The following is a 144,179-nucleotide window of genomic DNA, read 5'->3' on the forward strand; positions in this document are numbered from 1 at the left end:
AATGCATAAACAGAGATGTAGATTAGCAGTCCCGGAGGAGATAATAGGAGAAAGAAAAAAAGTATCTTTCAGCCCTGGGTGGAAATATTATGTTCAGAATTTTACTGGTTAAGGTTCTTACACAAAATAGTTGCACAGAAATAAATTCAAGGCCGACACGTGAAAGGAGAAGGATAAAAATGAAGTAATAATGATAAATGAACAATCCAAACAGAAGAATATAAAGGCATTCAACTCAGAAAGAAGGAAGTGGAACTTCATTAATACTTATCTATCTCTAATCTGTCTATCTATCCATATCTATCTGTCTACCTACCTACCTATCTATCTGTGCTAGAGTGAAATCGGTGGTCCTATGCATTCTAGGCAGATTTTCTACCACTGAGTTATATCCCTGCCCAACAGTGAACATTATTCTATACCAACATAATCTTAACAATTATTATAAACACAAAATAATTTATTTTTAGATATTCACAGCCAGTCATCTTAAATCAAAATAAAGAAAATATTTTCAATGCATTTGGTTGAGATATTTAGGAATAGATAAAATGAGCAGAGTGAAATATTTCATGTAAGAACTGAAAATTATAAATCATTGCAGGGAATAATTGTCCTTAACCTAGTATTTCCTAAGAGAAGAGAATGTATTGGTTTCATAAACATAGGTTACTTATTTATCACAGATAAACTGGGAATTAATTGTATTAAAAAGAGAAAAGAACAAAGGATGCATCATATATAAAGAATGTTCTACACTTTCTTAAACAATACACTATTAATTTCTTCCCTAAGTCAATCTTAAGATAATATTAAATATGTGCACCTATGATCTCCTCATTAATTTACAATTTTGGAAATTAAGAAATTTGCAGTTACATCAAATAAATTGTCTTAATTCGAAAAGAGGCTAATTCTTATGTTATCCAAATGACCAGGTAGAAGCAGAGTGAAACATTCTTATCAAATTTCCACAGGAGGTAATGAAGCAAAGAACACAAACATCAGTAGAGAAATGCTAGATGAGAGAGAAAAGTACCCAGGAGATGGATGATGAGTACACTTATAGGAAGCAATGGCTTGAATTAGCTTTGTTATTATTCATGTCATTAAGGGTGTTAAGGAAAAAGAAAAAAATTACTTTCATTCTCACTTGTCTTTTTCTCTGAAGCCTGGTATTCTACAACTAGAACCACAACTGTACTTATGTGGTTTTGTTGATTAATTGAAAATGAGTCTCTTGGGTTTGACTTTCTTTGAACCATGATCTTCAGATCTTAGACTCTTGAATACTAGGGTTACTGTCACGAGCCACTGACTGACATGCAGCTGTAAAATGTTTCCCTTTTTTTTTTTACTGTAAAGGTGATATGCAGTAGTTATATAAGTAAGGTTGAGTACATTTCTTTTTGAACAGTATTATCCCCTCCCCCATTTTATCCTGCTTTTGCATCTTGTTCTACTACATTAAACACTTACATTTAGTATGTTTATTTATTTTTTTCAAGACTTAACTCCAAAGAATGTGTTGTGAGAAGCATGCCAAAGGCATTACTGCCAATGCTGTCACATTTTCCCCCCAGAAATCGTAATTCTCCTTTCTCTAGACTTCTACCACATTTTCCTATCTTCATTAAAACATGCAAGAAAATAAAATGTCTTTGGAGAGTCATTACATGTTGGAGAGTTTTCTAAATCCCTGAAGAAATGCAAAGAAAGTTAGTAATGCACACATGACATCTTTTTAATCAGGTAACTCCACTGGGGGTAGATTCCCCCTTGAACTAATGTAAATATATAATTGAGCTTCTCATCAAAGCTTGCCCTCTGGCATGATATTATTCATCATGCCTTTACTTTCAAACCAAGGATTCTGTGCCTTTGATTCTCCACTATGAAAAGATAAGTTTGAATTCCATTCCTGCACTACTATTGTTCACCCAAGTAATGCATCATTTTAAAAGTAAGATATCTTTAACTAAATATTTTCCGTGTGCTATCTCTATTTCTATTTGGGGTAAACAAAGAAAAAATATACTCTGGGCATGGCCACACATTTTCTAAATGAGATGAGATGTTAAATAGTTTTGCTTCCATATAGGTTAGAGTCACCTATTTGAATCATAGATAGTAATATCCAGCAAATCAGTTATTTGTTATTTGTGTAATAGAGATGAAAATTGATGCTAATATTACTGAACACCTCAAGATACAAGGGAAGGACAAATGATAATTTAGTCTTCTATTCCCATCCCTTTCCTGCATGTCCATCTCTCTTTGAATGTTTATACCAACTTGGTTGTACAAATTCTGCTCATCAATAAATAAATTCTTGGACTCATGGATTATTCTTCCTAAATTAGGACTCACAATTCAAGTTAACCTAAGTCAGAAACACAGGCATGATTCAATTATCAGTATAGATCACCCAGATCTAACATAGTTATCATCTGCTTGTCTGTCAATGCAGTGTTTTAGAATAAATAAATCAAATTTTCATTTGATTCACAAAACAGTACAAGGTAGTCCAGGTGAAAATTCTGAACTATGACTATTAAAATTATATTTAAAAAATCTCATCCTAAAATAAACACTGACTTATATAATAAGCATACATATATAAGAAAATAATATTACATTTTTCATGCAGAATTAATCCTAATTAGAAGATAGGTATGCAATTATTATGTATTATTACATTGCACGTGCAGAATCAGATTAAGACATGGAATTACATGAAGCTTAGAAAGAAGTACCTGTATTACATCTTGGATGGGCTGGCTTTGTTTTATGAAAGGAAAAAGGAAAAAAAATTATGTTTGTTGAATTTCAGTAAGTATTGCTATTGGATATCAAAGGACAGTTGCAAGTTTCTTTTTTATTATCTTTACATAGTTGTATAAGCAGATTCCAGTACAATATGTCAGTTTATGACTTCAGTGCATCTTTTTATTTTCTCAGTCATGGGGCTTGAACTCTGGGCCAGGGCTCTCCATGAGCTTGTCAGCTCAAGTCTAGTGCTCCACTACTAGAACCACAGTGCCACTTCCCATTTTTTGGTGGTTAATTGGAGATAAGAGGCTCAGGGACTTGTCTGCTCAGGCTGGCTTTGAACCTCAGTCCACAGATCTCAGCCTCCTGAGTAGCTGGGATTACAGGTGTGAGCCACCAGTGCCCGGCACTTCAATGCATCTTGATCAGTATCACCCTTTCCATCATTCTCCACCAGTCCATCCCATCCCCATCCATCTCATCATGTTTCCCAAACACACACCAGTTGCTTTCTATCATGTTTCATATTCCAGCATAGAAAACCCTCATGCCATTACTAGTGGGTACTTCTGCAGAAGTTAATGTCACCTGCTACAATTTAAGAGTGAGTTCACAAGTTTTGTATGCTAGGTCCAAGAGTTTTGTCACATTTATTTTTTTATTAATGTGGAGAGTTAGGGTATACCTCAGTGGTAGTAAGCTTGCCTAGCATACACAGGGTCTGGAAACAAAATCTAGTGCTGAGAAAATAATGCAGTAGAAACTAATTATAAAGGAATAATGAAATACCACAGATTGAAAATGTCAGACTGAGCTGGGTACTGCTAATTCATGCCTGATTTCCTAGCAACTCCGGAGGCTGAGATCTGAGGATCATGGCTCAATTCCAGACTAGGCAAGAAAGTCAATAAGACACTTAACTCTAATTAAGCTCCAGAAAAGCTAGATGTGAAGCTGTGGCCTAAGTGGAAGAGTGCTAGCTTAGAGGACAAATGATCAGCGACAGTGTCCAGGCCATGAGTTCAAGCCCTGGACAGACAGCAAATGGGGAAAAAGCCAGAGTAGATTTATTTATGTATTTATATATTCATGTATTTAGGTATATCTCTATCTGTCTGTCTGTCTGTCTGTCAGTGTATCTACTCACTTACTTACTTATTCTGTATGCCAGGAAGTAAACAGGACCTCCTTGCTAAGTACCCACCATATATCTGAAGTAAACTCTGAGATCTTCTGAGATACTCTGAGAGGACTTCTGTGTTGACTTATTTTATATTAGCTACCATTAAAGCCAAAGCATGAAGTATAAGAGCTTCATTGGGAACAGAGATTAAATTTCCAGTTCCAATTTGCATGGATTTATAAAGGCAAGTTTTCACAAAATATCATCACCAGAGATTTCTCTTCAGGTTCTTGTTCATATTAAGAGTAGCAAAGACAAACCTCCTGTAGCTATTGACTCTAATATTTTTTATTTTCCTACTGTGAATTTTTTTCAATAGAAGTGAGCAACCGTGTTTAAGAGACTATAGACATTCTAGTTAAAATTTCCTAAGCGTATATGCTGAACAACTAAAGATGAGAAGCTCCTGCTTTCAAGCTGGAAGATACTAACATTGCCACGGGTTCTCCAAATTTATCCCAGGCCCCTTATGGTTTGCAGGTACCAGGAAACACAATCAAATGGCTGGTTTCAATTTTACCTTGGTGACAGAATTTGTCCTTCTGGGACTGACAGATCGGGCTGAACTGAAAGTGTTCCTCTTTGTGCTGTTCCTGCTCATCTATGCCATCTCCCTGGTGGGGAATCTGGGGATGCTCTTTCTAATCCAGATCACCCCCAAACTCCACACACCCATGTATTATTTCCTTAGCTGTCTGTCATTCGTGGATGCCTGCTATTCGTCAGTTTTCGCCCCCAAAATGCTCCTGAACTTCTTTGCTGAGCAGGGGACCATTTCGTTCTCGGCATGCATCGTGCAGTATTTCTTCTTCGTGACCCTGCTGACCACGGAGGGCTTTCTGCTGGCCGCCATGGCTTATGACCGCTATGTGGCCATCGCCAACCCTTTACTCTATACCGTGGCTATGACGAAGATGGTGTGTGTGGTGCTGGTGTTCGGATCCTGCCTCGGAGGTGTAATCAACTCACTGACCCACACCATAGGCTTGCTCAACCTGTCCTTCTGTGGGCCAAATGTCATCAGTCACTTTTTCTGCGACCTTCCTCCACTGCTAAAGCTGTCATGTTCTGACACATCCGTAAACGAACTGCTGCTTTTAGTCTTCTCTGGCATCATCGCCATGATCACCTTCTTGACGGTCATGGTCTCCTACGTGTTCATTGTGGCTGCCATCCTGAGGATCCAGTCAGCAGCAGGCAGACACAAAGCCTTCTCCACCTGTGCCTCTCACCTGACAGCCGTGACTTTGTTCTATGGCTCCATTAGCTTTAGTTACATCCAGCCAAGCTCCCAATATTCCCTCGAACAAGAGAAGGTAGTGTCGGTATTTTATACCCTGGTGATCCCCATGCTGAATCCATTGATTTACAGCTTAAGGAACAAGGAAGTAAAGGATGCTGTGAAAAGGGTTGTGGAGATGAAACCATTTCTTTGTTAGTTACACTCAGTACTTGTCCAAAGGAGAAATTAAACGTAACAATGCTCGGTGGGATATTATGATTTTTAGGTTAAAGAAAATTTGTGTTCAAAGTGAAACTGGAGTTTTTATTCTACTGGAGCCCTGTGGGTTACAGTGATAAAATTCTAGCTACAATAATCGTATATCATAGCAGAGATGGTGGATGAATGGGTTAAGTAACCTAAAACCTGGACTGATGTATAGTTAGTTACCTTAGACATTTGATTGCTTGTTCCTTCCATGAGTAGAAATGAAATATATATATATATATATATATATATATATATGCATCTATCGTGTAGAGATAAACATAGAATTATACACCCCCCAATAGAGACAAAGGACAAAATAATAAAATAACTCTTAGCTAGTTTCCTTGGTTGAAAATAGAAATAAGTGAAATATGCTAGAGGCAAAATATATTGTTACTTAAGTTACCCAGAAAATGGAGACACATCTTCCAAAAATTTTCTTTGGTTATTTATAGCCTAATATTCCTTAAAATAAATGTACAAGCATGGGGATTTAATCTAGTGGTATAGTTCTTGTCTACCGTCAAAGTCATGGATATGATCATAAATGCTGAAAATAAAATGAAAATTCACAATTTAAAACACTAATGAAACTGGTCCTAGATCGCCCTCCCAGTCACAGAGTTTATTCTAAGCACTTCCTCCACTGTCACTCCAAGCCTTTACTCACAAACATGAAGTCAAACACAAGAGAAATCGACTAGTTTGTCAGTAATCCAGTATAGCATAGAGAAAGCTTGCTCTGAAGAATTGTCATTCCTCTGGGAATGAATAAACCCCTGAACCCATATTTGGTTCTTTGTGTCTTCCAACACCCTTTTAAATATTCCTTTGCGTTTATTATCTATATATTACTTATAGGTGAAGAGAAAGCCTCAATACTTTCCAAAGAAAACATCTGGTATACAAACCATGGTTGTTTTTCATTATTGAAGGTTAAGTCAACTTTCCCCTGGGATTTGCTTAGCAATAGTTCTGGTAAAGAACAACATTCCCTTGGGCTGGGAACATGGCCTAATGGCAAGAGCGCTTGCCTCCTACACATGAAGCTCTCGGTTAGATTCCCCAGCACCACATATATGGAAAACGGCCAGAAGGGGCGCTGTGGCTCAGGTGGCAGAGTGCTAGCCTAGAGCGGGAAGAAGCCAGGGACAGTGCTCAGGCCCTGAGTCCAAGGCCCAGGACTGGCCAAAAAAAAAAAAAAAAAAAAAAAAAAGAACAACATTCCCTCCAGACATTAGGCAAAAGAATGCCTGCAAATGTATTCTAACAAAGGGAAGCCTGAGAATCCATGTTTGCTTTCTCTCATTCAAATCATAGCCACAAGTGCACCTTCACAATACCAGCCCCAAAATATTGATTTGATGTAGTCTGTTAGAGATTTTTAAGACCATTTTATATAAAACCCAAGGTCATGCATGGAATTCTATACAGGCAATATAAATGGATATGAGAAGAATGAATTCAACTACTTACAAATTATGTATAATATATTCTCTCTAAAAGGTGGGACTGATCTCACATGACAACAACAAAATAAAAAAGTTCCTAAGTATGCATGTGTGAAAGTAGGCAATACATAAGATTAGGCATGATATTTTATGTAATACCAACCACTCACTCATTCTATCAACTAATTACAAAATAATCTAATCAACTAAAAACTATATTTTTCCTGTAAAAAATGGTTTCCTTGAACTCTGAAGAAAATTAAGAGTCTAATGATTCTCCAGAAAGGCTGTATTATAAAATAAACTATATAGTTTATATATGTTTATATAGTCACATATTTATATAAAATGCCATATATATTATATGGTGACATTTATAAGTGATCTTTATTATAATCAAGGCTTGTTCTGAACATAAAATTAACTTAGCAAGCATATTAAAAATGTTCTACTATAGTTGATCTAATTAATCAGCAGAAAATAAATAAGAACTCCATTGATAAAATAACTATTATTTCAGCATTGACAAGTAAATTAAGAAAAATGATCTGAAGATAAACATTTGTTGTACCAATCTCATGTTGGTTACTGCTTAACATCACCAATTTGTCTTTTAATAAAACTTGGCCAAGATTTATTTGTCAAGTTCACTTCAGTTTCTCAAGGAATGTCTACTGTTTTATTCCATGCACACAGGTTTGCAATTTGTGATTTGGGGACTGATATAACTAATCTGGGAAATGAGTCCCTAGCACCATGTGAACTAGTATGGCTGCATTTGTATATAGTCATGCAACACACATATACTACATATATTTTATTTACTCAGTTACTCAGAAGCTAGTGCAGGGGCTTGGAATATGGCATAGTGGCAAGAGCGCTTGCTTCATATACATCAAGCCCTGGGTTGGATACCCCAGCACCACATATATAGAAAATGGCCAGAAGTGGCGCTGTGGCTCAAGTGGTAGAGTGCTAGCCTTGAACAAAAAGAAGCCAGGGACAGTGCTCAGGCCCTGAGTCCAAGGTCAAGGACTGGCCAAAAAAAAAAAAAAAAAAAGAAGCTAGTGCAATAAATTCATGGTCTAATCCATCATAGAAATGAAATGACTTTTGGCCCTACCTGGGCAAGTTAAGACTGCATTTGTATCTTAGTTACATGTTTTACTTATACAGGTATGTATGAGCCCCTGCCTTGAATTTCAGTGTCTAACTCATTAGGGAAGTGACTCACTGGCACCATTGGCCTTGTCATGCTTGCATTTAGTGTATCTTGTATGTTGGTGTTTTGCTTTACAGGAGTTAATGCTAGGAACTCATAATTCTGTGATTGAAGGTTTGGTCTTGCTCTCTGAGTAGCCAGTGATTGCATGACACCAGCTACAATATCAGGGATTGTCATTTGTCCTTAGTGAAGTGCGGCCTGTGTAAAGTTTCCACTCCCAAATCATTATGTAAAGATTAAACAACCTATTCAGGCCTTCATGTATTGTAAAAGGCTCTGGCTAAATTAACTGATAAGTAGCACCTTTTTCAGTTTGAAAGCCTTGGCTCACTACTTAGAGCAGACATCAAGTCTTATATATGTCTTACAAAGTCTGTGGTCATGTGTTCTCATTCTTCATTCTTTAATGTCTCAAATATTTGCTTTTGCTACAACATCCTCAGAAGTCTCACAGTTTTTTTTTGTAAACATTGTGCAAGTTCTTTAGTGGCCCAAGGTCCTGTATTTTGTGACTCAGGTAAATCAGAATGTTTCAGGAAATAAAATTATATAATGATTAAAGATAATGGTTATGAAGCACTTGGGACATACAAGGAGCATACAAATGCACATAATTTGAAGCAGCGTCCTTCTTGATGTTAGTGGTCCAGAGAAAAAGCAATAGTTATTTTAGTAAACCTGACAACATCTTATGTTATTCTGTTTTCACTATTGTTGTTTTTTTGTGTGTGTTAAAGTCACTCCAAAGTTTTGTTGGCTTGGTAGTATATGACTTATATTATTCTCATTGTAATTATTATTATCCTTGTAATTATTTATCTTATTATCTTAAATTTGTATAAGATTTAGCCTACCAATTTACTCTGAATTTGCTGTCTTTTATATTATTAGTCTGCCTTCCAGTTTTCTGTCATCATTCCATAAATTGTTTTCATATTCAACCGATATAGTAACAAAAATGTTGAACTTAAATGAATTTCCACTAATATAAAAAATGGACTGTGAGAAAGTATACTTAGGTATATGCTTATGTACACACACACACACACACACACACACACACACACACAAATCCTACTTAGAAAATGGTTTTGCTGTATTGGATTCTTTCACACTGAAGCATAAATATATCTTCTATATTTATGACTACTGCTACTAATATATTTATACAATAATAGTGTCACCAATAAATAAAACTTAAAGACTAAATGTAGCAAATGCTGTAGATAATAGGTGCATGTAATTGATAGAAATGATCATTTATGCAGTTTCTAAGAGTTTAGTTTCTCCTTGCATTAACAAGTCAGTTGTTCTCCAAAGCAAAGAAAAGGTTCAATATATAAATTGCTACAATTTGAGAAGAGTGTCAGGGACCTAATTTCCTAAGAGCTGTCATAACTGCTTTAATGAAATGTAGGGTTCATAAAACACTAGGGATTTTATCCTCCAAAGATCAGAAGCCAAATATAAACCCAACCTTGAGGGAACAAAGAGAAAAGGTCCACCATTTCTTCTCAACTCCAGGTAAGTGTCCTACTGATATGTTCTAAGAAGGATTTATAAATATAATCTTTGATTTTTCTAGAACACCACCTCTCAATACCTGAATCTAATGTGAGGGGAAATATTGTGCTTTAAATCCATTCCAATTATAGAATTATCCCATTTAGAAAGCCACAGTTCCTCAATTAGTTACATTTAAGGATTTTTAGTTTTGTTTGTCAAAAGTTGCAAAGAATTTACTTAAATAAATATCTCAAAACCTGACATGGATTCTTGTTAACTGTTGCATTTTGCTAAGTCTGAGGCAAATAGCAAGGATTCTTTGTCACTATTATTATCAAAATTAATTTTTAGACACAATTATCTTTATTGCATCACAGCAGATTTTATAGAGAAAGAAAAACAAAATGTAAGGTAGTCTGAGTGAAAAAAATGTTGTTACTAAAGAAACAACTATGAAATTACAGAAACCTGAAGTAAATTTCATCTAATGCTTTCATTTTACCAGAAATAACAGTCCAAACCACATGATTAAATGTAAAAGAAATATGAACTGTTATATGATTTTGAATTATATTATATATTATGAATTATTATGTGTTATATTACATATGAATTATAATTGAGATTTTGATTTCAGGGAATAAAACATGTTGAAAAATTTTCACACACACCTACACATATTTCAAGATATTATAAAAATACCTGATGAGGAAAAATTCCAGTCATTCAATAATAATTTCTCCATGGATTTAGAGAATCAAGTTATAAATATTATTCAAAAATCACAAGATGATTAAGTTAGCTTGAAAGAATATTTTTATGATAAAATTAATTCTTTCATTTCATATCCCAGATCTCAATGCCACACACTTGCTTTTTCCTACGTTTTATTACATGATATTGTATGGGACAATATATAAAGACACATATATATAGATACACAATGCCAATTTGTATTATTTCTATTTGTTTAATTTGTCTAAATATCATTGTATTAATTTTGCAAAATGTCTTGAAACACTCATTGTTAAAATGAAGTTTTGTTTGCTTTCATATTTTGCCTTTTTGTTAAAGTTGCTTTAAAACATGAAATTCATGCCTCATTTTTTAAAATAATAATAATTTATTGTCAAAGTGATGTACAGAGGGGTTACAGTTTCATATGTAAGGCCATGGGTACATTTTTTGTACTATTTGTTACCTTCTCTCTCATTCCCCCTCCCCTCCCCCTTCTCCTCTCTCCCTATGAGTTGTTCAGTTGGTTTACACCAAACAATTTTTCAAGTATTACTTTTGTAGTCGTTTGTCTTTTTATCCTTTGTCTCTCGATTTTGATATTCCCTTTCACTTCCCTGGTTCTAATACCAGTATATACAGTATCCAGGGTACTCAGATGAGATTCAGTGATAGCGCAGGGACAAACACAGGAAGGGGATACGAGGATCATCAGCAAAAGAAGTTATGGTCTAGAGTATTCCATTACCTTGGATGTGATTCTGAAACTCTACCAAACAAACACTCTTGTCAGGGCTTTCCCAGGGGATTGTTTTTACTCTGTGTTTTTATGTGATACATAATGCCAATTTTATCCTTAAGGAGATGCAACTAAAATTTCGTAGTAGACTCCTTTGTCCATTGGAAGAACTGAATTTTCTGTGGATTATTAGTACAGATAATGCACCATTTTCTGAAGATCTTAATTGATTGACTCCATGTATACAATCTGTGTGCTCTGGTTATTTTGTTTTCCCCCTTTTGTTCCTGCAGATTCCTCCTAGGGGAGCAGCATAAATGGCTGATAGAAATGTCAGTGTGGTCACTGAATTCATCCTCCTGGGTCTGACTGATAACCCTGAGTTGAATATCTTCCTCTTTTCATTGCTTCTCTTGATTTATGTTTGCACAGTGTTGGGCAACTTTTGGGTTATCATAGTCATTGTGGCCAGTAACCAGCTTCATTCTCCCAAATACTTCTTCCTTAGCCACTTGGCTTTCTTGGATTTCTGCTATTCCTCCGTATTTATTCCTAAAATGTTAGTGAGCTACATGGCAGGGCAGAAAGCCATCTCCTATTACAGTTGCCTCCTGCAGTATGCCTTGGTCAGCATGCTCCTGACTACAGAATGCTTCCTTCTGGCTGCCATGGCCTATGATCGCTATGTTGCCATTTGCCGCCCACTTCACTATAGAGGACTCATGACCCCATATGCTGCATCTATCTGGTTGCTGCTTCTTACCTGTTGGGTTGTGCCAACTCCCTCACCCACCTGGGTAGCTTGCTCAGTCTGTCCTTCTGTGGACCCAATGTTATTAACCATTACTTTTGTGATATTCCACTGCTCTTTCAACTCTCCTGCTCTGACACCCATCACAGTGAGATTTTATTCCTTGTCCTTTCAGGAGCAACCTCAGTGATTACACTTTTCACTGTAATTACTTCCTATCTGGGAATTCTTCTCAATGTACTGAAAATTCACTCTACCAGAGGCAGATATAAAGCTTTGTCCATCTGTGCCTCTCACCTGACTGTAGTAATTCTATTTTATGGAACAGTGATATTTACATATCTGGGAACCAGCTCCAGCTACTCACAAAATAGGTCCAAAATCTTCTCTGTGTTTTATACCCTTTTGCTTCCAGTGCTCAATCTTCTGATATATGGCATAAAGAACAGAGAGGCCAAAGAAGCCATGAAAAGAATATTACAGAGAAAGATATTTGCTCACTGAATATGAATTTACAAGTAGAAACATTTAAGGAAACCTTATTGATGTGGCAGGCTGGTACAAGTCCGATAGGCCTTGGGGAAGGGGCATAATTTCAAAAGCTTATGCTTGAAAATGCACTCATTACTGAGTGTTAGTAATCTGAATAAACATATATTCCTATGAAAACATTACTTTAGTGTAGGAGGCTTACCGTAGAAAGCCTATGAACTAAACTGGTTAAACTGGTTAAAAAATGAACAAGGAAAAGGACAGTGTATTCTTGTGCATAGGTAAAACACTCCTGAGGCTCTGTAATTAGAAAAGAAGTCAACATACCCAGTTTAAAGGAAGATAGTAGAAAGAAAATTATGGGAATAAAAAATGGGCTTTAAGTAGAACAATTGGAAGACAAAAATGTTTGTGGTTTGATTTATGCCTAGTGAAGGTATATGTCTCTCTCTTCTTTCCTGGAGATGTATCTCCCTTTTTCTTCTTCCTGGAGTGAAGCTGCCTACAAAGATAATTTATGACAGCCTCAGTGTTGGAAACATCTGCTTCTAGTCAAAAAAGAGAGTTCTGGAAATTGCTCTGTTTTTACATATATTGACAAGTTGAAACCCTATGCTATATTGGGTGGTTATAAAACATGATATTTGTTTTCATAAAGATTATAGAAGAAGCAGTAGGAAGACAATCACTCAACTATCACAGTAATTTCACAGGCCAAGAATTGTTTCTTCCAACTCCATAATGTGACCAAATTATTGAAGTAACAATTATTGGAATAACACAGTTCTCCAGAAATCAATATTCAGAAACTTCCATGAAATAGAGTAGTCTTAAAATGCTTAAAAGTTGTATTCTTTTAACAAATTGTGTTTATAACTATATATTGTATATATCTATTCATGAGTTGTTTATTTTTTATTTTGGAACAAGATTAAAAACTCAATTTCCTTCAGTATTGATAAAAGACTGAACATAGCATTTTTAGCTGACATATTTGTGATATGATGTTTTGAGTCTGTGAAAAGTATGTTAGTGAAATAATAATAGCCAAATTGTTTTAAATAGAACCTTTTAGCAATAAATCTTAACTGTTAAAAACTAAAGGAGTCTGTGGACCTATTTTACATTGTTGGTAAACTTACAAACATAGAGAAGACACATGAAAGCAAATTTCATTTTATTTTCTCTACCTACAGCCCATTCTTTCCTTCAGATTACTTCTGTTGCCAAACAGGTTGATTGAATATCATTATAACAACACATTGGTTTCGAAATATAAGGGGTCACAATTATTTTATCACCAAGTTTACAAAAAATCAAAACACAAAAATGCCCAACTCTTAATAATAGAATCTGTAAAATACAACAATCTGCTGCCTGAACCATACCTAAATCTGAACTGAGTGTGCCCAAGTATCCATTTCACAATGTTGAATCACTTAGAATGTTACATTTGATAAAGTAATGGGTGACATAATTATATAGTTAAAATGTCAGTCTCCCTTTTTATCTCTGGTTTTGTTTTGGAGTTTCAGTCACATGGGGTGAACAAGAAGGGTAAGAAAATACAAAAATATGTTTTGAGAGACAGATGGCTCTACTTTATTACAAGTTACTATTATTGATTACTATGCTTGACTTGTTAAATACCATCATGCACAGGAAAAAACATAGTAGAGTCTGCTTTTTGTATACTGGCTTCACATAAATAATCAACGAATCATAGATTGAAAATATAAGGAAAAACAACAAGAGTGAAATGCAGTGAAAGTCAAGTAAAAATGCAATTCAGCAACTATTTATATAGAGCTAGGAAGAAGTCATTTTATGAAATACTAAAAGTAATGTTATAAAGTATTTTGCAAGGTATTCATTGGTTAAATGAAAATATTATACCTTTGATGTAAGTGGTTGAATTGTATTGAAAAGACTGTGACTATTTCAGTAGGCCTCACTGTCTATTCAACATTCTAAATTCCATACGAGTTCTCTTCTTACTTCACATACAGCAAAATAGTAACCTGTTTTCAAGATAACCAAAATGACCAAAAAATATCTGAGCAGATACACTTTCATACTTCCTTTGGACATCTGAGCACACTACATTTTACTCCACAGAATTCTTTTCTCTATGCTCTTCAAGCTTCTGAAAACCAATATTCTGAGAGTATATCACCACTGTCCTAGTGCCTATTTTCTAGTTTTAGATTTTATTTCTTGACCTAATATTTATACCCATTTAGTGTCGGAAGCTGCACACCAACTGGAGTCTTCTCGTACATTCCCACAAGTATTTGTATAGATTCTATTGATTCATCTCATAAAAGCCCACTAAGACTCTTTCTTCTTTTTTAAATCTAGCTCAGGACCCCATGTCCTCTACTCTTTTTTTTTTTTTCAAATTTTTATTATCAAACTGATGTACAGAGAGGTTACAGTTTCATACTTTAGGCATTGGATACATTTCTTGTACTGTTTGTTACCTTGTCCCTCATACCCCCCTCCCTCCTCCCCTTTTCCCTTTGTCCTCTACTCTTATCAAAACACTCTTCTTCCTATAAGCCTTCCCAGATCTCCTATAACACTGAAAGTCAGTTACATTAAAGGCATGAAGCACATAATGATTGAATATTTCTTTTATTTTTTATCACGATGCAAGTGAGTTAATGCATGTAATTTAATTATCTTCAGAAACATTTGAGAGAGGAACTAGCATTGTCATTTTAAAAAGTGATTACGAAAGACCAGGGACATTCAGAAACTGTCACATGAATGAATAGCTATGTGAGATATTTCTCAACACAAACTCAGAAGCAGGGTTCATCAATTAATAAAACGTTTGCAACAGAATAATGTTTATTCAAAAAGTTAAAATGATAAATCTTTGAAATTTAAACTTATGGTCATATTTTTAACACAATCTTAAAGAAAATACAAGTGCACACATGGGAATGGTTGAAACTTGCTCAAATCCTGATTTGTAAAATACAAAATGAAAGCCATTTGTGTGTGGAGAAGTGATCAGTTGTAGAGCCTTAATGAAGAAAAATGCAAGGTACAAGTGTGTAGGGAAAATATAAAAAGAAATAATTTAAACAACAAAAAAGGCAGGGTCATGTCTCAAGGGAAAAGCATACAAAAATTTGATCACAGTTGTATTGGAATTAGGTGTGTCTTTCTAACAGGACCAGCTGCTTACCTCTGTGTATAGATGAAGAGACAGTGATGGTGAAGGGCAGAGAAAAGAGATTTATTATGTGGCACAGGAAGCCAAAGGAAGGCAGCACTTCAGCCCATCATCAGCCATCTTCAAGGCACAGTCATGTTCTGTAGTGTTAAGTAGACAAATAACTGGGGACAAGAGGAGAGAGGCATGTTCAGTCGCTGTTTGAGAGAGATTCCAGAGAAGGAGTAACAGTTATTATGATTCCACTGGAAGATGAGGAATTCGGATTGGAAAGGTAGTGTGTCCCATTTGGAGACTTTATTGTCCCTTCTGAATGGGTTGGATAGGTTTCCCTCCTTTTTCATTAAGATGTTATCCCTCAGTCTTTTCTTCTTCCTGCCACCCACGGCAATGGCAAAGTAACGCCAGAGAAGACAGTTTAAAGTACAAATGCATATAAAATCGGAAGCAGCAATGCCAAACTTTGCTCCCAAGTCAGCTGCCAGTGCCTTTTAGGGAAAGTAGCCTTGAAGTACTTGTTTCAGCAAATCTAAAATGACTTGAGCACTCAAATGAATAATAACATAAAAGAATAATTACCAGGATAAATATTGATATAAAGCAATGAATACATAAGTGAATAAAAAGTATTGGTAAAGAAATTAAATAAATAAATAAAATAATGGGGGAAGTAACTTTCTTGTAGAATTATTCCAACTAAAATACATTAAAAGAAAAGAGATACAAATATTATCCACCAAAATTAAATAGCTACAAGCCACACAGATACTGGTGAGTTAGCAAAGGTAGTAATATAAAGATTCCCTGACATATATTTTATAAAGAAAATAATAATAATTTTATAAAGAAAAAACAAAGTGAAACTTAAAAATAAGTGATCAAGTATAAAATTAGTGTCATTTATTAACCTATGATAAGATGAGAAAAACATACTCATCACCTACCTGGAATTTATCCCAATAACAAATTAATCTCAACTTAATCATAAGAAAATGCAAAGCAAGCATTCATTGAGAGATTTTCTGCAAAGTGCTTTACCAGTAACCTGAAAAAGTGTGATAGTTATAAATAAAGCACAGAATTGGACCAAGTAAGAAGATTCAGTGCAAGGCCCTGAGTTCAAACCGCACTCCTGCCAGAATAAACAAGTAAACAAACAAATAAGCAGACAAATAAAATGGAATATGACATACATTTCAATTTGAGAAGATGAATTAATTGACCTGGAAATGACTGTTTATCCCAATCTATTCATTTCTATTTTCATTTTCCTAGATACTAATTTCATTTCCAGCCAATGCTTTTGTGCTTAAGATAGTGAACAAAGTCATCTAAAAATTATTGAATGCCCCTGTTCAAAAGAAATACATGCAAGATTTGTTAAGAGAATCTTTAAAGTTATTTTATTTTATAACAAAGAGCATGAAGTCAGTAATTAGTACAGCCCATGTATCGTTGATGGGCAGATATTTAATATACTGATAATGAGTATTATGACTCACATTGACTTACACACTCAAGCACTTAGAGGCAGAAGTGGTCTGATACTCTCTACCACCCTATGTCAAGTATATATTTATAACATAGCAATGCTTTGAATACATGGCCTTCATATATCATAATGAATCTCAGAAACAGACATCACTTTAAAATTCTAAAAATTAAAATTTTCAATACATTTTTGGCCTTATGCACTGAAATTAACAAAAGAGAGAGGTGTGTATTTTTCAGTGTTTTCATGGGAGACACTTGACAGGCAATTTAGGAAAACCTTGGAGTACAATTAAAGTACAAATCTCAAGAGATCTTAAGATGTGACTGATCAAATCCTTTATGGGATGAGTTTCAGGGTTTTACAGCGAGGAATGCAAATATAAGAAGTGTGTGTTATATACCAGGTGGTAGAAGAAACTTGGTGGTAGGACCACTTTTGAAACACCAAACCTGTCCCACAGACAAATTCAGATTTGAGCTTTTCATTCCCAATCAGGTACATTATAAGCTTAGTGAATTTTGTTTTCATTTCTATCTTACTAATGAAATATGATATATTTTTGTAGTGGTTGAGGTTATCATCAAAACTGCTAATATGGGTACTAACCTCATAATGTTTATTTTAGGGTTTCTGATAGAGGAATGAAGTACAGTGATAAATAGGAGTAGCAGCAGCAGGGGGTCCTGCAATAACAGAATCAAACCATTTTGCTGACCATTCACAGGATTCAGAGTTATGCATGAGAGTAAAAGAATAAAGGTACAAATAAGTAGAAAATAGTTGAAGGGAAGTGGACTTTCTTTGGATGGCTGAATCCCAGGCAAGTCTAATTTAAGCATCATAGACTTTCCATAATCCTTGTGCATGTATGAGAATGCTGCCACTTCTGCTGTTGCTGCTGCTGCTGGTGTGTGTGTGTGTGTGTGTGTGTGTGTGTGTGTGTGTGTGTGTGTAGGAATTGTATGTGTGTGCTTCTTATATTGGGCTTTTCCCCCCCTATTGTATATTTGCATAATCCAGTAAGTTTCTAGAAGTCTTTTCAATGACAAGCAGGAAAATAGGCTTTTGTGGAAAAAAATGCTTGCTAAATGAATGAATAAACACATGTGAATAGAGGAAACATGAAATTATCCAGTTGACTTAAGACAAAGAAGAATGGTTACCCTGGGAAACACATGAAACAGACTTAGGCTACCTGTAGACACAGCTTCACCTTTCTTTGTATTGATGTCAATTGAATTAGGAAGATAACTTTTTTCCTCATGGAGAGATGACTTTATCATTTAATTCTTTGTTGTAAACATTTGATTTTAGACTTGTCCCCGGCTTGGAAACTACTGGTTGGCAATGAATTGGCTATCACCTGATATCACTTGTGCTTCAAATTGGAGACAGTTGTGTTTTCTAGTCACACAGATGAAACAATTTGAACTACATTTTCGATTAAGGTCTGCAAGTGCCTTTCAGTCTCCAATAGAAAGAAAAGGTAAATGATAAAAAAATAGAAAAAATATGTTTATCATTTTTGTATTAATAAGCAATGGGACAAGATGTTGCTAGTTTTTTTCAAAAATAAAATCGTGTGAAGGTTTGTAGATTTTATGAGAGTATTAGTAATTTTCCATGAGTATGTTTTTATTAAACTTCTAAAATAATCCTAAATGCACAATTTATAGTTTTTTTCTAAATTAATTCTAGCAAATAACTTGCTATGTTTGTAATTTGGGACAAGTAATATGCTTGGGTAGCAGATGCATTTCTCAGGATGAATCTCTTCAAATCATACCAGATAAGTAATTTAGATAGGTATTTCAGGTAGGCAGCTTTTAGAGTTGAAACTACTACATAATTTCAAATTGGATATTTTTGTTAGTGTCTGTCAATTCTGTAAAACCTAGTAGTCTGTCATGAATCCCAAATCCATCATCAATCATTAGCTATTTGTTTTCTGTCCATTATCCTCTCTATGGTGGAGTTTAAGTCAACTCCTCTAGACTTTTGAATTTCTAGTACTTCTTTTTGCCATTTTTAATTTAATTTTTGACATCTGGGATAGTATTAGATGTACAGAAACATTAGAAGGTATTACAGAGATCTCATAAACTCCATGCCCCTATTAAATGTCTTAGTACATTTAGTACATTAGTTAAACAATATTGACATGTTGCTGGTAAGCGGATACTTTATACTCTGGTCTATTTGAGTTACTCATATCCATTTTCTTTTATTCCAAAATCTCATCTAGGTAACCTATTCCATTGATTCACAATGACCTCTTATGCTCTCCTTAGATGTGACTTTTTTTTTCAGACTTGCTCTGTCTTCAAGTGAGCTTGTGTCCTTTAACTTTTCTTTATGTTTTTTCTTCAGCAGGTTAGCTTAAAACTTGATGGTCACAAATGGCTGGGAACAACCACACAGAGGTAACTCTCTTCATCCTCTCCGGATTTGCGAATCACCCTGAGTTACAAATCAGTCTTTTCTTTGTGTTTCTCTTCATTTACCTCTTCACTGTCTTGGGGAACTCGGGGCTAATCATGTTAATCAGATTTGACACTCAGCTTCACACACCCATGTACTTTTTCCTTAGCAACTTGGCATTCATTGACATAGTTTACTCATCCACTGTAACCCCCAAGGCACTGGTAAATTTCCTATCCAAACAGAAATCCATCTCCTTCGCGGGCTGCTTTGTGCAAATGTACTTTTTTGTTGGCTTGGTGTGCAGTGAATGTTTCCTTCTGGGATCCATGGCCTACGATCGCTATGTAGCAATTTGTAATCCCTTACTGTACACAGTGGTGATGTCCCAGAAAGTGTGTAATTGGCTGGGAGCCATGCCCTATGCCATAGGTTTCACCAATTCCCTGGTGTCTGTCTGTGTCATAAGCAGTTTGGCCTTCTGCGATTCCAACATCAACCATTTCTTCTGCGACACAACAGCACTTTTGGCTCTGTCCTGTACAGAGGCTTTCCACACGGAACTGGTGATCTTCGTTCTAGCTGGGTTCACACTCCTTAGCTCTCTGCTCATTATCACAGCCACTTACCTGGCCATCATCTCTGCCATCTTGAGGATTCAGTCCTCAGCGGGCAGGAAGAAGGCCTTCTCCACCTGCGCATCCCACCTAGCAGGTGTCACTGTCTTCTACGGGTCTCTGATCTTCACGTATTTGCAGCCTGATAACACGTCAGCCCTGACCCAGACGCAGGTGGCTTCTGTATTCTACACCATCATAATCCCCATGCTGAATCCGCTGATCTATAGCCTGAGGAACAAAGACGTCAAAAACGCGCTCCTGAGGGTCAGGCAGAGGAAACGTCTTCTCTAATGGGAGTTGAGCATGGCAATGAAAAAATTAAGAATAATGTCAGGTTTGTGATTACCTCACAGATGAAGAAAACGTTTAGACTCTAGATATAACTTATTCAATCCAAATGTGAAATCAGTGCCTCGAAATTTGAGTGGAGTGACTGTTTCTTTCTGTGTTTATGGAGCTCCTGTGTCCCTGAATGGGGTCATTTCTGCCCACATACTGACATATGTAAAGCAATAAAGAGGCCTTCATCATTTCCTCACACTGAGACCTGCATACATGGCTATCCCAACCTTTCATATGACTTTGCATTCTGTTTTCTTACGTAATTAGCAAATTGAGTACAAATACAAAACAATCAAAATGCATTCAGATTATTATCAACAATCCCAAATGTGTGAGAATTAAAATAAAACCACAGAAACAAAAATTTGCATATCAACTAACAGATTGAAATCATATCAACCCAGCTGAAACCCAGCTGAAAACTACAAACACATTGGCAGAAATCGGTTGATAGTGTGAATTGCTTGGCTAGGAGTTACACTATTTTTCTGTAAAACATGATCACTGTCACTCATGTAATTTAATCTGGATAACCATAGCTAAATTTGGGGTCATTAATTTTTTTTGCATGATTACATTATAGAAGTATGACATTTGCCAAATTTTCAACAGATAATATTTGACATTTTAAAAGGTGACAAACAACAACTTTTTGACACATGGGACTGTATTTCTTTAGGACTCCATTAGGGTCTAATCCAAGAATCACCACCTTAGGTAAGCCTTCATCATTTCCCTCTTTACAACTTTAGTGCTTTCCTAAGGTTAGGTACCTTGAAGTTTTTTTCATTATCATCACTGCACACTGTACAATATATTATATTTTGCTTTTCATTTCTCTACAAAGATTTCTATCAATCAAATGCAACCCTCATTTGTTAGAAGCATGCGTACGTTGTTTTTATATGCTATGATGTGATCCTAATTCTAACTGTATGGATTTGTATTTTGAACTAAATTGCATGTGTATTATTGAACACACAACTTTAAACACTAGCATTTATTTAACTAGTATTAATAAACATACATGCGTATTATTGTCTTGTCATTGGTATGTTATTATTAGTTGGCATTAAGGGGGAACAAAATATTACCATATTTGTCTCACTCATCATGAGATGGCAATATATTTTATTTGACTAATTATAATTTTACATTATTCTTAATCCAGTAAGTAATTGAATACTTGCCTTCAGATTGTCTAATACACTAGTATGGAAATAATCAAGATCACAGCATATAAATGAAAAGCACAGTGATGAATAATACAACTATTACCTTTTAGCTCTATTACAAAACAGATAAAAAGGCAAGTTTTTTTTGTGCAGTGGTAGAATAAGAATAATTCGTTTCCAAATATCATCTCTGGTTGTTCATTAATAAACTTTTTCACCAAATCAACATTTCAATCAATCAATTTTTTTTGGAGAATCTTCTTCATTATATTTTGTATGATTATATTTTACTCTCTATTTTTATTAATTTTGCTATTAATCTTGTAGTTTTCTTTCTAATACTAATTTTGGATGTGCCTTGTTCTTTTTTTCAAAGTACTGAACATGTAAAATTAGTTCATTCACTTATGATATCTATGATTTTACATATGCCACTTATTACTACAATGTTCCTCTTAGAACTTCCTTTGCTCCATCCTAAAGTCTGCTATATCATATTTCTTAAATTTTATTCTAAGAAATTTAAATTTCCTCTGATTTCTTCGGGGACTTATTAACTATACAAAATCTCTAGTTCAGTCTTTAAATATTTCTATATTTTATGTAGCTTTTCTCTATCAATGTTACTTGTATTTCTTCATGGTCTGTTAAATAACAAGGAATTATTTCAATTTTATTAATTCTTATTTTGTGGCCTATTTAGGAGTCTGTCTGGCAGGTTAAGAAGAATTTTTAGTCTGTATCTTTTGGCCACAATTTTTCATTAGAGATCTGTTGATTTTACATGACTCATGATTCAGTTCAACTCTGAACCTCTTATGTGTATTTTCTTTTTGATAATACATCTGATAATGTTACTGTGGTGTTGAAGTACCCTACTATAAGTGGACCTATCCATCCCTTCATGTCTCATAGTATTTGTTTTATCAAATTAGTTACACCAATGTTTGTTGTTTACAATCATTATAGTGTCTGCATGTTTTCCTTGATACACACGGCCTTTATCTCTTCTGAAAAAATCAGGACTGGTCTACTGTGACAGGTATGACTAGAAATTTCTATTTCTATTTCATTTCCCTCTCATTTTTCTTGGAACATTATTTTCTATTATTTTACTTTTAGTGTGTGTGTATGTGTTGTGTGTGTGAGAGAGATTGAGTTTTATGTATTTCTTACTTTTGGTGCATTAAAAAAAACTACACTTGGGTAATATATTTGAGCAAGTATGAGCCTATATTTGTCAATGAAGCAATATGTTGCCTTCTAGGGATTTCTTGATTCTGGGCTGGCCCAGAGAAGCTGCCTACGATTATTCCTGGAACAAGGAGGGCTGACTTTGAACTATAAGAAACCTCACAAATACTCACCTGAGCAGGTAGTGCCGGAGCCTTTGTGGGAGAAGACAAATAGTATAAACAACTCTTAAAGTCATTGAGTGTGTAATATATATATATATATATATATATATATGCATATATAAATACTACATTATATTTAAACACAGGAACATTATAAATTATATAGGACTCTAGATATTCACACACTGAGATCAAAGGAGGATATGAATAGGAAAGCTAGACATTGACAAAGATTCAATAGTTTTGTCCATTTCTTAGTTGCTGTTGTTGCTGCTTTCCTTTGGTTTTCCTTTATTTTATTTTGTTTTTATTGGTGATGTACAGAGGGGTTACAGTTACATAAGGCAGTGAGTACATTTCTTGTCAAACTTGTTACCTCCTCCCTCATTTTTTTCTCCTACTTTCCCTCCTCCCCAATTCCTCCCCCACAGTTGTACTCCTTCACTCATCTGCTTGTTTGAATTGTATCTGAGAGTACTTATGATTTTTTAAAAACTAGACTTTAAATTCGCCAGTTTTTATAATTTTAATATTTTTGGTTGCAGTTCTTGGAACATAATGAATTGTGAGCCTTTTATGGTGGTTTTTTTTTTTTTCTGTTTGTTTTTGTTTTGTTTAGGCCAGTACCGGAAGTGGAAATCTTGTTTGCTCAGCTTGCTTCCCAGGCTGGTTACTGCTTGAGTCATGTATCCAGGCCTCTTTCACAGATTAGATTGGAGATGGCGCGTCATTGGGCTGATGTTGAATGATAGTCGCCAGGATCTCAGCCTCCTGAGTAGCCAGAGCAACGATTGCCCGGCAACTTATGAACTTTTGAAGGAACTCTATGGAGTTGCCGTTTTAAATTTCTTGTTTTCTACATGGCATTAATATATTTTTATTTGATTAGGGTTTCCTTAGTACACAACTTTCTCTTTGGGTTATGCTTCCTATTAATCCTCAGAGTAAATTAAGTAGATCGTGGTAGCAAAAGAATAATTAAAAAGAAAAATACATTACTAAAACAACAATTGGAAATATTAACTGGACTCCAATAAAACAAAAGGAAACAAGCTAGGATACTTAGAATACAAATGGCGACAACAATATTATCAATACTATAAACAATAATAAGTAATAAATAGATTTATAGAGAAAGAAAGAAATGAGAGAATCACGATATTAAAGAGGGTAAAAACATTGAAGTGAACCTCTAAGAAAGTATACTCAGAGAGAACAAAATAAAATGCTTTCAGAGACAAAACAGAAGAGCAAAAGAAAAAAGAACCAAAGCACAATAATTAAAATAAACTTTTATTTATACCATGAGCATGAGATACTAAATATATAAGATGAAGAAGTTTTAATTCTCTATGTTTATATCCAAATAAGTATTACTTTCACAAAAGGAAATAACTAGGAGAAATTACAATGATGTTAAGGAATGGTTATAAGTCTATAATTGCTTTCATTTACATCTTCCAATTTTGATGTGTAACATATTGTTTTTAAATGTTGGCATATAATCTCCTGCTTAATGAACACATATTACTCTTGATATAATAAAGATAAAATTGTAACTTTCAATCTTGCAGCATCATTATATTATTATATTATCTATCTTACGAAGTATTCTATTCCATAGAGGTCAAACATTTTATAGAGAGATCTTATAGCTATACTATGGTGTAACCATTACATTAGAATTATTGTTTCAAATTAAGAAATGATTTTTCCAATTATTGCATCAAAAGATACCAAATCTTTTCACCGTGGAGCCTCATTGCAAAAAGTTCAGACTTTGACTCTTCAAATTTTGTCTTTGAAAATGTGCCAAATAACTTTCTTTGAAAATTGGTCATGGAGGATGACAAAGTGTTACACAATCCCCAGTCCCATTAAAAGAGGCGCTCTGGACTTAGTGGGCTGGGAAACAGGCCCATACTCTTTTGCTTATATTCACAGTAGCTCCTTTGCATTCTTTGGAGACATACCTTCATGGTAATCTTCCTAGTTGAATAGTCTGGCCAGATATTTTTATGATAACCTTTATTTACATCAGAACAACAAAATGGAATTTACAAAAATGTAAGAAAATCACGACCTCAAGGCAAACTATGTTACAGGATAGAAATGTTCAGCTTCTTAGAAAAACTAAGGATTGACAAATTTTGGCAGATGAGTGTGCAAGGCTTTGTTTCTCGCCAATTGTGATCTTGGTAAGTGTTCTTCAGACATAGTAGTTATACTCAGATAGGGACTTTTGATAAAAGCATTTTGTGAAGTGTTCTAGAACCTGGAAGATAGCCTGGAAAATGGTAGTTGAATATATATTTACTTAAAAAATAAATGCACCAAACGTATTTAGATCAGTGAAAGGTAAAGCAAGATCTTTTTTACAAGAATATTTTCACATATACCACTTACTTACCCTAAGTATTGTCAGGACTGATAGAACCACAGATGACAGCATAAAGATCTAGAGACCATGCATATATTGTGGGAATACAATTTTAAAAGCAATTTTATTTTGAGTGGTCAAGTTAGAAAAGCCTTATAGTTTCTAGTTATTAATATTTGTGTATTCCAAAAAATTAATATACTCTACACAATGTTCATAAAATGGTAATATATTTGTAGAATTCATTTACACTGCAATCAGAACACAGACTTTACATTATAGGTGTTTTATGTTATTGTACATTACATGTCTAGAATTTTTCTAAGGCTTACTGAGCTAATTATAATCATGAATAAAATGAGACTATATTGTGAATTTGGTGGTTGCAGGACAATTATGTTGGTAAAATCAGAGACCTTATATAGACTGGTACTTTCGTGCTAAGCTTACATGATCTTTCTACACTTTGACATGTTTTAAAGAGAGACAGATAAATAATAAAGTTAGTGCAGCATATGATTATGTATTATTATATAAGATTTTGGGCTACAAATGTGTTTATAACCATAAAGTGCTTGGGACAGAATAAAGTCCATTCAAATCATGACAAAAGTTAATATCAGTTGCACTCTACTTAATTACATGTTATACCTATACTGTGATCAATTTTTTCACCGTGTCTTATAAACTTATTATTCATTTTGGGAACACCTAATTATAAAAATGAAAATATTGATCATAAAATAAAAAATGCGCTGAAGTATTTGGGACTCAGTGTCACTTTTAAATTTTCAACAGTGTAGAGCAGCCAACTATGAAAACCTGGAATAACACAAATGTGCCCTACTTCATCCTTATGGGGCTGACAGATGCTGGGGAGATCCAGCGGGCCCTCTCTGTGCTTTTTCTCCTGATTTACCTAATTACTGTGCTGGGAAACCTAGGCATGATCATGATAATTCGCCTGGATCTGCAGCTTCACACCCCTATGTATTTTTTCCTCACTCACCTCTCATTCATTGACCTCAGCTACTCAAGTGTCATCACACCCAAAACCTTAGAAAGTTTGTTGACTTCTACCAAAAATATTTCCTTCACTGGGTGCTTTTCCCAGCTCTACTTTTTCATCCTCTTTGGTGGTGCAGAATGTTTTCTCCTCTCTGCCATGGCCTATGATCGCTATGTGGCTATCTGCAATCCTCTACAGTATCCTGTAATAATGTCCGCAAGACACTGCTGTGCCCTTGTGACTGGGACTTACATGATGGGCTTTGTGGATTGTTCTTTCAGTGTACTCTCTATAACCCAATTGCCTTTCTGCAACTCCAATGTAATTCATCACTTTTTCTGTGATGTATCTCCAATTTTAGCTCTGTCCTGTACAGATACATATGTCGCTGAAACTGTAATATACATTTGTGCTGGTTCTACCCTCTTACTGTCCCTTTTCACAATATCTGTGTCCTATGTGTCCATTGTGTCGACTATTCTGAAAATACAGTCCACCTCAGGAAAGCAGAAAGCCTTCTCTACCTGTGCTTCCCACCTGTTGGGGGTCACTATTTTCTATGGCACTATGATCTTTACTTATTTAAAACCCAAGAAGTCCTACTCCCTGGGAAAGGATCAAGTGGCTTCTGTGTTTTACACGATTGTGATCCCCATGCTAAATCCACTCATTTATAGTCTTAGGAACAAGGAAGTGAAAAATGCTTTCATTAGAGTTGTGCAAAAGAGAGGGGGCTCCAGACAACTAAAATGACAATGATGTGAAGCATTTAAGCTGAGTGTCTGTACTCTATAGAAAAAAGAACTTACTCATTTGCATATGCTTATATTCAGTTGTCTTTAATTTCTGTTACCATAGTGGATATTTCCAAGAATTTATTATTAGAAATCTATATTGAAATTTTAGGTGATAATGATATGCTTATATGGACAAATAAATGCATGGCACAAATTATTTTACTATGACTGTTAAATTATGTCATAAAATATTCAATGTATATAATAATTTGATGCCTAATGAATTTTCTTATTGAAGAGATATCTATATGTCCGTTGATAATAGTTTTAATAAACATTTTTATTTAAATTTAATATTTTATTATGTGTATAGTGCTTAAGAACTCACTGAATATTAAATCCTCAGTTTCCTCCCTGACAGAAAGCAAATCTTGATTTCTGGTCCATGAGTCACGTGGGAGATAAAGTTCACTGAAGTTAATGATCCTTTGTCTTGGCTTTAACTTTTAAGTTGAGTTCCTTTAACATTGTAATGCACATGACTCTAATTTCCTAGTATTTATACTTGCCCTGGAGCTTGAACTCATCCCAGAGCTTTTTCTGGTGGTTTCTGGGTTTCTAGTGGTTAATTTATTGTCTTAGGAATAGGGAAAAGAAAAATGTTTTCTTCCACGTCATGCAGGGGGTGGAGGTGGGGTGGTGTTCCAGGCAACTAAGATGACAGTGATGTGACATGTTTAAACTCATCATTTCTGCTTTCTCAGAAAAAAAAGGTTCATTTGTATATGATTATACTCATCTGCCCTTCATTTCTTAAAACATAATTGGCATTCCCAGGAATACATGATCAGAAGTCCATATTAAAATTGCAGGTCACAAAGCATGTGTTTGGAGGGGAACAGATACTGCAAAATACAAATTGTGGCTACAATTCTTTAAATTATGCCATAAAATTCAGTGAATAGTGCAGGCTGAAGTTATTATATTATGAAAACTATTATTTTACCTTAAGAACAGGCTCAGTGATAATAGTTTTAGTGCTCATTTCCTTTATCACATGAGCTAATTTCTTGCCTATACACCCTTTAAGAAAGCACTGAGTTTTAAGCCGCAGCTTTCTGAGTTCCACAGGATAAATCATCATTCCAGGTCCACAGGGTCTTAAGTACCTGCAACATCACAAGCTAAGAATCATGTGTGACACTTTATCTTTACCAAAACAAACAAACAAAAAAAAATTAATGTGGCTATTTGTCTAAATAAGAAGAATGTAAGTAGATTTGTGTAATTTCCTGTGCATTTTTCCATATTCACTTAAAGAATGGTACTCTAACAATGACAGATGTGAGATGAGTATGTTCTCAGACAAATTAAAAGTAATTTTGCAATACTTTAGGCCTGAATTACTGTAAATTTGTTGCATTGGAAAATAGATGTGTGGTGACATCTTTTCTGGGTGCAAATGTTAAAAATCTGAAAAGAAGGCCTTCCTGTGACATATAATCAATCTCTGGAATTGCTCCTTTGTCCTTATGTGATTCCTTCTAGTTTGGAATATTATTTAAAAATAAATATTTGAATTAAATGCTTGATTTACCTTTTTAAACTTTTTAAGTAGAGAAAGATATAAGGCAAATATTTAAAGATGAATTTTGGTTTCATGACATGCCATAAACTGATCAGTTAGCAAACTACTTTTCTTTCTTTTTTCATTTTCAATTGCTATACATATTCTAGTATTGTAGTTTTAATTATCTCCAATTTTAAAGGTCAGTTTTTGGAGGTATAGCTTCCTTTCTGCAGCTGTTTTTGTTGTTTTTAATTTTTAACAAATTTTCCATAGTGTTTAAATAAATCCTGTTTTTTAAAATAAGTTATCACAGAAATTTTAAAGTTTTTTTCTTTTTTATAAAATTGCATGTGATTTTTTCCCCTAAATACTTTATGATTGTTTCTGAAACGAATTGTTATCTGGTCAGTGTGACACCCTGAGTTCCAACCCAAGTACTATCATTGAAATTAAGTAAAACAAAATGCAGTCTATTTCAGCATCTAATAATTTAGGTCTACTACTTTATTAAATATTTAACATTAGATAATCATGCTATTTTCCTGATGTTTTACAATTTATTCTTTCCTGTAACAATGCTACCTAAAAGACATTGCCTCCTGCTTAGTTTGCTATGTGTGTAGTCTAGAATATGTCTATTGTATTGCTGCATGTTTATGCTTGACTTTTGTAGTAATGTTTTAGGAAGTGCTTATTGTTATTGACACAAGGGTTGGATGACTTCTAATTATTAAAGATGCTTAATTTTAAATTGAGGATCTCTTTGCAACCTCTGGTCATTTTTGCAACATGTGCTTTTGCCATCAGTTACTAGATACAGAAAAAACATAGTTAATGCCAGACATATTGATGCTGGAGCCCCATTAATCTGCATTATACTCCACTATATAACATTATTCTGTAATATTAACTTTCTATCTTGATAAAGTCAGACTGGATTTTTAAAAAATCAATTACCACTTGGGTAGTACATCCATTCTCTGGTTTCTGGCTGGTTAATTGGAAATAAAAGTCTCATAGACCGAACTGCCTTGGTTGGCTTCAAATATTAATCCTAGGAGCTGGGAATATGGTCTAATGGTAGAGTGCTTGCCTTGTATACATGAAGCCCCAGGTTCGATTCCTTAGCACCATATATGTAGAAAGTCCAGAAGGGGCACTGTGGCTCCAGTGGTAGAGTGCTAGCCTTGAGCAAAAAGAAGCCAGGGACAGGACTCAGGACCTGAGTTCAAGCCCTAGGATTGGCAAAAAAAAACAAAACAAAACAAAAAAAGAAATATTAATCTTAAACTCTTAGTCCACTGAGTATCTGGGATTACAAACATGAGCCTTGAGTATCCAGTTAAAAGATGACTTCATATTCATTCCAACACTTACCTTCTAAAATTGTACGGAACAAGCACACACTCTTTCGTTCCTTCCTTCCTTCCTTCCTTCCTTCCTTCCTTCCTTCCTTCCTTCCTTCCTTCCTTCCTTCCTTCCTTCCTTTCCTTCCTCCCTCCCTCCCTCTCTTTCCCTCCCCCCTCTCTTTCTTACTTTCTTTTTTGCCAGTCCTGGAGTGTGGACACAGGGCCTGGGCACTGTCCCTGCCTTCTTTTTGCTCAAGGTTTGCACTTCACCACTTGAGCCACAGCACCACTTCTGACTTTTTCTGTTTATGTGGTGCTGAGGAATTGAACCCCAGGCTTCATGCATGCAAGGCAAGCACTCTACCACAAAGCCACATTCTCAGCCGAAACACACTTTCTTGTAAGAACATTTTCATATTTGCAGGAAAATTAGTTATATGGTACCAATGCAAGATTCTTAGACTTTTCCTGATTCTTACTGTGTATATTTCAGATTCTCCTTTGCATCTTCACTTTTAGAAAGTAATCCTGAATTAAATTATTGAGCTGCAAATTCAGGGCAGCCTTCAATTTGGCTAATATATATATATATATATTTGCACTCATTTTAAATTTCTAAGATCAAAAGGAACATGAAAAATAAAATACTCGAAAACATTGCCCAAGTATATAATATTATTTTAACAACATAATGAGGATGAGATACTGAATGCATAGAATAATAATTATGCATATATATAACTTTCTTTCTTTTTTTCTTTTTTTTTTTTTTTTGCCAGTCCTGGGCCTTGGACTCAGGGCCTGAGCACTGTCCCTGGCTTCCTTTTGCTCAAGGCTAGCACTCTGCCACTTGAGCCACAGCGCCACTTCTGGCCATTTTCTGTATATGTGGTGCTGGGGAATCGAACCCAGGGCCTCATGTATACGAGGCAAGCTCTCTTGCCACTAGGCCATATCCCCAGCCCCATAACTTTATTTCTTAAAAAGTATTTTGTGTTGAAAGGAGATCACTGCATAATTATTTAGCAGTAAATTCTTTAAATAATATTTAATATTCTACTGTTGTTGAAGTATACATTTTACTTATGATAGAATCACACTTCTATTCTCAAGTTTGTCAGTCACAAGGAACTAATACTCTAAAATATTCTTCCACAATATTCAAAACTTTGACTTGACAGCTATATCATGTAAATTAATTCATAACTTCATAGATATCAAACTAAAATATTGTCTTTAAATATTACATTGAAAAAACTGCTGTCCTGATCTTTACTGTGAAACTTCTGTGTAAAAAAGACCTACCCTCTGCTCATTTAGTCTTTGAACTTTTTTTTGTTGAAAATATGGCAATAAATCAAACTTAGGAATTGGTCACTAATGATGGAAAAGGGTTTCCTGATCACCATGCCCTTCAAGTGATCACCCATTAAGTGAGCACTCTGGATATATGAGGATGACACAAGGCTGATACTGCCCTTCTGATTTTCACAACTGTCCACTAGCATTTCTTTTGAGACACTCCTTCCTAGATTTTCACTTGAGCAATCTTATTAAAATTTCACAGGTGTGAGGGGAAAATGAGGGAGGAGGTAACAAATTGAATAAGAAATTTACTCACTGCCCTATGTATGAAACTGTAACCACTCTGTACATCACTTTGACAACAAATAAGTAATTATTTAAAAAAATTTCACAGGTGGTTTAATGGTTTTAGAATAAAAATAGTGAATGCACAAAATAATGAAAATCACTACAGAAAAAAAATATTACAGAGAGGGTTGGCACCTTGTAGGATTCAGTTTTATTTGTTTAAAAATAGAGTAACAAACATTTCTTGGCTTTTATTTGAGAAGTTTCCTTTCCCCAATCAAGAGTAAATATTCTATTCTATTTTGCATATATATATGAACATACAAAATGAAACCCATTTGTACAACTAAGTAATGCAATTATAAATGAGAGGAAAGAGGTACATCATTAAAACATATACAAATGACCCTTGTTAGTGATGTATACTTGTAGAATTTAAAACTCTCTTAGTTTGGTTGTTATCTGGTGACATCATGATTGTATGTAAAAAATTTAAGTTGAATATTCTTGAAAAATGGTCCTGAAGATTTAACATCACAGGAAAAGAAATTGTTTCTATATTGGAAGAGGACAAATGTGTGTGTGTGTGATATATATATATATATATATATAATTTGGGCCTTGTGATAAGTAACATCTGGACTTGTTAGAGCATATATAGGGAGATAAGATTCAGGATCCACCAGAATGTACTGAAGGTTTGGTATTGGTTGAAATGAATCCCAATTTGTTTAGTTCATTTGGGGAAGTATCACATATCTGTGATCAAGTCTACAATGCTACCTAATGCCGCCTACAGAAAAGCATTGAAAGTTAAATTTCTCTGAAAGGTCGTACTTGATATAGCCAATGGAAAATTAAATCCAGTAATTTTATATTGTACTTATACTCCTTATATTGTCTAGGATTTTGATTTGCTGAAATAAACTAGTCCTATAGGAAGCCAAGAGTACAGTGTTGTAAGCTTGCTCTTTATATCAAATAGTCAGAATAAAATAAATCTATGCATATTGGCACTGCATTCAAATAAATTAAATAAAGTTATTACACTCTCAGTCTTACTGGAAGTTCTCAGGTAATAGAAAAAAACCTAAAGTGTAAGACAACCTGTGGACTACATATGTTAACAAAACAAAACACTTATCAAAAATACAGGTCTGTTCTAATTATGAAGAAAATCACCATTTGTTATACCAAATCTGTCACTCTATACATACATTTATCATTGTTGCTAAATATTTGCAGTGGTATAAATACATAATTAAATTTAGTTGACCTAGTCTACTTATAACGATATTGGACCATTCATTAAGAAAAACTATGCTTAACTCATTTGAGCTGTAATTCTTCACTTGCCCCCATCATCACACTATGAGAACCTGGAATAGCACTAAGTTTCCTTACTTCATCCTTATGGGGCTGACAGACTCTGGAAAGCTCCAGCAGGCACTCTCTCTGCTGTTTCTCCTGAATCACCTGGTTACTGTGCTGGGAAACCGAGGCATGTTTATGATAATTCACCTGGATCTGCAGCTTCACACACCTATGTATTTTTTCCTCACTCACCTCTCCTTTCTTGACCTCAGTTACTCAAGTGTCATCACACCTAAAACCCTAGCGAACTTGTTGACTTCCACCAAGAGTATTTCCTTCCTAGGCTGCTTCACCCAGATGTACTTTTTCATCCTGCTTGGTGCTGCAGAATGTTTTCTCCTGGCTTCCATGGCCTATGATCGCCATGTGGCTATCTGCAGTCCTCTGCGCTACCCAGTGATTATGTCCAAAAGCCTGTGCCGAGTCCTGATCATGGTGTCCTGCATGATTGGTTTCATGGACTCCTCTGTGAACGCTGTGTGTATGAGTAGATTAAAATTTTGCAACTCCAATGCAGTCTCACATTTTTTCTGTGACACTTCCCCAATGTTAGCTCTGTCCTGCAATGATACAGATGAGGTTCGAACCGTAATGTTCATTTTTGCTGGTTGTACACTTGTGGTCTCCCTTATCACAATAGCCATTCTGTCTACTATTCTGAAAATTAGGCCTACCTTAGGAAAGCAGAAAGCTTCTCTACCTGTGCCTCCCAGCTGCTGGGGTCACTGTTTGTTTTTTGTTTGTTTGTTTGTTTGTTTATGGCACTGTGATCTTCACTTACCTAAAATTCAAGCAGTCCTACTCCCTGGGAAAGGATCAAGTGGCTTCTGTGTTTTACATTATTTTGATCCCCATGCTGAATCCACTCATTTCTAGTCATAGGAACAAGGGAGTGAAAAGTGCTTTTTTTTATGTCAGGCAGAAAACAGGGGTTCCAGGAAACTAAAAAGACAGTGATGTTACATGTTTCAACTCATCATTTCTGGCTTTTCAGAATAAAAAAAGAACTGATATATTTGCGTACGTTTTTATCCATCTGACATTCATTTCTCCTACATTTCTCAAGGCATTCCCAGGAATACCTTATCAGAAGTCCAAATTATAACTAGAAGTGATAAGTGTTTGTTAGGGAGGGGCAGATACTGTCTGAGGTACAAAATTTGGCTACTATTTTTTAAAGTATGCCATAAAATTTAATATGCATTTTAGGCTTAAGTTACTATATTATGAAAACCATTATTTTATCTTAACAATAGACTCGATGATAATAGTTTTAGTAGTCACTTCCTTTATCACACACATACCCATACACCCTTTAAGAAGGGAATGAATTTTTAAAAATTGTATTTATGTCTTTATTGTCAAAGTGATATACAGAGGTGTTACAGTTTCATAAATAAGGACATGAGTACGTTTTTTATCCAACTTTTTACCTCCTCCCTCATTCCCCACCCCCCCAATACTCCTCCTCCTCTTCCCTTACCCCCGTGAGTTATGCAGTTGGTTTACAGCATATAGTTTTGTAACTATTGCTCTTGCATTGGTTTGTCTTTTATCCTTTGTTTCTCCATTTTGATATTCCCCTCCCTTCCCTAGTTACAGTACAGGTATATACAATTTCCAGGGTACCAAAGGCAATGAATTTTAAGGGCCACTTTTCTCAGTTCCACAGGATAAATCGTCATTCCAGATACACAGGGTCTTAAGTACTTGGAATATTCCACAAGCTAAAATCATAAGTGAGCCTTTATGTGTAGAAAGAATATTTCTGACATTGTATTGTACATGCATTGTCATAAAAAACTTGCCATTAAAAATACTTTCAGTCAATTTAATTCATAAACTGAAAACTTGCAGAAAGGGGAAATATAATTTCACAAATTCTTATTTGGGATAAAACAAACCATTAAAATTACAATATAGGAAAATAATGCTAATGTTTAGAGCCATTTGGAAAATTTTCTCCTAATTTATTAAAGAGAATTATTTCACTTTTTTATATAGTCTCCTCAATGATTATGTCTGGCTATTTTCACATATGACATATTTAAGAGGAATTTTTGTGCTTTCTTCTTCAACTCTCTGTACTCATTCAAAGACAAAGGCAGCTATGAGACAACAGTTTTGAGAAGTTCTCAGAAAAATTCAAAATTTATTTTGTACTGCTTTAGGCATAAATTACTGTAAATTTATGAAGCTAAAAACCTATATGCAATGACATCTCTTATATGTGCACATGTAAACTATTAGAAGAATAATGTAATTCCATCAACTTTGGAATATTCATTGAAAATTTTTGAATTAAATGCTTCATCCACATTTTTAAACTTTTTTAAATAGAAAAAGTTATATTGCAAGTATTTAAAAATGAGTTACAGGTTATTGACATAAATTTTGATAAGCTAGCATAATTTTTTTTAAGTTTTCAATGACTTACATTTTCTGGTACTGTAATTTTAATTATCTCTGATTTAAAAGGATAGTTATTAACAGTACAAGAAATGTATCCATTGCCTAATGTATGAAACTGTAACCTCTCTGTAATTCAGTTTGATAATAAAATATATATATATATATAAAGGATAGTTATTGGAGTTATGTTTCACTTTGCAGTTATGGTTGTTGTAAATTTTTAGCAATTATTACACAGATTGCTTAAATAAAATCCATTTTTGTAAGTTATAAAGATCCATTAAAGTTTTTTTTGTTTTGTTTTGTTTTTTTTGTTTTTTTTTGGCCAGTCCTGGGCCTTGGACTCAGGGCCTGAGCACTGTCCCTGGCTTCTTCCCGCTCAAGGCTAGCACTCTGCCACTTGAGCCACAGCGCCGCTTCTGGCCGTTTTCTGTATATGTGGTGCTGGGGAATCGAACCTAGGGCCTCGTGTACCCGAGGCAGGCACTCTTGCCACTAGGCTATATCCCCAGCCCCATTAAAGTTTTTTTTGTTGTAAAACTGCATGTGATATTTCTCCTAAATATTTCATGATTGTTTTTGATTATTATGAGACAAAACACTATCTGGCCAATAAATATAAGCTCTTGATTTCAGACTACAGTACCACCATAAAAACCAATAAAAATAAGTAAAAGAGTATAACCTGTCCATTTCAACAATCACTAATTTATTAAATACTTCAATATTGCATTTGAACGCAGTTTTTTTCTCATCTATTTCACAGTTTTTTGTATCCTATAAAAATGCCTAAGAGAAATTGCATCATATTTCCATTGGGATCTGTTTACTTCAGTCAATATAAATTTGTTGTATTGCTATTTATTTTTTGACACTGGGAATAATGTGTTCCTAATTGTATATTGTTACTGATAAACCATTTTTATTCATCTCTACATATTAACGGTTTTGCTTCATTTTATGGTTTATGCTGAGGTTCTCTTCCCATTCTCTGGTTACTATAGAAACATTTGGTTTTACCAAAGTTACAAAATACAGAAAACATACAGTTAATGCCAAACATATTGATCTGCACCATTCTCCTTTACACAAGATTGTTCCCTAATGTTAATTTGATTTAATTAGGTAAAAATATTTTTATCAAATGTCTCTCCAGCTTTACCTCCATTTCGAGGGGTTATTTGGAAGTAAGACTCTCATGGACTTTTCTGCCTGTGTTGGCTTCAAAACCTTATCCTAAGACATTAGTCAACTGAATAGCTGGAATGACAAGCATGAGCCTGAAGTGTCCAGGTTAAAGATAGCTTCTTGTTCATACCAACAAGTTATCTCCTAAAATTCTAAGAAACAAGCACACTTGCATAGAAGAACATTTTTTTTTACATTTGAAGGTAAATTAATTATATGATGATTTAATGCAAGATTTACGGGATCTTTTTGTGATTCTTAATCTGTAGCTTTCAGATTCTGCCTTTGCATCCTCATCTCTAAAAAACAATTATGAATGAAATTATTCAACTGCATTATCCTTTTCACTCATATTTATTCAAACATTTAGCCTGATCATGTAAGGAGGAAGTGTGATTTAGGCCTCAAATTCAAGGTCAGCCTTCAATTCAGCTATCGTATCTTTTTGCACTAATTTTACATTTATAAGAAAAAAGAACATGAACAATAAAATACTAGATAGCATTGTCCAAGTATATTATATTAACCTAACATGGATGATATATTAAATGTATGCTATAATTATAATTATGCACAAGTATATGTTTAATAAGCATAATGGTCTAGGGGAAATTACTGCGAAATTGTTGAGCAGTAAGTTGTTACTTTAACTTCTATAAATATAGGTATTTGATACTGCTATAAAAGGACACATTTTATTTTTGACAGAATTTTACTTTTTCATATAACACATATCAGGATGAAATATCAACCATTCTCTTTTGGATGGTGTCAGTCTCAGGAAACTAATTCTCTAATTTTTTTATAATATTAAAAAATGTATGGATTTAACAGATTTGCAGTGTAAAATAATTTATAACTTTATAGCTAGCAAACTAAAATAAATACTCTTTAAATATTACATCAGAAAAAGAACCTATTTTTCTGTTCCTCGTTGTGGAATTTCAGTGTGAAAAAGCTGAATTTTTGCTCATTTAGTGCTTGAATTTTTGTTCTTGAACATGTGCCAAGAAATAATCCTAGGAATTGGTCACTGAGGATGCACGATCCCCATGCCCATTAAATGATCACCCATTAAATGAGTAACCTGGTTATATGAGGCTGTGAGATTATGCACACACTACCCTTCCGATATTCACAACTGCTTTTGACATTTCTTTCAAGAAAATAATTCCTGGTAAAATTTTCATCTGAGCACTCATATTAAAATTTCTTGACTCATTTTTTGGAGTAAATATAATGAGTACCAAAAATAATAAAAACAATTACAGAAAGGAAAATGCTATATTGCAGAGAGAGTTAGTACCTTACAGGATTTCAATCTGATTTGTTAAAAAGGAAAAAGACCTAAGGCATCACAAATTCCTTGGCTTTTACTCTAGAAGCTTCCTTTCACCAATCAAGAGTAAGTATTCCACATTTCATGGATACATTGACAGGTCAAAGTGAAACCCATTTTTAAAGCCAACTATTCAAATAAATCTGTGAGTATAAAGATGTATATGATTAAAACATTCAACAGGATATGCTTGCTAGTGTTTTCTAGTAAGGTACTTACAACTTTCTTAATTTGGGTGTTGTCACAATTTCTCATAATTTTACTTAATACATTTAAATTGGATCACCTTTAAAAATAGGTCCTGAACTTTTAACATCAAATTAAAATGTGTAAGTGTGTGTTTGTGTGTGTGTGTGTGTGTGTGTGTGTGTGTGTGTGTGTGTGTGTGTGTAGTTAAGGATTTAGTGTCTATTTTGATTCTACATGAAACTCGATTTTACTTATGGATTCTTCTTGGGGGAAAATTCACATAGAAGCAAAATAAGATTAATAGTCTATAATGGTCTATTTCTACCTACAAAAGTCCAATAAAAGATCAATCTGTTTAAAAGGTCTTAAGTGGAATAGTTAACACAAAGTAAATCCTACGTTGTTTTTATCTATACTCATTATATATATATATAATTTTGACTTGCTGAAATAAAATAATTATATAGGCACCCAAGTGCACAGTATTGCCATCTTGTTTGTTATATAAAAGTACCATAAATATGTGTATATATACTGGCACTGAATTTAAATAAGTAAGATAAACACATTATGCTGTTGTTCTTAACTAAAAGTTCTTGGAAAATAGTACTACCTATAATATCATATTCTGTAGACTAATGTTACTAAAACTGTTTAATCAAGTCTGTTCTAATTATGAACAAAACCATCTTTTGTTAAATAAATGTCACTTTACAGATAAAATTACTCTTGTTGATAATTTTTTGCATTTGGGTCAATACACCATTAAATTATACTTGATCTATTTTATTTATAGAGATATTGGGCATTCATGTAAGCAATAATTTCTAAGTAATTTAGGCTAATTATCACCTTTAATTTTTCAATTATCAGCACAGGATGAGAACTTGGAATAACACAAATGATCACGACTTCCTTCTTATGGGGTTGACAGATTCTAGAGAGATCCAGGTGGCCCTGTCTACACTGTTTCTCCTGATTTACCTGATCACTGTGCTGGGAAACCTTGGCATGATCATGTTAATCCACCTGGATCTGCAGCTTCACACTCCTATGTATTTTTTCCTCACTCACCTCTCATTCATTGACCTCAGTTACTCAAGTGTCATCACACCTAAAACCCTAGAGAACTTACTGACATCCACCAAGAACATTTCCTTTTTGGGCTGCTTCACCCAGCTCTACTTTTTTGTTCTGTTTGCTGGTGCTGAAATTTTTCTCCTCTCTGCCATGGGCTATGATCGCTATGTGGCTATCTGCAATCCTCTGCAATATCCTGTAATAATGTCCTCAAGACTCTGTTGGACTCTTCTTGCTGGGTCATATATGACTGGCATTTTAGATTCCTCTGTCAATGTCATTTGCATGAGTAGATTGACTTTCTGCAACTCCAATATCATCCATCACTTTTTCTGTGACATAACTCCAATGTTAGCTTTGTCCTGCACTGACACCTCTGGAATTGAACTCATGGTATTTGTTCTTGCTGGTTCTACTCTAATGATGTCTCTTATCACTATAGCTATGTCCTACACATCTATTCTGTCCACAATTATGAAAATTAAGTCTACTTCAGGAAAGCAGAAAGCCTTCTCCACCTGTGCCTCCCATCTGCTGGGAGTCACTGTCTTTTATGGCACTATGATTTTTACCTATCTAAAACCCAAGAAGTCCTACTCTCTGGGAAAGGATCAAGTGGCCTCTGTGTTTTACACCATTGTGATCCCCATGCTGAACCCACTTATTTATAGTCTTAGGAACAAGGAAGTGAAAAATGCTTTCTTTCGAGTTATGCATAAGAGTGCAAGCTCCAGGCAAACAAAATGATAGTGGTATGATGTGTTGAAATTTCGCTCTCTCAGAAAAAGAAGAGTTCAAGCATTCCTGTGTTTCCAGTCTGCTGCCCTTTGTTTCCCTTTAACGAATGGATAATTGAAGAAATTCATTATTAGAAGTTCATTGGATTTGTAAGTCCTAAATGACATATTTTTTAAAGTACCTAATATACCAAGCACCAAATTCATTCCTAATCCTTAAAAATACTGTAGAAAATATTCTGTAATTTCAACATTTAATTTAAATGTAAATATTTTAACAAGGAGTTATTTGTATGTTTAATGATAACAATTTAATAATCATTGTCCTTGTAGTACAAAATAACGTTTACCTGTATAACTCTGAAAAGCCACTGGAATTTTAGACCCCAGTGTTCTCATTTGCAAAAGATAAATCTTAATTATGGTACATGTTGTCATATGAAAAACAAAATATATTTGAGATAATTTTGTTTGTCTTTATCATTCTTTGTTAGACATAATTCTACAATATTGTAATGTACATACTCTTTCACAAAATGTCCACTGCTTTTCAAAAATTCATTTAATTTACTTCAACTCAGGCATTTGGATCTGGCAGAAGTGAAATTTATCAGAATTTCTTAAATTTTTTAAAGTAAACTCTTTATGTCTATAATGTTGAAAGAAAATGACATGTGCTAACATTAAAGGCAATTTTGAAGATACTCTTCTATTTGATTGAAGAGAAATCCTATACTCTTTTGTGTATTCTTAATGAATATTTGTGACTCTGTGTATACATATAAAATACATGCAATTTGTGTCATTTCCAGTTGCACACTTGTGCTACTGTTCTTCTCAGTGAAAGCTGTGAGATGAATGTGTTCCTATAAGGCAGCCAATTTCAAGTTTTGTGATGCTCTGGGCTTAGTCTTTTATGAATTTCTCAATTTGAAAATCGACATGCATGAATTCTCTCATGTGGTTCCAGCTAAACAGCTGAAGCATGGCTTCCTGGGACAGGTTATGCTGATCTGGGAAGAGCTCTGTTACATGGAATTGTGTCCATCAGGTGTGGAATCTTCTTTATGAATGAAGTTTTGAATTCAAGACTTGACTCACTCATCATTAGAGTCTTTAAATAGAGAACTGTTAGGATGTAAATACTTGATAATGAATTTAGATTTTGTGACATCCTCTGAAATTTGTTCAGGTGGAGCACTACAATTTTCTGCACTTTCAGAATTACTATCTGAATATCCTGTAATTATGATTATAATCCTCTCCAATATTAACGGTATTTCTTGAAATTGTAGCTGTAATTTCTATTTTTAATGTTTTTCATTTTATAACACTTATTAAACTGTTTTAATTTAACAAAATTAAACAGAAATTTTATTAAGGATATTTTTCTGTAGAACTGTTTTTGACTTTTACCTAAATATTTTCTGCTTCTATTTAATAAGGAACAAAAACCTAATTACTGACCTGATAATCAAACCAAAGCACAGCCAAAAAAAAAATTTACAAACTAAATGGATAAAATAAAACAAACTAGAACATGAGAATTTCAGAACTCATTTAATATTTTCTTTTTCAAAACTCACGTCTTAAATATTTTAATATATATACCATATTCTCTTACATTCATATTGTATTTCAAAATTATTCCTTATCCTGTACTAATGCAGTATAAAACAATTTTATTCATGCTGATAGGTATATTACCTGTTTGCTGGCATTCCTAAATACTTTTGTCTGACATTAAGATTAATATGTAGAAAGCATTTATTATTACTCATATGCTTGACTTACTAATACTGAAATGCCTGACTTAATTTTCTGTATTTATGGGCTCTTAATAATTCTCATCAGAAGCTGGCGCCAATGGCTCACAATTGTAATCTTAGCTACTCAGGAGGATCAGATCTGAGGATCATGGTTCAAAGCCAGTCCAGCTAGGAAAGTCCTAGAGACACTTATCTACAATTAACCACTAGAAAATGATAAGTGTTGCTGTGGTTTAAGTGGTAGACCACTAGCCGTGAGCTGAAGAGTTCAGGGACAGCGCCTAGTCCCAGAGTTCAAGCCCACAATTGCCAAAATAAAATAAAATAAAATTCTTGTCAATTTTTTGAATATGGTTTTACTTTACTTTCATTTAATTTTTTTAATTTAAAATATTTTTCTTCTGTACGTTTGTTGGTATAAATGTTACCCATAAGTTATGGCATTATAGACAGCTGTTAAATTGGGAAAATGCTTAAAGTTTAATTGAATTAAGATTACTTTTGAATCCTTATGTTTTAGGACAAAATAATTGTATTTTAACTGTCAAATTATTATAATGTGTAGCAAATGTAAACGTTATATACTACTTACATTTGTTTTGTAGTTTTGGCGGTATACTTCTGCATGTCACGTGAATTCTTGCCTAAAGTACCTATATACAGTTGAGTTTTAAATATCTTTTTGGTGTATTTAATAGGCTGTGTAACATAAACATAATTTTAACATGTTCTACAATACATATGTAAGATGCATTGTAGATATAGGAGTATCCATCTATGTTTTCTTTATTTAACACAAAAATTATAATAATACACTTACTTAACACTCACTATATTCAGGTAATATCCAAAGGAATACAGACATTCACATGAACAAACATTCATAACTCATTCATTTATAACATAATTTTATTCACAAGATTACAGGCAAAAAGGCTCTAGCAATAAAATAAATTCAAACAAAAATCTATGTTCATACTAAGCCTAAAATAAATTAAGACTGTAAACTTAACATCTTCCCTATTACCATGACAGGTCAAGGAAATATCATTTCATTTTTGAATAGCTATGCTGCTTTGCTTGTATTGATGGGTTATCCTTTTTATCCATGGAAGCAGTGATACTGGCCTCAAGATGAATAGGGATTCACAGAGCATATAAATGTAAAGTATGTAACTTTTTTCTTATAGTTAAGACAACCCAACCCTCTATAATTTCCACTAGTAGAAAATATCTTTCTCATTCTTTCCAGATATGAACTCAGCCATGGTAAATTTTAGTTGCCATAGCAATGTTAATCTTGATATTCTCTGCCATTTTCTCCATTTCTCAAGACTTCATACAAATAATGGCGCTCATTTCCCCCCAGATTCTATTCCTTTCTTTATAAGTCCACCACTCTACACAACTTTTAAAATTGCATGTGTCAACATCTTTTTTCCTCATGCATCTAGGTAAATGATGCAATTACCACCATCTGATAATTGACAGAGTTCTCACAAGACTTGGGTTTTGACTGCTTTTATACATGGTTATATAGCTATAAGCACATACTCTCGTAACAACACTGAGATAGACTTCAGTAAGAGTCTATAGGGGGCATTTTATAGATGATGAAGTTGAATCACTAAGTTAACAACTCAGTCATGAACAAATTCATAAAGTTCACACTTAGTAGTTACAAAACAAACACATCTGAATACAGACACTTGGACCCTGTAGCCTTCAACACTCATCACCCTACACTTACTGGATATTTTCCCCCTGATATTACCCTCCTAAATTGGATCACTTCCAGAACAAAAATAAATGGCAAATGTATGTTGTCAAATGTTATTTAGGGTTGTTGATGCAGAATAGCATGATTATGGAGTTAGTGGCTAAATTTTAATGTATGGGTTCTTTTTAAGCCATAGACATCTGTTCTTAAAAAAAGAATGATTTATATGATTAATAATCCCATAAGTGAAATTGTATTACTTACAACAGTAAATTTCTTGCTGTGATTCAGAAATTCAGTGGCTCAAGAGGTAAGTTACTATTATGGAATAGCCACTGGAATTTATCAATCATTTCTCTTAATTCTTCCTTTGAATATTTGGTCATTGAATATACAGTATTCTAGAAACTAATTTCTCATGTTACTGATTTTTCAGAATCCTCTGTTGTCTTCTTCTACATGGTGAAACAGTATTCAAACCTTACATGGTCTATTCACACTCCTAAATGATGGAAAGCTGGTGTTTTTATTTTTATTTCAGATATTTTAATTCACAATATTCATTTAAATTTATTAAATACACACAGAACTATTGGGATTGCCTAAGTAGTTTGATGTTCTTTTAAAGAATTATGATAATTATTTAGTAATGTTTATATTCAATTTTTTAAGTCTCTTGAGGTTACATATTAATGATTTTCCTTATCATAGTTTCACACAAGTAGGGGCATATCACATGTTTTTATCTTATGTGGTTTTATATCACCACTCCTTACCCTCATTCTAGCTCTCCTCCCACTGCTATTCTTCTTCTTCCTAAATCACACCCTTCCCATATTCACTTTTTTTAATGTAGAATCTGTTTTGGAAAGAATAAATCCAAAAATTGTTTTAAAAACCAATTGGAGTGTATGAATTAGCATGTAAAGACCCAGTTCCATTTATTGTTCAGTGAATGAGAGAACTTTGTTCCTTAAATCAAATGAAAAATTTATCATTTTTATACACCACATTTTCTTTAGGAATTCAACTGCTGAGGGGCTGCGAGGATGTATGCTCCACTTGACTATTGTGAATAGCAGCATGATCAGCACAGATATGCAAATTTTGTATACTGACTTTCATTAATTTGTTTATACACCCAGGAATACATAGGTAATAATATGGTTGTTTTGTTATTTTTTTTGTTATTTTCATGAACTCTATACTGATTTCCAAAGGTTTTGAATGAAATTACATTTCCATCAACAATACATATATCTATATTTTGTACCATATCCTTGCTGATATTTGAAGCTATGTTTTTAATTAATGGTAGCTCTTCTGAAATAAATAACATAATTATTTTCTACTAATTAATTATACATATATGTGTGTACATATGTGCATATGTATACTGCATGCATACATACTATTCTATGTATTTATGTTTATAGCTATGCATCTATCTATCCTTCTATTTGTTTATCATCTATCTTCTTATTCACATCAATAATATCTCCTGAAATTCTGAATAAACACTCTTTCCTATACCTCTTTTCTACATACGCAAAATGATCAATTTTTAAAAGACTTAATAAAAGATTCACAAGGTGAGGAACAGAGAGTCTACAGTTATGTGATCCAGGTAATGAGTTTATTTTTGAACAGTGTCACCCTTACCCTGATTTTCTTCCAGTGTTTCACTTCCTAACTCCCCTTGCACTCCAAGTTGCATAGTTCATTTCCAAAATAGTGACTAGTGAGTATCACTGCTGAATTGGTTCTCTCTTTGTCAAACCAATTCGGTGTTTCCCTTTCCCTGCCCTAAACCAGGTAAACTTATATACAAGACAAGAGGTACAGAAATCAAAACAGTGACAGAAGGAAAACAACCTCAAACAGTAAAAAACAAAACAAAACAAAACCTCTTACTTCCATTTCTTGGAGTTCATTTTGATAAGCATCATTTTATATGACTACATGCACCTAGTTATTGAGCCCTTGGATCCTCTCCTAAGCATATCCTCCTTTGTTCTGAATAGGTGAATGTCTAGAGAGCTGTTTAATTATTTATATCCAATACTTCTTTTTTTAAAGATTACTCTTTATTTTGGAGTTTCTATGTGAATAAGCCAAAACCATCTTCATTTAGCCCTTGAAAATTTGTCCTTGACTCTGTGCCAAGTAATTTTCCTGGGAAATTGGTCACAGAGGATGATGGCATGTTGCATGATGCTCAAAAACATTACATGAGGTGCCGTGTATTTAGGCTGAGAGCACATCATGCTCTGCCTATATTTACAGCAGCTCCTCTACATTCTTTAGAGAAATTTCTTCTGGGTTAACATTTCACTGGAGCAATCTGACCAAAATTTCTAGGGTGATTTAAGTTGCCTCCAAATAGGAATAATGAGTGTACACAAATTTAACATTAACTACAGAAAAGAAAATATATGCATCATTAGAGTAATATTTAGTTCCTTGTGTGGATATTACAATTTATTTATAAGAAAAACTGAGAGTTGACAATCCTTTCTTGCATTGAACGAAGATTTTTGTTTCACCAACTTTGGTTCACAGTAAGTATTTCACATTGAATAAATACAGGATGTGTGAAATTAAATCCCTTAATATAAAGAATTCATAAGAATAAAAATGTTAAAAACAGGATATCCCTAAACATCCTTTAATTCTGTCTTATATAGTGATGCAATTACTCACTTCCTGTGGGTTTTTGAATTTTCTTTGAATTGGGTTAATCTAGATTCATAATAATTTTATTTAAGAAATCTCAATTCAATTATCTGGAGAAAAGAAGCCTTAGAAATTCATTATTACATAAAATGGAATATTGTTAAGGTAGAATATGTATACTCTGTTCTAATTGACATCAGGACTTACCGCCACTAAAATTTTAAGTTGAAAAATCCAGCAACTATGACCAATGTAGTTAAATTTTAATTATAGGTACAATTTTCTTGTCATTTTATTATGTGAGAAAATATTATTGAGCATTAATGATATTCTATAATCTGTAACTCTGAAAGATCCTTCAGAAATGCACTAAATGTAAAATTTATTTGTAAGTACTGTTAATTGATATGATTAAAGGAAAAGCAAATAATTTTTAAAGTTGTTTTCTCTGTCTAATTATTAGGTATCTAACCTTTTGTCATCTTGAATTATGTAATTATTATATGAGAGCATAGAAATATGAACTCTGCTTTGAGTCATAGAAATGTGAGTAAATCAATCTACATATAATGGCACTGCCTTCAGATAAGTTATATAATATTCTTCAACCTAATTTTTATGTAAAGTTTATTAACCTGAGGAGGAACTGGCATAACATCTCATGTTGATTTAATATGTTAATAAAACAGCATTTTGCACCTGATCATTTCTTCAATTATAAAGAAGATATAGTTTTTCATGAGTGAATGTTAATTTTATAACTAAATTTAACATTATTGATGATTTTTATTTCCAGTAAATGTATTATTAATGTTGAGATGACCGAGGCTACGTATAAAGACATAGGAACGTGTAGTTAGGCCATAACAAATGTGAAGTTGAACTCATTTGAACTAAGCATGATTTCTAATTTCTCAACAGTGTGCATCGATACTCTATGGAAACCTGGAATAACACAGAGGTTCCCAACTTCATCCTTATAGGACTGACTGACCCTGGAGAGATGCAGGTGGCCCTCTCTGTGCTGTTTCTCCTGTTTTACCTAATCACTGTGTTGGGAAAACTAGGCATGATCATGATAATTCGCCTAGATCTCCAGCTTCACACCCCTATGTATTTTTTCCTCACTCACCTCTCATTCGTTGACATCAGTTATTCAAGTACAACACACCTAAAACCTTAGCGAACTTATTGACTTCCACCAAGTGTATTTCATTCCTGGGCTGCTTCACACAGATGTACCTTTTGGTCTTATTAGGTAGTGCTAAATTTTTTCTCCTTTCTGCCATGGCCTCTGATCACTATGTGGCTATCTGCAATCCTCTACAGTATCCTGTTATAATGTCTTCAAGACTCTGCTGTACCCTTGTTGCTGGCACTTACATGGCTGGCTTTGTGGATTGTTCTTTCACCGTGCTCTCTATAGACAGGTTGCCTTTCTGTAACTCCAATGCCATTCTACACTTTTTCTGTGATGCATTACCAATTTTAGCTCTGTCCTTCCATGATACATATGCCACTGAAATTGTAATATACATTTGTGCTGGTTCTGCCCTCTTCCTGTCCCTTATTACAATGTTCTGGTCCTATGTGTCCATTCTCTCTACTATTCTGAAAATTGAGTCCACCTCAGCAAAGCAGAAAGCCTTCTCCACCTGTGCCTCCCATCTGCTGGATTCACTGTTTTCTATAGTAGGACAATCTTTACTTATTTAGAACCCAAGAAGTCCTACTCCCTGGGAAAGGATCAAGTGGCTCCTGTGTTTTACACGATTGCGATTCCCATGCTGAACCCACATATTTATAGTCTTAGGAACAAGGAAGTAAAAAAATGCTTTCATTAGAGTTCTGCAGAAGAAAGGGGGCCCAGGCAACTAAAATGATAGTGATATGATGTGTTGAAATTGATCTTTTCTGCTTTCTCAGAAAAAAAAAAAAACTTCAATCATGCATGTGTTTGTAGTCTGCTGCTCTTTATTTCTCTTTAGCAAATGGATGTTTCCACAATTTCATTATTAGAAGTTCATATTGGAATTTTAAGTCCTAAGTGACATATTTTTTAAGTAGCTAATATACACAGCACCAAATTTGCCCCTAACCCTTAAAAATATGCTTGAAAATATTGTATAATTTTAACATTTAATTTTAACATAAATCTTTTTCAAGGAGTTATTTGTATGTTTAATGATAGCAGTCAACTAATCATTTTCATAGTGCAAAATATTGTTTAACCTGTATAATTCATAAGTAGTCACTCTAATTTTAAGCCCCAATTTCCACGTTAGCAAAAGGTTAATTCTAATTTGTGGTACATGTAGTCAGATCAAAGACCATAAACATTTGGGTTATAATATTTTGACTTTATCATTCTTTGCTAGAAATATTTCTTCAATATTGTAATGTACAACTCTTTCCCAAGATTGCCCACTGCCTTTTAAAACTTAATAATTTTTACTTAGACTCTGCCATTCAGATATGGCAGGAGTGAATATCAGGTTTTCCTAAAATTTGTTAATAAACTCTTTATGTATATGTTGAAAAAAAAATGGCATGCTAATATGAAAGGTAATTTTGAAGATACTCTTCTAATTTATTGAAGAGAAATACTGTACTCTTTTGTGCATTCTTCTTAATGAACATCTCTGTCTGTGTGTATACATATAAAATACTTAAATGAAATTTGTGTCATTTCCTGTTACACACTATTGCTGCTGTTATATATATGATGTTCTTTTCAGTGAAAGCTGTGAGAGGAATATGTTCCTGTAATGCAGTCAGTTTCAAGCTTTGTGATGCTCTTGGCTTAGACATTATAAATTTCTCAATTTGAAAATGGACATGCATGAATTCTCTCATGTGGCACCTACGAACCAGCTGAAGACCATGGATTCTGGGACAGGTCTTGTTGATCTGGGAAAAGCTCTGCTACATTGACTAGTGTCCATCAGGCCTGAATTTTCTTTAAGATATATATATATATTTTTTTTTTTTTTTTTTTTTGCCAGTCCTGGGCCTTGGACTCAGGGCCTGAGCACTGTCCCTGGCTTTTTGTTGCTCAAGTCTAGCACTCTACCACTTGAGCCACAGCGCCACTTCTGGCTGTTTTCTGTATATGTGGTGCTGGGGAATCGAACCCAGGGCTTCAAGTATACGAGGCAAGCGCTCTTGCCACTAGGCCATATCCCCAGCCCAAGAATAAATTTTTGAATTGAAGACTTGACTTACTCATTATTAGAGTTTTTAAATAGATGGTAGCTGTAAATACTTAATAATGTATTTAGATTTTGTGACATCTCCTGAAATTTGATGAGGTGGAGCACTAAAAATTTCTTCACTTTCAAAGTTGTTATCTGAGTACTCTGTAATTATGATTGTAATTTTCTCCAATATTAATGGGATTTCTTGACATTGTAGCTGTATACTTTTAATATTTTTATTTTATAACACTCATTAAATTGTTCTAATTGCCCAATATAATTTTTAAATTTTAACAGAAATTTTATTAATATTTTTCTGTAGAACTGAATTTGCCTTTAACTAAATACTTTCTGCTTCTGTTTAATAATAAACAATAACCTAGAAAATAGAGACCTGGTAATGAAACCCCAGCATAGCCAGAAAAATTTAAAATACAATGAACAAAATAAAACAAACTATAAGCTGTGTATTTCAGCACTCATTTAATACTTTTCCAAATTCAAAACCCATTTATTAAATATTTGAATACATAGTATATTGTGTTACTTTCATATTGTATTCCAAATTTTTCCTTATTCTGTACTGTTGCAATATAAAACAATCTTTACTCATGTTGATAGGTGTCTTACCTAATATTTATGTTTGCTATTATTGCTAAATATTTTTGTTTGAAATTAAGATTAATATATAGCAAGCATTTATTATTACTCATATTCTTGACTTACTAATTTCCTGTATTCATGGGCTCTTAGTATTTTAATCAGAAGTCTGGTGCCAAAGGCTCATACCTATAAACTTAGCTATTCAGGATGCTGAGATCTGATGCTGAGACCATGGTTCAATGCCAGACGATCTAGGAAACTTGGTGAAATTCTTATCTCCAATTAACCACTAGAAAACTGGCACTGTGGCTCAAGTGGTATATCACTAGCCTTGAGTTGAAGAAGTCAGGGACAGCACCTAGTACTAGAGTTCAAGCCCCACAATGGACAAAAAAAATCTCATCTGTTTTGTGAATATGGTTTTACTTTACTTTCATTTATTTTTACTTTTGCAATTTAAAATATTTTTCTTCTACTTTTTTGTTGGTATAAATGCTACCAACAAGTTACTACATTATAAATAGCTGTTAATTGAATTAACATTGTTTTAGATTCCTTATGACTTAGGAAAAAATAGTTTTCATTATTAAATTATTATAATATGAAGCATATATAAAAGTCATAAACTACTTACATTTGTTTCACAATTTTAGCAATATACTTCTATATGTTATATGAATTCCTGCCTAAAATAACTATATTCAGTTGAGTTACTGTCAAAAACAGTTTCAAATATGTTTGTTTGCTGGCATTTAATAGACTGTGTACCATAAATATAATTTTTAACATATTTACAATTCTGATACAAGATGCATTGTAGATATAGGAGTGACCATCTATATTTGCTTTATTAAGACAAATATAGTAGTAATGCATTTCCTTACTATTTTCATGCAATATCCAAAGGAATACAAGCATTCACATACACAAACACACACACATGCATGTATAACGTAATGTTATTTACAAGATTACAGGCAAGAAGGCACTAGCAATAAAATAAATTCAAAAGTTTATGTCTATTCTAAGCATAGAATAAATTAATACTGTAAACTTAGCATTTTCCCTATTACCATGACAGGTCAAGGAAATATTTCATTTTTCAAGAGTTTTGCTGCTTTGCTTGTATCAATGGGTTATCCTTTCTTTATCCATGGAAACAGTGACATTGGGCACAAGATGAATGCAGATTCATGGAGCATATAAATGTAAAGTATGTGACTTTTTTATTATATTTAATTATATTCGTAATTTCCACTAGTAGAGATTTCTTCCTCATTCTTTCCATCTATGAACTCAGCCCTGGTAAATTTTAGTTGCTCTTAAGGTTTCTGTACTCTGCCATGCCAGTATTAATCTTGATATTCTCTGCCATTTTCTCCATTTCCTTAATTTCCAAAATCTTCATACAAATAATGTCATTCTTTTTTCCCTCCTATGCTTTTCCTTTCTTCATAACCGTTCACTGTTTTCCTGTGTATCACGGTGTTTCATAGCAATCACCACCATCTGACAATTGACATGGCTTTCACAAGATTTGAGTTTTGACTGCTTTTATCCATGGCTGTAAGCACAAACTCTCCTAACAACACAGAGGTAGACTTCAATAAAAGTCCATAGGGGGCATTTAAAGATGATGAAGTTGAATCACTAAGTCAACAACTCAGTCATGAACAAGTTCATAAAGTTCACGTTCAGTAGTTACAAAACAAACAATCTGAACACAGACACTTGGACTCTGTAGCCTCCAACACTCATCACCCTACATTTACTGTGCATTGTTTCCCTGATATTACCCTGATAAACCAGATAGCTTCCAAAACAAAAATAAATGGCAAAAGCATGTTGTTATCCAATATCATTTAGGGTTCTTAATACAGGATAGCATGATTATGGAGTCAGTGGCTAAATTTTAATTTATGGGTACATTTTAAGCCATAGACATTTGATCCTGAAAAAAAGAATGATTTATATGATAAATAATCCTATGGAGGGAAATTGTATTAGTTACAACAATAAATTTCCTACTGTGATTCAGAAATTCCATGGTTCAAGTGGTAAGTAACATGGAACAGCCACTAGAATTTTGCATTTTAAGTACCTTTGAATAATTTGTCAGTGACTACAGTGTTCTGGAAATGAAGTCCTCAGGTTACTGATTTGTCAGGACACTCTGTTCCCTTCATCTACATGCTGAAATAGATTTCATATATTACATGGTCCAAACACACTCCTAAATGACGGAAAGCTGATTTTCATTAAAATTTCAATTCATTAAGTATGAGAGAACTCTTCGGAATGCCTAAGAATTTTGATGTTCCTTTAAAGAATTGTGATATTGAAATTATTACTTAGCAAATTTAAATTAATTTATTGTCAAAGTGATTTATACAGATGGGTAACAGTTTCATATGTAAGATAGTGAGTACATTTATTTTATATATTTTTTATTATCAAACTTAATTACAGAGGGTTAAAGTTTCATACATTAGGCATTGGATACATTTCTTGTACTATTACCTCGTCCCTCATTCCCCCCTCCTCCCTCCCTCTTTCCCTCCCCCCTCCCCCCCCACGAGTTGTTCAGTTGTTCAGTTCATTTTCATCAAACAGTTTGTAAGTATTGCTTTTGTAGTTGTCTTTTTTTACCCTGTGTCTCTCGAATTTGGTATTCCCTTCCAATTTCCTAGTTCTAATACCAGTGTACACAGTTTCCAATATACTCAGATAAGATACAGAGATAGTGTAGGTACAACCACAGGAAGGTGATACAGGAATATCATCAATAATAGAGGATACAGTTACATATGGCACGTTGAAAGTAAATACAACTGTGATATAACAATCGTTTCCATTACATGGAGTTCATTTCACTTAGCATTATCTTATGTGTTCATAAGGGTATAGCTATTGGGCTTCTGTAATCCTCTGCTATGACTTGCCTAAACCTGTGCTAATTATTCCCAATAAGGGAGACCATATAGTCCATGTTTCTTTGGGTCTGACTCACATCACTTAGTATAATTTTTTCCAAGTCCTTCCATTTCCTTACAAATGGGGCTATGTCATTCTTTCTGATAGAGTCATAAAATTCCACTGTGTATATGTACCACATTTCCCTGATTCACTCATCTACTGAGGGGCGTCTGGGTTGGTTCCTGATTCTATCTATGACAAATTGTGCTCCTATGAACATTGCTGTGCTGGTGGCTTTAGTGTGATTTTGTTTGTGGTCTTTTGGATAGATACCCAAAAGTGGGGCTGCTGGGTCATAGGGGAGTTCTATATTTAGCCTTCTGAGGAACCTCCATACTGCTTGACAGAGTGGCTGAACCAGTTTACTTTCCCACCAACAATGAAGTAGGGTTCCCTTTTGGCCACATCCCCTCCTACAGTTGTTATTGTTAGTTTTCTTGATATAAGACATTCTTACTGGGGTGAGATGGAATCTCAGTGTTTTGATTTGCATTTCTGTTATGGCCAGTGATGTAGAGCACTTTTTCATATGCCTCTTGGCCATTCTCATTTCCTCATCAGAGAAGTCACTTTTTAAGTCTCTAGCCCACTTGATGAGGGGGCTATTGGTTCTTTGCGGTTTTGTTTTGGAGGAAGGTAATTTTTTTAGTTCTGCATATATTTTAGATATGACGCCTTTGTCTGTTGAATGGCCGGGAAAGATCTTCTCCCAATCTGTGGGCTTTCTGTTTATCTTGCAAGCTATGTCCTTGCCCTGCAGAAGCTCTGTAGTTTGATGTAGTCCCATTTGTCCAACCTTTCTTTGATTTGTAGCCTTTCTGGGTCTTTGTTGAGGAAGTTCTGTCCAGTGCCAAGGAGCCCAAGTGTTTCTCCTACTCCTTCCTTTAGTGTTTTCAGGGTGTCTGTTTTGATTTCGAGGTCTTTAATCCATTTGGAATTGATTTTGGTGCAGGGTGATATATAAGGATCTAGTTTGAATTTGTTGCATGTGTTAAACCAGTTTTGCCAGCACCATTTGTTAAAGAGGCTATCTTTCTTCCAGACTATAGTTTTAGCTCCTTTATCTAAGATTAAGTAGGCGTAGTTCTGTGGATTCATTTCTGGGACTTCACTTCTGTTCCATTGGTCTTCAGGCCTGTTCCGGTGCCAATACCAAGCTGGTTTTTTTCATTACTATAGCTTTATAATACAGCTTGAAGTTGGGTATTGTAATTCCTCCAGCACTGTTCTTTCTGCTTAGGATTGTTTTTGCTATTCTAGGTCTTTTATTGTTCCATGTGAATTTCAGGATTGCTTCCTCTATTTCATTAAAAGATGGTGTTGGGATATTGATGGGTATTGCATTGATTTGTAGATTGCCTTTGGCAATATTGTCATTTTGATTATATTAATCCTCCCCATCCAGGAGCATGGGAGGTTTTTCCATTTCCTTAGTTCTGCCTTAATTTCATTTTCCATGTTTTTAAAGTTCTCATCGTAAAGGTCTTTCACCTTTGGTTAAGGTTATTCCTAGGTATTTTATGATTTTTTACGCTACTGCAAAAGGAGTTGCTTTCCTGATTTCAGCCTCGGTCTTCGGGTTGTTAGCATAGAGAAAGGCCGTTGATTTTTGAGGCTTTATTTTATTCCTGAAACTTTGCCAAAGTTTTGGATCAGTTCTAGTAGCTTCGGGGTTGAATCTATGGGGTTCTTTAGGTATAGGATCATGTCATCTGCAAAGAGAGAAAGTTTAACTTCAACTTTTCCTATTTGGATCCCCTTTGTATTCTCTTCTTTCCTAATTGCTCTGGCTAAGAATTCTAGTACTACGTTGAAGAGAAGAGGAGAGAGTGGACATCCCTGTCTTTTCCTGATTTTAAAGGGAATGGCTTAAGTTTTTCACCATTTAGAGTTATGCTTGCTGTTGGTTTGTCGTAAACTACCTTGATTATATTCGGGAATGTTCCCTGGAATCCCAGTTTTTTGAGGTCTTTTAGCATAATTGGTTGCTGGATTTTATCAAGTGCTTTCTCCGCATTGAGTGGTATGATCATGTGGTTCTTTACTTTGCTCCGGTTGATGTGGTGGATTACATTAATTGACTTGCGTATATTGAAACAACTTTGCATCCCTGGGATGAATCCACTTTGATCGTGGTGTATGATTTTTTTGATGACCTGTTGAAGTCGATTGGCCAGAATTTTGTTGAGAATTTTTGAGTCTATATTCATCAGGGAAATCGGTCTATACTCCTCTTTCCATGATGCATCCCTGCCGGGTTTTGGGATGAGGGTTATAGTGGCTTCATAGAATTTTTGTGGTAGTGAACATTCTCTTTTGATTTCATTGAAGAGTTTGAGAAATATTGGTGTGAGTTCTGTTTTGAAGGCATTGTAGAATTCTGCTGTGAATTCATCTGGAACTGGACTTTTCTTGGCTGGGAGATCACTTATTGCCTTTTCTATTTCAATACAGGATATGGGTCTGTTTAGAAGGTTTAAGTCTTCATGGTTGAGTTTGGGATATGAATTTTTTCTAGGAAATCATCCATTTCTTCCAAGTTCTCGAATTTGTTGGCAAAAAGGTTTGCAAAATAGTCCCTTATTATGGTCTGAATTTTGGTTGTTTCTATGGTGATGTTACCTGTTTCATCTCTTATCTTGTTTATTTGAGTGTGCTGCCTTTGTTTTTTGGTCAGGTTTGCTTGGGGTCTGTCTATCTTATTGATTTTTTCAAAGAACCAACTCCTTGTTTTGTTGATTCTTTCAGTGTTTTTTTTTAGTCTCTAATGGATTTAATTCTTATTTGATTTTAATTATTTGCTTCCATATATTAACTTGGGGTTTGGCTTGTTGTTCTCTTTCAAGGAAATTAAGGTGATTCTTTAAATTATTGAGATTCTGTTTTTCCAGTTTGTTGTTGTATGCATTCAGAGATATAAATTTTCCTCTGAGTACTGCCTTTGCTGTGTCCCAAAGAAACTGGTACTTTGTGTCCTCATTTTGGTTGAGTTCCATAAACATTTGAATTTCCAATTAAATTTCTTCAATGACCCACTGATGGTTCAGCAGTGTATTGTTTAGTCTCCATGAACTGTAGGAATTTCTGTGGTGGCTGTTTGAGTTGAGCTCTAATTTTATTCCATTGTGGTCTGAGAGAAGGCAGGGAATGGTTTTGATACTTCTGAATTTGTACAGATTTTCTTTGTGCCCTAAGATGTGATCTCTTTTGGAGACACGTGCCGCTGAGAAGAATGTGTATTCTGTTGTTGCAGGGTGGAATATTCTGTAGATGTCCATTAACTCTAGTTGGTCTATGCAATTGTATAGTTCTGTGGTTTCTTTGTTCAGTTTTTGGCATGTTGATCTGTCCAGAGGTGACAGTGGAGTATTAAAGTCCCCAACTATCAATGTGTTTGGGTCTGAGTGTTTTTAGAGTCAGTAGTGTTTGTTTGATGAAGTTGGGTGCTCCTGTATTTGGTGTGTAGATATTTAGGATGGTTATACCTTCCTGTAGGAGAGATCCCTTTACTAGTATGTAGTAACCTTCTTTGTCTCTTCTTACCTTTTTTAATTTGAAGTCAATTTTGTCTGATACTAGCATTGCAACTCCGGCCTGCTTATGGGGGCCATTTGCTTGATAGATTTGATTCCAGCCTTTCACTTTTAGAAGATGTTTACTTTTGCTGGATAGATGAGTCTCTTGGAGGCAGCAGAAAGATGGATCTTGATTTTTGATCCAACTTATGAGCCTATGTCGTTTGATTGGCGAATTAAGTCCATTAAGGTTGAGAGTTAGGATTGAGAGCTGATGATTTGTTCCCTTTATTATCCCTATCTTGTTAAAGGATGAGTCTTCCCATTGGTTGATCTGTTATTCTGGTTTACTATTTAGGGCTCATTTCTCTGTCTACATTGGGATCTTTATTATTTTCTCTGTATAGTACATCTTTGCGTATTTTTTGTGAAGCTGGTTTATTGGAGATATATTGTTTCAGTTTTTCTTTACTGTGGAAGACTTTTATTTGACCTTCAGCTATGAATGAGAGTTTAGCTGGGTACACTATTCTTGCTTGGTAGTTATTTTTATTTAGGTTTGGCATACCTCATTCCAGCCTCTCCTTGCTTTCATGGTCTCTGCTGAGAAGTCTGGGGTAATTCTGATTGGTTTTCCTTTATATGTGATTGTTCTCTTCTCCCTAACAGCTTTAAGGATTCTTTCCTTAGACTGTACTGATCCTGTTTTGATCACAATGTGTTGGTGGGATGTCCTATTCTGCTCTGGTCAGTTAGGGGTTCTAAATGCTTCTTGTATCTGTATAGGTCTTTGCTTCTGGATATTTGGGAAGTTTTCAGCTAATATTCTGTTAAATAGTGTGCCTATTCCATTAACTTCTTTCTCCAAGTTTTCCTCAATACCTATTATCCTTAAATTGGGCTTTCTGATTGTATCTTGAATCTCCTGGAGCGATCTGTTTTGTCGATTGGATTGGTTCTGTATTAATTTTTGATCTTCCTCTGTAGATTCTAGGGAATCTTCAGCTCCTGAGATTTGATCCTCTGTTCGGTCAGTCGGGACTGTAGGCTAGCTACTTGATTTCACATCTCTTTTCCTTCTGACTGGTCTTTCCTGGTGATTTCCATGTCATCTCTTAGGTCCTGTATGGACTTCTTTACTTCATTAACTTCATTAATTTGGTTTTGAGTGTTGTCTCTCAAATCTTTTAGCTGGGTAGCTATCTTTTCATTTGACTCTTGAAGTTCATTTATCTTTCTATTTGTGGATGCCATGAAATTCTCCATTAATTTTTGCTTTGCCTCCTCATGCTCTAGAATAATTGACTGAAGATATTCAAACTTTCATTTATCATGTTTATCAGTAGACTTTGTAGAGCATTTGGGGGGATCTCTTCTATGTCTTTGATTGACTGCTCTGCTTCCTGCCAGTTTTGAGTGGGAGATAAGACTTCATTGTTTGCCATCTTTCTTGTGTTTCTTCTTCCTATTTGGATTGGGAATGCCAATCTACAAGCACCTGTGAGCACCGTTTAAGACCCAAAGCAGACCTTACGAAGGACTGTTGTGTAAATCTTAGAAGTTCACAATTAAATACAGATACCTTTTACACCTGTGTATAAAATTAGATTTGTTGTTCCTAAAGAATACAATTTCAGGGCTGGGAATATGGCCTAGTGGCAAGAGTGCTTGCCATACATGAAGCCCTAGGTTCAATTCCTCAGCACCACATATATAGAAAATGGCCAGAAGTGGCGCTGTGGCTCAAGTGGTAGAGTGCTAGCCTTGAGCAAAAAGAGGCCAGGGACAGTGCTCAGGCCCTGCGTCCAAGGCCCAGGACTGGCAAAAAAAAAAAAAAATCAAACAAGAATACAATTTCAATATAACAACCAATCCTAAGCCCTGTATTCAGTAGTTACTTATTTACTGTTACAACCTTATGAGCAATTCTTGTTCTTATATTAAGTTCCTTTTGGACTGGCTTTCTCTATGAACTCCTTTGTTTCACTCGAATTAGGCAGGGATACCCTCTATCCAATAACCAGGAGTCAATGGGGTCTTGAGGACCTAGAAGTAAGTCAGGAGGGTAAGTTAGAGGTAGTAAAGAAACTAGAGTAAAATGTATGCGGGCGTTGGTGATTTTGGTTTAGTTTCAGTGATGTGGAAATGAGGAGGAGAGTAGAATCAGCAAAAACAACAACGTTAAAATGATAGACAATGGAGAGTTAGCAGTACAGAGTGAAGGTGTTATTCATAGGAAAGTAATTTTTAAAGAAAGAGAGTGTATAGCGAGAAATAAAGAAAGAATTCTAGAAGACAAATCCACATAACCGAGAAAAATTATTTTAAAAAAATAAAAAGGAAAAAGTAAACAGAAAAAGAAAAAAAAGGAAAAAAAAGAACAACAACAACAAAAAAAAAAAAAAACCTTGATAGAACCAACAGGTGAAAATGGAAAACAAAAACAATCCAATGAAGTTTCAGAAATGAAAATATAAGAAAAAAATAAAAATATAAATGAAAGCTTAAAAACTTTTGAGACAAAACAAACAAAAAGTCTTCCTTGTTTGGGTGGGCTTTCTACAGTCTCTGGTTTCCTTGCGATGGTCTGCAGTCTAATCTGCCACTTGGCTGGTTTGACTTACTTTCAGTTTGCAGGGGGTGGATCTGCTCTGCCCCTCTGCCCCTGTTAATGAAATCCTGGGGTTCTGTGGTTCACACAGCTATTACGTAGGCCTTGGGTGTCCACTGTAGATGGGAACATGAACAATCTTGGGCACCGTGGCTCCTCCCCTCTGCTGTAGGGCCGCTGCCTTTAATGCCTGGCTTTGAGTAGGCTGTGGACTCAGCAGGGCGGGGTACCTCTGTCCTGGTTTAGTGGGCTGAGAGTCGCTTGCCTGGGGGAGGTTCCTCCCTCCTGGGCGGGACGGCCTTCTGGGCAGAGCTGGGTATGGAATTCAGCTCCATTTCAGGCTGGGAATTGGGCTTCTAAATGGGACCGGTTATCTGTCTTGGGACGTTTGTTCTCCCATGTGGCTGTTCCTTGCCTCCGATAGCTGTTCGCCTCTTTCGCTTTTAATTTAGGAATTCGATGGGCAGGGCGGGCACCTCTAGCTGAGCCAAGGCCCAGGACAAGCCTCCCACCTGGGCAGGGGCGTTCTCCTGGGTGGAGCTGGCTCTCACTGATTGGTCCCTCTTGCCCTTCTCAAAGATGGTCACTTTGTCCTAGCTTTCTCCAGGCGAGCTTTCATTCCAGTCTGGTCTGACCCTTTGCCAGTGTCAAAGATGGCACTTGCTCTCCCGGTTGGGGAAGGAGCTGCTCTGTGGGCGTGAGTGAGAGTGTCTTTTGTGGGAGTACTCATGCTGTCTCTGCGATTTCAGCCTGTCCGTGCTCAGCCTGTGATCTGTCTGTATGTTGCCGTCTGGAGAATTTCTCCTTGGTCTCTCTTGAGCTGTGCGGGGTCTGCAGCACTGTGCCGGTGCTGGCACTGGTGTGGTGGAGGGATGCTGCCCGGAGCTAGATTCTGTGTTTTCAGACCAGCAAAGTTGATTTTTCCTTCCTAGCCAGACTCCCTGTACTGTTAGAACTTATTTGGGCAGTCTATCTAGGGGTAAAAATTTCTCTGGTGTGGGAAAACTGCGATGTTCGTGGGAGCCCAGCTAGGGCTCTGCTGCTCCTCCGCTGTCTTCTCCCGAAGTCGTGAGTACATTTTTTTTTTATCAAACTTGTTACCTCTTCCCTTATTTTTCTCCCAACTTCGCCCCCCCACCATTCCCTCCCTCCCAGAGTTGTACAGTTCATTTACAGTATTGCTGTTGAATTGGTTTGCCTTTCACCCTTTGTTTCCCCCATTTTGATGTTCCCTGTCACTTCCCTAGTTCTGATAAGAATATATACAGTACCCAAGATACCAAAATCAGTTACAGTGACAAAAGGGATAAAACCATGTGGAACAAAGACAAAAGAATAAGGCATAATTTCACATGGTACGTTGAAAAGTACAACAGTAAACCATTTGTTTCCATAACTTGGAGTTCATTTCGCTTAGCATCATCTTATGTGTTCATACACATAGCTATTGAACTATTGTGATCTTCTGCTAGGACTGTCCTAGACATGTAATAATTATTACCAATGAGGGAAACCAAAGAGTATATGTTTCTTTCAATTATATTAGTCTTTATTAGTTATATAATAAAGATTTTCCTTTGGGTATTTTCAAACTGGTGGGTTTATATCACATGTGTTTTTATATCATGCAGGTTTATACTACCACTCATAATCCTTAGTCTACCCCTCTTCCCACTGATACTATCCTTGTTCTTCCCAATCACACACTTCCTATATTCATTTTTTAATGTGGAACCAACTTTGGGAAGATAAATCCATAATTTGTCTTTAAGTTTTGAGGTGTTTCACTTAACAGATAAAGGTCCATTTCCATTTAATGTTCAGTAAGTGAGAGAATTTTGTTCCTTAAATCTAAAGCAAATTTATCATTTATACACACCACATTTTCTTTAGCAATTCACCTGCTGATGGGTTGCAGGGATGATAGCTCTATTTTGCTATTATGAATAGTAGTATGATCTGCACAGATATGCAGGTAGTTTATGCTGATTTTCATTAATTTGTGTATACACCCAGGAATGACAGGGGTAGATAATATGGTTGTTTTATTTTCTTCTTTAGATTTCTGGTGAGCTACATCCTGATTTTCATAGGTTTTGAATGAAATTACATTTCTGTCAACAATGTATATATCTATATTTTTATCATATTCTTGCTGCTATTTGATGTTACATGTTTAATTAAAGTCAGCTCTTCTGAAATAAATATCATAATTCTTGACTGCTAATGAGATATATATGTGTGTACATATGTGTATATGTGTATATTCATGCATAAACACTGCCTCTATGTATTGATATTTCAATCTATGCATTTTTCTATATACCTATGTATCTATGTATGCATCTATGTATCTACCTGTGTATCTAGCTAGCTAACTAGCTAGTTAACTATCATCTATCTCCTTATTCACATCAACAAAGTGCCTTCTGAAATTCTGCAGAATGAGCATTCTTTCCTATAGAATCTTTTCTATATATGCCGGATAATTCATTTTAGAAAAATTTAACACAACACTCACAAGGTTTTACAAGGTAATGCACAGAGGGGCTACAGTTACACGAGTCAGATAATGACTTCATTTTTTTGAACAGGGTCTCTGCCTCCCTCATTTTCTTCAAGTTTTTCCTTCACAACTTTCCTCTTTCCCAAGCTGTATAGTTCATTTCCAACATGGTGACAAGTGAGAACCACTGATGACTTGCTTCTCCCTTTGTCCCACAGATTCTGTGCTTCCCTTTCCCTTTCCCAAATCAGATAAACTTATGTATAAGAAATGGGTACAGACATCAAAAATAGTATACTAAATAGTATACTAGTACACAAAAAGTGGTACACTGGGTGTTTTATATATGCCTACCTGATCTAGGGAAGGGAAAGAAAAATGAGGGTGTAAGATATCACAAGAAATGTACTCACTGCCCTATTATGTAACTGTACCCCTTTTGCACAACACTTAGTCAACAAAATTTAATTAATAAAAAAAAGCTTTGGAATAAAAATAATAAAAGATTTTTAAAAATCTTTTATTTTGACCACAAAAAAAAGAAATAAATAATACTGACAGAAGAGAATAAACCAAAGGAAAAAACAATTAAAGGTCCTCAAACAATGCAACAACAACAATAACAAAAACTTGTTTCCACTTCTTGGAATTCATTTCAATAAGCCTAATTTTATATGACTATATAAATATAGCCATTGAGCCTTCATGATCCTCTCCCAAGAATATTCTCCTTTGTCCTCACTATGTGAATGTTTAGATTGCTGTTTAATTACTCATGTCTGATGTTTTTAAAAGCCTATTGTTCCATATTTTGGAGTTTCTATGTGAATAGGCCAAACCCATACTCATTTAGCCCTTGAAAATTTGTCTTGAAAATGTGCCAAGTAATTTTCCTGGGAAATTGGTCACTGAGGATGAGAGAGTGTTGCCTAACCAAGACCATTAAATGAGGTGCCCTGGATTTAGGCAGAAAAGGAGGCACATCCTACACTGCTTATATTTACAGTAGCTCTTTGGCACTTTTTTGAGACATTCCTCCTGGTTAGCATCTCATTTGAGCAATCTGATCAAAATTTCTAGGGAAATTTAAGTTGTCTCAGAATAAAAATAATGAATGAAAACAAATTTAAAACTGACTACAGAAAACAAAATATATGTATCACTGTAGAGATGCTTAGTCCCTTATGTGGATTTCATATTTCAGTCATAAGAAAAATGGAGAGTTGACAATTAAGTTTGCCTTAAATTTTTGAAAGGAAATTTTCTTTCACCAATTTTGGGTCACAGTAAGTATTTCACATTGAATAAATACAGGATGTTTTTAAATTAAATCGCTTAACATAAACAATTTATTCGAATAAAAAGTTGAAAAACAGGATATCCCTAAGCATTCTCTAAGCCTTTCTTTTATAGTAATGCAAATACTCTCTTTCTGTTGGATTTTAAAATTTTCTTTAAATTGGGCACATCTAGATTCATAATTTTATGTAACAAATTTTAATTTAATTATCTTGAGAAAAGAAGCCCTAGAAGATTGTCATTACATAGAAGAAATATTCTTAATGGTAGAATATGTATACTCTTGTTCTAAGTGACATCACAGCTTACCACCAGAGAAATATTGAGTTGAAGAATCCAGGGACTATGACCAATGTAGTTAAATTTTAATTTTAGATAAAATTTTATTTTCACTATATTCTGTAGAAAAAACATTGTTGAGCATTTATAATATTTTATAATGTATAAGATTAATAGAACCTAAAGAAGGACACTAAACATAAAATTTATTTAAGTGGTGTTGACGGATATATTTATGTGAAAAACAAGTAATATATTTAAGTTGCTTTCTGTGTATACTTATCATGCATCTAGCATTTTGTCAACTTCAATTTTATAATGATAATGTGGAAGCAAAGAAATATGAACTCTTCTTTCAGTCACAGAAATGTGATTAAATCAATCTAATGAATGTATCAATCTAATCAATGTAATGAAACTGCCATCAGATAAGTCATACAATATTCTTCAAACTAAATGTTATTTAAGGTGTACTAACCTGAGTAGGAACAATGACCTAAAATCTCATTGTTAATAAAATAGCATTTGGCACAAGATCATATATGAAAAAAGTTACTTTCTCTTGTATCATAAGTAAATGTTAATTTTATAACTGTATTCAACGTTGTTGAACGTTGTTGTTCTTTCCTATAATTATATTGTTAATTTTGAGGCAACCTGGGTTACGTATAAAGACACTGGACCATTTACATAGGATAAAACGATTCTGAAGTTCAAGTCATCTGAGCTAAGCATGATCTCTAATTTCTCAACAGTGTGCATTGACACTATGGAAACCTGGAATAACACAAAGGTTCCCAACTTCATCCTTATGGGGCTGACTGACTCTGGAGAGATGCAGGTGGCCCTCTCTGTGCTGTTTCTCCTGATTTACCTAATCACTGTGTTGGGAAACCTAGGCATGATCATGATAATTCACCTAGATCTCCAGCTTCACACCCCTATGTATTTTTTCCTCACTCACCTCTCATTCATTGACCTCAGTTACTCAAGTGTCATCACACCTAAAACTCTAGAGAACTTACTGACTTCGACCAAGAACATTTCCTTCATGGGCTGCTTCACCCAGCTCTACTTTTTTGTTTTATTTGCTGGTGCTGAAATTTTTCTCCTCTCTGCCATGGCCTATGATCGCTATGTGGCTATCTGCAACCCCCTACAGTATCCTGTAATAATGTCCTCAAGATTCTGTTGGACTCTTCTTGCTGGGTCGTATATGACTGGCATTTTAGATTCCTCTGTCAATGTTATTTGCATGAGTAGATTGACTTTCTGCAACTCCAATATCATCCATCACTTTTTCTGTGACACATCGCCCATGTTAGCTCTATCCTGCAGGGACACAAGTGATATTGAAATGATGATATTTATTCTTGCTGGTTCTACTCTAATGATGTCCCTTATCACAATAGCCATGTCCTATGCAACTATTCTGTCCACTATTCTGAAAATTAAATCCTCTTCTGGAAAGCAGAAAGCCTTTTCCACCTGTGCCTCCCACCTGCTGGGGGTCACTATTTTCTATGGCACTATGATCTTTACCTATTTAAAACCCAAGAAGTCCTACTCCCTGGGAAAGGACCAAGTGGCTTCTGTGTTTTACACCATTGTGATCCCCATGCTGAATCCACTCATTTATAGTCTTAGGAACAAGGAAGTGAAAAATGCTTTCTTTCGTGTTAAGAAGAAAACAGGGGGCTCTAGGCAACTAAAAGGACAGTGATGTCACATATTTCGGCTCATTATTTCTGTTTTTTTTTTAGAAAAAAATCAAACGGATTCATTTCTATTTATTTTATATTTATCTGCCCTCCACTTCTCATAACATTTCTTATAGCATTCCCAAGAATACATTATCAGAAGTCCATTATTATAATTAGAGGTGATAAAGCATGTGTTGGCTGTGTGTTCATGGGGTAGGGGTGGCAGATACTTTGTAAAATTTAAATTTGGCTACGTTTTTTAAAGTATGCCATAAAAATTCAATGTACATTGCAAGCTGAAGTTACTATAGCATGAAAACCTTATTTTACATCAATAATAAGAATTTTAGTACTCACTTTGTTTATCAACTAAAATATCTTGCTACCCATACACCCTTTAAGAAGGCACTGAATTTGGAGCCCCCATTTTATGAGTTCCACAAGTTAACTCATCAGTCCAATCCACGGGTCTTAAGTACTTTAAAATACTCTGAAAGCTGAGATCATGTGTAAGACTTTACAACTTTACAAATAATATTCCTATAATATTTTAGATTTTTTATAAGAATATTAACTGCTGCTTTCAAAATTACTTTCCGTCCATTTAATTCACAAACTGAAGGATTTCAGAAAGGGGAAATATTAGCATTTAACTAATTCTCATAAGGAAAAAAGAAGTAATCTATTAAATTTACAATATAGAAAACCATTGCTAATGTTGAAGGCCATTTGAAAATTTTTCCTTAAAGTTATTAAAGAAAAATACCGCACTTTTGGATAGATTCTCCTCAACAATTAACTGTGGGTATTTGCATGCATAATCATATTTAAGTGGCATTTGTGTTATTTCCAGTACTTTTCTTCAACTTTCTGCTGTCTTGTAAAGAGGTTTACTTTGTGAAGGCAGCTGTGAGATGAATGTCTTCTCAGACAGATTCAAAATTTCTTTTGCACTGTTTTAAGCTGGAATTACTGTAAGTTACTGGGCTGTAAAATCTATAGGCAGTGCACCTGTAAAATATTTGAGGAATATGCTTCTCCATTATACTTATGTGATTCTATCAACTTTGAAATATTGATTGAAAATAAATGTCTGAATTAAATGCTTGATTCACTTCTCAAACAGTTTTAAATAGAAAAGGTTATAGTGCAAATATATGAAAAAGAATTTCAGGTTCATGGCATCCTATAAACTTGGATCAAGAAATATACTAATTTTTATTTTTTACTTTTCAATGATCTACATATTCTAGTACTGTAATTTTATTTATCTCTGATTTTAAAAGGAAGTTTTTGGAGGTATGGTTTCATTTTCTAGATACTGTTGTAAAATTTATAACAAGTATTATGCAGACTGATCAAATAATATATTTTACAAGTTATCATTGATATTTACTAAGGTTTTGGTTTATGGAAAAATTGCATGTTATTTTTCTCCTAAATACTTTTTTATTTTTTCTGACTATTATAAGACAAAACACCATCTGGTACATGTAAGATCCTGATTTCAAAACAGCATAATGCCATAAAATCATTAAAAATGAGTAAAATAGAGTACAACCTGTTAATTTCAGCAATTAATAATCTTAATGCTCACTAATTTAGTAAATATTTTAATTTGAAAGTTAATTTTCTGATCTGTTGCACAATTGTCTGTATCGTAAAATAATGTCTAAAATAAATTGCCCATGTTACTGTGATATCTCTGTATTTCAATGAATGTGTATTTGTTGTATTGCTATTTATTTATTTATTTTTTGCCAGTCCTGGACTTGGACTCAGGGCCTAAGCACTGTTCCTGGCTTCTTTTTGCTCAAGGCTATAGCACTCTGCCACTTGAGCCACAGCACCACTTTTGGCCATTTTCTATATATGTGGTGCTACGGAATAGAACCCAGAGCTTCATGTATACGAGGCAAGCACTCTTGCCACTAGGCCATATTCCCAGCCCTATTGCTATTTATTTTTTAATATTGCGAATAATGTGTTTTTGGTTGCTGGTAAACCATTTTTGACTCATCTCTACTTATTAAAGAATATGCTTAATTTTAAACTGAGAGTCTTTTTTCCAGTCTCTGCTCACTATTGCAACATTTGGTTTTACCATTAGTTACAAAAATAGAGAAAACACACAGTTGATGCCAAACACATTGACCATAGAAATTCCATTAACCAGCACCATTCTACTTTACACAACATTATTCCCTAATATTAACATGATTCAATCAGATTAGATATTTTTAAATCAACTACCTCTCCAGTCTTCCCTCTGTTTTCAGGGTTCTGCTGGTTATTTGGTAATGAGACTGTCATGGACTTTTCTGCCTGGGCTGGCTTCAAACCTTGATTCAAAAATATCAGTCTACCGAGTAGCCAGGATTACAAACATGAGTCTGGAGTGTCCAATTTAAAGACAGCTTCTTATAAAGCAAGAAATAATCTCCTAAAATTCTTGGAAACAAGCACACTTGAATAGAAGAACATTTTTACATTTGAAAATATATTAAATATATGATAATTTAGTGCAAGATTTATAAAATTGTTTATTGATTCTTAATACGTAGCTTTCAGATCCTGTTTTTGCATCCTCATGTTTACAGAATGTGCATCAATGAAATTATTCAACTGAGTTATCTTTTTAAACTCATATTTTCTGATCATATAATGAGGAAGTGTGTTCTGGGCATCACATACAGGGACAGCCTTCAATTTGACTCATATCTTTCTGCACTAATTTTACCTTTATAAGAAGAAAGGAGCATGAAAAATAAAATACTAGATAACATTTCTCAAGTATGTTATTTTAACACAATCTGAATGAAATATGGGACAATTATAATTATGCATATGCACAATTACGTGTTTTAATAAGTATAATGTGTTTAAGGGAGATCATCACTTGATTATTGAGCAGTAAGTTGTTCCTTTAACTTCTTTAAATATAGGTATATGCTACAATTACAGAAGGACACATTTTGTTTATGACAGTATTATACTTTTTAATATAACTCATATCGGGATGAAATAGTAATTATTCCATTTTGGAAGGTGTCAGTCAAAGGAAACATTCTCTAAAAGCTTTTTTCTACAAAATTCAAAAATTCTTCATTTGACAAGTTCGCACTGTGAAATTATGTATAACTTCATAGCTAGCAAACTAAATAAATTCTGTCTTCAAATACTACATCATAAAATACTTGTTATTCTGTTCATCATTGTGGAATTTCTATATAGAAAGCTGAATTTCTACTCATTTAGTACTTAAATTTTAGCTTTGAATATGTGCCAAGAAATATCCTTAGGAATTGGTCACTGAGGATGACAAAGTGTTGCACAATCCCCATGCCCATTAAATGATCACCCATTAAATGAGTGCCCTGGATATATGAGGCTAAAAGGTAAGGCACACACCACTCTTCTGATATTCACCCATGGACATTTACTTTGAGAAAATCCTTTCTCATAACCTTTTCATTTGAGTAAGCTTATTAAAATTTCTTAGATGACTCATTTTAGACTAAAATTAATGAATGCACAAACTAATGAAAATAATTACAGAAAAAAATATTAAAAAGTGGGTTAGCACCTTATAGGCTTTCAGTTTGATTTGTTTTAAAAAAAAAAACTAAAGTATTACAAATTGCTTGGCTTTCACTCTAGAAGTTTCCTTTCACCAATCAAGAGTAAGTACTCCACTTTGCATGGATAGATGGACATGTTGAAATGAAACCTACTTTAGTAACTAAGTTATGTGAATAAATCTGTGAATGTAAAGAAGTACATGATTCAAACTTTCTACAGGCTATACTTGTTAGTGATGTATGCTTTTAATATTGGTATTTAAAACTTTCTTAGTTTGGGTGTTAGCTCGATTGCTCGTGATTTTACTTTATAAATTTAAATTGAATTATCCTCAAAGAAAAAAAAAGAGGTCCTGAAGATTTAACATCACATGAATAGAAACTAGGTCTATATTATAGAAGAGCACCATATATCATTTGGCCTGTGCTATAAGTAACATCCAGAATTTTTGGAATATATATATATATAAATATATATATAAATAAATAAATATGTATGTATGAATGTATATATATTTATATATGCATATATATCACACACACATGCATGCACAGATTATGGAGTTAAGGATTCAGAGTCTATGACTAGTTACTCAAATTTAAATTTTTGATAAAACTTGATTTTGTTTAAGTCCACTTAGGGAAGCATCATATAGCTTGGAATTAAGATTAATAGTCTATATTTCTACCTACAGATGTCTACTAAAAGTTCAGTTTGCTTAAAGGTCTTAACTGATATGTCTAATACAAAATAAATCCAATATATTTGTTTTCTATCTATATTCATTCTGTATCTACCATTTTCATTAACTGCAATAAAAGAATTACACAGGCATCCAAGTGCACATTATTGTTAACTTGCTTTTTTAGATCAAAGAACTGTAGCAAAATATGCCTATACATAATGGCACTGAATTCTTAACTAAAAAGTTTTAGAAAATAGTAATACATATGTCATACCATTTGCAGACTAAATGTGTTAGCAAAACTGTTTACCAAATCATAAGGTTTGTTCTAATTATGAAGAAAATTACCTGTCCCTAACTAAATGTCACTCTACAGATAGATCTATACATACATTTTTGACTTACTATAAATAAACTATTATATTTTCCTTGATCTATTTTATTTATAGAGATGTTGGGACAATCATTTAAGTAATGATTTTAAGTGATTCAGGCTAAGTATCATCTTTAATTTTTCAACTATCAGCACATGATGAGAACCTGGAATAACACAAAGGTAGTGGACTTCATCCTTATGGGATTGACAGATTCTGGAGAGATCCAGCTGGCACTGTTGGTACTGTTTCTCCTGATTTACCTGATTACTGTGCTGGGAAATTTAGGCATGATCATGTTAATCCACCTGGATCTGCAGCTTCACACTCCTATGTACTTTTTCCTTACTCACCTCTCATTCATTGACCTCAGTTACTCAAGTGTCATCACACCTAAAACCTTAGCCAATTTACTGACTTCCACCAGGAACATTTCCTTCATGAGCTGCTTCACCCAGCTGTTCTTTTTTGTTCTGTTTGCTGCTACAGAATGTGTTCTCCTGTCCACAATGGCCTATGACCGCTATGTGGCTATCTGCAAACCTCTGCAGTATCCTGTAATAATGTCCTCAAGACTCTGTTGGTCTTTGCTCACTGGGTCCTACATGACAGGCATCTTGGATTCCTCTGTAAATGTTATTTGCATAAGCACGTTGCATTTCTGCAACTCCAATATTATCCATCATTTTTTCTGTGACATATCTCCAATTTTATCTCTGTCCTGCACTGACACCTATGGAATTGAACTGATGATATTTATTCTTGCTGGTGCTACTCTAATGATGTCCCTTATCACAATAGCTATGTCCTATGTGTCCATTCTGTCAACTATTCTGAAAATTAATTCAACTTCAGGAAAGCAGAAAGCCTTCTCCACCTGTGCCTCCCATCTGCTGGGAGTCACCATTTTTTATGGCACAATGATCTTCACCTATTTAAAACCCAAGAAGTCCTACTCCCTGGGAAAAGATCAAGTGGCTTCTGTGTTTTACACAATTGTGATTCCCATGCTGAACCCACTCATTTATAGTCTTAGGAACAAGGAAGTAAAAAATGCTTTCTTTCGAGTCATGCAGAAGAGAGTCTCCTTCGGGCAACTAAAATGATAACTATGTGAAGAATGTATGTTAACTTTCCATAGACTGAAAGATGAGATTCATTTGTGTAAGCTTATGTTCAGCTGCTCTTCAACTCTTTTTCCATAAGAGACATTTCTAAGAATTCATTATTAGAATTTCTATTGAATTGGAATTTCAAGATGATATGGGATGTCTAGATGATAAATGATGTACTTATATGGCCAACTAATATATAGCACAAATTATTTCTTTTCAATTGTTGAATTTGTCATATATTCCATTCATACTGTAATTGGGTGCCCACTAAATTTTCTTGTGGAGAACATTTCTATAGATGTCCAATGGTAAGTCTTATGTACATTTTTATTGTATGAAATAATTACTTATGTGTACAGTGTTTTAACTTTGCTGAATATTTAAATTTTCTCATCAGCACAAGGTAAATCCTTATTTCTGAGGATGCATGTGTTACATGAGAGATGAAGTAAAATGAAGTTTACAACCCTTTGTCTTTATCATTGAAGTCTTGTTCCTTTAATATTGTAAGGCACATGCTTGTCTAAATTCTTATTTCTTTATTTATGCCTTCCCTAAGGATTATCCTCAGCACCTGGGTTCTGTCCCTGAGTTTTTTATTTCTGACTTTGTGGTGGTTAATTGAAGATCAGTGTTTATCTGCCTTTTTTTGTGTGGGGGGGAGGGGGCAGGGCTGACTCAGAACAGCAATCCTAAGATGTCAGCCTCTTGAGTGGCAAGATTTTAGGAATACATTATTAGTGCCTGCCTCTCTATTGTGTATTAAAAAAAGCTTCATTTAATTTTAACTCAATAAGTGAAAAATAGTAGATATTGAAATCATCAGCATTTTTCAAATTTTTATTCATAATAAAATATTTAAGTATATATGAGTGTGTGAGTGTGTATGTGTTAATGGAAAATTGCACATACTAATATTGAATGATGGCAATTTGGAAAATTAACTTAATTAGTAAGAAACATACTACACAATGTGTATATTTGTCTCAATGAATGGGTACGTGGAAATTGTGGAAACATATGGCTTACTTAAATGGAATTTGTGTAATTTCCTGTGCACTCTTCGGAAATTTCTGCACTCACTTAAAGTCTGCTACAATTATCATGACCATTTTAATAAAAGCTGTGAGAAGAATATGGTGTCAGGAAACAGACAAATTTAAGACTCATTTTGCAATGCTTCTGGATTGAGTTTTCTATGTTGAAGATTTACATAGCTAGGAAGTTAAATAGAAAGCCATAGATTGAGAGAATATCTCCGGTAGCCATACAACAAACAAGGGCCTCATATCTAAAGTATACTTAGAACTCAAAAAATTAACATCCCAGAAATCAAATCCTCAAAGAAACAACCACCCCATTAATATGTGGGCTAGAGGCTTAAAAAGAGACTTCTGTGAAGAGGAAATAAGGATGGCCAAAGACGCGTGAAGGAGTGCTCAACATCTCTGGCCATAAAAGAAATGCAAATCAAAACAGCATTGAGATTCTACCTCACCCAGGTTAGAATGGCCATCATCAAGAAAATGAATAACAAGAGATGCTGGAGGGTATGTGGCCAGAAGGGAACTCTACAACACTGTTGGTGGGAGTGTAAACTTGTGCAACCACTCTGGAAAGCAATATGGAGGTTCCTCAAAAGACTAAACATAGAGTTCGCTTATGACCCAGCAATTCCACTTCTAGGCATTTACCCAAATGACCACAAACAAGGCCACACTAAAGCTACCAGGACAACCATGTTCATTGTAGTATTATTTAGCACTTCTAAGACATGAAACCAACCCAGATGCTCCACAGTAAATGAATGGATCATGAAAATGTGGTATATATACATAACGGAATTATATTCTTCCATCAGAAAGAATGGCATTGCCTCATTTGTAAGGAAATGGAAAGACATGGGAAAAATCATATTAAGGGAAGTAAGCAAGACCCAAAGAAACATAGAATCCATGGTTTCCTTCATTTGTAATAATTAGGATATGTCTAGGGTAGTCTTAGAAAGAATCAAAGCCTTCAATAGCTAAACACATATGATCACATAAGATGATTCTAAGTGAAATTAACTCCTAGATATGGGATCAAGATATTTTTCTTTGTTGTTGTCATTTTTAATGTACTGTGTGAAATTATATCTTTTTCTTTCATTTTGCCCTTTGGTTTATCCTCTGTTGTCATTGTATTTGATTTTGGTACCCTGGGTACTGAACACACATTTATATGAATTGGGGAAGAGAAGGGAAACTACAAAATGGTGAGACAAAGGGCAAACCAATGTAACAGTTATACTTACTTGACCATATGTTGGAAATGAACTTTACAACTTGGGGTAGGGTTGGGGAGGGGGAAGAAAGAAAATGGGGGAAAAACAAAGGAAGAGGTAACAACACTGAATAAGAACTGTACTCATTATATTACATATGGAACTGTAAACCCTCTGTACATCACCATGTCAATAAAAGTGAATTTTTACAAAAGTAAAGATCTCCTTGCAGTAACATCTCTTATGTGAGCATCTGCTAAGCATTTGAGGACTATGTATCTAGTCACATATCACATCTGCTTCATTGCACTTACCTGTTTTCCTCAGGTTTATAACGTACTTTAAAAATAAATTTGGAATTAAATGTTTGATTTGTCATTATTATATTTGTAAATAGTTATAAAGCAAATATTTGATTTTGATTTTAAAAACTTAGGGTTTGTTGTATCCCATAAATTCTGGTTTGAGTATTGAGATTTCCTTAATTTTCTATTTTTGTCTGCATATTTTTGAATTTCTATTTTCTTCTATATCTGTTATTAAAGCTTATTTTTTAAAGTATAATTCCTTTTCCTATTTTTATTGTTTTAAAATTTGTTACAAATTACACATTACAAATTACACATTGCAAATTATACATTACAAATTACACATCACTTTCATAACTATTCCATGTAGACAACTTATTTGCTAGTATCTCTACGTTTGGGTTTTGAATTTGAGAATAATATTGACTAAGCATTTAGCATTTACTGAAAGTTTCTTTTGCATTGTCATTGGTAAATGTAATGCTTTACAAATGACTCTATTCATGGAATTGTCATATATGAAGCAAGGTAGGATGCTATTCTATACAGAATAGCATATAAATTGAATCAATGGTCCTTCTCACTCAGTCATCCCATTTGTTGTAGAGATAGCCTTTGACAAAATTCAACACTCTTTTATGATTTACAATTGAATGAGATCCAGAGCCACAGATCATACTTTGACTTCCTCATAATACAATATTCAAAGGAATTCATTGGCCAACATCAACTTCTATATGGTTAATGAATATTAATTTAATTATGAGGAAATCTTTGATAAGAATAATTTGTTCCCGGTAATTAGGCATTCACCAAGCATATTAAGGTGGTGCAGAAAATCACACTTTGCTATCCTTTGTTTTAATTTAAAGCTTGTTATATACTTTGACAGTGGATTTCTAGTCCTGAAGACTAGAAATATTTTTAAATTTAATTTTATTGTCAAGCTGATGTAAATAGGGTTACAATTACATACACAAGATAGTGAGTATATTCCAAGAAATATTTTCTACCTTCTAAAATAGCACTTTCTAAGAATTCATTGGATATATATAATACATATCATACTTTCCTTACTCACACCCATAAATTGTCCCTAAGAATTGTAGGGAATGAGCACATTTTCTAAGAGGAATATTTTCCATCAATATTCATATAAAAATAAATTTTATTATCATTCAATGCATCATTCACCGTAAACTTATCGTGATTCTTATGGTGTACATTATGAAATTCCTCTATTTATTTCCTCATATTGGGAAAATAATGCTCAATGAAATATTATCTAATACATTCCTACTTTAGATCTCAACCTAAAAATTAAAACCAAAAAGCATTGCATTAAAAGAGATTATTTGATCTTCCTCTTAATTGTGGAGCTCCTATGTGAATAGCTCATGCAGATTGAGCACTTGAAAATTTCTCCTTGAAAATATGCCAACTTACCCTCATTGGAAGTTGGATGACAACGGGTTGCATAATACCCACAGCCCATTAAATAAGGTGCCCTGGGCCAATCACACTGGGAGAAGAAGCATGCACTGGGCCTACAGTAGCTCCTTGTGGTTCTTTAGAGATAATTTACCTTTCTGGTAAACTTTTCTCTTGAGCAAACTATAAAAATTTTTTGAGTTATATTTACTTCATAATAAAAGCTAAATGCCCACAAAGTGTAAAAACAGCCCAAGGAAGAAAAGCAAATGCATATTGCAGAAATGTTTAGTACCTTATAAGAATGGTATTTTTTTTTTATTTTTTAAAAAGAGATTTAGCAAATTGTTGGGCTTATAATAACGGTAGAAGTTGTATTCTCACCAACTTTTGCTCACAGTAAGTATTTGTAAAATGGTGGATTTACTTAAAGATAGAGATTGGAAGGGGAAAACCTGGAAATAAAGAAAGGGGTTATAGGGCTGGGGATATGGCCTAGTGGCAAGAGTGCTTGCCTCTTATACATGAGGCCCTGGGTTCAATTCCCCAGCACCACATATACAGAAAACGGCCAAGAAGTGGCGCTGAGGCTCAAGTGGCAGAGTGCTAGCCTTGAGCAAAAAGAAGCCAGGGACAGTTCTCAGGCCCTGAGTCCAGGCCCCAGGACTGGCAAAAAAAAAAAGAAAACAAAAGAAAGAAAGGGGTTATATAGCTCAGGAAGCATTGTAATCATAACCCGACTTATGAAATTGTAACCCACTTGTACAACTATATAATAAGAGTAACGGAAGTAGTAGTAGTAAGAATAACAATAAGCCACAAAAATCTACTGGATTTATGGTTTCATTCACAGTAATTCTTAAAATGTAGGCATAATAGTATATAAGGAAAAGCATATTTGTATTGCTTAAATGGCTTACAAGAGCATTTAGTACATTATAGGATAGCAAGAGAGAAATTTACTTTTAGGCATATCATATGTAAATGCCATTATTTAGATTTCATGATTAAATATAAGTCATAATGCATAACTTTATGATTAATTATGGGACAACTTAGGGTACTGAAAAATGCTGAATTATCCATATAAAGGCAACTCACTTGGGAATTATTTGAGCTAAAGATCACAGCTCATTTCTCAACAGTGTCCATCAGTGGTCAATGAGAACCTGGAATAACACAGAAGTATCCAACTTCATCCTTATGGGGCTGACAGATTCTGCAGAGATGCAATGGGTACTCTCGGTACTTTTTCTATTAATTTACCTGATTACTGTGCTGGGAAACGTAGGCATGATCATGATAATTCGCCTAGATCTCCACCTTCACACACCTATGTATTTTTTCCTCACTCACCTCTCATTCATTGACCTCAGCTACTCAAGTGTCATCACACCTAAAACTATAGTGAACTTACTGACTTCCACCAAGTGTATTTCATTCCTGGGCTGTTTCACACAGATGTACCTCTTCATCTTATTTGGTGGTGCGGAAATTTTTCTCCTCTCTGCCATGGCCTATGATCGCTATGTGGCTATCTGCAATCCTCTACAATATCCTATAATAATGTCCCCAAGACGCTGCTGTGCTCTGGTTACTGGTAGTTACATGATTGGCTTTGTGGATTGTTCTTTCAGCGAGCCCTTTGTAGCCAGTTTGCCTTTCTGTAACTCCAATGTAATTCTCCACTTTTTCTGTGATGTATTTCCAATTTTATCTCTGTCCTGCAATGATACATACACCACTGAAATTGTAATCTACATTTGTGCTGGCTCTACACTCTTCCTGTCACTTACCACAATGTGCTGGTCCTATGTTTTCATTTTCTCTACTATTCTGAAAATTAAGTCCACCTCAGGAAAGCAGAAAGCCTTCTCCACCTGTGCCTCTCACCTCCTGGGAGTCAGCATTTTTTATGGCACGACAACCTTTACTTATTTAAAACCCAAGCAGTCCTACTCCCTGGGAAAGGATCAAGTGGCTTCTGTGTTTTACACCATAGTGATCCCAATGCTGAACCCTCTCATTTATAGTCTTAGGAACAAAGAAGTGCAAAATGCTTTCGTTAGAGTTGTGCAGAAGAAACGGAGCTCTTGGCAACTAAGATGATAGTGATGTGAAGCATTTAAACTAATCTTCCCATGCTTTATTGGAAAATTGAAGTGATTCATTTGAGTATACTTACATTCAGTTGCTCTTCACTTCTCTTACCATAACTGATATTTCCTAGAGTTTATTATTAGACATCTATATTGAATTGCTAGATGATACATGCTATTCTTAGCTGAGCAACTAATATACAATGCAAATTATTTGCCTGCAAATTTTAAATTATGTCATAAAATATTCTAGGTATACACCATATTTATATGCCTAGTAAATTTTCTTATGGAGGAGATATGTACATATGTCCAATGATGTACATATGTCCAATGTTAACAGGTTTAGTGTTAACTTTTTATAGCATAGAATACTTTCTTTTGTGTACCATGCTTATGAAGTCACTGCATGTTTTAGAATTGTTGTTTTAATTTTTCTCTGCTAAAAGTTGTTTCTATGGTTTTATAGTATAGTTCCTTTTCCTATTTTTGTTCTGTAAACATTTATAACAATTGCAAATTACAGAGATTGTTTAAATCCAGCGATCATAATTTTATAAAATAACTACAAAAGGTCTAAAATGTTTTGGGTTTTTGGTGTGTGTGTGTGTGTGTGTGTGTGTGTGTGTGTGTGTGTGTGTGTGTTTTGCCAGTCATGGAGCTTTAACTCAGAGCCTGAGCACTGTCCCTGGCTTCTTTTTGCTCAAGGCTAGCACTCTAACACTTGAGCCACAGTACCACTTCTGACTTTTTCCATATATGTGGTATCGAACCCAGGGCTTCAGGTATACAAGGCAAGCACTCTACCACTAGGGCCTATTCCCAGCCTCTAAAATGTTTTAATAAAACTTATATTTGATTTTTAATGGCTTTTGATTGTTAATATAAAATGCACATACTACTAAAAGAATCTCTTTGTTCAAACTCCACACTGCCAAAAATAAAAATAAAATAGTGGCATAAAAACCTCAACTTACCTATTTTAGCAGTGAATTATTTAATAAAACATTAACATTTCAAAACTATCAAGTTCTTCATAAATTTTTCCATTATATTCTGGACATTATTAATCTATTTCAAAAATTTCCCTTGTCATATATCAATGGCATTTGAAAGAATTTTCACTCAAGTTTGCTTTCCTAAGTGTCATATGGACTACATTTTTGATAATTTTTCTATATATTTTTGTTTGAAGTTGAGAATAATATTGATTTATAATTTCCTGAAATTTTGAGTTGTTTTTTTTTTTTTTTTTTTTTTTTTTGGCCAGTCCTGGGCCTTGGACTCAGGGCCTGAGCACTGTCCCTGGCTTCTTCCCGCTCCTAGCACTCTGCCACTTGAGCCACAGCGCCACTTCTGGCCGTTTTCTGTATATGTGGTGCTGGGGAATCGAACCTAGGGCCTCGTGTATCCGAGGCAGGCACTCTTGCCACTAGGCTATATCCCCAGCCCCTTTGAGTTGTTTTTGATAATGATATGCTTTACAAATTTCTCTACCCATGGCATTGGCATATTTCTAGGTAGTTTGCATGAACATTCATAAATCAATAAATACACTATAGAGTATAAATTGAATCAATAGTCCTCATCACTAAGTCATCCCAATAGTTGTGGAGATAGCCTTTGACAAAATCCAAACTTCATCCATGAATAACAAGTGAAAGGGGTATAGAACCTTTGATCATACTTTGAATTCCTTATACTATAATTATCAGTGGAATTCCTTGGCCATAATCAATATTTAGACTTTTGAGGGATATTAAATTTTATTGGAAAAATCTCATGCAAAAATAATTTGTTCCAGTGATTCGACATTCACCAAGCATATTAAAGTGACACAGAAAATCACACTTAGCTATCCTTTGTCTTAAAGTCACATGCTTGTCACATACTTTGATACTGGAATTCTAGTCTCCAGGACTAGAAATAGTCTCTGTCTTCTAAAATAGCACTGCCTTTTAAAAAGTTCATTTATGATGATAATACTTAAAATTGTAGGGCATGAACACACTTTCATAGAGGTAATATTTTCCATTTATATTTGCAGGAAAATAAATTTTATGATCACATAGTGCAAGATTCACAGAAATCTGTTTCCTAAATCTTATTGTGTACATTTTGAGATTCCCCTCTTTGCTTCCCCATCTTGGAAAATAATACCCAATGAAATGCTTCAGGTGTTATTATCTAATTCATTCCTATTATAGCTCTCAACCTAAAAAATAAACGTTTAAACAATAAACGTTAAACGTTGCAACAAATGAGATCAGGTGATCTTCCTCTTTAATGTGGAGCTCCTGTGTGAAAAACTCATGCAGATTTAGCACTTGGAAATTTCTCCTTGAAAATAGGCCAAGTAACCTTCATTGGAAGTTGGTTGCTATGGATGACAACGTATTGCATAATACCCAAGTCCCTTTAAATAAGGGCTACTGGATGTATCAGACTGGGAGAGGAAGCCCGCACTGGTCCTACAGTAGCTCCTAGGAATTGTTTAGAGTTACACCTTTCTGGTAAACTTTTCTTTGGAGAAACCTGATGAAAAATCATTGAGACTGAATTCACATCACAATAAAACAATGAATTCCTAAAAAGTGGAAAATTAGCATAGCAAAGAAAACAAATGTTACTACACAGATGTTTAGTACTTTAGAAGAATGATGAGTTTCATTTCCTAAAAATCAGATTTTAAAATCATTGGCTCACAATATTGGAAGAAGTTTTGTGTTCACCAACTTTAGTTTACAGTAAGTATTCCTTTTATAAAAACATACTTAAAAGTATTTAAGTAAGGTTGATGTACAGAAGTGTACACTTACAAAAGTAAGGAAATAGTATATTTCTTTCAATTATGTCAACTCTTTTTCATTTTCCCCCACTTTTTTTCTCTTTCCAACCATTCTTCCAGGAAAGTTATTCATTTCCAACATAGTGTCTAGTGAGTATCACTGGGGAAACAGTAAATATTCTTAAGATTTTGGATTTATTTAAGATACAGACAGGAAGGGGGATATCAACAAATGGAAAAAGGGTGATATTTACCAGGGAGCATTATACTCATAATCTGAGTTAGGGAATTGTATACTTTTGATACAATTATATAATAATGATAATTAAAATAACAAACCACAAAAATGATAATGGCTTTATGATTTCATTCACCAAAAACTTATTTCAAACATATTCACTACAGTAAAATATACAGTACAGCATTTTTGTATTGTTTAAACATTTTAATAAGCATTTAGTCAAGTATAAGAAAACTATTGAGAAAGTTACTTCTGGTGATATATTATCTTAATGTCACTTTGTACTATTATTTAGAGTTGAGGATTAAATTTAAGGCAAAATGCTTAACTTTATGATTACTTTTGAAACAACATAAGGTATTGATAGAAATCTTGCATCATCCATACAAAACAACTCATTGGGGAATCCTTTGAAGTAGGGATCACCCGTCACTTCTCTGTCCATCAGCACACTATGAGAACCTGGAATAACTCAGCAGTGCTCAACTTCATCCTTATGGGGCTGACTGACTCTGGAGAGATGCAATTGGCACTGTCGGTACTGTTTCTCCTGATTTACTTGATCACTGTGCTGGGAAACGTAGGCATGATCATGATAATTCAACTGGATCTCCAGCTTCACACCCCTATGTATTTTTTCCTCTCTCACCTTTCATTCATTGACCTCAGTTATTCAAGTGTCATCACACCTAAAACACTGGTGAACTTAGTAACTTCCACCAAGAGTATTTCATTCCTGGGCTGCTTCACACAGATGTATCTTTTTGTCTTTTTTGCTGGTGCTGAAAGTTTTCTCCTCTCTGCCATGGATTATGATCGCTATGTGGCTATCTGCAACCCCCTACAGTATCCTGTTATTATGTCCTCAAGACAACGCTATGCCCTGGTTACTGGCACTTATATGATTGGCTTTGTGGATTGTTCTTTCACTGTGATTTCTATAGCCAGGTTGCCTTTCTGCAATTCCAGTGTAATTCTCCACTTTTTCTTTGATTCATTTCCAGTATTATCTCTGTCCTGCCATGATACATATGCCACTGAAATTGTAGTATACATTTGTGCTACTTTTACCCTATCACTGTCCCTTATCACAATGTGCTGGTCCTATGTGTCCATTCTCTCAACTATTCTGAAAATTAAGTCTACTTCAGGAAAGCAGAAAGCTTTCTCCACCTGTGCCTCCCACCTACTGGGAGTGACTATTTGTTATAGCACTGCAGCTTTTACTTATTTAAAGCCCAAGAAGTCCTACTCCCTGGGAAAGGATCAAGTGGCTTCTGTGTTTTACACCATTATGATCCCCATGCTGAACCCACTCATTTATAGTCTTAGAAACAAGGAAGTGATAAATGCTTTCATTAGGGTTGTGCAGAAGAAATGGAGTTCAAAGCAACTAACATGATTGTATTCTGAAGCATTTAAACATTTGACGCATTTAAACATTTCCATGGTGTGTTTGAAAAAAGTGATTCATTCGTGTATGCTTAGGTTCAGTTACTCTGCCTTCCTCTTACTATAACAGACATTTCCAAGAATGTATTATTATATGTTTACATTGAATTTCTAGAACATAAATAATGTACGTATCTGGCCAATTAATTTATGGCACAAATTATTTACCTACAATTGTTAAGTTATGCTATAAACTATTCTATGTATACCATAATTGGTGCTTTCTAAATTTTCTTATGGAGGAGATAACTATAGATATCCAATGTTATCATTTTATGTATATTTTTATTGTTTAGAATAATATTGTGTGTACAATTCTTTAAAATTCTCTGCATGATTACAGTTCAATTTCCTACTTGCATAAGATAAACCTTGATTTCTTATCCATAGTTTACGTATGAAATGAAGAATATTGACATTAATGCCCTGTCTTGTTTTTATTGTGAAATTATTGTTCCTTCATTATTGTAATGCATGTGAATTTCTATTTTTTATTTATTTATACCTCTTCTGTGGCTTGAACTCAGTAGCTGGGCTCTGTCCCAGAGCATTTTTTGTAGTTTATTTGCTTATTCATTTTTTCATTCAATTATTTTTTGTCAAGGTGATATAGAGAGAGGTTAATCGTTACATATGTAAGGTAGTGAGTACATTTCTTATCACATTTGTTACCTCCTCCCTCATTGTATTTCTACCTCCCTCCTTCCCAATTTCCCTGCCCCCTGAGTTTTCCAGTTAGTTTACAATATGCTGTTGCATTGGTTCACATTTTACCCTTTGTCTCACCATTTTGATGTTCCCTTTCTCTTCCCTAATTCAGACAAACATATGTACAATACCCAGGGTTCCATAATCAAATACAGTGACAACAGGTGCTAAATTTTGGCTTTGGTGGTTAATTGAAGATGAGAATCTCCTGGATATTTTGTTTGCTAGGGCTGTTTTTGAACAAGGATCCTTAGATGTCAGCCTCCTTGGCAGGTTCACAGGTGTGAGCTACCAGTGTTTATGTTTCAATTGAATTGAATTGAATCTTAGCCACCCCCAAAATAATAGATGTGTGAACACATCAGCATTTCAGAAACTTCCATTTAGAATAAACTATTGAAGTAAATTCTTCTTATATAAATATGGCATATGCTAATGTTGAATGAGGCGATTTGGAAAATTCTCCTGAAAATAATTAGTAAGCTGTATAGTGTACTATTGTGTATAATCTTCTCAAGGAATAACTATGACTGTGTGTATCCATATAACTTACTTAAATGGAATTTGTTTCATTTCCTGTGCATTCTTATGGAACTTGATGTAGTCACTTAAAATCTGTTACATTTTTGATGACCATTTCAATAAAAGCTGTGAGATGATATTGTCTCATTAAGCAGGGGAACTTAAGAGTCATTTTGCAATGCTTGAATTGAGAAACTGTGACTTTTCCATGATGAAATCTTCTTGCAGTAACAGTTCCTATGTGGGCATCTGATAAACATGTGAGGAACAGGCATCCAGTGACATATCAGGTCTGCTTCATTGCACTAGCTAGCTTGTTGCCTGGGGTTTGGAATATACTTTAAAAATAAAATCTTCAATAAAATGTTTTATTTAACCTTGTAATAGTTCTAAATAGAGGTATAAAGCAAATATTTGATAATAAATGTAAGAATGTAGCATGCCATATACTCCAATTTAGGTAAATACTAAAATTTTCTTAATTGTCAATTTTTATCTATGTATTTTGAAATTGCAATTTGCATTTTCTCCAATGTTAAAGTTTACTTAATAAAAGTAGAGTTCCTTTTCCTATTTTTTAATTCTAAGATATATTACAATTACAAATTATACAGATGATTTAAACCCAACCATTATAAGTTTATAATGTAACTACAAAGCTAATGTCTAATTTTTTAATTAAAAACTAAATGTAGTTTGCCTAAGTGTCTTCTGAGTGTTAATATAACAATGCACTTGCTACAAAATGCATTCATTTGGTCAAATTTTGCACTGCCAAAAATAAAAATAATTAAATTTAAAAACTTGATCTTATGTATTTCACAAGTTAATTATCCAAAAGATTGTCATAATTTCAACATGCCCAATTTTTATTAAACATTTCAATATTTATTTCATTCTGCTATTTCTTATATATTGCAAAATTTTCCGTTGTTATATATCAATGTCATTTGCAATAATTTTTTTTACTGAATTCTGCATTCAGAACTATGCCAAGTAGACTACTTATTTGCTAGTACCATTGTGTTTTGTGGTTTCAAGTTGAGATTAATATTGCCTAAGCATTAATCATTTACTAAAATCTTCTTGAAATTGTTGTTGGTAATGAAATACTTTTAAAATTCCTCAGTTTGTGGAATTAGCATGTTTCTAGGATGGTTAAATCAACATTAATAGATCAACAAATACAGTGTAGAGTGTAAGATGAATCAATGGTCTTGATCTGCCAGTCATCCCAATAGACGCAGAGATAGCCTTTGACAAAATACCACACTCATTCGTGATTTACCATTCAAAGAGATCCAGAGCCTCTGATCACACTTTGACTTTCTTATGACACAATAGTTAAAGGAATTCTTTGGCCATCCTCAACATCAATATGACTGATGACTATTAATTTTATAATTGGGAAAATCTTACACAAGAATAATTTGTCCCAACTGATTCCTCCTTCACCAAGAATATTAAGGAGACACAGAAAAATCACCCAGATAAACGTGTATATATGTACACACACACACACACATATATATACACATATGCACACATATAAATATACATATATGCATATGCACATATGTATATATGCACACACACACACACACACACACACACACACACACACACACATATATATACCAAGGGTGGGTACCAAAATCAAATACACTGACAACAGGGGCTAAACCATAGGAAAGAAAAATGAAATAATTTCACATAGGACATTAAGAATAACAATGATAAAAATTTATTTCCATATCTTGGAGTTCATTTATCATCTTATATGATCATATGTACATAGGTATTGAGCTACTATGATTCTGTTAGGATTATCCTAGATATATACTAATTATTTCCACTGAGGGAAAAAATAGAGTCTATGTTTTTTTGGGTCTGGCTCACTTCACTTAGTATTTTTTTCTGTGTTTCCATTTGCTTATGAATGGGACAATGTCATACATTTATTTGAATTAGGGAAGGAAGAAGAACATAAAAATGGTGAGACAAGGCATAAAGGCAAATCAATGCTACAGTGATACTTACAAGCAAATAGGTTGGAAATTAACTGCACAATTGGGCGGGGATAGGGAGGAGCAAAAATGGGCAAAAAAAATGAGGGAGGAGATAAGAAGTTTGACAGGAAATGTACTCACTACCATTCATTCGTAATTAAAACCCCTCTGTACACCAACTTGGCAATAAAATGAAATTTAAAAAAGAAAAGAAAACCAGTCTGACTTGTTCCTATGTCTTAAAGCTACTTGCTTGTCACATACTTTGATGCTAGTTTTCTAGTCTCCAACACTAGAAATAGTCCCTGTCTTTTAAAATAGCATTGAATTCTAAGAGACCATTGGGTCTTCATGTAACACACAGTGTCTTTACCTATGTTATTCAAACTCTTAAAATTGTAGAGAATGAACACACCTCCTTAGAGGAATATTTTCCATACATATATGTAGGAAAATAAATTTTATGATCACTCAATGCAAGACTCACAAGAATATTCTCCTAATTCTTACTATGAACATTTTGAGATTCCCTATGTGCTTCCTCATCTTGGAAAAATAATCCTCAATGAAATATTTCAGGTGTTATTATCTAATTCATTACTATTTTGGCTCTCAACAACAACAAATATTTAAAATAGCAATGCGTCAAATGAGATCAGGTGATCTTCCTCTTTGCTGTGGGGCTCCTATGTCAAAAATTCATGCAGTTCTAGCATTGATTTGTCCTTGAAAACATGGCAAGCAAACTTCCTTCCAATTGGTTGTCACTAGTGACAAAGTGTTGCACACTACCACTGCCCATTAAATTGGGTGCTTTGCAGATATCAGACTGGGAGAAGAAGCATGAACTTCTCTTATAAAAGGTCCTAGGGAATTCTTTAGAGGTATATCTTTTTGATCAACTTTTCTTTTGAGCAATCTGATAAGAGTTCTTTGATTTTTAATTTACCTCACAATAATTTATATATACTTTCAAAGTGTAAAAATAACTACATGAAGGAAAACAAATATTAGATTACAGAAATGTTTACTACTATAAAGGAATGGTATGTTTTAAATGAGATTTAGAAAATTTTGATTTACTGTTTTGGAAGAAGGTTTGGGTGTACCAACTTTCATTCACAGTAAGTATTCTTAAGATGTTATATTTACTTGAAGATAGACACTGTAGGTGGGAAATTTAGAGAAGAAGGAAAGAGGTGGTATTGACCAAGAATCATTACACTGATAACCAGACTTTTAGAGCTGTAACCCTTTTTACAACTACAAAATAATAATAGTAATACATTTTGGATTTAAATTTAGTAATATATAAGGTATACCATTTTAAAATGTTTACTTGTTTCTTTATTGTCAAAGTGACATAAAGAAGGTTATAGTTTCATACATAAGGCAGTATATACATTTGTTATTCAACTTGTTACCTCCTTTCTTGTTTTTCCTCTGGCTTCTGCCCTCCCAATTTGCCTCCTCTCCTAGGAGTTGTACAGTTGGTTTACAGCTTGTATGTAAGCTATGGAATTTTTTTAATTGATTTGTTTATTCTCAAAGTGATGTACAGAGGGGTAACAATTACATTTGTAAGTGAGTGAGTACATTTCTTATCAAACTAGTTACCTCCTTCACTTTTTCCTACCTTCCTCCACCCCAAGTCCCTCCCCAAACCCCAAATCCCTCTCCCACCACAAGTGGTACAGTTGATTTACAGCATATAGTTTTGTAAGTACTGAAGCTATAGCATTTTGTACTGCTTAAATTTTAACACAGCATTTAGCAGAATATAGGACAACAATCAAGAAAGTTACTTTCAGTAAGGTATCTAAATGTCATTTGTACAATTATTTAGAGTTCATGATTAAATTTAAGTCATAAAGCAAAACTTTATGGTTATTTTTGAAACAACACAAGGTATTGATAAAAATCCTGCATCATCCATACAAGACAACTCATTAGCTGGGGCTGGGAATATGGTCTAGCCGCAAGAGTGCTTATATCCTATACATGAAGCCCTGGGTTCGATTCCTCAGCACCACATATACAGAAAATGGCCAGAAGTGGCACTGTGGCTCAAGTGGCAGAGTGCCGAAACCAGCCGGCAGTGAAGAGGAAATCCTGATTGAGGGGGCGAGGATTAACGAAAAAGAAAGATAGATAAGAGAAAAAAGAAGACAAGAGACTAAAGATGGGGTTCAGAAGGTCTGCATCTTAAGATTGTAACTCAAGACTGCAGCCAGGTTTATTCTTAATTTCCAGCTTATATGCAGTTTTGGAACCAGGGAATAACATAGGGTTGCTAAAATTCAAGAACACAAAGAGGCTTCGAAGTTTGCAACATTTGATGGAAGTAACCACAGGATGAGGTTGAATAACATAGGAATGTACTCCAGCAGACATAGCAGAGCAGACATAGCAAAGCAATTCCGCGTAGTGGCAGAGATACTAGTAAACAAATGTCCTTGCAGTTAGCATATCCTTGTGATGGCAACATAGCCAGAGATCAAAGTGAGAATAACTGCTAGCTCTGCTCCCTACAGCAGAGTGCTAGCCTTGAGCAAAAAGAAGCCAGGGACATTGCTCAGGCCTGGGGTCCAAGGCCCAGGACTGGCCAAAACAAAAACAAGACAACTCATTTGGGAGTCCTTTGAAGCAGGGATCACCCATCACTTCTCTGTCCATCAGCACACTCTGAGAACCTGGAATAACACACAGGTGCCCAACTTCATCCTTATGGGACTGACAGATTCTGCAAAGAGGCAGTTGGTGCTCTCTATACTGTTCCTCATTATTTACCTGATCACTGTGCGGGGCAATTTGGCATGATCATTATAATTCACCTGGATCTCCAGCTTCACACCCCTATGTATTTTTTCCTCACTCACCTCTTATTCATTGACCACAGCTACTCAAGTGTCATCACATCTAAAGCTACAGTGAGCTTACTGACTTCCACCAAGAACATTTCATTCCTGGGCTGCTTCCCACAGATGTACCTCTTAGACTTATTTGGTGGTGCGGAAATTTTTCTCCTCTCTTCCATGGCCTGTGATTGCTATGTGGCTATCTGAAATCCTCTACGGTATCCTACAATAATGTCCTCAAGTCTCTGCTGTTCCCTGGTTACTAGTAGTTACATAATTGGCTTTGTGGATTGTTCTCTCACAGTGATCCCTATAGCAAGGTTGCCTTTCTGCAACTCCAATGTAATTCTCCACTTTTTCTGTGATTTAATTCCAATTTTAGCTCTGTCCTGCAATGATACATATACCACTCAAATGGTAGTCTACATTTGTGCTGGCTCTACCCTCTTCCTGTCCCTTTCACAATGTGCTGGTCCTACATGTCCATTCTGTCCACTATTCTGAAAATTAAAGTCTGCCTCAGCAAAGCAGAAAGCCTTCTCCACCTGTGCCTCCCACCTGCTGGGAGTTACTGTTTTTTTATAGCATGGCAGCTTTTACTTATTTTAAACCCAAGAAGTCCTACTCCCTGGGAAATGATCAAGTGCCTTCTGTGTTTTACATGATTGTGATCCTCATGCTGAACCCACTCATTTATAGTCTTAGGAACAAGGGAGTGAAAAGTGTTTTCATTACAGTTGTGCAGAAGAAATGGAGCTCGAAGCAAATAATATGATAGCCATCTGAAGCATTTAAACATTTCCATGGTCTCTGAAAGAAGTGATTCATTTGTGTTTGCTTAGGTTCTCTTGCTCTTCATTTCTCTTACCATAATTGGCATTTCTAAGATTTATTATTAGACATCTATACTGAATTTCTACATGATAACTGATGATCTGATAGGGCCAACTAATATACAGCACTAATTATTTAAATTATTCCACTAACTATTCTATGTATACCATAATTGGGTGCTTACTAAATTTTCTTGTGGAGGTGATATCTATACATGTCCAAGGATAACTGTTTATGTACATTTTTTATGCTTAGTATAATTTCTTAGGTGTACAATGCTTAAGAAGTCTCTGCATGATTACAGCTCAATTACCTACTGACACAAAGTAAACTTTAATTTCTGCTCCATATGTTACCTGAGAGATGAATTATATTGACTTTAATAATCCTGTGTCTTTTCTTTATTATTAAGTACTGCTCCTTTAATACTGTAATGCAAATGCAGTTCTAATTTGTTATTTATGTATGTCTGTTCTGTTGCCTGCACTTGGTATTCCAAGATGTTTTTACTGAGTTTAGGGTGTATAACTTAAGAAGAGAGTCTCATGGAGTTTTTGGAGGGGGATCAGGGCTGATTTTGAGCAAATATCCTCAGATGTTAGCATCCTGAGTAGCAAGATTACAGGTGTGAGCTACCAGGGCCTGCCTCTCCACTGTATATATGTATATATATATACATATATGTACATATATATATATATATATGTATATATATACATATATGTATATATATACATATATTATTCAATTTCATTTAAGAAACCTGAAAAAATGGCAGATGAAAACAACAGCATTTCAGAACGTTTCATTTAGAATATCTTATTGAAATAAATTCATCTTATATAACACTGGCATATGCTAATGTAGAATGAAAGCAATTTGGAAAGTTCTCTTGAAATTAATTAGCAATATACTCTACTATTATGTATATTCTTGTGAAAATAACTATGATTGTGTGTATCCATATGGCTTACTTTAGTCTAATTTGTTTCATTTCCTATGCACTCTAATGTAACTTGTTGTAATCACTTAAGATCAATTACATTTGTGAGGACCGTTTCAATAAAAGCTGTGAGTAGATTATGGTCTCAGTAAACAGGGGAATTTAAGAATCATTTTGCAATGCTTTAAACTGAGATACTGTGACTTTTCCATGGTGAAATCTACTTGCAGTAACATTTCTTTTGTGGGCATCTGGTAAATATGTGTGGAACATGCGTCCAGTGACACATCAGGTCAGCTTCATTGAACTAGCGTGTTTCCTGGGGGTTGGAATAAATTTAAAAATTTAAAAACAAATTCATGAATTAATTGTTCAATTTAACCTTCTAATAGTTCTGAATAGAGATAAAACAAATATTTGATAATAAATGTAGGGTTGTGACATTTCATAAACTTCGATTTAGATGAATGCTAACATTTCATTAAGTGTCAGTTTTTATCTAAGTAGTTTGGAATTGCAATTTGAATTTTTCTGATGTTAACATTTACTTAATAAAAGTACAGTTTCTTTTCCTATTTTTGATCTTAAAATATATTTTAACTAGAAATTACATAGATCATCTAAATATAGCCATTATAATTTTATAAAATAACTATGAAACTAATGTCTAATTTTTTAAATTTATTTATTGTCAATGTGATGTACAGAGGGGTTACAGTTTCATGAGTAAGGCAGTGAGTACATTTCTTTCCAACTTGTTACCTCCTCCCTCTTTTACTCCCAGGATCCCCTCTCCCATTCCCCTCCCCCCATGAGTTGCACAGTTGGTTTACAGCATATAGTTTTGTAAGTATTGCTGGTCCATTGGTTTGTCTTAAATTTTTAAAAATTAAATTAAATGTTTTCCTAAATGCCTTCTAAGTGTTAATACAGCAATGCACTTGCTACAAATGCATCCCTTTGTTCAAACTCTGTATTGCCAAATCATACACCACGATCAAACTGGATTCATCCCAGGGATGCAAAGTTGGTTTAATATACGCAAGTCAATTAATGTAATCCACCACATCAACTGGAGCAAGATAAAGAACCACATGGCTTTATCTCTGGATGCGGAAAAAGCGTTTGATAAAATCCAGCACCCATTTATGCTAAAAGCCCTGGAAAAACTGGGATTCCAGGGAACATTCCTGAATATAATCAAGGCAGTTTATGACAAACCAACAGCAAGCAGAACTCTAAATGGTGAAAAACTAAAGCCATTCCCTTTAAAATCAGGAACAAGGCAGGGATGTCCACTCTCTCCCCTACTCTTCAACATGGTTCTAGAATTCCTAGCCAGAGCAATCAGGCAAGAAGAAAATATAAGGGGATACAAATAGGAAAAGATGAAGTTAAACTCTCTCTCTTCACAGATGACATGATCCTATACCTAAAGAATCCCATAGACTCTACCCCCAAGCTACTAGAGCTGATCCAAAACTTTGGCAAAGTTGCAGGATATAAAATAAACCTTCAAAAATCAACGGCCTTTCTCTATGCTAACGACCCAAAGACCGAGGCTGATATCAGAAAAGCAACGCTCTTTGCAATAGCCCCCCCAAAACATAAAATACCTAGGAACAACCTTAACCAAAGAAGTGAAAGACCTCTTTGAGGAGAACTTTAAATCCTTGAAAAACGAAATTAAGTCAGAACTAAGGAAATGGAAAAACCTCCCATGCTCCTGGATTGGGAGGATTAATATAAACAAAATGGCAATATTGCCAAAGGCTATCTACAAATTCAATGCAATACCCATTAATATCCCAACACCATTTTTTGATGAAATAGAGGAAGCAATCCAGAAATTCATATGGAATAATAAAAGACCTAGAATAGCGAAAACAATCCTAAGCAGAAAGAACAGTGCTGGGGGAATTACAACACCCAACTACAAGTTGTATTATAAAGCTATAGTAATAAAAACAGCTTGGTATTGGCACCGGAACAGGCCTGAAGACCAATGGAACAGAATTGAAGACCCGGGAATGAACCCACAGAACTACGCCTACTTAATCTTTGATAAAGGGGCTAAAAGAATAGTTAGGAACAAAGATAGCCTCTTTAACAAATTGTGCTGGAAAAACTGGCTCAACACATGCAACAAACTAAAACTAGATCCTTATATATCACCCTGCACCAAAATCAATTCCAAATGGATTAAAGACCTCGATATCAAAACAGACACCCTGAAAACACTAAAGGAAGAAGTAGGAGAAACACTTGGGCTCCTTGGCACAGGACGGAACTTCCTTAACAAAGACGCAGAAAGGCTACAAATCAAAGAAAGGTTGCACAAATGGGACTGCATCAAACTGCAGAGCTTCTGCATGGCAAAGGACATAGCTTGCAAGATAAACAGAAATCCCACAGACTGGGAGAAGATCTTTACCGGCCATTCAATGGACAAAGGCCTCATATCTCAAATATATATATGCAGAACTAAAAAAATTACCTTCCTCCAAAACAAAACCGCAAAGAACTAATAGCCCACTCATCAAGTGGGCTAAAGACCTACAAAGAGACTTCTCTGATGAGGAAATGAGAATCGCCAAGAGACTTATGAAAAAGTGCTCTACATCACTGGCCATAAAAGAAATGCAAATCAAAACAACATTGAGATTCCATCTCACCCCAGTAAGAATGTCATATATCAAGAAAACTAACAATAACAGTTGTTGGAGGGGATGTGGCCAAAAGGGAACCCTACTTCATTGTTGGTGGGAATGTAAACTGGTTCAGACACTCTGGCAAGCAGTATGGAGATTCCTCAGAAGGCTAAATCTAGAACTCCCCTATGACCCAGCAACCCCACTTTTGGGTATTTATCCAAAAAACCACAAACAAAATCACAGTAATGCCACCAGCACAACAATATTCATTGCAGCGCAATTTGTCATAGTGAGAACCTGGAACCAACCCAGATGGCCCTCCGTAGACGAATGGATCAGGAAAATGTGGTACATATACACAATGGAATTTTATGCCTCTATCAGAAAGAATGACATTGCCCCATTTGTAAGGAAATGGAAGGACTTGGAAAAAATTATACTAAGTGAAGTGAGCCAGACCCAAAGAAACATGGACTCTATGGTCTCCTTTATTGGGAATAATTAGCACAGGTTTAGGCAAGCCACAGCAGAGGATCACAAGAGCCCAATAGCTATACCCTTATGATCACATAAGATGATGCTAAGTGAAATGAACTCCATTTAATGGAAATGATTGTTATATCACAGTTGTAACTACTTTCAACATCCCATGTGTATCTGTAGTTTATACTGTTGATGATGTTCTTGTATCACCTTCTTGTGATTGTATCTACACTATCTCTGTAATCTTATCTGAGTATATTGGAAATCGTGTATACTGGTATTAGAATTAGGAAATTGAAAGGGAATACCAAAATTGAGAGACAAAGGGTAAAATAAGAGAAACAACAACAAATCAATACATGCAATACTGTATGGTGTAAGTGAACTGAACACCTCAGGGGGGGAAAGGGGGAGGGGGGTAGGGGGGTATGAGGGGCAAGGTAACAAACAGTACAAGAAATGTATCCAATGCCTAACGTATGAAACTGTAACCTCTCTGTACATCAGTTTTATAATAAAAATTTAAAAAAATGCTAGAAACAAAATAAAATAAAATAAAATAAAGATAAATAAATTTAAAAATCCAATATGTCTATTTCAGTAGTTAATTATTTAATAGAGTCTCATCATTTCAAAATGCCCAATTTTTAAAAAATATTTCAATGTTTATTGTATTTTGCTACTATAATATATTTCACAATATTGCCTCATCAAATATCACTGTCATTCAAAATAAATTTAACTGATTTTTGTTTTCATAACTATGCCATGTTGAAAATTATTTGCTAGTATCCTTATGTTTGTGTGTTTGAAGTTGAGAATAGTATTGATCAGGCAGTTATCATTTAATGAAATTTTCTTTGAGGTTTTGGTGGTAATGAAATGCTTTACCAATGGCTATACTCATGGAATTGGGATATTTCTAGCAAGGCTAGATCAACATTCATACATCAATAAATATGCTATTTTGTATAAATTGAATCAATGTTCCTTATAACTCAGACATCACAATAGTTGTGCAAAATTCAAACTTCATTCATTATGTACAATTGAAAGAGATATAGACTTTCTGATCACACTTTGACTTCCTTAAAATACAATAATCTAAGAAATTCTTTGGCAATCATCAACATCTATATGGTTTGTGAATATTAATTTTTACTGTTTGTAAAAATCTTGCAGAAAAGTATTTTTTCCTGGTGATTTGACATTCATCAAGAGTATTAAGGTGACACAGAAAATCACCTTGATGAACATATATACAATACCCTGAGTACCAAAATCCAATACAGTGACAACAGGGGGAAAAACATATAAAAGAAAAGTGCAAGAAAAAAGAAATAATTTCACATCGTACATTAAAAATAACAACAATACTAAAAACAATTGTTTTCATGTCTTGGAGTTCATTTTGCTTAGTGTCATCTTATATGATCATATGTACATATTCATTGAGATACTTTGATTCTCTGCTTGGACTATCATAGACAGACATATACTAATTATTACCAGTGAAAGGAAACATAGAGTCTATGTTTCTTTGGGTCTGGCTCACTTCACTTAGAATGAGTTTTTCTAAGTCTTTCCTTTCCTAATGAATGGGACAATGTCATATATTTATTTGAACTAGGGAAGGGAAGGGGAACCTAAAAGGTGTGACAAAGCATAAAAGGCATACCGATGCAACAGAGATACTTACAAGGAAATATGTTGGAAATTAACTGTACTGCTCTAGAGGGCAGAATTGGGGCAGAGGGAAGCTGGGAGGAAAACGATTAAAGACATAACAAGTTTGACAAGAAATGTACTCACTGCCATACATTTGTAACTGTAACCCCTCTGTATGTCACCTTGACAATAAAATTAATTTAAAAAAAAAGAAAAGAAAAGAAAACCACCCTGAGCTGTTCGTCTCTCTTAATGCTTCTTGCTTATCACATACTTTGATGCTGGGTTCTTGGCCTCCAAGACTAGAAATATTCTCTGTCTTTTAAAATAGCACTGCCTTCTAAAAGACCACTGGATCTGCTTGTAAGATCTATAGTATGTCTTTACTTACACCATTAAATTGCCTCTTAAAATTGTAGAGAATGAGCATACTATTTTCAGACATATTTCTTACATATATACAGGAAAATGAATTTTATGATCATGCAATGCAAGATTCATGAGAATCTTATCCTAATTCTTACTGGGAACATTTTATATTCCCTCATGTGCTTCCCCCATCTTGGAAAAATAATCCTCAATGAAGTATTTCAGGTGTTATTATCTAATTCATTACTGTTTTAGCTCTCAACAACAACAAAAAATTAAAATAGCAATGCATCAAATGAGATCAGGTGATCTTCCTCTTTGGTGTAGTGTTCCTATGTGAAAAACTCACGCAGTTTTAGCACTTGAAAATTTGATCTTGAAACCATGCCAAGCAAACTTCCTTCTAATTGTTGGCTGTGAGTGACAAAGTGTTGCACAATACCACTGCCCATTAAATTGTGTGCTTTGGAGATATCACACTGGGAGAAGCACACACTGTTCCTACAAAAGCTCCTCAGGATTCTTTAGAGATAGACCTTTCTGGTAAACTTTTCTTTTGAGCAATGTGATAAAAGATCTTTGATTTTTAATTTGCCTCACAATAAAAAAATATGCCTCCAAAGTATAAAAATAACCAGAAGGAAAACAAATATTACATTACAGAAATATTTAGTACCGTATAAGAATGGCATATTTTAAAACAAGATTTAGCAAATTTTGGGTTACTATTTTAGAAGAAGGCTTTTTTGCACCAACTTTTGATCACAGTAAGTATTATTAAGATGTTATATTTACTTGAAGATAGACACTGAAAGGGCAAAATTGGAGAATGAAGAAAGGGGTGATATTGACTAAGAAATATCATACTCATAACCGGATTTATGGTATCTTAACCTTTCTACAGGTACACATAAAATTAATAATAATAATAATAAGTCACAAAATATATTTGATTTCACAATAGTAGTATTTTATCTATAGCATTTTTGTACCACTTAAATATTTTAGTAAAGCATTTAGCACATTATAGGATAACAATGGAGAAAGTTACATTTCATTGCAAGATATCTAAATGTAATTATATAACATTATTTAGAGTTCATGATTAAATTTAATTATAATGCATAACTTTATGATTAGTTGTGGGATAACCTAAAATGGTGAATAAATGCTGGATCTTTCATATAAAGAAAACTCATTTTGGAATTGTTTGAGCTAAGGATCATCCCTCTTTTCTTATCAGTGTCCACCAGAACATTATGAGAACCTGGAACAACTCAAAGTTTCCTGACTTCATTCTTATGGGACTGACAGATTCTGGAAAGATACAGCATGCAATTTCTGTGCTGTTCCTCTTGATTTACCTGATTACTGTGCTGGGAAACCTAGGCATGATCATGATAATTCGGCTGGATCTCCAGCTTCACACCCCTATGTATTTTTTTCTCACTCACCTCTCATTCATTGACCTCAGTTACTCAAGTGTCATCACACCTAAAACTTTAGTGAACTTACTGACTTCCACCAAGAACATTTCATTCCTGGGCTGCTTCACACAGATGTACCTTTTTGGTTTGCTTGCTGTTGCTGAAATTGCTGTCCTTTCTGCCATGGCCTATGATCGCTACGTGGCTATATGTAATCCTCTACAGTATCCCATAATAATGTCCTCAAGACTCTGCTGTGCCCTGGTTACTGGCAGTTACATGGCTGCCTTTGTGGATTGTTCAGTCAGTATTCTCCCTATAGCCAGGCTGCCTTTCTGCAACTCCAATGTAATATTGCACTTTTCTGTGATTTATTCCCAATTCTAGCTCTGTCATGCCATGACACATACGCCACTGAAATTGTACTCTACATTTGTGTTGGTTCGACCCTCTCACTCTCCCTTATCACCATGTGCTGGTCCTATGTTTCCATTTTCTCTACTATTCTGAAAATTAAGTCCACCTCAGGAAAGCAGAAAGCCTTCTCTACCTGTGCCTCTCACCTGCTGGGAGTCACCATTTTTTATGTCACGACAACCTTTACTTATTTAAAACCCAAGAAGTCCTACTCCCTGTGAAAGGATCAAGTGGCTTCTGTGTTTTACACCATTGTGATTCCAATGCTGAACCCTCTCATTTATAGTCTTAGGAACAAGGAAGTGAAAAATGCTTTCATTCGAGTTTTTCAGAAGAAAGGGAATTCCTGGCAACTAAAATAATAATGGTTTGAAATGTGTAGATTCATCATTTGCTAGTTTACGTGTTTAAAATTTCCTTGTTTTTTTTTTCTTCTCAATGAAAAAAAAACCACAATTGAATTTCATTGGTATTTTCATAGCAAAATTCTATTTTATTTATCTAAACATGGTCTTATACATTTCATGGTATGTGGTGTTAGAGAGTCCTACTGTAACTTAAAGTCATATAATATGTGATATAACTTGTGTATATATATGCATGTGTATTTGTGTGTGTGTGTGTGTGTGTGTGTTTCTGGGTCAAATACATGTATAAATGGTCCAAATGACTAAAGTGTGGTACATACAGTAGTTAGAATTCTTAATGCAACCTCAATTTTACCCTGGCACCATCATAACAGCTCTCATATGTACTCAAGAGCCCAAGATCAGAGGAATGCCATTTGAAGCCAGAAATAGCAGAAAATCTGCTAGTTTTCTCTCCAAAGAGTGAAAAAACAAAGCGGGAGGGACCAAAATGGCCTGATTTCAAGCCACAGCATCAAAGAAAACTTAACAAAATTAAAAGTAAATAAATGTATTCTTAAGGGAACCACCTGTGTAACAGAAGGATTTTTAGGTGTAATTCTTTCTCTTAAAATTTATTTTTATTGAGGCTGGGAACATGGCCTAGTGGTAGAGTGCTTGCCTCATATACATGAAGCTCTGAGTTTGATTCCTCAGCACCACGTATATAGAAAAAGCCAGAAGTAGCACTCTGGATCAAATGGCTCTGGATCAAATGGTAGAGTGCTAGCCTTGAGCACAAAGAAGCTGAGGATAGTGCTCAGGCCCTGAGTTCAAGGACCAGGACTGGCCAAAAAAAAAATTGTTATTATTACTGTGTTATACAGAGGACTTACTGTTTCATAAGTCAGGTAATGAACATATTTCTTTTTGTGCACTGTCAGCTCCACCTTCACCTCTCTCTCAGTTTCCTCCCCCACAAGCTGCACAGTTCATTTTCATAATGTCTACTGAATGTATGTGTATGTGTCCACCCTTTATCCCTCTATTTCTCTACCTCTCTTTTCATCCTCAAAAGCGATTCAAGAAGAACAAAGAAGACAAAAAGCAAAAAGAAGCAACACCATCTCTATCTAGACAGGTATCCCTTTTAAAACTATGTCATAAAGCATTCTATACATATTTCAACTTTAAGGAATTTTATTATGAAGGAATATATATATGCATATGTACATGCATATGAATAGGTTCAGATGGCAGTCTTTTCATAATAAGTAATCATTTCTTGGCTGCATAACTGTTAACAAAGGACTGAAAAGCTAACCATTTGTTCATCTATGTAAGATAAATCCATATTTTTGAAATATGTGATCAGATGATGGATATAACAAATTTAAGATAATAATCATAGTGCTGGATTTTTTTTTACTAAATTTTCATGTGTGAAATAGTTTAAAACACTTTTTGAGGAGTACCCCCTAGTGTTCCACATACTACTACATTTTGCTGTGCTGTTTCCAGAGCTTAGACCCAGAATATCTCATTCTTGTTCAGCTCCATTGTTTGTGGCAGTTGCTCTAACACCTGAACCATGTATGCAGTGTTTTGATGGTTTATTGGAAACAGAACTCTAACACTGGCTGGCTGCTAGCCACAATACTTAGTCTTCTGATTAGCTAAGATTACAGGCATAAACCAGTAGCACCCATCTTTATGGATACTTTTTTAGTATAATTCAGCACCACAATAATCCTTGAAAAAATAATAAATAGATGAAATATTTGTATTTAGAATGCATACTGATAAAGTGGAAATAAATAACTGGAAAATTTTATGTGCTGATGTTGGAGTCAAACTGAAAAGAATTTAAATCTGTTAAGGAAGATAAATACTAACAATTCTTGATAACTCAGTGCAACCTATTCAAAAAAGAAATTTGAACATATGTCAGTGTATGACATGAGAAATGAAAACCAGTCATTTCATGGGTATAACTTTCAGCATTTATGTAAAAGTGAAATATTTGACAATGTCCTTGTCAGTAAAAGTTCTAAGATGAATGTGTTTTCAGTCATTAACAAATAGAAAGCATATCTTAATTCATTGGCCCTGACTACTATAAGTTTACCCACTAAAATGGACATGCACTTATATTTTTATGTGTTTACCTATTAAATATTTGAAAAACCACAATTTTCTGTGAAATATGATAAAACTTTGGTAAACTGAATTATTGCTTTTTGCCTGAGTGCTTTGGATTTGTAATACACTGAAAAATAAGACTCAAAGTTAGTGCTTGATTCTCATTGTGTGTGTGTGTGTGTGTGTGTGTGTGTGTGTGTGTGTGTGTGTGTGTGTGTGTTAGTACTGGGGCTTGAACTAAGAGCAAGGATCCTGAGATGAAATTTTTGATCACTCACTTATAGCAGTCTACTACTTGAGCCACAATTCTAAGTGTGTCATAGATTTTCCTTCTTTAGCTAGTCTTGAGCCACGGTCATCAGATCTCAGTTTCCTGAGTAACTAGGAGTACAGATGTGATTCCTTGGCACCTGGTTCCTTTTTTAATATTTTTAATAAAAAAAAAACTTTCTGTAAAGCGAAAGATTTGAGAATGACTTTAGGTTTGGGGGGCATCCTATAAACTTTTGTTGAGCAGAATTCTATGACTTCTTTGTTTTAAAATTCATGGCAAAGATGGTGAAAATTTGATTGACTTAGATTAAAATCTGAAATAAAGAAAATATGAAAGATACAATGCATACAGAAGTACTTAAAAAAAAAACCCCAATCAGGGAATTGTCTCCTGAACTTCTGGAACAAGGACAGTTTTTATAAATTGTCATTTTGATGACTGGAGGAAATAGATCTTATGGCCTAACATAAGACTCAGAACACTCATCACTCTTATTCACACTGTGAAGCTTTTCAGACTCTTTCTTTGCTTGGTAATTTGAGAAAATTATCAATATGAATATTCCAGTCTTATTTATTTTATTTTAAAACAAGTCTCATAGACTTTTGTACCCAAGCTGGCTTCCAACCACAATCTCAGATTTTAGCCTTATGAATATGTAGGATTACAAGCATGAGCCAGCAGTGCCTGGTTTTCTCTATTTTTTTAAAGTGATCCTGATGATCAAACCCAGGTTTTGTGCATACTAGACAAGTTTTCTGCCACAAAACTATATCCCAGCGTTAAATCTTTCTTTCTTACTTACAAATATATGCTGACCTGATTATGAACCTAGGAAATAGACCAATGGTATTTATTAGCATGAAAGCTGATTTTTGTTGCTGATCTCAGTTTTTCATTCATTGGATTTTCTGTAAGTACAATAAATAGTAGGATGATATATAAATATAGAGCAAACTTGCACAAGTATTGCCGCAGATGACCATGAGAAACTAGCAAACTAGACAGGATATCAGCATGCCATTTATCCATCATCTGGCTGTGATAGACTCCAATCCACACGAAATAAAATGAAATTGTCAATAGAAAGCATCACAAAAAGTCTAGTTGAAATGTCGAACTACATTCCAATTAGGAACTCTCATTTAGAAATTCTGCAGCAAGTACAATGTGAAGCCTTCCAAGGTCTTTAGGCTTCCATAAAAACTGTCTATGTAGATTGGAAACATGCATAGAGTCCATGATTATCACGTGAATCTGTGATCAGGCATGGACATGGTTTTCAGGAGGTCACATGGTAAGCCGCAAGCTCCAATGATTAGAACTTCACATGGGGCTAAAAACTGGAGAAACTCAGGGCTCAGTTAGAAACCAGGGTGTGTAAAGGGTCCAAATAACTCAAGCAACCTCTTTCCATGGTTCCAGTGACATTCCTTGTTTCCAGTGTCCCCACAGTTACCACAAACAGCCATTTCCTCAGCCAGTAGCGTCTCTATTCTCCTCCTTTTCTTCTCCAACTCTTTGCCATCTGCCATATTGTTCTCTGCCTCTCCCCAGGTGCCTCTGCAGAGGGCCAGGGGGCCATTCAATTGGTTTTAATTTCTTTTTTTAATTCCATTTTATTGTCAAGGTGATGTACAGAGGGGTTACAGTTACATGCATAAGGTAGTATATTTCTTGTCATAGTTGTTATTCCCTCACTCATTGTTATCCTACCATTCTTCCCTCCACAGTCCTCCCCCCTTCTTAGTTGTACAGTTAATTTCCAACAAATTGTCTTGTGAGAATTCTTCTGCATTGGTTTGCCCTTAATCTTTTGTCTCATGATTTGATGGTCCTTTCCCTCCCCTAATTCAGATAAACATATCTACAATATCCAGGGTACCAAAATCAAATACAGTGACAACAGGGGATAAACTATAAGAAAGAAAAAAGAAATCGTTTTACATACTACTTTAAAAGTAACAACAAGGAAAAACATCTTGTTTCCATATCTTGGAGTTCATTTCACTTAGCTTCATCTTATATGATCATATGTACATAGCAATTGAGTTATTGTGATCCTCTTCTAGAACTATCCTAGTGATGTACTTGTTGGCATTTCCCTAGCCTCAGGTCCTCAGCTCCTCCACTAACTCCCATATCCACCCATACCTAATGAGCCACTCCTACTCACTACCTACCTACTTCCCCTTTACCCTCAGAGAGAGAAGCTGCCACCTGGATAAGGTACAGATGCCATGTAGCCCCCTCTCCCATGGGAACTATGGCTCCACTAATAAACCTTCTTATGAACCTTCTTCTCCTGCCTATGATTATCTCCGCATGGTCCTCTGGGATGGCTGAGACCTATGCTTTCATTGGTGCCGAACCCGGGATAGGCTCACCGGTGGATTTACTCCCCCATTTCTGGGGGGTCCAAGCTGCCCCCGGGACCTATTCTGCTGTCCTAAGCCCACCCAGAGGACCACCGAGGTAACCCCCTGACTGAGCGCTCTACTTCCATCCACCATGACAATCTACAAATTCACCCTCACACCCAGGGTAAGTGATCATCTTACCAAGGGCTCTGATCCGATTTTCAGATTTACTATAGGGCCACAGGGCGTGACTTCAGGGCCACACTACAGAAAAATCTTGGCGCCAAGTTCCGAGCCCCACTCCAGGCGACCATAGCATTGGGCCACAGGGCCATGGCTTCTGGGCCACACTCTGTGCTCAGTCCAGGACACAGCTACTGGGGTGATGACCTCATTGCTGATTGTCCCCTACATTTCAGCTGACCAGAGTAAAACCGAGGACACTTGGTATTTAACTCCTCAGTTCCGCTAATCACTTACTATGGGAGGTACACAATCTAAAAGCTCTCAAGTTTGAGCCCAATCTTACAAATTTGGAGTATTTTACAGAACTTCCATAACTTCCATGAGTGCTCGGGCAGATGGAATTTTCTCTTTCTGCCTCTCTCTAAATTCTGCCTGCCTGCCTGTGATATAGGATGAGCTGGTACTAGCTTCCAAAGGTACAATTTAACATCTGCTTTGAAAGACACAAAGAAAGGTTTTCTGTTCTTGTTATTGATGTTTGTTAAGCTTGGGGATTCGGTGAAGTTCTGCTTGTTGTTGGCTAAATCCTGTTTTCTCTAGCATTGTCCACATGGTGGACAATAGAATTGGTTTTAGCAAGCGCCATCTTGGTTCCATCAAGGTTCCAAAAACTCTTGGAGGTGGAGTCCCACCCATCCCCCAGGTAATGGGCTTCCCAAATTCCTTGAGGCTGAGCAGAGATGTGGAGACTCAAGCTCCCAGTAACCCTGCCCCCACCCAACCCTGAACTCTGTAACTGTGGCCTTGCTATTCAAATGTGCCTTGCAATTCAAATGCTCAGAGGTGAAGGTGTCTTGCTGTGAGCCTGCTAAGGCTCTGACCAGCTCTGCCACCATTACACCGTGCCACGTGTCTTTGTTCTGTTTGTGTCCTGTCTCCCATCTCCTGAACCTTCTCTGGTTATAGCATCCCACTTCAGCTCCCCATTGGAGCTAAACTGGTTTCTCAAAATGTGGCTTCTCCATTTCCTCGCGGGATAATCTGTGAAAATTTTTGTTTGCTGGAAAAGTTTTTGTTTTCTAACTGACCACATGGTTCTAAAATATGGGCAAAAATAATATCATTTTGCCACTGAAATTCCACAAAACTTACATGGCCAATTAAAAAAAAATTTTCTAAGCATGCCCCAAAGCTTATGCACAACTGTCTGTATGTCTGTCTGTCTGTTGGTAAAACGTTAAAACTGGCATCATGGTTTCAAAATCACTTGCTTTTTTCACTGTTATTTTAACTTACTTTAAGTATTGTGTTAAACTGATCTTTGCAGCCTGTGGGTGGAGTCACAGTGAACAGCCTGGAGGAAATCCTGACTCTTATCAACAGACTCCAAGCCAAAAAAAAAAAAAAAAAAAAACAAAAAAACAACCCAGGTTTTAAACCCAAACTGATCATGTTTGGGTGCAAGCAAATGTGTCTAAGAAAAACTCCAAAAGGTTCTAATATGCTGCACATGGTATAAGTACAATGATGTAAAACCAGTGTGTTATTCTTTATGTCCATCTATGCTAAAAGTTAAATGTACATCTGTTCCTGACAGTTCTTTGGTATAGACAAAGTGGCTGCTAACCTAGGTTTTCCTGACCCAGGATTGATATTTTGCTTTATAGGATGTAGGTCAACATGTGTGCTAGCTGCATGGATTGTGGCGGTCCGTGGCTACGGGAAGCTGCCTCCACAGTCTGCTCCAAAACTGCCTGGTTTCACTACTAGTGATTCCTTATTCTCTCTCTTGCATGGAAAACTGCTAAGGGAATCTAGGAGTCCTGTGAAGATTTTGACAGACCCAGAGTGCTCCTGCCCTGGCTCTGCACGCCCCCCCCCCCCAAGATCAACTTGGGCTTATAGCAGGCCTATCATGATAGAGTTGTAACCAAGCCTTACTTCAAGGTTAAAAGCATCAGAGTTGTGTTTGGTGGCCACAGGGTTGCATTGGGGTAGCATTGGTGTCTTCCCCCTCCATGTCTCAGAAACTGTCATTGCTGCTGCAGAGAGCAAACTTGGTTGGCCTTTGGTCTGTGTGGATTTTGTGACTAGGAAGATGGTTAAAGGCCCAAGCCTTCTAAAATCTTTTAAAAGTTGTCACTCTGCTTAAACCAGTAGGGTACCAGCCTACAAAAGCCAGAGTATACTGGGCGATTTCAAATGTCTTTAACCAGTCTGTGCAGCAATTTGCAGGCAACACAGCAGGAGGTGTGACAATATATCTAGGGTACTCTGAGAGATGCCATTACAGCCTTGCCTAGCTCCAACCCTTCTCTCCTGCTTGCCTCCATCACACATTAAGCCTGCTGATTCAGGATGGAAGACACAGCCAGTTTGGATCCACTGAGGCTGAGACTTTTACATTGTCCTGACACTTTGCCCTCTTGATTGTATTCATTTGTATTCTCTTCCACCTGCTGGTAAGGTTAAGTGATATGATTTGATTTGATGACACATGGATCTCATTCAGTCTGCTGTTCTCTAAGTGTTACAGCAGAACTCTGGCAAGTATTTGTTGGTCAATTCTCAACAAGTTACAGGTAAGCTCTACTTCTATTGTTCTCCTGTTGCTTTAACTAGAAATAAAAAGGGCTTTTATGGCTAAGACTCCTTGGATTGCAGCTCAAAGCCAGCCTGGGCAAGAAAAAAAAATATCTCTCTAAAACTCCATCTCCCAACTAACCATCAAAGACCCAGACTGGAAGCTTGGCTCAAGAGAACCAGCCAAATGCTGAAAGCGACACTGTGGCTCAAGTGGTAGAGCACTAGCCTGGAGCAGAAGTGCTCAGGGAGAGTGCCCAGGCCTTGAGTTCAAACCCTGTGAATGCCAACTGGGACAAGACATCCCAGAAACAAGCACCTAGACCCCTGGGACTCAGCCAGTTCAGGGAACAAGGATCATGGAGAGGAGTAAGAGGAGAATGATGTACATCCTAAATGGAGTCACTTGTCTCACCTTTTCAAAATTAATCAGAGCCGGGAGATCAAGAGGAATACTTGTTTACCTACTTAATGTCCATACCTGTCAATTTTCCATCTGGACAGAAACTTGCATTCCTGCCTTTGTTACTTGCTATTTGTGTATATATATATAACTTCTGACTGGTTACTCCCAACCAGTCCACTATCCCTAAATACTTCCTTCCTGCCCCCAGTCCAGTTATAACTCCTTCCTTGTAGTGGGCCACAATTGGGTTTATATTCCAAATGGAACTTTTCTGGCTTGTGCCCAGGGGGTGTTCTCCCATATTGTTCATGTTAACTGGTCCTGTGAACTTGTCAGCCTTTTGCCTGACGTTTTCAAAAGTCGCTTTTAACTGGATAACATCCCTCACCCAGGTTGCCACCTGGGAACTTGCAGTTCAAGGCCATCCTCTTACAACATTGCTATGCCCAGTGCAGATCTAGACCCTGAAGACCCCAGGCCCAGTGACTCCTTGATGTGCCCAAGCTGCAGGAGCTTGCCAGAGGAGACCATGACACCGTTGGCCTTGATAACCATACTCATGGAAATGATGAGGACTTTTACCAACCAAACTGTCAAACAAATACTTCTTGGATGGTACCAGGCCAAATGATGAATCAGAGACCCCTGACTACTTCACTCCTTTACAGCAGGAAGTAGCTCCAGAAGACACAACCTCCGTCCATACTCTCAGCCTGGTACCCCTCCTCTGTTATTAATAAACAAAAAATGGAGAATGTTAGCATTTCCCTAGCCTCAGATCCTCAGCTCCTCCCAATAGCCCCCAGATCCACCCATACCTAATGAGCCACTCCTAATCACTACCTACCTACTTCCCCTTTAACCCCAGAGAGAGAAGATGCCACCTGGATAAGGTGCGGACTCCATGTATCTCCCTCTCCCATGGGAACTATGGCCCCACTAATAAACCTCCTTATGAACCTTCTTCTTCTGTTTGTAATTATCTCCACATGGTCCTCTGGGATGGCCAGGACCCATGCTTTCAGTACTAATTATTAAGAATGAGAGAACCCAAAGAATCTATATTTCTTTGGTTCTGGCTCACTTCACTTAATATGTTGTTTTCCAAGTCTTCCCTTACAAATGGGGCAATGTCATTCTTTCTGATAGAAACATAGAATTCCATTGTGTGTATATGCCAGATTTTATTGATCCATTCATGTACTGAGGGGTGTCTGGGTTGGTTTTATAATTTAGCTCTGGTAAATAATGCTGCAATGAACGTGGTTGTGCTGGTAGCAAGAACCACACAAAGTTCATGATAAAATGCTTTCCATCCTGGGAAGACTCGATCTTACATATTTTCCTAAGCATTTCTTCTCCTCCATTTCCTAGCTTGAAAACTACACACACACCTTAAGTTTCATACATCTACATCAGAGCTAAAGAAGCATTGCAACAGTTAGAGTAGGCCTACTGGATACAAGAGCAGGAAGAAGAAATGACCCAGTTGTTCACTCAATTCTAAATCCCAGATAGTCTGCTGCTCCTTAGGCCCTAGATAAATATTACACACTATGTTCTTATGGAGTCCAAACTCATGTTAAGATTCAACATGGAAGGTTAAAGAATTAAAAGCAAAAATGTGTAGCATGAGGGAAAAAAAGTAATCAAATTAGAAGGGGATACCATTGGAAACTTGGCAATGAGTTGGGAGGGATACAATAGAAGGCCTTGATTTTTGCTACCCACCAACCCATTTACTGGGTAAAATGCCAAGATTGAAAACCTTGGGGGCATTCAATTCTCACTCTTGCCAGCTCATCTCTTCAGATATCCTTTTGCCTTTAGATTCAGTTTGCTTCCTGCTATGTTCAAAACAAAGAACAACCTCTGGCACAACAAAAAGAGCTAACTTAGTGTTTAGGTGTCATTTTAAGAAAAATTGACAAAGGTACTCTATCAATCTAAGATTAAGTGCTAGTGTAGTTCACATGTGAAAGGGTGAAACATTTCTTCAGTCAGAACAGGAAGTTTTGCCTTTGAACACATGCCAAGTAATTTGACTGGGAAATTAGTCCCTAAACACAAGTTGTTGCCTGGTCCCCAGGTGTATTAAGCAAGAAGGCTCCTTGGACTTTTGAAACTGAGAAGAGATGAGAAACAACAGCAGAGCCTGCTTTGCTTATATCCACAGTAGCTACTCAGGTTTCTTTTGAGACATAGCTTCCTGCAATACTTTCCATTTGCATTACCAGAAGGAAATAATTAAACTGGTATATTTACTTCAGAGTACAAGCCATGGGCACACACAAATACAAAAACATTTATTTCATGGATAACCAATCCTATATGACAAAATGTTTGAACTCCTTAAATGATTTTCATCTTGCAATTGTGCAGAAAAACTGGGATTGATGCTTCATTTGGCATGTGACATTGTGAGGAGCTCTCTTTTTTTCACCATATCTGTCTCAATGTAAGTGTTTATCTTAACCTTGGAATGTTATAGAGGAAGTAAATTGTTACAGAGGCTTTATTAGAATAATGTTCATATATAACACATTTGATCTTTACTTTTAATGATGTAAACTTTTGTGAAAACAGTAATTGTAGATTTAATGAAATCAGAAAATGTAAACTTTGTAGTTATTTAGGTAACTTAGACTATGAAGCAATTTAATTTTGAAATATTACATCATGTGGCTATAAACAGTTTATATGGAATCTAAAGGACTAAAGTATTCAAAATCTCCTACAATTGAAAAATTTTTATTATTAGAACTTATCAACAATACAAACAGTATTAGATACAGGACACATTGAAGTCTATTTGTATCAGGGACCATGATACAATTAAGCCTTTGGTTCAAGTTAAAGGAACTGATTGTAAATAAAAGTATACTAGTATTAGGATGTTCTTTGGAATCATATGATTTGAAAAAAATTATAGAATTAGTATGCTTTGTGAATTAATTCATCTAAGTTATGTGAGCTCACTTCATTCTGCCTCATCTAAAATACTTGGGTAATAATTTAATGGATGGCATAAAAACTGTGGAGATCAAGTATCTTAGTAAAAAAAAGTATTTAACATATGGCCAGGTCGGTTCTAAACACAACAAAGTTGTTTTAGTTAAATTGTATGCAAATGACTTTTTGTACTTGCATTTACAGTTGATCAATGATTAAAGCATGTCATACAAAAAGTGTGATTAATGTTGAGGCAGCCTAAGCTACTGATAAAATACTAGACAATTCAGAAAACCCCAACACACACAAAGAAATTGAAGTTACTGGAGCTAAGTATCACTTTTATTTTCTCCACAGTATCCATCAGCACACTATGAGAACCTGGAATAACACAGAGTTTCCTTACTTCATCCTTATGGGGCTGACAGACTCTGGAGAGCTCCAGCAGGCACTCTCTATGCTGTTTCTCCTGATTTACCTGGCTAGTGTGCTGGGAAATCTAGCTATGATTGTGATAATTCGTCTGGATGTACAGCTTCACACTCCTATGTATTTTTTCCTCACTCACCTCTCCTTCATTGACCTCAGTTACTCAAGTGTCATCACACCTAAAACCCTAGAGAACTTGTTGACTTCCACCAAGAGTATTTCCTTCCTGGGATGCTTCACGCAGATGTACTTTTTTGTTCTACTTGGTGCTGCAGAATGTTTTCTCCTGGCCTCCATGGCCTATGATCGCCATGTGGCTATCTACAGTCCTCTGCGCTACCCAGAGATTTTGTCCAAAAGCCTGTGCCGAGTCCTGATCATGGCATCCTACCTGATTGGTTTCATTGACTCCTCGGTGAATGCTGTTTGTATGAGTAGATTAAAATTTTGCAACTCCAATGCAGTCTCACATTTTTTCTGTGACACTTCCCCAATGTTAGCTCTGTCCTGCACTGATACAGATGAGGTTCAAACTATAATTTTTGTTTTTGCTGGTTGTACCCTAATGGTCTCCCTTATCACAATAGCCACGTCCTATGTGTCCATTCTGTCTACTATTCTGAAAATTAAGTCTATCACAGGAAAGCAGAAAGCCTTCTCCACCTGTGCCTCCCATCTGCTGGGAGTCACCATTTTTTATGGCACTATGATCTTTACCTATTTGAAACCCAAGCAGTCCTACTCCCTGGGAAAGGATCAAGTGGCTTCTGTGTTTTACACGATTGTGATCCCCATGCTGAATCCACTCATTTATAGTCTTAGGAACAAGGAAGTAAAAAATGCTTTCTTTCGAGTCATGCAGAAGAGAGTCTCCTTTGGGCAACTGAAATAACCGTGATGTGTAATGTGTGTTTAAATTCATCTTTAACAATAATTCCTTTCAGCTCAATAGCTATGTACATATGACCACATAAGAAGATGTTAAGCAAAATGAACTCCAAGTTATGGAAACAAAAGATTTTTCTTTGTTGTTGTTGTTGTTTAATATAATATGTGAAGTTTTTCTCTTTTCCTTGGTTTATTTTTTTCCCTTTGGTTTATCCCCTTTGTCACTGTATTTGATTTTGGTACCTTGTGTCTTGTATATACATTTATCTGAATCTGGTAAAGGAAGGGGAACAATAAAATGGTGAGACAAAGGACAAAGTTGAAACAATGTAACAGTGATACTCACAAGACAATATGTTGGAAATGAACTTTACAACTTGGAGGGTACATGGAAGGGAAGGAAAGTGGTAGAAAACCAGGGAGGGAGTGATAATGTTGGAAAAGAAATGTACTCATGGGCTGGGGATATGGCCTAGTGGCAAGAGTGCTTGCCTCTAATACATGAAGCTCTGGGTTCGATTCCCTAGCACCACATATACAGAAAACTGCCAGAAGTGGCTCTGTGGCTCAAGTGGCAGAGTGCTAGCCTTGAGCAAAAAGAAGCCAGGGACAGTGCTCAGGCTCTGAGTCCAAGGCCCAGGACTGGCCAAAAAAAAAAAAAAGAAATGTACTCATTACCTTGTGTATGTAAATATAATCTTTCTGTACATCACCTTGAAAATAAATTAAATTTTAAAAATTCCTTGTAGTGATTTCATTAGCCTGACTGTAAATATAATATTATAATTATTCTACATTTCTGTAGAACTATCATTCACTTATTCAATGAAGATTAGACATTTCCTACCACATTTTAAAATTGCACATTGTGTTTGTCCATCATGAAATATGAATTAAAAAGCTTGTCTAAATATATGTGTTTTATAGATAACTAATGTTCCTAAGAAAGTCTTGTCACTCTTAAAACTATGTCATACAATATCCCTTTCTGGGCTGGGAATATGGCCTAGTGGCAAGAGTGCTTGCCTCGTATACATGGGGCCCTGGGTTCGATTCCTCAGCACCACATATACAGAAAATGGCCAGAAGTGGCATTGTGGCTCAAGTGGCAGAGTGCTAGCCTTGAGCAAAAAAGAAGCCAGGGACAGTGCTCAGTCCCTGAGTTCATGGCCCAGGACTGGCCAAAAAAAAAAAAAAATCCCTTTCTTACTCTAATTTCCTTGTGTTTTCTTACAAAATATATATAGCCAGTAACAATGATAATAGCTTCAGAATTTTCTACTAATGGAAAATATTCTTAGCTAAGCAAACCTTAATAAGTAATTGAGAATTTAAGTCTCATTTCCTCAACTGCATGAGATAAAATCATTCCAGACATATCTGATCAGACAATGCATGCAATATATTTAAGACAATAACCACATATATTTGTCATTATCATTGCAATACTAATGTTCTAACAGTATGTAAATATATTGTACCTTTTGTTGGAGTATATTCACTGTTTATTCAAATTCTCAATTTTAATTCACAAAAGAACAACAGCTGGAAAAGAAAGGAATCACCTGATGTATTGACTTGTGTTATGAATAAGGTATTGAAATAGAATTAACTTATGATCAAATGTTATACACTAGCAATGGTGACACTTTGGAAAATCTTTAAATTTTTGAAGGAGGAAAAACAGTGACAATTATTGAGAGTTTGTCAATGTCCTCAGAGACATTGGTAGATATATGTGACACATATGAAAAATGTTTTTGCCTTTCCTCTTTAGCAATTTTCTATATACATATCAGCATGATATTGGCTGATATTTTGTCAGTAAATCTGTTAGATTAAAGTACTACTACTGCACAGGGGAAATCAAGTGCATTTTGTAGTGATTTGGGACTCAAATGCTATAATTCACTCAATCAATACAAGATCACATGAAGCAATTTGTCCTATATGTGCACCTACCTGCTAAACTTATGAAAGCATGTGTTTCCATTATATGTCTAGAAATTTCTTAACTGCTTCATTACTTTCATCTAATTGATATCAGTTAACAATATTATTTTAAAATAAATTATTAAAAATAAACAAAGCTGAAATATGTTCTTGCAGTAAGTTTTTATGCCAAGGTATTTGTAAAGCAGGTATTTTCAATATACTTAAATTTTGTTTCTTACCATAAATTGTGATCATGCAAAATTATAAATTTCTCATTATTTTAGCATTTTATTTACCTATGATAAAGTCTACAATTTTAATTATCTCTAATTCAAAAAGGTTATTTTAGAATGCACATGTCCATCTCCTTAATATTTAAGGTTTTCTTGTTTACACTTTGTTAAAAAATTGGTTGCATAGATCATTTCAGTTTAGTCAATTTATTTTAGGAATTGTCTTTGGAATACTTGTTGTTTTATTATATGCCAATTCTTTTTGCTTGTGAATACTTTCTAAGCTTTAAAAATAAAGTGTAACTTCTCTATTATAGGAATAAATAATTTGATTATTCCCAATTTCTATTTGTTTGTCAACCTATTAAAATTTTCTAAAATGCATCACATAGTCCCAACTTTAAATTAATTTTAAAATGTATACACATCCTCTACATCATATAAGAAATATTTGAGATTTATTTTCATATCACTTTATTTTTGTTGACTAATACCTACATTTGTGGCTATTCTTATTTGTCCTGGTTTTCCTAACTGGGGGTATGATTCAAATGGTAGAGCACAAACCATGTGTAACTAGGATTATAAATTCATTACACTGAACCCAGAATTTAGTTGGCTGGCATTATGTCCTGTCAACTTTTTGTTTGTAGTGGCTTTGAAACACAGTTTTCCCAATCTCACCCACCCAAGTCTCTTGGCTTCAGGCAAGGGATGCTATATGTGACTTCAATTAACTTGTAAAAGTATGTCAATTTGTTAAATTTGTTAAATTGGATGTGATTTGTTTCCAGTACTGGAAGAGTAATATCACTTTTTAGAAGACAAGTTGATTTCCATTCATTGAAAAATAAATGAATCTTGGAAAAATAAATACAGAAAATTTAGTAAATAAAATGTCAATGGTAGTCACTGTGTTGAAAATGAACTATACGACTGTGGGAGGGGGTCAGAGGGAAAAACTGGGAGAGAGCTAGGGAATTGTGTGATATAGTCTAAAAAGAAATGTATTCTCTGCCTGACTTATGTAACAATAACTCCTCTGTAAATCACCTTAATAATAGCAAAAAAGAAATATTTACACATAGCTATTGAGCCATTGTGATCCACTGCTAGACATATTCTAGTTATTACCAATGAGGGAAACCTTGCAGCTGATGTTTCAGTGGATCTGGCTTACATTACTTAATATAATTTTTCCAAGTCTTTGCATTTCTTTATGAATGAGACAATGCCATTACAGGTGATGGAAGCATAGAATTCCATTGTGTATATAGCATATTTTCTTGATCCACACATTTACTGAGAGGCATCTGGGTTGATTCCATATCATTTTTGTGGGTTTTTTTTTTTTTTTTTTTTTTTTTTTTTTGCCAGTTGGGCCTTGGACTCAGGCCCTGAGCACTGTCCCTGGCTTTTCTTTGCTCAAGGCTAGCACTGTGCCACTTGAGCCACAGCAGCACTTCTGGCCTTTTTGTATATATGTGGTGCTGGGGAATTGAACCCAGGGCTTCATGTATATGAGGCAAGCACTCTTGCCACTAGACCATATTCCTAGCCCCTTGATTCCATATCCTAATTGTGGTAAATAATGCAGCAAAATGGGGCTGGGGATATGGCCTAGTGGCTAGAGTGCTTGCCTTGTATACATGAGGCCCTAGGTTCGATTCCCCAGCACCACATATACAGAAAATGGCCAGATGTGGCGCTGTGGCTCAAGTGGCAGAGTGCTAGCCTTGAGCAAGAAGAAGCCAGGGACAGTGCTCAGGCCGTGAGTCCAAGCCCCAGGACTGGCCAAAAAATAAAAATAAAAAAAAAATAATAATGCAGCAAAATAATGCTCATTGAAATGAACTCCACGAGATGGGAACAGAAGGTTTTTGTTATTATTATTATTATTATTATTGTACTGTTTGCAGTTAATTCTTCTTTCTTTCTTTTTCACCCTTTGGGTTGGTTTTTGATTTCTATACCCTTTGTTTTGTATAAAAGTCTATCTGGTTTGGGAAGAGAATGGGAATTACAGAATTAGTGGGACAAAGGGTGAACCAATTCAATGAGGACACTCAAAAGACACTATACTGGAAAAGAACTTTACAACTTGAGGGGAAAGGGAATTGATGGGGAGGGAAATAGGCAGAAAATGATAGAGGAGAAACAATGTTGAAAAAGAAATGTATTCATTACCTTATTTATCTAAATGTAACTCCTTTACACATCACCAGTACAATAAAATTTAAATTAAAGAAGACAAATGAAATACAATTACTCAAGTTTTCTTGATCTTTTTTATTTAGTGTACATCAGGAAGACTCATAACAAATGCACAGAGAAGGGACAAAGACAAGCTAGTCTATGAACAAGGACTTGCTACATATGCGTAAACTTACAGAATCAAAATAAGCATGCTCTTTTGATCTTGGATATCCATGTTCAATAGTCATTTGTAGGTTATTGCCTAAGCTATCTTTTAATTTGTTTTGAGGATTGTGGTGAGGGTACACTTTCAGTAAGCACTACATACAGTATCCCTTTACACTTTTGAGTTCTACAAGCAAACTAAGTAACTTCTATGACTGAGGAGTGAAAAGAAAAATTTAAATGACTGAAGAGAAATCTATAATTTTTAGTCAAATCGGGAAAAATCTAGAAACAACTAGATTGCTCTGATTGTGTTTAGATGAATAGTACAATGAAAGCAATATTTTACCAGAGAAAAACAGAGTGATAACATGGCATTGATTATGGAAATGTACCAAAGTAAGGCATTTCAAGCCAGAGAATTTTGAACAAATCATTTCACACATAGTCCATGAAGGTCAAGTGATGCAGAACTTAAGCTCCCTAATATCTGTCCATCAATGATTAATCAATACAGATCAATTTGGACGTACTTTCAGATACAAAAATTACTTAATAGGTTTAGGTTTCTATCCTACTATATTAGGAAGTTGATAATAGTTTATTTGGAAATGTTTTTGTAATATAATCAAGATGTGTATTTCATCCAGTTTCTGATTAAACAGGTGTCGACTTACAAACAGCATACTTGATGGTTCTTCTTAAATTTAAAAGTTCACTTTATTGATGAACCAATTTCTTTTCAACAATTTCTTCACTGCCTCCTTCACATCTTTGTTTCTCAAACTGTAAATGATGGGATTCAACATGGGGATCACAATGGTGTAAAAAGTTGACACAATCATGTCATGCTCCAAGGCATAGTTAGAACTTGGTCTCACATACATGAAGAGGATTGTCCCATGATAAATGGACACTCCAGTTAGGTGAGAGCCACACGTGGAGAAGACTTTTCTCCTCCCTTCCCCTGAATGCATTCTCAGAATGGCCAGTAGAATAAACCCATAAGAGATCAGGACAATCAGAATAGTGACTATTTCAATAGACCCAACACAGTAGAAGAGTAGAAGCTGGTTTATTTGAGTATCAGAACAAGAAATAGCTAGCAGTGGAGGGATATCACAGAAGACATGCCTGATTTCATTGGATCCACAGAAGGACAGGCTAAAGGTATCCACTGTGTGGATCATTGCATGTATAATACCACCAAGATAGGAAGCAATGATGAGAGGCAGATAAACTCTGGGTGACATGGTCACTGAGTAGAGGAGAGGGTTGTAGATGGCTACATAGCGGTCATAAGCCATGGCAGCCAAAAGAAAACATTCTGCAGTTCCAAAAGTAACAAAGAGAAGCATTTGAGTGACACATCCTGGATAAGAAATGGATTTATTCTTTACCAGAAAATTAACCAACATTTTTGGTGTGACAACGCTAGAATAGCAGGCATCCAAGAATGATAGCACACTCAGAAAATAATACATGGGGTTGTGTAGCCGAGAATCTATGATTACCAGTAACACCAATCCCAGATTGCCTACCAGAGTAAAAAGATAGACTGCTAGAAACAGCAAAAATAAGCTGACTTGCAGTTCAAAATCATCGGTGAATCCCATGAGTATGAATGTGTTGACTTCAGTCATATTACTCAAATGAATTCTGTACAAATCCATACCTGGTGGTATTGCTGGCATTTCAGCTGTTATTTGTACAGTTTAAAAACAATACCCTGTGAACCTGCAGTCCAATTACATCTGCATCTTCACATTTTTGACAAGCACAGTGAAGTCCTTGTCATTGAATAATTGAGGAGTCATATAGTTGGGTCCAACCAGATGCATGGCTCTGTTCAAAGGAATTGAATAAAATATTTTATTCATTTACTGGTTGAATTTTGACATGCAAACACAAAAGATCATCCTATTACACTGGCTGAATTTCTAGTTTCTTTTCCATTGTTTTTGTGTCCTTGTGACACTGGAAATAAACCAGGACTTCTCACATGCCAGGCAAATGATTTACCACTGAACTATGTACTCATATTTGCCTTCCAAGGACTTGTTTATGTTGCTTCAAATTGTGATTCTCAGCACTCAGTCTCCTAAGTAGCTAAGATTTTCTGTCTGAGCCAGTGCAGCCTGGATTTTAAAAAACTCTTTCAAACGTTTTTCAAATGGCATTTCATTTCAACAAGTCAGTTAATGAGTACAAAGCATCTTGATGAATGTCACCCATTCCACCATTCTTCCCCCTGTCTCACACACCCACCCTTTCCCTCAATCTGAATGTCCCTTTCATCTGATTATCTCATTCCATTAGCGACTAAGGGATAGAAATACAGAATAGATGATTGTCTTAACATAGAAACTTGTTTGCAAATAAGTTTTAAAAAATCTGATTTTTCCTGAAGTAATGGTTTCCTAAAATATTTCTTTTTACTTTTCATCCTTGAAACAAATATCATTAATTGTTCATTTGTGGCATCCATTGGCTTTCTTACTGGTATTTTTGAAATGAATTTTCACTTTATAGTAACGACAGGTGTTTCCATGTATATTGTGATTTATAAGCAAAGTCTTGAGCATATTTTAGATTTTGTATATACACATAATTTTATTCATTGTATATCCATTGAATGTACTCTCCTGTAGATTCTCAGTGATACAAATAAAACATCATCCTACATGTATTTATATCAATGTTTACAAAGGGTATTAAACAAAAGCACAGCATGTGTCATCCACATACAACAACACAAAAATATTGAAAAGTCATTTGTACCTAGACAGATGCTTTTATAATGAAAATTTTGTGTCAGCTGGGTTCTAGTGGCTCACTTCTGCAATACTAGTGACACAGAAGGCTGAAATCTGAGGAATGTGTTTTGAAGTCATCCCAGGAATGAAAGTCCTTGACATTCTTACCTATGTGCCAGGGTACTCTACCCATGTACATGCCAATAGTAACCAATGCGAGTTATATAATCCTAGCTCTTCTGTGGATAAAACTTTTCTGGTAAACTTAGATTACTTTGATCTTGACTTTCACTAACCTGACTCTATGTCAAGAAAGTGGCTTACATATTGTAGTTTATTTTCGTCTAAATCGTGTTACTATTCAAAGTATCACTTCTACTATATCTAAACTCCATAATTTGTGTCTATCATGCCTCTAGCTAGATTGAATTTTGATAGACAAAAAACACGGAGTTCAGGTCTCTTTTTTTTTAACTAAGTTTTTTTTTTTATTGTCAAACTGATATACAGAGCGGTTACAGTTTCATAAGTTAGGCATTGGATACATTTCTTGTACTGTTTGTTGAAAGTCCTTTGATTCTATTTGCAGGAAAATTTCAGTGGAAGTAGAATCCTCTTTCTTAGATTTTCATAGTTTATAGCATAACGTTCAGTTTCTAATCAAGGTTATGACTAATAAATATTTCCTAAGTAATAGAAATCTTTTCCTCTTACCTCTCAAAATGAACTGCTTCACCAATTAAGGCAAGCCACAAATGTTAGACATTTTAATCTTTCCACTGTACACTAAAGTGCTTTCTGCGGTCCCCAAGGAAGCCCCAGGAAAAAACACAGCAATGGCCTTCTGGGAAAAGAACAATACTAAGTTAACTTTTCCCATAGTAAATAAATGAAGGATTTAAAATAATCAATTATATGACAAATGACAAAACAGATTACAAAAATGCACATTAGAACCTGGTATCAAATTATTCCTCAAGGAAGAAGAGCATATGCTGAAGACTAGGAAATAAATCTAATGAATTAGAAATAGATCCAGCTTTTAGATGAATTATGTGATACTGGTCTTATAAAATTCTCTGAAATCCAGTTTCCTCCTCTTGAAAATATAACTTTTTCAATTTCTTCAGGTTCTTGTGAATATACACATACATACATATGTATGCATGTATATAATATGCATTACCATGTAATATTTTATTTCATTAAGTGTTTAATATACACATATGATATACATTACAAATAACATATTTTATACACATATAATATACACATATGCCATATCCATGTATATTGAATATTTAATGAAATAATATGAAAATGTAACTTATGAGAACATGTGTAATCTTCAGTAAATATTATGATCTGACACTGGTTTTATAAAATTCTGCAAAATCCAGTTTCCTCTTTTTGAAATTATTACCTTATTGATTCTTTCAGTATCTTATGCAGATATATATTGCATAGCATATAGATACATAATATCAATATGCAGAGACTATATATAACTATTTCATATAGATATACAAAATACATTGATATTGAATGAGATAATATAAAGGTAACCTATTACAAATGTCTAAGTTTCAATAACTCTGTAATTCTTTGTTGTTTATTGTGCTGTGATTCCTACTAGTGTGAGAGATAACTTAAGCATATTACTAGATTAATAAAACAAAAAGTACACAAGGGCTTATGTTTAAACTAAATGCATGAATAGAAGCCATTTCCATGGGAGTTATTGTAATATACAGAACTTGTTTGATTCTTATATGACCTTATTCCTCATCTGTGTATCATTCTTCCTTTTAGCAGTGGGTGTTTAACATTTATGAGTTCATGTAGGCAATTAATTTGCTGCTTTCCCTAGAAATTCTTCGGGAAAGTGATATTACCATTAATATTTTCCTGTATTACAGATTAAACAAACCTTAGCCTGTGTTAATGGAAATTTCTTCTTTTGGTCATAATTCTCATCTTTTCTCCTCTTTTGATAAACAATTTATTAATTTTGTGTTATTTGTTCATTTTTTCATATTTTTCAGGTAATTAGTGTTTAGGGAAAAGTTGATTTGTTTATTTTGGAAAAACTGTCTTTTCTTTTACTGCCTGCCTTGTCTCAACTTCAGTCATCTCCCTTTTCTATAAGGTTTTATTTTTTTTCATAACAAGTTATTTAATCACATATTTAGAAATCTTTCTTACCTGCTCATCTTTAAAATTCGTTCACTAAAAAATAATTTAATGTTATACCTAATCACTCCATTAACTTTTTGGCCAAATATCACAGAAATGAACCTGAAAATCTTTCACATCAACACTCATACATATTCCTCTCTCAAAAGAAAACATCTAGGACATTGACAAAAAGGAAGAATTGGCTTATACCTTCCTATTCTACCAGTGTTGAAGATCTTCATTTTTATATTACATTGAACACATGTGTGGATTTTGCATCTGTGTCTGTAATATATGTATCACATATCACAGCTAATTTGTATGTACACTTACATGTCCAATGGGTAATATATGCTTCACAAAGTTATGTGAATACTTATTTAGGAAATGACTCATCTTGGAGTTTCCAATTTTCTTTTCCTCTTATGCATAACATTTTGTTTGCATTTGTGTTACAATATTTCTGCAGAAGCCCAAAATTCATTTACTTCTAGATACAATCAGGTAATGTGAACCAAATAACATGAAGTGTGTTTGAAGATGACTTCTTCATCAGTCTGCTAGATTTTGTAAGGCACGCTGTGATTGTATATTATTGTAGTTTACTTTTTGGTACATAAATTGGCTTATATTTTTAGCATGAGAAAATTGGACCCTGGGGAGGTTAAATTATAACCAACGATAGTAAATGTCTGTTAAAATGTTTAAGATTCCTGTCTTAATGTTTCTATCTCAAATTCAAACATTTTTGAAACAGTTTTCAGAAGCATCATTTTAAACCAGAGATCAAGGAACTCTTTTCACTGTGTAAATAAATACATTTTATGCCTTTTTCCCCAAGCCATTTTATTGATACTTCATTGAGCAAATCATCATGTTTTCAGAATTTGAAGATAATTAGAGAGCATTCCCCTTAGAACAATATCTCCTTTGGGCTTCAGGAACAATGGAGAATGTTGATATAAAACATCTAAATGAACCGTATTCATAATAATTCTAAACACACAATTTTCGTTTCACAGGTAAGAGAAATTCCATGCCATCTTGTCTGAATACCTTAAGAAACCTAAAATTCAACATTTTACATTTTACTGAACTTGTTAACCATGAAGGAGGTAGTATAAAACTTCACTTCCTGCCTATTGCATAGAATGTGTGTACTAAATTTTAATTTATTGAGAATTTTACCCCCAAATTCAAAATGAGTACATCCTGCAAAGCAACAGAGGAAATAAGAAATACTTAATTTATGTTAGTAGAGATAAATAAAAAAAGTTCTAAGTAGGGCATATACTTTCATTTTCTCAAGGAAAGAGAACAAGTCACTTTGAAGTATGAACAATTAGGAAATTGCAAACAAAGCCTAACAAGAATTTGAACCAAAAATGTTAACATTCAAGGCTCTCGATGTGGATCACAGAAGAAAAGTAATCTATAGTGCAGTTTGATTTATCACACTAATATATTATTTTGAAACAATTCCTCACTATTTCTGATGTCTACTATTTTTCTTTATCAAACAGTAAAAATATTCCCAATCATTTCAATAATGTTTCATTTTGATTTTCACTGGGAGCAGGGGATGTCACTGGTCAGAGGCAGGGATTTTTAGCTAGAGGCAAAGCAAAGCAGGCAAAAGTCCCACATTTTGAGTGAGACAGCACATTGATCTTGCTTTTGACATAGATCATGGAGAGTAGAACAAAATATTTCCCACAAAATGCGTTACTATCTCTAGTCCTCAAAAATTAGCTATTGTTTGTCTTGCATTGCAAACTTCGTGTTACAAAATTAAATATATTTTGTTTTCTGCTTGTTCTAATTGCACTTATATATGGAAATTTATATTAATTTAAAAATTGATTATTAATAAAGTTTCCAAGAGCTGTAGTCATTTCATCTTTACAATTCTGACCTGTCTTACCACAAACTATTGTTTTTTAAGACAAACATCTATCACCCATTATTGCCTCCTGAGATAAGGAAATTGTAACACAAAAGCTATTCTGAATGTAGAAAATTATTCCTAGAGTGTGGAAGGAGAGAGAGAATAATGAAAGGCTGATCATTCCATGTTGTGTACATGTACTGATATATGACAGATTTCACTAATTTGTATAAATAATGCATTTTAATTTTAAATTATTTTAGAATTTAATTAATTTTCAAGAGAAATTTACTTGAAGTACTTTACATCTGGGACCTGTCCTATTTCATTCATGCAAGAAAATGAAGCTCACTGATGTACAAATATGCCTGTTATGATGAAATGCATATTTTTGGCATCAACACGTTACAAAATTTATAAAATTCTCTGTTGGTTAAAAAATAGTCCAGAAGTATGTAGTTTGTAGGGAAAACTATAATCAAAATGTTGCTTTATAACTATAGATTAATCCTGACAGGATAATGTTTGTGAATATAAGTGTGACAAAACAAATATTTGCCTTACTCAAAGAAGAAAATTGTTAGTAGAGCACTTGCCTTAGAGCTGGTGGTCCCACGTTGTATTCCAAATGAACATAATAAAGCATTAGAAATCCCACTCAAGTTTAAGTCACATTCAATAACTGATGATTTGATCATAATGTATATTTGTGACCAAATATTTGACAGCTAAAATATTCTGATAATAGAGGAAGTGTGCTTGGTTGAGATATATTGTACGGAAATGTACCAATGAAAATACTATAGCATGGCGTATCTACATTCAGGACTGACTCAAATTTATGATTGTGTTATATAAAAGAATAAATTGATTCATGAGTATAATAAAATCTTCCTACAAACAGTGCTGTAGAATAAACCAAAAATAGAATGTGAATACTTACAAATAGAGAAGTTATATTTGACATATAATTTGCATAAGCATAAAATTAATAATATAAAGTTTTATTCCTGGTTTCTTACATGTGGACATTTTTAATCTTAGATATTAATTGTATATGTAATTGTAAATGTTTGGTTTGTTATACCTAATGTATAGTTAATGTTCATGTTTAAGTAAACATTATGCTTTACTATTTTACCTATGACAATGAGTCAATTAGTGTCTTTTTCACTGAGTTGGCAGACAATACTAAACAACACACCAACATTAAAGAAAAAATATATTTTCTAGTTTCTAAGAATGAGTCATTTGATTTGCAGTCAAGATTTTAAAGTATTGTAGAAACCATGAAGGACAACAAGAAATTGGAATTCTAAAGGACTGAAAATGATGAACAACCTAGCTGGAACAAAGAGGTAATGGAATAATAGGAATATAGGAAAAAATATTTGCTGGTGCTTGATACAAATGGTAAAATACATGACTACTCAACATGAAGCTAGCTACCGTCAGTAACAGAAAAACATTCAATCTTTATTAAATATACTAATAGATTTAATGAAGATACAAATATTTTAGATACTTTCCTACAAATATATTTTTATAATATTGGAAGCAGAAGCCATTACTCTATTGGATCAAAATAATTAATTATGTGGTATACTTGAATTTCAATTTTATGAAGATATTTCCTCTTCCATATTTATATCTTTGTTGTCTAATAGATAATTTTCTCCTGTGCAGAACATATTATAGCAAATACTTTTACTATATGAAAACATCTAGAATTCAGATATTCACATTCTATATTCTGCTCACTAATTAGAGTCTCATGAGAACCTTTCACTGACACAATTATGCAATTACTATAAGAATAAATAATTAAATATAGGGATAGTTAATCACAATATTATGGTTTTGAGAGTGGCATAGGCTTATCAGTGAGTGTAAATCCCATCTTCAATGAGATCCTGCATGAATAAAACCAAACCTGGACTCTTGCTCTGATCATCATATGCTGATATTCTGGATATTAAAGATAGCTAATAAATAAATAAAATGTGTAGTTTGTGGTGCTTTTTAAAAAACATTTTGTATTGTCTTTAAATAGTACATAGGACTTACCATTCACCAAAGCAGTTAATGAATACAGTGTCTTGATCAGTCCTACCCCTTTAAACATTCTCACCCACCCTTCCCAAAGCACCCTTTTGACTCACGAGACTGTTTAATATTTTCTAGACCATCTTCAAGCCTGTTCTGTGTGATTGCACCATGAAAAATAACACCGAAGTTACCATATTTGTACTCAGGGGCTTTACAGATAACACGGAGCTTCAGATTCTCCTCTTCCTCCTTTTTCTATCCATTTACGTTTTCACTCTCCTGGGGAATTTAGGAATGATCATATTGGTGGCTGGTGATTCGCGACTGCATAACCCGATGTACTATTTCCTAAGCGTTTTATCGTCTTTGGATGCGTGCTTTTCTACCATTATTATCCCCAAAATGTTACTGGATTTTATATCAGAGAAGAAAGTCATTTCTCTGTCTGGCTGTGCAGCACAGATGTTTCTTGCTGTGACGTGTGGGACCACAGAATGTTTTCTGTTGGCTGCCATGGCTTATGATCGCTATGTAGCCATCTACCACCCTTTGCTCTACTCAGTGAACATGTCACCCAGAGTGTATGTGCCCCTCATCACTGCTTCTTATGCGGGGGGGTTACTGCATTCCACCCTACACACAGTAGCCACGTGGAGCCTGTCTTTCTGTGGCTCCAATGAAATTCAACATTTCTTCTGTGATATCCCTCCTCTGCTCGCCATCTCGTGCACTGACACGCACACAAACCAGCTTCTGCTCTTTGTCTTTGTGAGTTCCATTGAGCTGGTCACTCTCCTGATTGTCCTGCTCTCCTATGGCTGCATCCTGTGGGCCATCGTGAGGATGCGTTCTGCTGAAGGGAGGAGAAAGGTGTTCTCTACGTGTGCCTCTCACCTAACCGGAGTGTCAGTTTATCACGGGACGATCCTCTTCATGTACATGAGGCCGAGTTCTAGCTATGCTCTGGAGCATGACATGATCGTGTCGGTGTTTTACACCATTGTGATCCCCGTGCTGAATCCCATCATCTACAGTCTGAGAAACAAAGACGTGAAAGAAGCACTGGCTAAATTATGTAGGAAATGTTGGTGTGAGAGTTAAAAACAATTTTTCAACTCAAGGATTCAACTGAAAATACAAAACACCAAACTTTGTTTCTGAGTGCCTCTTACTGTCACTTCTGAGACTAAAGCCAAATAAACAAGCAAAACAAATGTTTGTTTAAAAAAAACAAAAAACTTTTAAAACAGCGATACTATGCTCATTATTGTAGATTTAGCCCAGTAACATCTGTGTGCTAAGCAAGAGTTGGAATCACTGGAGCCACAACACCTTCCTCAATGTTCTTTTTATTCATTCACTTATTTATTCCTCCATCTGATCATTCATTTGCTCATTTATCCATTCCTTTGTTTATTTTTGTCAGTATTTTGTTATTGAGAAAGGGAACTCCATACAGATTTCCATAGTAGATGTACTAATTTGAGTTACCAAAGCAATGAATGATATTTCCGTTATTTCTATTCTTGGATTCAAATACATAGTTCTTGGTCCTCCCCTCCCCACGCTGTGCCATTGTTGTCTATTCTGACTGAATTGGAGAGTAATATCACTTTAGCATTTATTAGAATTTCTCTGACAGTTAAAAAAGTTAGGCATTATTCTTTTCATGTATGTGTTGGCCATTTTGTCGTTATGAGAAACATACTTAGTTTATTTGCATAATTATTAATTGAATTGTGAAGGTTGGAGTGGTTCAATATTTAATTCTTTATATATTCTAATGTGAATCTATAATCAGATGAACAACTGACAAATATTTACTCAATTATTGTATTTTTCCTACATTCTATTTCTATTTTTTAGTTTTACAAGGAAAGTTTATTAAAAAATAGCTTTTCAAATATTACATTCAGTTATCTGTTCTACATAACAAGTGGCTGTATTCTCTTTGTAGAAAATTATGTATTCCATTCCACACATTTATTCATTATAGACCACTGAAAGGAAAGACTATATACTGTGACCTGTGATATACTACTTCTAATTGAGTGGTGGGTTATATATTAGTTTATCCACATGTCACACTATTTCATTCTTTTAATTTTAGGGCTTGAATGAATGGGGACTAAGTTGGCTTCAATGGTTATTTCAAATCTAAGTTCAAATTGTAATTTTGAAATTTTTTCTACGTTGTGACTAAGGGCAATCTGAAACAGATGTGGAGAGATACAACTTATTTTATCCACTATACACCTTTATTTGTTATAAACAACAGAAATAGAACCTATTGTTTATGAGATTTCATCTGGCATGCAGATTTTCTTCTAAAAAGCTTCATTTTAGTATTTAGCATTTCACATACTTCATAAAACTGTCTAGAAATTTGTATTTGCAATTTTTATCAGAGAAGCAAAATTTTAGAACTGCTTCTAAAGACAGATGTCTTTCTGAAGCACCTAGATTTATTACTTTATACAGTATCATACTTTGATTCTTGAATATGGAGCTAGAGCACAGGAATACGTTTTATCATACAGTACGTCCAAATATACATATTGAAGAATGCTGCAAAATTTTAGTCAAAATCCATTTTGTCTATTAGTCAAAGCTTTATTTGCATTGTCCAAATATGTTTTTTCACATTGCTTTATTTTTTATCCTAAAATATTTTTAGTATATTGGCACTTTAAAATATGTCATCAAGGGTCTGGAGATATGACCTAGTGGCAAGAGTGCTTGCCTCATATACATGAAGCCCTGGGTTCAATTCCCCAGCACCACATATACAGAAAATGGCCAGAAGGAGTGCTGTGGCTCAAGTGGCAGAGTGTTAGCCTTGAGTAAAAAAAGAAGTCAGGGACAGTGCTCAGGTCCTGAGTCCAAGCCCCAGGACTGGCAAAAAAAAAAATTCAACAAAAACAATAAGATGGTATGACACTTAATTCATAAATGTCCCATCATAATGTGAACAACATCATATATACAATTTGGTGCAGAAAAATGAGAATACTAAGTGTAAGACTACGTTAATTGCCAAGAGCCAGATATTAAGGAAAGTTGTGTTGAAGAAGTTAGGAAGCAGACTTTTACATTACCTGAGTAACGGAAAATTGTAACCACCATTTTGTAGTTACTAACCGCTAATTTTTCTTCTGTAAACCGCTTTGCTGCTAAGGACCCAGAAACTCCATATTGCTAAGACCCTATGCTGTGCTGTGACCCTAGGCCTACATTTGCCCTACTACCAGGAAATGGCATCCCGTTAACAGCTCCCGGAATCCCAAGTGGTGCCTGTTCACGAGGAGATGTCGGATTATCTGAAATACCAGAATAGCCCCTCCTGTGGTCTGGTAATCTTTATCTGAGACCAGAAACCCTAAAGTTTAGCACATGCCCTTGAGTCACCATTAGTCAACCTAATAAATAGTGACACCCAACCAGTTTAAATACGCCAACTCTGAGACCTAACCAATGATTTGTTTCTGACCCTTTCCCGCTTGGTAGCGTGCCAATTGTTTTACAGTGTTGTCTTATGATTTTCCTGCGGTGTATGGTGATTTGTTGTTTAGTCTCTGCCTCCCCCCAAAGAAATGTATAAAAAGTGCTGTAACCCTGAGCTCGAGGCCACTCATTGTCACTGGCTGCTGTTGCCCAGTGTGTGGGGGACCCAAGCTCTTGCTTTCAATAAAGACTCTGCTGCTATTGCATTGGTGAGGGTCTCTGGTGGTCTTCTGGGTGAGCTTTCCTGAACTCGAGCATAAGATACCTACTTCCCATCTTCCTCAATCTCATGAAATGGAATTCAAAAATAATATGAAACAAATCTCTTATGGGGTGTGGGTTCTAGTTGGATTGGAGAAGACAAATGAAAAAGATGAAAAGCTATGGTCAAAATGCTTCATACCAACATGTTAAATTATGTCTTTTTTCCTTTGTCTTTCTTCCCCATGGTTTTACCACTGATGTCAATGTAATTGATATTTGTAGCCTGCATATTTTATTTACATTTATTGGAACTAGGAAAGGGAAGGGGAACATCAAAATGGAGAGACAATGGTAAAAGGTGAACCAATGCAAAAGCAATGCTTAGAGACAAAATGCTATAAACCAACTTTACAATTGGGGGGGGAGGGATACGGGGAGGGCGGAAGGTGGGAGAAAAGGGAGGGAGGAAGTAACAAGTTTGATGTGAAATGTACTCACTACATTATGTAAGAAACTGTAACCCTTTATATATCACTTTGACAATAAGTAAATTAATTTATTAGAAAATACAGCACATACATGCTTGAATGTGAAAATGGAATAGTGAAACTTCCAAGATTAGTTTGGGAGAGTGGAAGGAACAATGAGGAAGAATGATGAGGGTAACATACCCTATGTGAAATATACCCCTGTGTTCTATCAGACCAAAGTGAAATAATACTAGAAATCTATACCAAGTGAAATTAGAGAAAATATTAAATTTCAAGGATAATGCAAAATAGACTGCTTAAACACCCAGGAAAATAAATGATGAAATAAAAATAAATATTAAAAAATATAAAGTAAAAGTGAAAATGAAATTTCCTCAACATTATTATATTTACCAAAAAAAGTGCTAAGAGGAAATTGTAATGTGGTTACATATATTTAAAACAAGAACAATAATAGCAACAACAGCAACAAAAACCAAATATTACAAACAAATAACCTAAGAATTCCAACACCATTTTTTAATGAAATAGAGGAAGCAATCCAGAAATTCCTGTGGAACAACAAAAGACCCAGAATAGCAAAAACAATCCTAAGCAGAAAGAACAATGCTGGAGGAATTACAATACCCATCTTTAAGCTGTATTATAAAGCTATAGTAATAAAAACAGCATGGTATTGGCACCGGAACAGGCCTGAAGACCAATGGAACAGAATTGAAGACCCAGAAATGAACCCTCAGAACTACACCTACTTAATCTTTGATAAAGGAGCTAAAACAATAGTTTGGAAGAAAGATAGCCTCTTTAAAAAATGGTGCTGGAAAAACTGGTTCAACACATACAACAAACTAAAACTAGATCCTTATATATCACCCTGCACCAAAATCAATTCCAAATGGATTAAAGACCTCGAAATCAAATCAGACACCCTGGAAACTCTAAAGGAAGGAGTAGGAGAAACACTTGGGCTCCTTGGCGCAGGATGGAACTTCCTTAACAAAGACCCAGAAAGGCTACAAATCAAAGAAAGGTTGGACAAATGTTACTGCATCAAACTGCAGAGCTTCTGCAGGTCAAAGGACATAGCTTGCAAGATAAACAGAAAGCCCACAGATTGGGAGAAGATCTTTACCGGCCATTCAATGGACAAAGGCTTCATATTTAAAATATATGCAGAACTAAAAAAATTACCTTCCTCAAAAAAAAAAAAAAAAACGCAAAGAACCAATAGCCCCCTCAAAGAAACTTCTCTGATGAGGAAATGACATATGAAAAAGTGCGCTACATCACTGGCCATAAAAGAAATGCAAATCAAAACAACATTCGGATTCCATTTCACCCCAGTAAGAATGTCCTATTTCAAGAAAACTAACAATAACAATTGTTGGAGGGGATGTGGCCAAAAGGGAACCCTACTCCATTGTTGTTGGCAAGTAAACTGGTTCAGCCACTCTGGCAAGTGGTATGGAGAGTCCTCAGAAGGCTAAATATAGAACACCCCTATGACCCAGCAGCCCACTTTTGGGTATCTATCCAAAAGACCACAAACAAATCACACTAAAGCCACCAGCACAACAATGTTCATCGCAGCACAATTTGTAATAGCTAGAATCTGGAACCAACGCAGATGCCCCTCAGTAGAAGAATGGATCAGGAAAATGTGGGACATATACACAATGGAATTTTATGCCTCTATCAGAATGAATGACATTGCCCCATTTGTAAGGAAATGGAAGGACTTGGAAACACTTATACTAAGTGAAGTGAGCCAGCCCTAAAGAAACATGGACTATATGGTCTTCCTTATAGGGAATAGTTAGCACAGGTTTAGGCAAGTCACAGCAGAGGATCACAAGAGCCCAATAGCTATACTATACCCTTATGAACACATAAGATGATGCTAAGTGAAATGTACTCCATGTTATGGAAACGACTGTTATATTACAGTTGTAACTACTTTCAATGTGCCATGTGTAACTGTAGCTTCAATTAATGATGATCTTCTTGTATCACCCTCCTGTGGTTGTACCTACACTATCTCTGTATCTTATCTGAGTATATTAGAAACCGTGTATACTGGTATTAGAACCAGGGAATTGAAAGGGAATACCAAATTCGAGAGACACAGGGCAAAAAAAAAAGACAAACAACTACAAAAGGAATACTTGCAAAACTGTTTGGTGTAAATGAACTGAACAACTCATGGTGGGGGGGGACAGGGAAAGAGGGAGGGGGAAAGGTAAACAAGGGAAAAGGTAACAAACTGTACAAGAAATGTATTCAATGCCTAAGGTATGAAACTGTAACCTCTGTAATTCAGTTTGATAATAAAAAATAAAAATAAAAAATATAGAGTAAAAGTGAAAACGAAATTTCCTCAACATTATTATATTTATCAAATAAAGTGCTAAGAGGAAATTGTAGTGTGGTTACATATATTTAAAACAAGAACAATAATAACACCAACAGCAACAAAAACTCAATATTACAAACAAATAACCTAATAATTCTCCAAACCCCTAGTAAAAGGAGAAACCAAACCTACAATTACAGGAAGAAATAACAAAGGTTAAGGCAAACATTGATAAATAGAGAATGAAACAAAAAAAAAAGAAGAAACTGAAAAAAGTTGTTTTTGGAAAGGTAGATAAGATTAACAAGCCCTTAGGCAAAATAACTCAAAATGAATAGAAGACTCAAATGCATAAAATTGGAGATAAAAAGATATTAACATGACTAGCAATGAAATTTAGATGTTTGTTATCAGAAAATATTCTGAAAACTATAATCTAATAAACTAAGAAATCTAGAGTAAGTGTATACATTTCTAGATGTATTTGACTACCAATCTGAGACATAGCAACATTAATGACTGAAACAGATCTGAAACAATTAAGAACACTGGGCAGAGCAGAGGACCAATCAGAGGAGAAAGGGGAAAGCAAAAGATACTAGTGGGTCCTACAGGATAAAAATGTGTGTGTGTGTGTGTGTGTGTGTGTGTGTGTGTGTGTGTGTGTGAGAGAGAGAGAGAGAGAGAAATTAGCATGAGGCACTGTCAACAGCACAACAATACTTAGTCATTTCTTTACAAGGAGTAATGATTAATAAAATTTCAACTGTATTTTAATGTGGTTCTCATGGATGTGTCTAAATTTTTTTTTTTTTTTTTTTTTTTTGGCGAGTCCTGGGGCTTGGACTCTGGGCCTGAGCACTGTCCCTGGCTTGTTTTTGCTCAAGGCTAGCACTCTGCCACTTGAGCCACAGCGCCACTTCAGGCCATTTTCTATATATGTGGTGCTGGGGAATCGAACCCAGGACCTCATGTATATGAGGCAGGCACTCTTGCCACTAGGCTATATCCCCAGCCCCAAGTTATTTATTTTTACTGGAAATTAGTCCCTGAGAAGGACATAATGTTGCCTTATTCTCCATGCCCTTTAAATTAGGCACCCTGAAGCTGTCATGCTTGGAGAGTAGGTAACCACTGATCTATAGAAAATAAAAATACTTGTTTACGGTTCTTTGGAGGCAGAGGTCCCTAGCATATTTTTATTAAATTAGCCAGAAAAAAAATCTTGATTGATTTAATTCACCATAGCAGAAATGAAAGAGTTAACCTGCAGAGAGCCGGAAAATCTCCAGGGCACTCCCCCTGCCCCCACCGCCAACCCCAGCCCGAAGAAGGCCAGGCTGTGAAAGGGCACCTTGTGCTGGTAAATTGGACTGCAGACCATCAGCGATCAGAGAAGCAATAACCGAAAAGTCATGCCAGGAGTACAACGTCCAGACAGCAGGAGCTCCACAGGCCCCAGACGGAGTACAGACTGACTGAGACAGAAAGCGGCATGGAACCGGAGGTGCAGGACCAAATGGCTGGGAACAGACAACAGCTGCAGGGAAACCGGGCAATGCTGACGGGGAGGGCTGGACAGGGAGAGCTGGGACCGCCACCACCAAATGACTGATCCCCACACCCCAGCACCCCAGCCCTGAAAAGCACAGAGCAGTGCAGGACATACACACAATCCAGGACCAGTAAGTTCCCCATTGTCCCCTACCTGCCCAACAGGAGACCAACTCTAGCAGAGACCCAAACCCTAGAAAGAAGCTAGAGCTCCCTCCCTCCCCCTCCCTACCTTGAGGGAACAAAGGAGGCCCATATCTGGTGGCTCTAGGACCCTACAGCCTCTGGGAGGACACGGGAGCTAGCAGAGTTGGAACAGCGCCTAACAAAGTGACCTTAGACAGGCGTCCCCCAAAGCCCCTGCTGGGGAGCCCGAAACTATTTGCACCAGCCCCCCCCCAAGAGGGACTCAGGGACTGGTAGGCTTTGGAAAGCCAACAGAGGTGCCCTGGTCTGCACGGACTTTTTGAACAACAGTCACAGGCTTGCTGGTATGCAATACCAGCCCAGCAGGGACTCCTGGGCTCGAATACACACCCCCCTCACAGAGGAGTCACAGAGAGTCTGTGGGCACCAACCCGCGCCCAGACACTTGAACCTCCTGGGGTCCACACATACCGACCCCCCACAGCAGACTCGCGAGAGGGCACAAGCACCCTCCAAAAACTCAAGGCAGCACACCATCAAAGGAAACACTAGAGCGCTTGCGCATGTGCCCCCCCTGAGGGCCAGCGTGGGTCAGCATGCTAGCCCTCCAGCAAGAGGATCTACTGCCCAACCTCCTGTGGGAGCACAGAAGCAGGCAAGCTTCCCCCTCAGCAGCAACACCCAGTCAGATAGGTGCACTCCACACAGGTGGGCAGGGCCCCCCAGCGGCAGCGCCCACTCAGATAGGCGCACTCCGCACAGGTGGTCAGGCCACCCCTCAACAGCAACACCTGCTCCGACAAGAGTACTCCACACAGGTGGGCAAGCCGCCTATCAGCGACAATTCTCAAGCTAAGAGGTGAGCTCTTTTGACCACGGCACCTAGTGGGAAAAGAATTAAAGAAGAGAAAAGTCTCCATGCCACACTGAACGGGCCACCTGCAAACCCACATCAGGGACACACTAGGGTCAGCACAACACAATGGCAGGGCACAGTCCTGCAGAGAAAGACATAGAACCTACCCACCTCCAAGTGCAGTGAGGGTGACCACCTCCGCAACAACCAAGATGGTCATGCTCACCCATTGGGCAGTAAGGTTCAACAGCCAAACTCAAACCCAGAACCAGGACACAAACAAGTCTCCTCTGACGGACCAGCGGGAACCAGCACAAAGCCAAGCCAATGTCACTACCTACAGAACTCCAGATGCGCAAATCACAAAGAAATATTAGAAACTTCATGAAAGGTCAAGCCAAATTGCCAGCTCCAAAAAGTAGTACGACTGAAGAGGAGACGGGGAATAAAAAAACAACTGAGGCTAAGATAGCAGAAATGATGGAAAGCCTCAGGAACGAATTCAGAAAACAATTCCAGGAGTTTAGAATGGAAGTCTCGAAGAACCTTCAGGAAGTCAAGAAAGAAATAGAAGCAAAAATGGATACAGTGCACTCCTAAATTAAAGAAGACCTTAACATCCTGAGAAACAAAATGCATGAAAAAATAGATTTAAAATACCACTCTTTTAAGGAAGAAATTTCCACGATGAAAGCTGATCTGGCAACCATAAACTCCACACTAGAAGCCACAGCACAAAGAATTGACCATAGCGAATCCCAAATCTCTCTTTTGGACAACGATGCAGTTGATAAGGACCAGAAAATTACCACACTCCGAGAAATGGTTAAACTCCAGGGCAGACTAATCCAGAAGCTAGTGGACAAAGACAAGAGATATAATCTGTGCATAATTGGAATAGATGAGGGAGCCAAATACGAGAGCAGAGGGCTACAACATATTTTCAATAGAGTTATTGCAGAAAACTTCCCCAATCTCACAAGGGACCTAACCCCAGTAACCAAAGCCTATAGGATGCTGGGCAGACCAGACAAGAGAAAATCCTCTCCCAGGCACATAATAATCAAGACTTCAGATCTCAAGAATAAAGAGCAAATATTGAATGCAGCCAAAATGAAGAAAGAACTATATTACAATGGGAAAATGATCTGAATCACAACAGACCTCTCCAAACAAACCTACAATGCACGAAGAGCTTGGAAGAACACAATCTATGTCCTCCAGTTCAGAAATTGCCAACCAAGTATTAGATATCCAGCAAAACTAGAATTCACCTTCTAGGGAAAAACCAGATCTTTCCATAGCAAAGAGGATCTAAAGGAATATGTGAGTAAAAACCAGCCTTACAGTGAAATCTAAAAGAGGAAAACCACCAAACAGAAAACACACAGGACACACAGACAGAAACAGAAAGAAACTTTAATAGCCAGAACCCAAGAGAAAGAGCAGCTCAATAAAGACAACTTAAAAAAAAAAAAAAAAAAAAAAGGAGAGGAAAAAAAGCCTAAAAGGAAAATGGAAGGGAAAAAAACACTCTTCTCCATGATCTCCTTGAATATAAATGGTATAAACTCTCCAACAAAGAGGAGCAGACTGACAGAGTGGATCCATAAACAAAAAGTTGCCATCTGTTGTCTTCAAGAGACCCATCTTACAGCAAGGGACAAAAACAGGCTCCGAATGAAAGGATGGAGCAAGATCTTCCAAGCAAACACACCCACTGAAGCAGCAGGAGTAGCCATCATATCTCAGACAAGCTGGACTTCTCATTAAAATCAAGTCAAAAAGACAAAGAAGGGCACAACATTTTAATACAAGGAAAAATCCATAATCAGGACATCACGGTGATAAATGTATACTTACCGAACAAAAGAGGCCCTACATATGTCAAGCAAATTCTCACAGAAATACAGAACAAGATAGACCCAAACACAATCATAATGGGAGACTATAATACCCCACTCTCTCCAAGACACAGATCCAACACCCAGAGAATTAGCAAGGAAGCTGAGGACCTAAGTAACACCATGTCCCAAATGGATCTGACAGATCTATACAGAATTGTCCACCCTACAAAGACCCAATACACCTTCTTCTCAGCAGCCCATGGAACATACTCCACAATAGATCATGTCATAGCCCACACAAAGAACCTCAGCAAATACAAATGTATTGACATCATCCCATGTATTATATCTGACCACAGTGGAATTAAGGGAACCCTCAATAACAAAGAATACCACAGAGGCTATACAAACACTTGGAGACTAAATCCTTCACTGTTATCTAACACTTGGGTCACAGACCAAATTAAGGATGGAATTAACGAATTCATAAGCCACAATGACAGTGAAAACACATTACAAAGAAACCTATGGGATACAGCTAAGGCAGTGCTGAGGGGCAAGATCATTGCCCTCAGCACTCACATTAAAAGAATGGAAGCAGAGCAGGTGAATAACCTCACGATGAAACTAAAACATCTGGAAAAACAAGAAATGATGGAATCTAAAATGACTAGGAGGAGAGAGATCACAAAGATTAAAGAAGAGATAAATCTGATTGAAAATAGAAAGACCATTCAACAAATAAATGAAACTAAAAGCTGGTTCTTTGAGAAAATAAATAAATTTGACAGACCCCTCGCAAGACTTACAAAAAAAAAAAAAGAAAAGATTCATATCCGTAAAATCAGGGACTCTAACGGAAAAATTACAACAAATACACACGATATTCAAACAATCATAAGGAACTATTTCCAGAATCTCTACTCACTAAAAAACAATAATTTTACAGAAATGGATCAATTCTTAGAGAAGTATAAAATGCCCAAACTGAAACAAGAAGAAATAAATCAAATAAATAAACCAATAACTTACAGGGAGATACAGGGGGTAATCAAGAGCCTCCCAACAAAGAAAAGCCCAGGCCCTGATGGATTCTCCAATGAAGTCTATAAAACCTTTAGTGAGGAGCTAATACCAGTACTCCTCAAACTCTTCCACGGAATAGAAACAGAGGGAGAAATCCCAAACTCATTCTATGAAGATAATATTATACTCATCCCCAAACCCGGCAAAGTCCCACCAAAAAAAAGGCCCACCAAAAAAGACCAATATCACTAATGAACACAGACACAAAGCTCCTCAATAAAATATTAGCTAACAAGATCCAGAAACTGATCAAAAAAATTATAGATCATGACCATGTAGGCTTCATCCCAGAAACACAAGGATGGTTCAACATCTGCAAATCTATTAATGTAATTCATCACATAAACAGAACTAAAATCAAGAATCACATTGTTATCTCAGTCGATACCCAAAAAGCCTTTGACAAAATACAACATCCATACTTATTAAAAGCTTTGGAGAGAACAGGAATAGTTGGAACATTCCTCAAAATAATAAAAGCCATATACAACAAACCAACTGCTAATGCCATATTAAATGGAGAGAATCTAAAATCATTCCCCCTAAACTCAGGAAAAAGACAAGGATGCCCACTCTCCCCACTTGTTTTCAACCTAGTGCTGGAATCGCTAGCCATAGCAATAAGGCAAGAAGAGGCCATCAAAGGGATCCACATCAGAAAAGAAATCAAACTATCCCTATTTGCAGATGACATGATCTTATATCAGAAGGACCCAAAAAACTCAGTCCCCAAACTCCTACACCTAATAAAGCATTTTGGCAAAGTAGCAGGATACAAAATCAATTCACAAAAGTCAGCAGCTTTTCTGTACACCAGCAATTTTCAAGCAGAAAAGGAAATTATGGAAATAATACCATTTACAAGCTAAAAAAAGAATAAATTACCTAGGGATCAACCTGACTAAAGACGTGAAGGACCTATATAATAAAAACTATAAGAAATCTAAAAAGGGAAATCTAAGAAGACACAAGGAGATGGAAAGACCTCCCATGCTCATGGGTAGGCAGAATCTATATAGTGAAAATGGCCAATTGCCCAAAGTGTTATACAAATTCAATGCAATCCCCATGAAGATCCCAGGTACATTCTTCACTGAAATAGAGACAGCAACCCATAAATTCATATGGAACAGCAAAAGACCTAGAATAGCCAAAGCAATTCTAGTGGAAAAAAAGCTGTGCAGAAGGTATCACAGTACCAGACTCCCAGCTCTATTATAGAGCCATCATAACAAAAACAGCCTGGTATTGGTATAAAAATAGACCTGAAGACAAAGGGAATAGAATTGAAGACCCAGAAATAGAACTGCACTCTTACAGTCAGCTGATAATCGACAAAGGAGCTAAAGACATACAATGGAAAAAACATAGCCTCTTTAACTACTGATGCTGGGAAAACTGGGCAGCCATATGCAGAAAAGGCAAAGTAGACACTACCCTATCACCATGCACCAAGATCAACTCAAAATAGATCAAGGACCTCAACATCAGACCTGAATCCTTGAAACTACTGAAGGACAGAGTAGGAAAGATGCTAGAACTTATAGGCACAGGAAGGAACTTCCTGAATAGAGTCCCAGGGGCACAACAGATAGGGGAGAGACTCGACAAATGGGTCTACTCCAAAGTAAAACGTTTCTGCACAGCTAAAGATATAGCCACCAAACTAGAAAGGCAGCCAACCATATGGAAAGGATCTTTACCAGGACAGCAACAGACAAAGGCCTAATATCCGTCATCTACAGAGAACTCAAAAATCTATCCCCCTCCAAGCCCAATAAACCAATTATGAAATGGGCAAAGGAGCTAAAGTGAGACTTCACAAGAGAAGAGATAAAAATGGCAAAGAAACATATGAGGAAATGTGCAACATCCCTGGCAGTAAAGGAAATGCAAATAAAAACAACCCTGAGATACCACCTCACTCCAGTTAGAATGGCCTATACTCTGAACTCAGGCAACAACAAATGCTGGAGGGGGTGCGGGGAAAGAGGAACCCTTCTTCATTGTTGGTGGGAGTGCAAATTAGTACAACCACTTTGGAGAACAGTATGGAGGTTCCTCAAAAAGCTCAACATAGACCTAACCTATGACCCAGCCATACCACTCCTAGGCATCTATCCTGAACAACAGGCCTCAAGATATCAAAAAGACATCTGCATTTCCATGTTTATCACTACACAATTCACAATAGCCAAAATATGGAAACAACTCAGATGCCCCTCCACAGATGAATGGATCCAAAAAATATGGTACCTTTACACAATGGAATACTACATAGTGATTAGAAGTGGTGAAATATTGTTATTTGAAGGTAAATGGTCAGAACTTGAACAAATAATGTTGAGCGAGACAAGCCTAGAATGCAGAAAACAAAGGGCCATGATCTCCTTGATATATGACTGTTAAGGTGGAGGGAGGGGGAGACAGTAGAGACCAGGTCTGTGAAACCAAAAACTTCTTGTCAAATGGTATTTCCCACAGGTCTGGGTCAGCGACCCTAAATTATGTAACTAAAACCAAGCAATGACTCAACATATAAAGGTCAAAAATAGACCTCTCAGTGGATCACAATAGCTCAAAAGCTATGTATGTATGTTCATATAAGACAAGAATAAGGAAACTCTATTGTTGACATTACATCTAAAGTCCTAAGTGAATTTCCTTTGGCATAGGCCACGTGGATATTGTATGTTTTTGATACACTGCGTATTGTATATATGTCTAAATGATCTAGGGAAGGGAAGAAAAGCAGGTTGTACAATATCACAGGAAATGTACACAGTGCCCTATTATGTAACTGTACCCCTTTTGCAAAACACCATGTCAAAATTTTTTTAAATAATAAAAAAAATTGTTCATTGATTTGTCCGTTGATTAAAAGATGTTGAAGTTATTTATGTTGTCACCTCTCATTTCTCAATAGTTTGCAGCAGCACACTATGCGAACCTGGAATAACACAAATGTGCCCTGGTTTATCCTTGCGGGATTGACAAATTCTGGAGAAGTCCAACGGGTCCTATCACTGCTGTTTTTCCTGATTTAACTGGTTACTGTGCTGGGGAATCTAGGTATGATAGTGATAATTTGGCTTCATCACCAGTTTCACATTCCTATGTATTTTTTCCTCACTCACCTTTCCTTCCATGAACTATGTTATTCAAATATCACCACACCAAAAACCTTAGCGAACTTGCTGACTTCCTCCAAAAGTATTTCATTCGTGGGCTGCTTCATGCAGATGTTCTTTTTCATTCTACTCTTTGCTACAGAATGTTTTCTCCTGGCCTCCATGGCTTATGATCACTACATTGCAATATGTAACCCTTTGCACGATCCAGCAATTATGTCACCAAGACTCTGCTGAACCCTACTCACTGGGTCCTACATGGTTATGTTTATGGATTCCCTTGTCAATGACCTTTGCCTAAGCAGATTGCATTTCTGCAATTCCAACATAATCCAACAATTTTTCTATGACACATCCCTAATCAATTTTGATGCTGTCCTGCAATGAAACCTATAACACTGAGATGATGATAATGTTTCTTACTGGCTCCACATTCATAGTCTCACTTATCATAATATTGTGTGTCTTATGTGTCCATTCTATCGACTATTCTGAAAATCAGTTCCACTTCAGGAAAGCAGAAAGCCTTCTCCACCTGTGCCTCCCATATATTGGGAGTTACTGTTTTTATGGCAGCATGATCTTTACTTATTTAAAACCCAAGAAGTCCTACTCCCTTGGCAAGGACCAAGTGGCTTCTGAGTTTTACACTATTGTGATTCCTATGCTAAACCACCTCATTTATAGTCTGAGAAACAAGGAAGTGAAAAATGCTTTCATTGGGGTCATGCAGAAGAAGGAAAGTTTCAGGAGATTAAAATAACTGTGATTCTAAGCATTTAAACTCATCTTTATAATTTTCCCTGGGTATGGTGATTTCCTCTGTCTCTCACAAAATGAATACTTCCTTTATATTTGTCCAGAATTAATTTTTCTGTGCATAGGCTTGTTGGGAACTGAACCAGCAGCTAATCTCATTCTGGCCTCTGGATGTGTTTTCAAGGACATGCAAGGACATGGCTTAATGGAAAATCAGAAATGCTTTACTATATCTGCCAGTGTCCATTCTTACGTTAACCAACCTCATCCTGTCTTAGCTACCATCAGATATTGCTCTGGTGTCCATTCTTATGTCAACCAACCTCATCCTGTCTTAGCTATAGTTGGGTATTGCTAACTCTAAGCTTTTTTGTGTTCTGGAATTTAGCCTACGCTATTTCCTGGTTTTCAAACTGCATATAAGCTGGAAGTTATGAATGAACATGGCTGCAGTCTTGAGTTACAATCTTGAGCTGCAGACCTCCAGGACCCCATCTTTGTCTCTTGAATTTTTTCTCTTGTCTTGTATTTTTCCTTTTCTTTAATCCTTGCCCCCCATCCCCCCCATTCAGGATTCCCTTTCGTTCCCAGCTGGCTCCGGCAGAGTGTAACCCGAACACCTGGGACAACCGCAGAGGTCGCCACTTAGGTAAGGATGTCCGAACACTTGGGAAGGAGAGTGGGAGAGAGAGTATTGTCGGGAGTAAGAAATTATGGGACAAGGTAACAGCCGCATGCTATACGTGCAGGCCCTCAAAGGGATGCTTCATGCCCGGGGAGTGAAAGTTTGCCAAAGTCAGTTAGAATATTTCTTTCACTTTATTGAGGAAGTATGCCCCTGGTTCCCAGAGGAAGGAACCATTAACTTAGAAACTTGGCAGAAAATTGGAAAAAAAAATTCAGGAACAATATGACGCACATGGCCCTGAGAAAACCCCAGTGGACGCTATTACTCTCTGGAATCTGCTCCGAGATTGTTTGGATCCTAGACATGAATGGATTAGATTCAATCAGTCGATCAGAGAAACTGAACAGGGACCTGATGAGCATTGCCCAGCCCCTGGAGCTTATGCAGCTGCCCGGAAAGATCTGAAAAAATTTATAAAATCTGAGCCCACTGGGCTAGATATTAAGGAAGACTCAGATGGCTCAGACACGGAGAAAAAATTATGCAATGAGCTTACTAAAGATAGATTGGCCCATGTTGAGAATATGTTGGAATCAATTATAGCCCTATTGTGACAGCTTCATCCAAAACAACAAACTCCTTTAAAGGTAGAGACATGTGGACCCCCACCCACAATCCTGGTGGACTTTGATCCTTTCCCACCACCCCCTCTGCCTGTTATTGTCTCACAGCCATCACAGCCTGGGCTGTTAACGGCACCTGGCCCCCCTAATGGTGAACTCCCTTTTGGGACAAGTTCTAATCTCACCCCTAAGCGTAGCGCCCTACAACTCTCCTTGGTGCAGGCTGCTCAAAGAGGGGAGGACATTTCTAGTTTTCATTTATTCCCTGCAAGGCAGGATGAAGATAGCGAAAGATTTCATCAGCCTTTGCCATTTAAACAAATAAGAGATCTAAAGAATGCTTGTGCTCAATACGGCCCTACAGTGCCGTTTACTCAAGTCATTCTTGAAACCTTGGCTACTGAAGCTTTATGCCGAAACGATTGGAAACATTTGGCTAGGGCTTGTCTTAGTGGAGGAGATTACTTATTGTGGAAGTCTGAATTTGTGGAACAGTGTCAGGCCACAGCAGAGGCCAACAAGACAAATAATATACCTGCTTCAGTTGAAGAGCTTTCTGGGGAAGGTGATTACAATGACACACAGACCCAGTTAGATTACACTCCAAACATTTATGGTCAGATCAGTGCTGCTGCTAAACATGCCTGAAATAGACTCCCTAACTCTAGTAAGACTGAAGACCTTTCCAAAATTAGACAGGGACTAGATGAACCTTATCAAGATTTTGTCTCTCAATTATTAGAAGCAACAGGCTGTCTGATCCAAGATGAGGATGCTGGCAAGGTTCTTGTACAACAATTGGCATATGAAAACGCTAATGCAGCTTGCCAAGCAGCCATCAGGCCTTTTAAGAAAAATGGAGGAATAACTGACTATATTCGGCTTTGTGCAGATATTGGTCCATCCTATATGCAGGACCTCACGCTGGCTACAGCGCTCCAATAGAAGACTGTAACTGAGTTCTTACACAACCCCCATACAGGAGGAAAGGGGAGGGGACATCTATATACTGCTGGGTCTCCTGGCAGCTGTTTTTCCTGCGGACAAATGGGCCACTTAATGGCTCACTGCCCTAATCAGAAAAGGAGAGCTATGCATAGAATTTGTCCCCACTGTAAAAAGTGGAAGCATTGGGCTAAGAATTGCAGATCTACTCTGGCCACCCGATTTTGGGAAACTGGCAGAGAGGCCAGCCCCTGGCCGCACAGAAAAATTTTGAGACGGCTCCTTCCTTCCCCCAACCTCAAGCCTATCCCCCAACAACCCGCAGCAACAATCAGTTTCCAGTCTCCTCCGAGCCACACCAGGGAGTGCAGGACTGGACCTCTGTTCCTCCACCTGTGCAGTACTGACTTCAGAAATGGGAGTTCAGGCCCTCCCTACAGGAGTCATTGGCCACCTTCTGAGGGAATCTGTTGGCTTACTGTTAGGCCGCAGCAGCTCTGCACTGAGGGGCCTACATATTATTCCAGGAGTGATAGATCAGGACTATACTGGAGAAATAAAAATCATGGCTTCAGCACCTGCTAGTGTTATCTCTATCCCTGCAGGACAAAGAATTGCTCAGCTCATCCTTGTTCCTTTAATTTCAGTCGGTGCCTCAGCTACTACAAACCCTAGGGGAGAAAGGAGTTTTGGGTATTGATTACTCAGCCCCTTGGGAAGCATATATTTTTAACTACACCTCATTCTCCAACAGTGGTCCTCTGGCAGAAGGGACCCCTTCTATGGCCTGATACTCCCACAAAAGTGTTAACTCCCTATTATGAATTAGTGGCCAACCATGTTTGGCAAATGGATGTTACCCGCATTCCCTCTTTTGGATGGCTCCGCTTTGTCCATGTTACCATAGACACCTACTCTAATTTTATTATGGTTACCCCTCTTATCAGGGAAGCTAGCAAACATTGTATCTCCCATGCCTTACGCTGCTTTGCTACTATGGGACTTCCTAAACATATTAAAACTGATAATGGTCCAGGATATGTCAGATGAGCTTTTCAAACTTTTGCAAATCTTACCAAATTGTTCACTCTATAGGAATTCCCTATAATCCTCAAGGTCAAGGAATTGTTGAATGGGCCAACAGTTTGTTAAAACACCATATTTCTAAATTAAAGGGGGGGAATTATACCTGCTCTCTCCTGTTAATATTCTTTCTCATACTTTATTCGTACTAAATTTTTTAAATTTGGACTGTAATAGCCTTTCCGAAGCACAGTGGTTCTGGGAAAAGAAAGAGCAAAGAGCTTTTGCCCAGGTTAAGTGGAAAGATCCTTTTACAGGTGCTTGGCATGGGGCCGATCCAATATTGACATGGGGTTGAGGACATGTCTGTGTTTTTTCACAGTATGAAAATGATGCCCGCTGGCTACCTGAGCGTTGCGTTCAGATTGTGGAAGCTCATCAGAATGGCACAAGTGCTGACCCACTAGGATTACGTGCCAGATCCACCGATTGTGCACCCTGCGACTTGGGAAGGAGCTGAGGTGTTCGTTCATGTCAACAGATCAGCATATGGTATAGCTCTAGATCCTTTTGTCCAACACGTTAAAATGGGAGACTTTGCAGCCTCTGGCAGTGGAACCCCTTTATGTTTTACAATGGATTCCAACAGTTATATTCCAGGCTGCTCTGTAATGCAATCCATAAATCATAGAATTTAGATTCCTGATAAGAGTCAAGTATATAATATATGAATGACTTCATTGCCTACTGGGTTCCCTGTACATGCTAATTCTACATCATCCTTCATGATACCTCGCTGCATCAATTCTTCTCAAATTGTAGAATCCACGGGAGAAATGCACCCCATAAAGTGTAGACATGAACATCCTTTTATAACCAATATTTCAAGAACTAATTCTCAATTGATGGACTGGTCAGGAGCAAATCTCACCAACAAGTACAACCCAGGTCTGTGGGGGATGAATGGACACCCTCAACGTCATGTCTAGATGTTAGTGGATGTTAATATCTCCTGGCTCACTTCTTCTTTCTTAAAAAATATTACAAGTTGTGTAGCACCTCCTTATGCCATTATTTATGGACCTTTTAATATTTCTATAGGATCCATGTTCAATGTTACTTGTACTAACTGTTCTTTTACAAATTGTTTGTATAGTGGTCTTACTGATTCTGTAATTGTTATTAAGCAGCTTCCATTTGTCATGCTTCCTGTGAACATATCTGAAGCTTGGTATGAAGAAACAAGTATTCAAGTGTTAAGACATTTAAAAGAGCTCATGCACCTTAGACGATTTATAGGGCTATTGATAGCAGGCATTGTAGCCTTTATTTCCTTAGCTGCCTCTGTTGCAGGAGCTACTGTGGCTTTGACACAAAGTGTGCAAACAGCTCACTATGTTAATCAGATTGCTCATAATACTACGCAAGCCCTGCACTTTCAAGGCAGGATTGATGATAAGGTAGAACAAAAATTAGAAGCATTGTATGAATCTGTGTTTTCTCTGGGAGAACAAATTCGTGCTTTACAAACTTTGCAATGGGTGCGCTGCCATGCTGGGTTTGACTTTATTTGTGTGACTGTCCACAAATATAATGGGTCAAGCTATCCTTGGGAACAAGTTGTAGCACATCTTAATGGTATTTGGCAACATAATAATTTGTCCTTAGATCTCTTTCAACTCCATAGGCAAATAGCTTGACTAGAACAAGCTCTGCCTCTGGACTCTGAAGTGGCAAAAACAGCAAAAGAACTGTTTGAACAACTTCAACAGTATATTCCTTCCTTGACTAATGTTAAGGGGCTGCTAATGACATTGCTTGGCCCAGGGATACTTTTGCTGATGGTTTTCCTATCCTTACTTCCATTGTACATTTATTGCAAAACTCTTTTATGACTTTAGCCAGCTAGTTGCATAAGATCAAGCTCAAGTAAATGAATTTCCCCTGAGAGGAACTACAGCCAGAGACGTTTAAGAGGAGGTCATGGTTTGACTGGCCTAAGACAGGGCCTTCAGCTTTACTCTGAAGAAGTTCCAGATGATGGGTAAGGCAGGCTAGGCGACCCACCCAACCAAAGACAGGCAGGTTTGCTTCTTTAAACAAAGGTGGGGGAGATGTTGGGACCCAAACCAGCAGCTAATCTCATTCTGACCTCTGGCTGTGTTTTCAAGGACATGCAAGGACATGGCTTAATGGAAAATCGGAAATGCTTTACTATGTCTGCCAGAGTCCATTCTTATGTTGACCAACCTCATCCTGTCTTAGCTACCATCAGATATTGCTCTGGAGTCCATTCTTATGTTAACCAACCTCATCCTGTCTTAGCTATAGTTGCATATTGCTAACTCCAAGCCTTTTTGTGTTCTGGAATTTTAAGCCTATGCTATTTCCTGGTTTTCTAACTTTATATAAGCTGGAAGTTATGAATAAACATGGCTGCAGTCTTGAGTTACAATCTTGAGCTGCAGACCTCCCGGACCCCATCTTGGTCTCTTGTCTTTTTTCTCTTGTCATGTATTTTTCCTTTTCTTTTATCCTCGCCTTCCTCATTCAGGATTCCCTTTAGTTGCTGGCTGGCTCCGGCATAGTCTCTCGTATTTATGAGAGTTTTCTTTCAGAAATTCATGTTGTAATTATATATCATGCAAAATGTGTTATGTGTGTGATCTTCTTATATGATTTGCCCTTAATCTGGAATAATGTTCAAAGTATGATGTTGTGCCTACTGCTATATTCTCCTCCTTTTTTCTTTCCTGTCCCTCTCCTCATGTTATGTAGCATAGCATTAGTGTTAGGACATAGATGTTACTGTGGAACACTTTATGAATAATAGGGATAATTTTCTAGAGATTTAACTCATAATCATAAAAATAGCTAATATTGTAAACATTATCAGTTATGACATTATGTAGAACAATGTATTCTTTATAAGAAAATAGCATATTATAGGTTACAGAACATTTGTAAAATATTGAAATGTGTTAAGAAACACATTATAAATATTGGAGACAGTTATGTGCATGCTTTTGTATGTAAATGATTGTGAATATATGCATGCGTGTGTATTACACAA

At 35.7% G+C, this 144,179-nt stretch overlaps 12 protein-coding genes and 5 pseudogenes across 12 annotated transcripts; 16 read left to right on the top strand and 1 right to left on the bottom strand.

Annotated features, from left to right (window-relative positions):
- The first annotated feature begins 4,455 nt into the window (after positions 1–4,455).
- On the top strand, positions 4,456–5,394 carry LOC125361966 (olfactory receptor 1052-like). Its single transcript, XM_048360615.1, has one exon. It carries the CDS (start codon positions 4,456–4,458, stop codon positions 5,392–5,394), a length of 939 nt encoding a protein of 312 aa, XP_048216572.1.
- Positions 5,395–11,420: 6,026 nt separating this feature from the next.
- On the top strand, positions 11,421–12,358 carry LOC125362538 (olfactory receptor 1052-like). The gene is given in 2 exon segments (XM_048361361.1): positions 11,421–11,832; positions 11,835–12,358. Coding segments are annotated over 2 exon segments (936 nt in total).
- Positions 12,359–19,427: 7,069 nt separating this feature from the next.
- On the top strand, positions 19,428–20,360 carry LOC125362189 (olfactory receptor 8I2). The gene has a single exon (XM_048360890.1). The coding sequence runs from the start codon at positions 19,428–19,430 to the stop codon at positions 20,358–20,360; it is 933 nt and encodes a 310-aa protein (XP_048216847.1).
- Positions 20,361–26,138: 5,778 nt separating this feature from the next.
- Positions 26,139–27,086, top strand: LOC125361948 (olfactory receptor 8H1-like). Its single transcript, XM_048360584.1, has one exon. It carries the CDS (start codon positions 26,139–26,141, stop codon positions 27,084–27,086), a length of 948 nt encoding a protein of 315 aa, XP_048216541.1.
- Positions 27,087–32,953: 5,867 nt separating this feature from the next.
- Positions 32,954–33,902, top strand: LOC125362539 (annotated as a pseudogene).
- A 5,061-nt stretch (positions 33,903–38,963) lies between these two features.
- On the top strand, positions 38,964–39,911 carry LOC125362540 (olfactory receptor 8H1-like). Its single transcript, XM_048361362.1, has one exon. It carries the CDS (start codon positions 38,964–38,966, stop codon positions 39,909–39,911), a length of 948 nt encoding a protein of 315 aa, XP_048217319.1.
- Positions 39,912–47,003: 7,092 nt separating this feature from the next.
- Positions 47,004–47,944, top strand: LOC125362541 (annotated as a pseudogene).
- Positions 47,945–63,821: 15,877 nt separating this feature from the next.
- LOC125362543 (olfactory receptor 8H1-like) lies at positions 63,822–64,775 on the top strand. The gene has a single exon (XM_048361363.1). The coding sequence runs from the start codon at positions 63,822–63,824 to the stop codon at positions 64,773–64,775; it is 954 nt and encodes a 317-aa protein (XP_048217320.1).
- Positions 64,776–69,551: 4,776 nt separating this feature from the next.
- LOC125362544 (olfactory receptor 8H1-like) lies at positions 69,552–70,502 on the top strand. The gene has a single exon (XM_048361364.1). The coding sequence runs from the start codon at positions 69,552–69,554 to the stop codon at positions 70,500–70,502; it is 951 nt and encodes a 316-aa protein (XP_048217321.1).
- Positions 70,503–75,677: 5,175 nt separating this feature from the next.
- LOC125361604 (olfactory receptor 8H1-like) lies at positions 75,678–76,625 on the top strand. The gene has a single exon (XM_048360162.1). The coding sequence runs from the start codon at positions 75,678–75,680 to the stop codon at positions 76,623–76,625; it is 948 nt and encodes a 315-aa protein (XP_048216119.1).
- Positions 76,626–80,098: 3,473 nt separating this feature from the next.
- On the top strand, positions 80,099–81,046 carry LOC125362545 (olfactory receptor 8H1-like). Its single transcript, XM_048361365.1, has one exon. It carries the CDS (start codon positions 80,099–80,101, stop codon positions 81,044–81,046), a length of 948 nt encoding a protein of 315 aa, XP_048217322.1.
- Positions 81,047–84,809: 3,763 nt separating this feature from the next.
- On the top strand, positions 84,810–87,968 carry LOC125362546 (annotated as a pseudogene).
- Positions 87,969–95,403: 7,435 nt separating this feature from the next.
- Positions 95,404–96,350, top strand: LOC125362038 (annotated as a pseudogene).
- Positions 96,351–107,611: 11,261 nt separating this feature from the next.
- Positions 107,612–108,559, top strand: LOC125362547 (olfactory receptor 8H1-like). Its single transcript, XM_048361367.1, has one exon. It carries the CDS (start codon positions 107,612–107,614, stop codon positions 108,557–108,559), a length of 948 nt encoding a protein of 315 aa, XP_048217324.1.
- A 5,232-nt stretch (positions 108,560–113,791) lies between these two features.
- Positions 113,792–114,778, bottom strand: LOC125361815 (olfactory receptor 1094-like). Its single transcript, XM_048360416.1, has one exon. The coding sequence runs from the start codon at positions 114,776–114,778 to the stop codon at positions 113,792–113,794; it is 987 nt and encodes a 328-aa protein (XP_048216373.1).
- Positions 114,779–122,099: 7,321 nt separating this feature from the next.
- Positions 122,100–123,056, top strand: LOC125362548 (olfactory receptor 1086-like). The gene has a single exon (XM_048361368.1). It carries the CDS (start codon positions 122,124–122,126, stop codon positions 123,054–123,056), a length of 933 nt encoding a protein of 310 aa, XP_048217325.1. The 5' UTR covers positions 122,100–122,123.
- A 13,883-nt stretch (positions 123,057–136,939) lies between these two features.
- Positions 136,940–137,891, top strand: LOC125362024 (annotated as a pseudogene).
- Positions 137,892–144,179: the final 6,288 nt, after the last annotated feature.

This window comes from Perognathus longimembris, chromosome 13, assembly GCF_023159225.1.
Source record: "Perognathus longimembris pacificus isolate PPM17 chromosome 13, ASM2315922v1, whole genome shotgun sequence".
Lineage (NCBI taxonomy): Eukaryota > Metazoa > Chordata > Mammalia > Rodentia > Heteromyidae > Perognathus > Perognathus longimembris.

What these genes read in the sequence shown, in the direction of transcription:
- LOC125362547 (XM_048361367.1), top strand. Translation starts at nt 107,612, where the DNA reads ATGAGAACCTGGAATAACACAGAGTTTCCTTACTTCATCCTTATGGGG.
- LOC125361604 (XM_048360162.1), top strand. Translation starts at nt 75,678, where the DNA reads ATGAGAACCTGGAATAACACAGAAGTATCCAACTTCATCCTTATGGGG.
- LOC125362545 (XM_048361365.1), top strand. Translation starts at nt 80,099, where the DNA reads ATGAGAACCTGGAATAACTCAGCAGTGCTCAACTTCATCCTTATGGGG.
- LOC125361948 (XM_048360584.1), top strand. Translation starts at nt 26,139, where the DNA reads ATGAAAACCTGGAATAACACAAATGTGCCCTACTTCATCCTTATGGGG.
- LOC125361966 (XM_048360615.1), top strand. Translation starts at nt 4,456, where the DNA reads ATGGCTGGTTTCAATTTTACCTTGGTGACAGAATTTGTCCTTCTGGGA.
- LOC125362548 (XM_048361368.1), top strand. Translation starts at nt 122,124, where the DNA reads ATGAAAAATAACACCGAAGTTACCATATTTGTACTCAGGGGCTTTACA.
- LOC125362544 (XM_048361364.1), top strand. Translation starts at nt 69,552, where the DNA reads ATGATGAGAACCTGGAATAACACAAAGGTAGTGGACTTCATCCTTATG.
- LOC125362543 (XM_048361363.1), top strand. Translation starts at nt 63,822, where the DNA reads ATGGAAACCTGGAATAACACAAAGGTTCCCAACTTCATCCTTATGGGG.
- LOC125361815 (XM_048360416.1), bottom strand. Translation starts at nt 114,778, where the DNA reads ATGCCAGCAATACCACCAGGTATGGATTTGTACAGAATTCATTTGAGT.
- LOC125362540 (XM_048361362.1), top strand. Translation starts at nt 38,964, where the DNA reads ATGAGAACTTGGAATAACACAAATGATCACGACTTCCTTCTTATGGGG.
- LOC125362189 (XM_048360890.1), top strand. Translation starts at nt 19,428, where the DNA reads ATGGCTGGGAACAACCACACAGAGGTAACTCTCTTCATCCTCTCCGGA.